At 43.3% G+C, this 144,179-nt stretch overlaps 6 protein-coding genes across 10 annotated transcripts in view; 2 read left to right on the top strand and 4 right to left on the bottom strand.

Annotated features, from left to right (window-relative positions):
• Positions 1–3,301, top strand: part of vwa8 (von Willebrand factor A domain containing 8) — a gene marked incomplete in the record, with an annotated part of 79,765 nt that extends 76,464 nt beyond the window's left edge. The window contains 1 exon segment of the mRNA XM_029703022.1: positions 1,500–3,301. Within this exon segment, the coding sequence (XP_029558882.1) occupies positions 1,500–1,608 (109 nt within the window).
• Positions 3,302–42,131: 38,830 nt separating this feature from the next.
• On the bottom strand, positions 42,132–49,296 carry rgcc (regulator of cell cycle). Its single transcript, XM_029703021.1, has 5 exons — positions 49,078–49,296; positions 48,587–48,760; positions 45,615–45,725; positions 45,023–45,085; positions 42,132–43,016 (listed from the first exon to the last, which is right to left on the bottom strand). The coding sequence occupies exons 1-5, from the start codon at positions 49,109–49,111 to the stop codon at positions 43,009–43,011; spliced, it is 390 nt and encodes a 129-aa protein (XP_029558881.1). The 5' UTR covers positions 49,112–49,296; the 3' UTR covers positions 42,132–43,008.
• A 969-nt stretch (positions 49,297–50,265) lies between these two features.
• LOC115155930 (major histocompatibility complex class I-related gene protein-like) lies at positions 50,266–51,846 on the bottom strand. The gene is made up of 2 exons (XM_029703020.1): positions 51,715–51,846; positions 50,266–51,513 (listed from the first exon to the last, which is right to left on the bottom strand). Exons 1-2 carry the CDS (start codon positions 51,770–51,772, stop codon positions 50,489–50,491), a joined length of 1,083 nt encoding a protein of 360 aa, XP_029558880.1. The 5' UTR covers positions 51,773–51,846; the 3' UTR covers positions 50,266–50,488.
• A 7,054-nt stretch (positions 51,847–58,900) lies between these two features.
• Positions 58,901–75,788, bottom strand: f5 (coagulation factor V). The gene is made up of 24 exons (XM_029703013.1): positions 75,555–75,788; positions 74,833–74,915; positions 71,675–71,797; positions 70,597–70,809; positions 70,300–70,470; positions 69,820–70,041; positions 69,177–69,342; positions 68,748–68,928; positions 67,887–68,189; positions 67,506–67,653; positions 67,025–67,237; positions 64,631–66,800; positions 64,298–64,466; positions 63,891–64,127; positions 63,431–63,650; positions 63,033–63,212; positions 62,462–62,578; positions 62,179–62,250; positions 61,132–61,217; positions 60,676–60,831; positions 60,256–60,400; positions 59,955–60,106; positions 59,619–59,801; positions 58,901–59,443 (listed from the first exon to the last, which is right to left on the bottom strand). The coding sequence occupies exons 1-24, from the start codon at positions 75,719–75,721 to the stop codon at positions 59,297–59,299; spliced, it is 6,024 nt and encodes a 2,007-aa protein (XP_029558873.1). The 5' UTR covers positions 75,722–75,788; the 3' UTR covers positions 58,901–59,296.
• A 1,157-nt stretch (positions 75,789–76,945) lies between these two features.
• Positions 76,946–87,147, top strand: slc35a5 (solute carrier family 35 member A5). 4 transcript variants are annotated; one of them, XM_029703018.1, is made up of 10 exons: positions 76,946–77,049; positions 78,239–78,408; positions 78,488–78,586; positions 78,713–78,846; positions 78,928–78,995; positions 80,007–80,195; positions 80,393–80,599; positions 80,757–80,884; positions 81,286–81,554; positions 85,585–87,147. In XM_029703018.1, the coding sequence occupies exons 2-10, from the start codon at positions 78,258–78,260 to the stop codon at positions 85,660–85,662; spliced, it is 1,323 nt and encodes a 440-aa protein (XP_029558878.1). In that variant the 5' UTR covers positions 76,946–77,049; positions 78,239–78,257; the 3' UTR covers positions 85,663–87,147. The 4 variants fall into 4 exon arrangements, with proteins under 4 accessions (XP_029558878.1, XP_029558879.1, XP_029558877.1 ...); XM_029703019.1 differs by having other exon boundaries at positions 76,961–77,160; XM_029703017.1 differs by having other exon boundaries at positions 76,961–77,273.
• A 172-nt stretch (positions 87,148–87,319) lies between these two features.
• Positions 87,320–110,312, bottom strand: ccdc80 (coiled-coil domain containing 80). Of its 2 annotated transcripts, XM_029703015.1 has the most exons (10): positions 110,020–110,312; positions 108,856–109,898; positions 107,642–108,354; positions 107,089–107,451; positions 106,742–106,898; positions 100,565–100,701; positions 98,121–98,272; positions 97,564–97,667; positions 91,279–91,362; positions 87,320–88,378 (listed from the first exon to the last, which is right to left on the bottom strand). In XM_029703015.1, exons 2-10 carry the CDS (start codon positions 109,562–109,564, stop codon positions 88,059–88,061), a joined length of 2,739 nt encoding a protein of 912 aa, XP_029558875.1. In that variant the 5' UTR covers positions 109,565–109,898; positions 110,020–110,312; the 3' UTR covers positions 87,320–88,058. The 2 variants fall into 2 exon arrangements, with proteins under 2 accessions (XP_029558875.1, XP_029558874.1); XM_029703014.1 differs by having other exon boundaries at positions 108,856–110,312.
• Between the last annotated feature and the right edge of the window lie 33,867 nt (positions 110,313–144,179).

Genomic DNA, 144,179 nt, shown 5'->3' with positions numbered 1-144,179 from the left:
GTGAGAAGATGGAGGAGGGGGTTAGTGTGCGTGTCAAGACGTGACGATTGTTTATCGTAACAGGTGGCTCAAGTAAGTAGGCTCCTACATCAAGCACTTCCCGGAGGAGAGAACAGTATAGTTTGACCAGTACTTTATCCTACCCACACAGTGTGCTGCCTGCCGCTCAGTAGTCCTTTGTTGTGTTTGTTCTCAATGAAATCCCAGTTTAAAGAGATTCTAAATGCAGGACCAAGAAGGATGTGCTCTCTTAAACCTAATTTATCCTTCTCTCTCTGTCCCGGACACATACACACGCACAGTGTTGTCTGGCCTGTGTTATGGCTTGTATGGTTGGCGTCGCGTGTCCTTTGAAGTCTGAATGGTGTGGGCCGTATTGTTTGTCGTTCTGTCCCAGCCTCAGGCTGGAGAATGTCAATGAGTGGCTTTAACCTCCGTCTCAGTCACTCTGTGGTCTCTATAGCTTAGGACCCAGTTAGAGAGAGAGAGAGAGGGAGCAAGGGGGAGAAGACAGAGAGTTATATGTGGCAGTATATTCCTCCCTGTTTCTGTGGCTGTGGTGTCTCTAAGCTGGTCACTGCCATGGCCTAAAAAGCAGTGATCATCTTGGCATAATGACCGGAATAAAATGGAAAAGAAAGAGGGAAGGGGGGATTTAGGGAGACAGCTAACTATGGGAAGAGAGAGAGAGAGAGAGAGCGAAAGAAGGGGATAAAGTCAGTGAAAGTATCTTACTGACTTTGCCCACCACATCTCCCTCTTCCCAGTTCTGCCTGTCAATGACAGCTATTGTCTCGCAATCATTCATTGGCTCATGGAAACATCTGGAACATTTGTCCTCGGAAAGTGGGGTCTCTTTCTCAATGGAGTGTCCACATTCAGCTACTGAACACACTGTGGGTTGAATCGTGCCATCTATTTCTGTTCAGACATTTGACAGTAGAAGGTCACTATCGCTCTCTTTCGCTCGCTCTTCTCTCTCTTCCTTTTTGTAATTTTTCTCCTCTCCTCCTCTTTCTTTCTCTCTCTCTCTCCTACTCTCTGTCTCTCTCTCTCTCCTACTCTCTGTCTCTGTCTTTGTCTCTCTCTCCTACTCTCTGTCTCTCTCTGTCTCTGTCTTTGTCTCTCTCTCTCTCTCCTACTCTCTCTCTCTCTCTCTCTCTCCTACTCTCTGTCTCTCTCTGTCTCTGTCTTTGTCTCTCTCTCTCTGTCTCTCTCTCTCTCTCTCTCTCCTACTCACTGTCTCTCTCTGTCTCTGTCTTTGTCTCTCTCTCTCTCTCCTACTCTCTCTCTCTCTCTCTCCTACTCTCTGTCTCTCTCTCCTACTCTCTGTCTTTGTCTCTCTCTCTCTCTCTCTCTCTCTCTCTCTCTCTCTCTCTCTCTCTCTCTCTTTGTCTCTCTCTCTTGCTCCTACTCTCTCTCTCTCTCTCTCTCTCTCTCTCCTACTCTCTGTCTCTGTCTTTGTCTCTCTCTCTCCTACTCTTTGTCTCTCTCTCCAGGCTCCAGAGAACGTTGCCGGCTGGGCGGTCCTTCGTTGCCATGGACACCAAGCACATCCCTCAGATCCTGCAGCAGATCTTCACCTCCACCATGCTGTCCAGTGCCTGAGAGGGAGACACACACACAGGCTTTAGCCCCAACTCAGTGACACCACATCATTTCTAGCTTATCAGGACAGTGTGTGAAGTATAATGATAATGGCCTTCAGATGACTGTGTACAGGAACACAGGGCCACACGGTGAATGGGCTGTCAGTACTATCCATTAGAATGTCCTACTGACATATATTTGTATGTTGCTGTTTTTTTCTGTATGATTTTATGAATGTCTGATATGTACGGCACGTAGCCTAGCGGTTAAGAGCGTTGGGCCAGTAACCGAAAGGTTGTTGGTTGGAATCCCCGAACTGACTAGGTGAAAATATGCCCATGTGCCCTTGAGCAAGTCACTTAACCCTAATTACATGTAAGTTGCTCTGGATGAGAGCGTCTGTTAAATGACTAAAATGTAAATATATGAATGTTGAGTTGTTTTGCCACAGCTCATAACCCTGCGTTATAACTTTACATTGAAGTGACATTACAGTGACATAAGAGTGACATTGCTGCTTATTAACATTTCTTCTTATTAACATTTCTTAGGCCCCTAGACTAAGGTCAAGACAGTGAGGTCCAGGATGTTGTTTTAGGGTGTTTTGGGCAGATGCTGGTGCCCTTGGACACACAAACACACACACACACACACACACACACACACAGTCGTGTTTGTCCGGTGTCGGTCGGAGGTGAACTTGAGAGAGCATCTCTGTTTTTGGACTTCCTTTGTCTTGTGCCCTTTGACCTGACACACACACAGAGACACACACGGGGTGTCCAGCACTAACTTGGCTCCCGTGGAATGCCGGGACTGGGGGGGGGGGGATTTCCCATCTGACTGCACACGCTCAGTTAAATGTTGAGCAACAACATCTCTGTGTGTGTGTGTGTGTGTGTGTGTGTGTGTGTGTGTGTGTGTGTGTGTGTGTGTGTGTGTGTGTGTGTGTGTGTGTGTGTGTGTGTGTGTGTGTGTGTGTGTGTGTGTGTGTGTGTGTGTGTGTGTTCCCGTGCTCTATCTATATCAACAAGCACTGCTCATTCCCTTCCGGACCTTGTGACGCTCACTGCTCTTCTCAGCCCCCCCAGGAATCTGAGCTTTCATTACAGGACCCACACAAACACTGGCATACACACATAGTGATGTGTGTTGCTGGGGAAAAGTGTATGATTAATAGAAGCTCTTGGAGGATGCAGAGAGATTCTATAGAGGAGGGAGGGTAGGGAACGGGGAAAACAACTACTAAGAAAGAGAGAGGTATCATTTGTCAATTCTCCGAAGTTTGCCTCACCAGTGTTGGGCAGCACAGTGCACACGTGCAAACTCCTTATCTCTTCACTCAGTAGCTTGACCTCTCTCTCTTTCTCGTTCTCTGGCGTGATGGAGGAATAGTGCCCTGTTTCCACTCTGACTCTGTTGCTCTCTCACTCGCAGGGTTGGTTGTTGGTGTGTGTGTTCTGCTATCTGTGTGTTGGATGTGTCTGACTAGATTGACTACAGACCTACCTGAAGTGGCATGATTGAACTGTGGCCTGTCTAAGCACTTCTCTATATCAGATCTCTTCCATTATGATTCTAGTAATTCCTGACATCGCTGCTGTATTTGATCCATCTGTTTCATGCTGTTTGTTGATTTGCTTGTCATTGATTATAATGGAACAAAACGGTGTAAATATGTACAAAGTTGGAATAAACTCATGAATAATCAGTCATGTCCTGTTTTTGTTTTTGGCTTTGGTGGGTAATGTGTCATGGTTGAACCCAATTGTGCTAGCGAAGACCATTAGCCCTGTTCTGAGAATCTGAGGGAGTTCCTGGAATGCTTCCACGACTGTGTGTGTGTGTGTGTGTGTGTGTGTGTGTGTGTGTGTGTGTGTGTGTGTGTGTGTGTGTGTGTGTGTGTGTGCGTGCGTGCCAGCTGTCTTTGAATCTTTTTGTATTTTATTTTCTGGTCTCTTTTTCCACGCACTGTTACAATCCTTGTTCGCCTTGTACAAGAAAACCCTTGTCTCCCCTTAGGGTAACCCAGCTTCCCCCGCCTCAGGCCAAGGCTTACCCCATCCCACTCTCTGCTTCTGGAATTAAGATAGAGACAACCGATCTAGGATCAGATCACCCTACCCCCAATCATAACTAACCATTAACGGGGTCAACATAAATCTGACCCTGAATCAGTGGTTAGGGTGAACTTCTATTCATAGGGGAGTAATCTCCCTGGAGTGTGTTGTTTGTAATGACATGGTCCTGTCTGCTTCCTTTACAAGCTGTTTGATTGACCCACTGTTTATCATCCTCGCTGGCGGAACAATGACAAATTGACTTTCAGTGACTAGGACACACACACGCTATGATAATAATACACCTGGACCTGCTGTGTTTACCCCTCTCCCAGACTCTAATGGAGAGGGAAGTCGTCTAGACGCGTGGGATGTTCTGTGAGTCAATCGCTGATAGCTGTGTTTGTTTGTGTATGAGATGCCATTCAGACAACTGTTTAGGTCTCTTTAGGGGCTTCCCCAGAACACACGTCACAGGGTTCCGTGTCTGAGGGTCATTTAGCCCATAGAGATACACTATGTCATATTCTATTCAGTCTCTCAGAGCCATAGACACAACAGTGACCACACTGGAATACAGCCCGTTCCAATGACAGAACAACTAGGATCACTTAACACTCGTAGGTTGTAGTGGAGTTGCTCTTCGATAATGTGGCTATTTGACCTGAATCTGTTCTAGAACTGGAACAGTTAGTTACATAGTCTGACCTCTGTTGTTGTGAGCTCTCTATGCTCCAGGGCTCAAATGACATGAATCAGTACAGTCCTGGAACACACACACACACACAGTGTGACCTGTCTTCTATGGACTATACACTGGTGTGAACGTGCAGTGCCATTGAACAGGAATCAGGATTGATTGGTCGGGTGTTCATTGATTGATCACTGGTTACCATAGGATAGGAGAGCTGGATTGACAGTTAATGTCTCACATATTTCCTGATGGTAATGAGGCTCCCGAGTGGTGCAGCGGTCTAAGGCACCGCGACTCAGTGCAAGAGGCGTCACTACAGTTCCTGGTTCGAATCCAGGCTGTATCACATCTGGCCATGATTGGGAGTCCGGCCCAGCGTCGTCCGGGGTAGGCCGTCATTGTAAATAAGAATTTGTTCTTAACTGACTTGCCTAGTTAAATAAAAGTTAAACACCCCCAAAAAATGTGTAAACCAGGGGAACAGGAAGCTCGTAATGGAGAGGAAGTGATGATGTCAAACAATAACACATGCCAGGGCACAGAGGTGCAGGCACGGGATTCTGGGAAAACCTTTGTGAAAACATTTCTAATGCAGATACACACAACACACACACACAGACCCATAAAGGCTTTCACTGCCCTGCAGTTGTGAACACAGACAGGAGACAGGGCAACTTTATTACTGATCATTGCACACACACACACACACACGCGCGCACACACAAACACATGCACAGGCTGTGTAGACAGGAGGCAGCAGCCCCAGTGTTTTATGGCTGTTTCATAAGGCAGGAATGACAGCTCTGCTATAGTAGCCCTCACTAATCACCACAGGTGTTTGGTGCTGGGACACCACCATGCAGACTGTTGGATGGAAGGGGGGCTATACACACACACACACACACACAGCCTGTTGACACCTGGCACTGGCTGATGATCTCACATGTAGGTGGCTTGATGTCTGAAAGACTCATTGAGATGTACAGTATACTTAATTGTGAGAATGCACACACACACACTTACACACACACACCAAGTCAGGTATGACACACAACCCACCTGACACCTGCCTCTGACAGGCTGTCTTTGAGATCTTCACCTCACTGTGAAGTCACACACACAGACTGACAGAGAGAGACAGAGACCTTACAATGCAGTCTGAGGAGAATCTAATGAACCACACTGTTGACAGACAGACTGGCCTAAAGACAGACAGACAGAGTATTCCGGACAGACTGCTGACAGACTGACCACCTTAGTAAGCAGATTATCAGATCAGGTTTCAGCACATCCCTCAGATCCCCTAACCTACCAACCATGTAGCCTACGGATGATATAACCCTGTACCACAGATATAACAGGGAGCCAGATGTTACACTGGATGTATAAATCTGAATCTGGTTGGAATTTCCACTCCCCACCAAATATGGTAATGAGAGGAAGCCCAGTAGCCGACAGTGGGAGAAAATGGAGCGAGTTGGAACTGGGCCAACATTCTGCTGATTTTCTCATCCAAGAAAAGCCCGATCTCACTACAGTTTTCTGTTCCCTAATCTAGAATCTGTTCCAAACATAGTGCACAACGTTTTGTAGGCGTGACTCTTTGCCAAGGTTTCTAAAACTTGCATTGTTTACAAGGAGTGCGAGGGCGAATTGAGTTATTGCACACGCACTTCACAGCGAAGGCATTCACTAGAACGCGGTGTAACGATCGTCTGAAAGAGGGGACCAAGATGCAGCGTGGTAAGTGGTCATAATTTATTATAAATGACAAAACACTTAAACAAAGAAACAAAAACGAAAGCCAACAGTTCTGTCAGGTGAAAAACACAAGACAGAAAACAACTACCCACAAAACCCCAAAGGAAAACAGGCAGCCTAAGTATGGCTCCCAATCAGCGACAACAATGTACAGCTGTCCCTGATTGAGAGCCATACCAGGCCAAAACAAAGAAATACAAAAACAAAGAAGAAAGGACATAGAATGCCCACCCAACTCACACCCTGACCAAACCTAAATAGAGACATAAAAAGGCTCTCTCAGGTCAGGGCGTGACACGCGGCAATAGGATCTTGCTAGCTCGTGCTTGGCTCTGCCCACTTCCTTGCTTGTTCTGCCCACTATGCTTCATTTTCTCCTGTTGAAAAAGACACAGATGGACTCTCTTGGGTTAGTTATAAATATCTTTATCTATACTCTTTTCAGATCTTTACCCTAACAACCATGTAGCCTACTGATGATGTAGCTCTATAATAAGCAGTCCTTCCTCCCAATAAGGAATCATGTTTTGAATAGTTTAGTCCACCATGCAGTTATAGGTACAGCAACGTGATTAACATACAGTAGATATCACCCTGTTGAAAAGTCATTGCGTGACCTGCTGTGGTTACTCAGTAACCTTGGTGGTTAGCAGACCTGGAACATACAAACCATTAGTGAGGAGAGGAGAAGGCACACACATGGAGTTTGACCCTGTAGCATTGTGTGTGTGTGTGGGGGGGGGGGGGAAGCTTGTGTGTCTGTGTGCCATACTGTTGCTTTATAAATGAAACATCCTTACAGTATGTGTGATTTACCCAACCTTATCGGTGTGTATTGACTTATCGTACACTGAATTTTAGTATCAGAGCGACTCAAACGGGATACATCCCTGGCTGTGACCCCACTCTCTCAGGGAGTTTAGATATGCAAGAAATACATTTCCATTTTACACCTCACACTCGTACAGGTTACCCACTTGTACATGCAGTGAAACAGGACAAATATCAGCACCCCCTATTTGACCTTTGAAGTGCCTGTAGAAGTGTAGCTTATTGTTCCTGTTGTCGTACTCTCGATTACATCATCAAGAGGATGTGGTTTGCCCCCGTGTTTCTGGGGTTCCTCCACTGTGTGAATTAAATAGGGCCGTTGTCCCGACAACATCAAAACAACCTTATATCTCTGTGCAAAACTGTCCAGTTGTCATATACATGTCAGTTTTGTAATAGCCCAAAGTGACAATCTTAAAGTTGCAGATGGTAATATAATATAATGGTAACAACTGTTATTTTAACAAACAGTGTTACTATGTGTTGATAATACTTTGTCCTTGACAACATCAAAATAGCTTGATATCTCTGCATGCTTGCATAGATTATTCTGTCATCACTAAGCATGCTGTTTTTGTAACATGTAGAGACCTACTCATCACATGGAAAAATTGTTTCTCTTGCTTGAATAGACAAGTCTCTCACTCAGCAACTAAATATGAGAAGATTTCTATATTCAATGGTTTTCAGTCCTGTTGCCTTCACCAAGTACCTAAGTTAATATTTTATCATACAAATATCATTATTTATGACAATACATAACTTTTTTTGGACAATATCATACTTCGACAGCCTACTTTTAACCTAACACAGTGTTCTGAAACTCACATTGCCACATCAGCAAGTCACATTATTCTGGCTTGCAAAGTGTTATATAATTCCAATTGGAATCCAGCCGGAGTTAGGATAGCTAACAATTGGAACTTTTAGTCACCAGCAACTGCAGTTAGAATGACTGACAAGGAAGGGAAGATTGATAAATGAGGCTACCTAAACCACCTAAACTGGAACAACCATGTCAATAACTGGTGAAATAAGTCCAACCACTTACAGATTGAATTACTTTAGAAAAATGTATGTTATTTGTCTTTGTGTATTATAAGATCAATTAATCAAGGTGCATGCAGAAACGGATATTAAAACAAGCTATTCTAATACGCAACCTGTAACAAAGCATGCTGGGAAATATGATAATGAGGCCCCTCCAATGCCTTATTTACACTGAGAGAGTTTATGGAAATTAGCTCAACACGGTCGAGTAACAACAACACCATGCAGTGGTGATTGCACTGTGATTCAAATAACACTTCATTTATTTACTGCAAGTTTCAGTTTCAATCCCACTGGTGTTAACCCCACTAAAATCAACACTCAGATATAACACTCACAACACTTTTTCCTCAACACTGAGATTTTAACACCTGCAAATTTGCTGTGTGCTGTAGCAAACTCTCAAATTGCGTGAGAAATGTGTGTGGCAAACAGGTGCTGTTAAATTAAAATATGATTATATTTCTGACCATTTGGAACAGTGTAAACAACACTAAATAAATTATAACTGTACCAGAGAGTCTGTTCTAACGAGTGAAACAAATATATAAAGCCATTATTACAGCAAAGACTAAAAACAGTTGCATGCATTCGTAAGTTGCGGTTTATTTATTGTTTAGGCTTATTATTCATAGCTCCCTTTGTTATTTAATTTTAAAACTAAAACGCTTGATGGGATTTCAAAGCATGAATGATTTGTGTGCTGTGTGATGACATTAACTAATGAATAACTGATTGATTGATTGATATACAGTAGCCTATATATTGAAATATAGGCCTAAGTAAGTTACAGTATTAAGACAAAACAGGTCGTGCTCTTAGGCCAACAGCTTTATGGTGGTTATACAAGGTTATTACTATACGAAGCCTACTAAATGATAAGAATGTTTGGATATCAGAGCGGCGGTAACTCACCAGCATTCACCAGCATTACGATTTTCCTGAATTGGATCCTTTGTTCGTACCCCCCCAAGGCAATTGAACTTTCCCAGAGGCTGCTCCAAGACAACTTCTAGTTCGACTCAGGAGGCGTGCACACCATCCACCGCTTCCGAGTATATTCCTCGCTAATGTTCAGTCCCTGGACAATAAAATAGACGAGCTCAGGGTGAGGATCTCCTTCCAGAGAGACATCAGAGACTGTAACATACTCTGTTTCACGGAAACATGGCTCTCTCCGGATATACTGTCCCGGTCCATACAGCCAGCTGGGTTCTCAGTACATCAAGCAGACATGAATAAAGAACTCTCCGGGAAGAAGAAAGGCGGTGGTGTATGTTTCATGATTAACTACTCATGGTGTGATTGTGATAACGTACAGGAACTCGACCTAGAGTACCTCGCAATCAAATGCCAACCGTATTGCATCCCAAGAGAATTCTCTTCGGTTATAGTCACAGCTGTGTATATTCCCCCTCAAGCCGATATCACAATGGCCCTCTTGAAACCACATATCCCGAGGCTGCATTTATTGTAGCTGGGGATTTTAATAAAGTACATTTTAGGAAAACGCTACCGAAGTTCTATTAACACATTGCCTGTAAAACTCTTGACCATTGTTACTTCCCCTTCTGGGATGGCGGGACCGCAGCGGAGAAGGTGAAAAGCTTCAAGTTCCTTGGCATACACATCACTGACAATCTGAAATGGTCCACCCACACAGACAGTGTGGGGAAGAAGGCTCAGAAGCACCTCCTCAACCTCAGGAGGCTGAAGAAATTTGGCTTGGCCCCTAAGACCCAAACATTTACAGATGCACAATTGAGAGCATCCTGTCGGGCTGTATCACCGCCTGGTATGGCAACTTCACCACCTGCAACCGCAGGGCTCTCCAGAGGGTGGTGCGGTCTGCTGAACGTATCACCGGGGGCAAACTACCTGCCCTCCAGGACACCTACAGCACCCAATGTCACAGGAAGGCCAAAAAAAACATCAAGGACATCAACCACTCGAGCCATGGCTTGATCACCCCACTATCAGCCAGAAGGCGAAGTCAGTACAGGTGCCTCAAAGCTGGGACCAAGAGACTGAACAGCTTCTATCTCAAGGCCATCAGACTGTTAAACAGCCATCACTAGCTGGCTACCACCCGGTTACTCGACCCTGCACCTTAGAGGCTCCTGCCCTATATACATAGACATGGAATCACTGGTCACTTTATTAATGGAACACTAGTCACTTTAATCATGGTTACATACTGCTTTACTCATTTTCATATGTACAGTACAATTATTCAGACCCCTTCCCCTTTTCTATATTTTGTTACGTTACAGCCTTGTTCTGAAATGGATTCAATAATTTTTTCCCCTCATCAATCTACACACGATAAAAAGTGAAAACAGGTTTTTATACATTTGAGCAAATGTATGACACAAAAATAGAAATAGCTTATTTACATAAGTATTTATTCCTTTTGCTATGAGACTCGAATTTGAGCTTATGTGCATCCTGCTTCCATTGATCATCTTTGAGATGTTTCTACAACTTGATTGGAGTCCACCTGTGGTAAGTTACATTGATTGGACATGATTTGGAAAGCAATCACCTGTCTATATAAGGTCCCACAGTTGATTGTGTATGTCAGAGCAAAAACCAAGCCATGAGTTCGAAGGAATTGTCCGTAGAGCACTGAGACAGGATTGTGTCGAGGCACAGATCTGGGGAAGGGTACCAAAACATTTCTGCAGCATTGAAGGTCCCCAAGAACACAGTGGCCTCCATCATTCTTAAATGGAAGAAGTTTGGAACCACCAAGACTCTTCCTAGAGCTGTCTGCCCGGCCAAACTGAGCATTCGGGGGAAGAAGCGCCTTGGTCAATGAGGTGACCAAGAACCTGACTGTCACTCTGACAGAGCTCCAGAGTTCCTCTGTCGAGATGGGGGAACCTTCCAGAAGGACAACCATCTCTGCAGCACTCCACCAATCAGGCCTTTATGGTAGTGTGCCTAGACGTAAGCCACTCCTCAGTAAAAGGCACATGACAGCCCACTTGGAGTTTGCCGAAAGACACTAAAGGACTCTCAGACCATGAGAGAAAATATTCTCTGGACTAATGATCGCAAGATTGAATTCTTGGGCCTGAATTCCAACCGTCACGTCTAGAGGAAACCTGGTACCATCCCTACGGTGAAGCATGGTGGTGGCAGCATCATGCTGTGGGGATGTTTTTCAGTGGCAGGGACTGGGAGACTAGTCAGGATCGGGGGAAAGATGAACGGAGCGAAGTACAGAGAGATACTTGATGAAAACCAGCTCAAGAGCGCTCAGACTGGGGCAAAGGTTCACCTTCCAACAGGACAACGACCCTAAGCACACAGCCAAGACAACGTGGGACAAGTCTCTGAATGTCCTTGAGTGGCCCAGCCAGAGCCTTGACTTGAACCCAATCGAACATCTCTGGAGAGACCTGAAAATAGCTGTGCAGCGACACTCCCCATCCAACCTGACAGAGCTTGAGAGAATCTGCAGAGAAGAATAGGAGAAACTCAAAATACAGATGTACCAAGCTTGACGCGTCATACCCAAGAAGACTCAAGGCTGTAATTGCTGACAAAGGTGCTTCAACAAACTACTGAGTAAGGGTTTGAATACTTCATTTATTTTTTTTATTTTTTTATTTAACCTTTATTTAAATAGGCAAGTCAGTTAAGAAGAAAGTCTTATTTATAATGATGGCCTATCCCGGCCAAACCCGGACGACGCTGCGATTTACTTATGTAAATCTTATGTTTCATTTTTATAAATTAGCAAACATTTCTAAAAACTTATTTTTTCTTTGTCATTATGTGGTATTGTATGTATATTAATGAGGGGTTAAAACTATTTAATCCACTTTAGAATAAGGCTGTAACGTAACAAAATGTGGAACAATTCAAGGGGTCTGAATACTTTCCAAGTGCACTGTATACTCTGTTCTACTGTATTTTAGTCAGTGCGACATTGCTCATCCTAATATTTATATATTTCTTAATTCCATTCTTTTAGTTTTAGATTTGTGTGTATTGTTGTAAATTGTTTGATACTACTGCACTGTTGGAGCTAGGAAGACAAGCATTTCACTACACCCACAATAACATTTTAAATATGTGTATGTGACCAATACAATTTGATTTGATAATGACATTAAAATGATGATATTAATAATAATTGTACTAATAACAATAAGAAAGAGATCAATAAAAAGAAGGTTATGGGAGCGAGAGATACATGCATATTATGTTAGATTACAATATCATTTTTCATTTTTTATCATTTTTCTACCCATTAGGAACAGTGTAAACAACACTCAATAAATGATAAGTCGTAGAGAGAGGCTGTTTTAACAAGAAAAAAATTGTAAAGCCTTTGTTACAGCTAGCAAAGATTAAAACAGGCAAATTTGCGGAATTGCTTTATCCAACTTTTTGCGGGTGCATGAGGCTTGGTGCTCACGGAATCAGTAGGCTATTAAACAAACAAACAGGCAACAGAAGAAGGATATGTCTTATTTCTGTACATACAGTATATATGGATGACTTCTAAAGCAATGCATATTAACAGTTAGGTTATTGATTACAGACCTAATTGTTCCGGACGACTGTGTGATCTCGCTCTCCATAGACGATGTGAGTAAGACCTATAAACAGGTTCAAATTCACAAGGCCGTGGGGCCCGATGGATTACCAGGACGCATACTCAGAGCATGTGCTGACCAGCTGGTAAGTGTCTTCACTGACATTTTCAACCTCTCACTGACCCAGTCTGTAATACCGACATATTTCAAGCAGGCCACCATAGTCCCTGTGCCCGAGAACGCCAAGGTAACCTGTCTAAATGACTATCGCCCCGTAGCACTCACATCTGTAGCCATGAAATGCTTTGAAAGGCTGGTCATGACTCACATCAACACCATCATCCCAGACACCTTGGACCCACTCAAATTTGCATACCGCCCCAACAGATCCACAGATTACGTAATCTCTATTGCGCTCCACACTGCCCTCTCCCACCTTGACAAGAGGAACACCTATGTGAGAATGCTGTTCAGTGACTACAGCTCAGCATTAAACACCATAGGGCCCTCCAAGCTCATCACTAAGCTCAGGACCCTGGGACTGAACACCTCCCTCTGCAACTGAATCCTGGACTTGCTGACGGGCCACCCCCAGGTAGCGACTGTGTGGCTGCAATGACTCAAACACCATAATTAAGTTTGCTGATGACCCAACGGTGGTAGGCCTGATCATCGACAACGATGAGACAGCCTATAGAGAGAAGGTCAGTGACCTGGCAGTGTGGTGCCAGGACAACAACTTCTCCCTCAATGTCAGCAAGACAAAGGAGCTGATTGTGGACTACAGGAAATGGAGGGCCTAGCACGCCCCCATCCACATCAACAGGGCTGTAGTGGCGTCCACATCACTAAGGAATTAACATAGCCCACACACACCAACACAGTCGTGAAGATAACACAACGACGCCTCTTCCCCCTCAGGAGTCTGAAAAGATTAGTCATGGGCCCTCAGATTCTCAAAAAGTTCTACAGCTGCACCATTGAGAGCATCTTGACTGGCTGCATCACCGCTTGGTATGGCAACTGCAAGGCGCTGCAGAGGGTAGTGTGTACGGCCTAGTACATCACTGGGGTCGATCTCCCTGCCATCCAGGTCCTCTGTACCAGGCGCTGTCACAGGAAGGCCCTAAAAATTGTCAAAGACTCCAGGCACCCAAGTCATAGACTGTTCTCCTCTGTTACTGCACTGCAAGCAGTACCGATGGACCAAGTCTGGAACCAACAGGTCCCTGAACAGCTTCTACCCCTAAGCCCTAAGACTGCTAAACCAAATAGCACCCGGACCATCTGCATTGACCCTCTTTTGGACTAACTCTTTTGACTCATCACATATGCTGCTGCTACTGCTTATGATCTATCCTGTTACCTGATCACTTTACCCCTACCTGTATATACATATCTACCTCAATTACCTGGCACCCCTGAACATTGTCTAGTCACTTTACCCCTACCTGTATGTACATATCTACCCCAATTACCTGGTACCCCTGCACATTGTCTAGTCACTTTACCCCTACCTGTATGTACATATCTACCTCAATTACCTGGTACCCCTGCACATTGTCTAGTCACTTTACCCCTACCTGTATATACATATCTACCTCAATTACCTGGTACCCCTGCACATTGTCTAGTCACTTTACCCCTACCTGTATGTACATATCTACCTCAATTACCTGGTACCCCTGCACATTGTCTAGTCACTTTACCCCTACCTGTATGTACGTATCTACCTCAATTACCTGGTACCCCTGCACATTGTCTAGTCACTTTACCCCTACCTGTATATACATATCTACCTCAATTACCTGGTACCTCTGCACATTGTCTAGTCACTTTACCCCTACCTGTATATACATATCTACCTCAATTACCTGGTACCCCTGCACATTGTCTAGTCACTTTACCCCTACCTGTATGTACATATCTACCTCAATTACCTGGTACCCCTGCACATTGTCTAGTCACTTTACCCCTACCTGTATATACATATCTACCTCAATTACCTGGTACCCCTGCACATTGTCTAGTCACTTTACCCCTACCTGTATGTACATATCTACCTCAATTACCTGGTACCCCTGCACATTGTCTAGTCACTTTACCCCTACCTGTATATACATATCTACCTCAATTACCTGGTACCCCTGCACATTGTCTAGTCACTTTACCCCTACCTGTATATACATATCTACCTCAATTACCTGGTACCTCTGCACATTGTCTAGTCACTTTACCCCTACCTGTAAATACATATCTACCTCAATTACCTGGTACCCCTGCACATTGTCTAGTCACTTTACCCCTACCTGTATATACATATCTACCTCAATTACCTGGTACCCCTGCACATCCACTCGGTACTGGTACCTCATGTATATAGCAAATAGTTACTCATTGTGTATTTATCCTTGTGTTATTATTTTTCTATTATTTTTAAATGTTTCTCTGTGCGTTGTTGGGAAGGGCCCGTAGGTAAGCATTACACTGTTAGTCTACACCTGTTGTTTACGAAGCATGTGACAAATAACATTTTATTTGATATGATTTGATTTGAACATTGCTGTTTATCTTGCTTGGATAGATAAGCATTTCAGTTACAAAAGATGAGAAGATTTCTATTTTAGTCCTCAACGACATCAAAATAGCATTACATGATAACCCACTTCTCATTTTACCTAGGGCTCGGCACAGTACTCTGGTCAAAGGTAGTGCACTATACAGGGAATAGGGTATCATTTAAGGGTGGATGCTTGTGTGTCTCTGTGTGTCATACTGCAGATTTATAAATGAAACATCCTTACAGTATGTGTGATTTACCCAACCTTATCGGTGTGTATTGACTTATTGTTCACTGAATTTTAGTATAAGAATTAAGCAAACAGGATAAGTGAAGTGCCTGTAGAAGTGTAGCTTATTGTTCCTGTTGTCGTACTGTCTCTTACATCATCAAGAGGATGTGGTTTGCCCCTGTGTTTCTGGGGTTCCTCCACTGTGTGGATTAGATGGGGTCGTTGTCCTTGACAACATCAAAACAACCTTATATATCTGTGGACCTATATCTCTCAGTTGTCAGTTTCGTAATAGCGCAAAGTGACAATCTTAAAGTGGCAGATGATGTAACGGTCCGATAATAGAGAAGTCCCTGACAATATGACAACTGTTATTTTAATCATCAGAACAAACAGTGTTACTATGTGTTGATAATACTTTGTCCTTGACAACATCAACATAGCTTGACATCTCTGCATGCTTGCGTTGATTCATCTGTCTTCACTAAGCATGCTGTTTCTGTAACACGTAGAGACCTACTCATGATATGGAAAAAAACATTTCCAATATTAGTTTTGCAACAGGTTTTTACAACAGATCTCTCTGAAATGATGTGACCATAATAATCCTAGACAACACCATAACATTGTTATTTCTCATCATGCTTGTATATGGGTCTTTCTATAAACTAGGGTACCAGTGAGGATTTTCTATGCTGGACAACTTGTTACAGCTGGGGGGGAATCATAGCTACAGTATATGTATTCAAATTCAGGAGTTGATTTAAAACCTATGTTTAACCCTTTATCACGGTTGGTGTCTTGACCGATTTGTCCAAAATCATGAGACGTAAAACATTACTTTTCTTTCCTTGCATTTATGACAGTGTAAGTTGTCCTTATTTACATTTTTACATTTTAGTCATTTAGCAGACGCTCTTATCCAGAGCGACTTACAGTAGTGAATGCATACATTTCATTAAAAAATACATTTTCCCGTACTTATAGCACATATTAAGCATGAATTACCTTGCTACTTAAAACTTAAATCGATACTATCATTAACTTAGTTAACTTCAATAATTGTTGGATATTCATTTGGTGTCCAGCTCATTAGTTATGCCATGATATTTTCACACATCATCATTTGATCCACAGTCAATTGACAAAGAGCTGTTGTGATAGTACATGCTAATGCAACAACAGCCCAATTGCCGAAAAAAATGATTTTGCGAGGAATGGCCAGAATATTTTAGTGTCTCATTCATTACACCGTAAAGACAGTTGTGTCTGCATCCACATTGGCCCTAATATCCCTAGCGAATTGATGTTGATCACCTGTTGTTGTCCACTTGATTTACAGCAGGGTCTCGTTCGACTTAACAGAGAAAGCATCAAGATAATGTCTTCATGTTTTAATATGTTTATGTGCCTTGGATTGGACACAGAGTCTAAAACACTGTTAGGGCCTACATAAAGCTGTCCCAACAGCAGAGCTTTCTTTTCAGCACCAAGGAGTGAATCCTTACCACTGTTACACCTGGCTATCAGCAGAGTCTTGTCTGGCAGCGAAACAGTTCATTCAGCCTCATTTACTGCCTTTTAAAAAAACATAACTGATATGGCTGATTTGCTTAAACAAATGTGGTTTCTACTGACAATTGAGATGTAACGTGGGTCGTATAAAGGGGACCAAGGCGCAGCGTGTATAGTGCTCATATTTACTTTTAATGAAAACACTTTAACAAAACAACAAAACGACCGACAACAGTTCCGTCAGGTGACATACACTAAACAGAAAACAACTACCCACAAACCCCAGGAAGAAAACCCCCCTACCTAAATATGATCTCTAATCAGAGGCAACGAGGTTCAGCTGCCTCCAAAAGAAAAACTAGAACTTAAACATAGAAATAGAAAACATAGAACAACCCAAAACACCCCCTGTCACGCCCTGACCAACTCTACTATAGAAAATGACATCTTACTAGGGTCAGGACGTGACATGAGATGTACAAACTGTGGCATAAGGGGACGACGAGCAGATGAGGCAATCTGTAATTTTGATGAAGACATTAATGCGCAAGTTAGGACTGACGTAGTCAATGTAACTGTTTATTAGTAACTATTTACTATTGAGCCTCCTTGGATGGGCACTTCTAATGTAACTCTATTGCAGCACCCAAGGGGCTTGAATTTTCGAGCTCTCCCTGTAGATTTTGCGGTAACGTAGTGTCCCCATGAGTGACAGCACACTGAGACCATGTTTGTATGCAGCTTTATTAACTCAGTTATTATCATTTTTATGCCAACGTAATAATGCCAAAATATCATGCAAAACAGGACCTTTTGTTTTTGCTATACAGGTGTGCTCAAAAGCCCCACCTGCCCTGAACGTGGGGTCACCACTGTGTTATAAAGACTATTGCGCAACACCCAACGCTATTCCTATGAATTATTTTGGATAATGACAACAAATTAGATAGCCTAGTGGTAATGATCTGGTAATTTAAAAAAAACATGACAAATACATTTCGTTTTCAATGTTACACCTTTAATTTTAAACAATACAAGGGGTTTGAAGTAGCCTACTTGAATTTGAATTTAGTGCTCAGAAATTCAAGTACTGGAATAGGCCTACCTTGGAAATCAGACATTTCCTCAATTTGGTGCTTGAAAAGGCCTTGTAAATATTGAAGCCAATTTATAACTTCTCCTGTTCCATTATAATTATCTGTGATATCATTTTTGATCACTTTTTGTGAGAGATGTGGCCACTTTCGTTTGTTTCCCGCCCCTTCAGTTGAAGGTGATGCGCTACTCTGTTGCGGTAAAGCCACATGTTGTTATTATCAGAACGACAACATCTAATGCTGATTTCAACTTGGCTTTCCATACAAATCCTTCCATTAAAAAAGGAACCTGTTTTTTTGGTCACTTTCTCATTATAAAAACGCCGATAGTGAGGTTCAAAGTATGGTATGAACCCTGCTTAAAGGATGTACAGTCCTATACATACATATGTTGTTGTATAGCTGGAGTTAGCATATATTAGCATATATTCACTTTTATACCTCTAAGTACACATGGGGATCTGCGTGAAAATCCTTTTTATTTTTGTTAAAAATCATTTTGAAATGTTTATCCTTATGTCATACATTGGCCCCATTATTTATTGAAAGACCCATAGACTCTCAGTGTCAAAAGATAAGATTTCTATGTTAGTCTTCAACAACATCAAAACAGTGTTACGTTAGTGTGCTCTCTACACTGAACATGGTGTTAGTAGTAAGCTACATGTATAACAACACACATCACATACCTGTAAGCATTGCATGATAAACCACTTTTCATTTGGCCTAGGGTTCTGCATAGCACTCTGGTCAAAGGTAGTGCACTAGACAGGGAATAGAGTGTCATTTGAGACATAGTGACTAACTCTTTCTTCATGTAGTGGAGAACACTTTTCAACACATCGGTTGTCATAGCTACAGACTGACTAAAGGAGAACTCTTCTTGGTGGGGACCCTGTTTTGTCAGTGCACCGTAACTCACTCCACTCTCTGCTGGGTGTTGTGTACTAAATGTCTTACTGTCTGTGTGCAGACCGGGTGACACATCCCTGAGTCAGGTTACAGTGTGTTGCTCAGTGGGCAAACTTTGATGGGGGTGGGGGCCACCAAATGTTTTTCCATGGGGCGGAGAGAAGATTTTGCATATTTGTAACTAATTTCATTCAATTCTACTTATTTTGCTATGTATCGGAGAGAAACATTTTGTCACGACTTCCGCCGAAGTCGGTTCCTTTCCTTGTTCGGGCGGCGTTCAGCGGTCGACGACACCGGTCTTCTAGCTATCGCCGATCCACCTTTCATTTTCCATTTGTTTTGTCTTGTTTTCCCACACACCTGGTTTACATTCCCTCATTACTTGACGTGTATATAACCCTCTGTTCCCCCCATGTCTGTGTGTGGAATTGTTTGTTGTAAAGTGTATGTGCACTCCAGACTGGTTTGCGACGGGTTATTTCAACCCATATTTTGTTGTTCTGGGTACCGTTGGTTTTGCCTCATTAAACTGCTCCGGTTATTACCCAGTTCTGCTCTCTTGCGCCCGACTTCCCTGCAGCCAGTTACGCACCTCTTAAAATTGTGAGGAAGGGGAGAAAGGAGGAGGGGAAAACAGAACGGAAGAACATGCTAAACAGATGAGTGTTTAACAGCATTTTCCCAACAATTCTACACATTTTACCATAGGATGGAGAGAAATGTTTGCAGTGAGAGTGACTAACAAAATCATTAGGGCCCCCCGGGCAGTAATTTGACCATGATTACTGCAAGTTTAGATAGCTGGCCTATAGCTTACCAATCAACAAAAAAATGTCAGTGACTGACATAACAAGAGAAATACTGCTGATGCACAACCAAATTGCACCTTGTGTATTCTACTATTCTGACTGGTAACAGTAAGTTGAGGACCCAACTGAGTTTTTTTTATTGATCCGCGGGCCTATCAAAGGGGGGCTGCATTCGGCCGACAATTGCCCATCCCTGCTGTACAGAGTTAAAGACACTCATCTGTTTAGCAGGTTCTTCCGTTCTGTTTTCCCCTCCTCCTTTCTCCCCTTCCTCATAATTTCTTTCCTTCCTCTCTTTCTCTCTCACACCCCCATGTCCAGCTGGCCTGACCAAACCTCCCTCCCACCCTCCCTCGCTCACTTCCTCTCTCCCCAGCCAGCCTTGAGCTCCAGGACAGCCAGCTGTATTCCAGTTGTTCAGTCAAGGATAGTGCTGACTGTGCTCTCTAATAGAAATCACTGTTCACCCTTAATGCATTTCTCTGATGTGATAACACAGGACTGCTCAGTCCTGTTAAGCCAGAAAGCCACGTAAACATGCTCCTCTGTCGTTCTGTCTGTCTGCCTGCTTCTCTCTCTGTCTGTCTGTCTGTCTGTCTGTCTGTCTGTCTGTCTGTCTGTCTGTCTGTCTGTCTGTCTGTCTGTCTGTCTGTCTGTCTGTCTGTCTGTCTGTCTGTCTGTCTGTCTGTCTGTCTGTCTGTCTGTCTGTCTGTCTGTCTGTCTGTCTGTCTGTCTGTCTGTCTGTCTGTCTGTCTGTAATTCTTTGTCTCCCCCCAGGTGTGTGTGCAGCTTCTCAAATGGTTGAACATTGTTAGACAGTGGACAGCAACATATTTCACCCACTATAACATACCAACATCTACCTAAACCCCATAGAACACCTGCGGGATGAGCTGAAGAGGAGAGTGCACAAGCGTGGACCTCAGAATCTGAAGGATCTGGAGAGATTCTGTATGGAGGAATGGTCTCAGATCTCTTGCCATGTGTTCTCCAATCTCGTTACGCATTATAGGAGAAGACTCAGAGCTGTTATCTATAAGGGGTGCCAATAATTGTGGCACACATATATTTGAGAAAAATATTTGTTTTATTATAAGAATGTATTTTTTCTTAAAATTCTTTTACTTTAATCAAAGGTTAGATTTTTCTGAATATTTGGTTTGAAAGACCAAGAAGATAAACAATAAAGACATTTTTACCAAGGGTGCCAATATTAGTGGAGGGCACTGTAGCTAGTTTAGCCTACTGAAACACCCTGCTCAAACAGAGGGATGCTATGTTAGCTATCAGGCTATGACTTTCCAACACAACACTGGAAGACAAGGTAAGACAAGGTAAGCTTTTGGTATTACTAATTTAGTGCCATCGGGGCCCACCGGTATAACTAATTACTGTCTGTTCACTAACATTACTGAATAATTGTAGCGGGTTTACTAACTTGTTAGTTCTATTAGCTATGCTGACTATGACTATGGTGTTTGCAGGACATATTGGCACGGATTGCCGGCCCATGACTTCATCTAGGGCCTAACAACACCCGTGCCAATACATCCTCCAAACGCCGGCATTATCACTTAAATTAGCTAAAGTAAAGTCACAGCCAGTTAAATAATATCATCAGTTGTGATTAGAGGAGAGGAAGCCAGGTGGCTTCTATAGATCTGATTGTAGCCATAGAACCATTTCCAGGGAATGAAGGAAGGAGGAGGAAAGGAAAAACATCTTCCCTTGTTTTTCCAAAACAGGTTCAGTTCTGCTCACTAAGCCTCAAGTGCACTTCCTGGTCACATGTGTGTGAAAGTTCTTGACAAACACACCCTCTAGCACACAAATACACACGCTGCATTTTCCAGTCCTGTGGTGTTTCTCTGGGAGGCAGTGTTTGGAGGAATGTGAACAGTGGGTATGACAAATGGAGATCAGAACACCACCATGCATCTACCTCTGCTGTGGTTGCTGTAGTTAGGATCTGCACTTATATTTGAAAATATGGCGAGGGCAGCTTTTACTTTTAGTTTTTAGACCAATTTTGACCTTTAGGTTCTTTTAGAAGATCTAGGTATTATGAGAAAATAAGAGCAAACTGTATTCTTCTAACACACGACACTGTCAGTGGCCTTAGTTCTTTTTGACCTGTAATACAGATTGATAGATAGACTTAATCTGTCTATTCTGAGGGCTCTCCCGATGCAGCTTTCAGTATTGTGTCGTGTTCAGGTGAGCTATAGATCTCTAACATCAACTCTATAGAATTATTTGCTTTCTATGACAAAAGCTGAGGATCCAACATGATCCTGGAACCTGCAGAGTCTTGTTCGTGTCCACAGAGAAGGAGGGAGGAAGGATGATGTTTCTGACAGCGACAGGCCTTTTCTTTTTTCTCTGTGTGTTCATATCATGGAGGAGGAGAGGACAACCTATCAAGTTTTATTTGAATTGCATTTTACACCAGGGTGAAAACACACAAACAAAATAAGGGGGTAATAATGTTCAACATGCACATTAGATTGAGCATACTTGATAAAGTGCAAACAAAACATAGTTAAAGGGGGATAGTAGAGTGTTCATTAGGCACCAAATGCAAGACAACGGACGGAAACAGTGAGGGACTACCTGGACTTGTCCAATAAGAAACTTTGAATTTCTGTCTCTGTTGCAAAGCTCTTTATAAGGTTTTCCGTTACATGCCAAAATGACAGTGGTGGAAAAAGTACTCAATTGTCATACTTGAGTAAAAGTATAGATACCTTAATAGAAAGTAAGAGTGAAAGTCACCCAGTAAAATACTACATGAGTAAAAATCTAAAGTACAGTGGGGGAAAAAAGTATTTGATCCCCTGCTGATTTTGTACGTTTGCCCACTGACAAAGAAAGGATCCGTCTATAATTTCAATGGTAGGTTTATTTCAACAGTGAGAGACAGAATAACAACAAAAATATCCAGAAAAACGCATGTCAAAAATGTTATAAATTGATTTGCATTTTAATGAGGGAAATAAGTATTTGACCCCCTCTCAATCAGAAAGATTTTTGGCTCCCAGGTGTCTTTTATACAGGTAACGAGCTGAGATTAGGAGCACACTCTTAAAGGGAGTGCTCCTAACCGCAGCTTGTTACCTGTAAAAAAAGACACCTGTCCACAGAAGCAATCATTCAATCAGATTCCAAACTCTCCACCATGGCCAAGACCAAAGAGCTCCCCAAGGATGTCAGGGACAAGATTGTAGACCTACACAAGGCTGGAATGGGCTACAAGACCATTGCCAAGCAGCTTGGTGAGAAGGTGACAACATTTGGTGCGATTATTCGCAAATGGAAGAAACACAAAAGAACTGTCAATCTCCCTCGGCCTGGGGCTCCATGCAAGATCTCACCTCGTGGAGTTGCAATGATCATGAGAACGGTGAGGAATCAGCCCAGAACTATACGGGAGGATCTTGTCAATGATCTCAAGGCAGCTGGGACCATAGTCACCAAGAAAACAATTGGTAACACAATACGCCATGAAGGACTGAAATCCTGCAGCGCCCGCAAGGTCCCCCTGCTCAAGAATACATATACATTCCCGTCTGAAGTTTGACAATGAACATCTGAATGACTCAGAGGACAACTGGGTGAAAGTGTTGTGGTCAGATGAGACCAAAACGGAGCTCTTGGCATCAACTCAACTCGCCGTGCTTGGAGGAGGAGGAATGCTACCTAAGACCACAAGAACACAATCCCCACCGTCAAACATGGAGGTGGAAACATTATGCTTTGGGGGTGTTTTTCTGCTAAGGGGACAGGACAACTTCACCGCATCAAAGGGACGATGGACGGGGCCATGTACCGTCAAATCTTGGGTGAGAACCTCCTTCCCTCAGCCAGGGCATTGAAAATGGGTCGTGGATGGGTATTCCAGCATGACAATGACCCAAAACACACGGTCAAGGCAACAAAGGAGTGGCTCAAGAAGAAGCACATTAAGGTCCTGGAGTGGCCTAGCCAGTCTCCCGACCTTGATCCCATAGAAAATCTGTGGAGGGAGCTGAAGGTTCGAGTTGCCAAACGTCAGCCTCGAAACCTTGATGACTTGGAGAAGATCTGCAAAGAGGAGTGGGACAAAATCCCTCCTGAGATGTGTGCAAACCTGGTGGCCAACTACAAGAAACGTCTGACATCTGTGATTGCCAACAAGGGTTTTGCCACCAAATATTTAGTCATGTTTTGCAGAGGGGTCAAATACTTATTTCCCTCATTAAAATGCAAATCATTTTATAACATTTTTGACATGCGTTTTTCTGGATTTTGTTGTTGCTATTCTGTCTCTCACTGTTCAAATAAACCTACCATTAAAATTATTGTCACGATTCTCTAACGCAGAACCCAGAAGCGGACCAGGACAAGGTGAGTAGAACGAAGGTGAGTATTTATTTACAGACTCCAATGTGAAAGCAGAATAATCCAGGAGACAGAGCGGGCAGCGGAGGTGAGTTGGTGAGAGTGAATCGGCAGATCCAATGATGGCACACAAACCGCGGACGACCAGGCAGGCTTGGGGTGAATGTTCCGGGAGAATGATGTTCATTGCTAACGATTCAGCAGGGAATGGATGGCAGGTCAGAGCTTATGAAGTGGAGAGATGATGATCAGGACCAGGTGTGCAGATAGCTGATGAGATGCAGGTGCGGGTAATCGAGAGATCTCCCGCCTAGCTTCGTCGCCCGGCAACCAGACAGGGTGCGTTCAGGAACCTCAGGAAACAGACTCCAAGACAGAAAACAGGCAACTCAGGCAGAAAACAGACTCAGGAAGCGGGATTCATGACAGTACCCCCCCTCCGACGAATGCCACCGGGCGGACTACCCGGAGCGCCAGAATGGAGGCGGTAGAAGTCACGAAGGAGGCCAGCATCAAGGATCTGACGCCGAGGAATCCAACTCCTCTCCTCAGGACCATACCCCTCCCAGTCCACGAGATACTGGAAACCCTGACCCCGCCGTCTGGAATCCATGATGCGGCGCACCGTGTAGACCGGACCACCTCCGATCATCCGAGGAGGAGGAGGAGGAGGCGGAGGGGGCAGCAGAGGACTGAGGAGCACAGGCTTGAGGCAGGAGACATGAAAGGTGGGGTGGACTCTGAGCGTTCTAGGCAACTTGAGTCGAACCACAACAGGATTAATCACTCTCTCCACCACAAACGGACCAATGAACTTCGGTGACAGTTTCTTCGACTCAGTCCGCAGAGGAAGATCCCGTGTAGTCAACCAGACCGTATCTCCGATGGCATACGCAGGGGCTGGAATTCGGTGACGATTCGCCTGGAGCTGATACCGGTCAGAAACTCTAAGGAGGGCCTTTCTGGCCCGATGCCAGGTCCGGTGGCAACGACGAATGTGGGCCTGGACAGAGGGTACTGAGAGATCCTTCTCCTGAGAAGGAAGCAAGGGAGGTTAGTAACCGTACAGGCACTGGAAGGGAGACATCCCAGTGGCAGATGTAGGGAGAGTATTGTGGGCATACTCGACCCATGGCAACTGAGAGACCCAAGAGGCGGGGTTGGAGGAGACAAGGCAGCGCACCGTGGATTCCATCTTCTGGTTGGCTCTCTCCGCCTGACCATTAGATTGGGGGTGAAATCCAGATGTGAAACTGACAGTAGCTCCAATGGCCAAACAGAAGGATTTCCAGACAGCAGAGGTAAACTAAGGACCACGGTCGGAACTATGTCACTGGGCAACCCGTGGACCCTGAAAACCTCCCTAACCAGGATCTCGGATGTCTCAGAGGCAGAGGGAAGCTTGGAGATGGGCACAAAGTGGGCGAACTTGCTGAATCTGTCCACAATAGTCAGAATGACCGTGTTCCCATCAGAAGAGGGCAACCCAGTGACAAAGTCCAGGGCCAGATGCGACCATGGTCGCCGGGGAATAGGTAGGGGGTGAAGAAGTCCAGAGCTGGGCTGATTGGCACTCTTATTCTGTGCACAAACTAGACAGGCAGCAACAAACCTCCGGGTATCTTCCCTCATGGCAGGCCACCAAAATCGTCTGCGTAGTAATGCCCTCATCCGAGCCACGCCAGGGTGACAAGCCATCTTGCTGGCGTGGGACCATTGGAGGACAGCAGAACGGACAGACTCAGGCACAAACAACCGACTGGGTGGACCGTTACCGGGACCGGGCTGCGTCCGAAGGGCCGCCAGAACCTCCTCCTCAATTCTCCACGTAACTGCTCCCATGACGAAGTTCTGGGGAAGAATCGTCTTGGTCTTGGCCCCATCTCCTCCATCTTGGAGAACATCTGGGACAAGGCGTCCGCCTTGCCGTTCTTAGACCCTGGTCGGAACGTCAGGGAAAAATTTAAGCGTCCAAAAAAAAAGCCCACCTGGCCTGATGGGAGTTGAGACGTCTAGCCGATTGCACGTAAGCAAGATTCTTGTGGTCAGTCCAGACAATAAACAGTTGCTCCGCCCCCTCCAACCAGTGGCGCCACTCCTCCAAGGCCAGTTTCACCGCGAGCAGCTCCCGGTTACCCACATCGTAGTTCCTCTCCGCAGACAAAAGACAACCAGAGTATAAAGCGCAGGGATGGAGCTTACCGTCAGTGGAGCTTCGCTGGGACAGGATGGCGCCAACCCCCAAATCAGACGCGTCCACTCAACGACAAACTGACGGGCAGCGTCAGGTTGATAGAGAATCGGGGCGTTGGTAAATCGACTCTTCAACTCCAGAAATACTCGGTCTGCCTCAGGATTCCAACAGAAGGTCCTGGTGCTAGAAGTCAGGGCAGTTAATGGAGCAGCCACACGGCTGTAATCACGGATAAATCTACGATAGAAATTCGCAAACCCCAGAAACCTCTGGAGCTGCAATCTCGTACCGGGCTGGGCCCAATCCAGAACTGCCCTAACCTTCTCTTGGTCCATCTTAATCTCTCCCCTGGAGATGATGTACCCGAGGAATGATGTAGTGTGGGCGTGAAAATCACACTTCTCGGCCTTCACAAACAGGCAGTTCTCCAACTATCGCTGCAGAATCTGCTTGACATGCTGGACGTGGCTAGAAAATTCCTTAGAGAAGATAAGAATGTCATCCAGGTATACGAACACAAAAAGACCAATCATATCTCTCAGGACGTCATTATTAACCATACTTTGGAATACTGCTGGAGCATTGGTCAGTCCAAACGGCATCACCAGATACTCGAAATGACCCATCGGTGTATTGAAGCCAGTCAACCACTCATCTCCCTCTCTGATCCGGACCAGATGATACGCATTGCGTAGATCCAGCTTCGTGAACACAGTAGTGTAACCGATGTGAAATGGCTAGTTAGTTAGCGGTGGTGCGCGCTAATAGCGTTTCAATCAGTGACGTCACTCGCTCTGAGACCTGAAGTGGTTGTTCCCCTTGCGTTGCAAGAGCCACGGCTTTTGTGGCGCGATGGGTAATGATGCTTCGTGGGTGTCAGTTGTTGATGTGTGCAAGGGTCCCTGGTTCGAGCCCAGGTTGGGGCGAAGAGAGGGACGGAACCTACACTGTTAGATTGATGTTGTTGACCCGGATCATTGGTTGCTGCGGAAAAGGAGGAGGTCAAAAGGGGGGTGAGTGTAACCAATGTGAAATGGCTAGTTAGTTAGCGGTGGTGCGCGCTAATAGCATTTCAATCAGTGACGTCACTCGCTCTGAGACCTGAAGTGGTTGTTCCCCTTGCATTGCAAGGGCCGCGGCTTTTGTGGCGCGATGGGTAACGATGCTTCGTGGGTGTCAGTTGTTGATGTGTGCAAGGGAACCTGGTTCGAGCCCAGGTTGTGGCGAAGAGAGGGACGGAACCTACACTGTTACAGTAGCACCCTGTAAGGAGTCAAAAGCAGAGCTCATCAAGGGCAGGGGTTACTTGTTCTTGACCGTAATATCATTCAAACCCCGATAATCAATACAAGGTTGAAGAGAGCCATCCTTCTTACTCACAAAAAAGAATCCTGCCCCCAGGGGTGCTGACGAGGGACGAATGAGACCAGCAGCTAGAGACTCCTTTATGTAGGTCTCCAAAGCTTCACGTTCAGGTCGAGAGATACTGTATAACCGTCCCTTGGGATAGGTAGCTCCAGGGAACAGGTTAATGGCACAGTCATATGGTCGGTGGGGAGGAAGTGACAGCGCCTTCTGCTTACTGAACACTTCACCCAAATCGTGATATGTTTCAGGAACCAGGGACAAATCTGGGGGGGTAGACTCAATGACCTGACTGGGAACAGAATGGGAACAGGCAGTCTTAAGGCAGTTAGCATGACATTCAATGCTCCAACTAGTTACCTTGCCAGTCACCCAATCAAACGTGGGATTGTGTTCTCTCAGCCAGGGGTTTCCAAGAACCAGAGGAACATGGGGAGAAGGCAGAATGAAGAATGAGATAACCTCTGAATGATTCCCTGACAACAGCATCTTAACCGGTTCAGTCCTCTTAGTGATACGTGCCAGACTACTGCCGTTCAGAGTGGTAGCTTCAATGGCTTCCGGTAATTGCTCCTTGGAAAGCCCCAGCTGTTCCACCAAGTTGGCATCCATAAAGCTGACATCAGCACCAGAATCGATAAAAGCGTTAATCGCTAAACTCTGATTCTTGTTCATGAGTGTAGCAGGAAAACGGGGTCTGTCAGGACTATTGAGAGGTTGAAACTGGCTCGCTAAAAGTCCTCCCAACCTTAGCGAGCCGGGCAGTTTAACGGGCGCTGGGGACAAGTGGAGATGTAATGTCCCGAGCTACCATAGTAGAGGCAGCTGTTGGTCTCACGTCTACATTGGCGCTCCTCCTTGGTTAACCCGTGCCGCCCCACTTGCATGGTTTCAGGATCTGGAGGCAGGACCCCTCCACTAATCCCGTGTGGTGAATAATGATCGACTCGTTCTGGTCCACTTCCTGACCCGAATGGTAACCGAGTAGCTGATTGATTGGAAGTGCCCCATTGCTTCTCCCTCCTTCTCTCTCGGACTGTTATCCACCTGAATAGATAATGCTACCAGACTGTCCAGATCACTAGGCTCAGGATAGGAGATCAGCTCATCCTTGAGTTGCTCCGACAACCCCTGATAAAAAAATCACTTGTAGTGACACCTCATTCCATCCACTCTCCACAGCCAATGTCCTGAATTCGACAACAAAGTCTGCCACACTGCGAGCTCCTTGGCGAAGAGAGAACAAACGCTTAGCTGCGTCCTTACCTCGGACAGGATGGTCAAAAAGCTTCCTCATCTCTGCCGTGAATCCCTGGTACGACGCCATGCAGGTGTCCTGTCGTTCCCATACGGCTGAAGCCCACTCCAGAGCTCTCTCACGCCGCAGTTCAATGACAAAAGCTATCCTAGCCTTGTCTGTGGCGTAAGAGTGGGGCTGCAGATCAAACACTAATCCACACTGCATAAGAAACGAACGGCATCTTCCCAAATCCCCTTCGTACTTATCAGGCGTCGGGACCTTGGGCTCACGGAAGGAAACAGCTCCAGAAGCGACAGGTGAGAGGGGTGAAGCAGGTGGTGGATGATCCGCCGGCAAACTGAGCTGAGCCTGGATACTCGTCAGACTAGCAGAAAAGTTCCGAACCGAAAGCGCTATCTCCTGTAGCGCCGTGCTGTGTTGTCCCAACATCTTCTCCTGATGGGTAATGGCATGGCGAACAGAGTCCAGGTCCGCTGGGTTCATTCTTGGCTGGATCGTTCTGTCACGATTCTCTAACGCAGAACCCAGAAGCAGACCAGGACAAGGTGAGTAGAACGAAGGTGAGTATTTATTTACAGACTCAATGTGAAAGCAGAATAATCCAGGAGACGGATCGGGCAGCGGAGGTGAGTTGGTGAGAGTGAATAGGCAGATCCAATGATGGCACACAAACCGCTGACGACCAGGCAGGGGTGGGGTGAATGTTCCAGGAGAATGATGTTCATTGCTAACGATTCGGCAGGGAATGGATGTCAGGTCAGAGCTTATGAAGTGGAGAGGTGATGATCAGGACCAGGTGTGCAGATAGCTGATGAGATGCAGGTGCGGGTAATCGAGAGATCTCCCGCCTAGCTTCGTCGCCCGGCAACCAGACAGGGTGCATCAGGAACCTCAGGAAACAGACTCCAAGACAGAAAACAGGCAACTCAGGCAGAAAACAGACTCAGGAAGCGGGATTCATGACAATTATAGACTGATCATTTCATTGTAAGTGGGCAAATGTACAAAATCAGCAGGGGATCAAATACTTTTTTCCCCCACTGTATATTTAGAACCAAATACTTTAAGTATCAAAAGTACATGTAATTGCTAAAATATACTTAAGTATCAAAAGTAAAAGTATAAATCATTTCAAATTCCTTATATTAAGCAAAGCAGATGGCACCATTTTCTTGTTTTTAAAATGTATGGACAGCCAGGGGTACACTCCAACAGTCAAACATAATTTATAAAGAATGCATTTGTGTTTAGTGAGTCTGCCAGCTCAAAGGCAGTAGGGATGACCATGTGTTATCTTGATAAGTGCGTGAATTGGACCCTTTTCCTGTCCTGCTAAGCATTGAAAATGTAACGAGTACTGTTGGGTGTCAAGGAAAATGTATGGAGTAAAAAGTACATCCTTTTCTTTAGGAATGTAGTGAAGTAAAAGTAAAAGTTTTCAAATGTAGAAATGGTAAAGTACAGATACCCCAAAAAACTACTTATGTAGTACCTTAAAGTATTTTTTACTTAATTACTTTACACCACTGCCTAATGAATATGACCCAGGGGCAAGGAGATGCTTCAAATCATATTTTCTACGTGCCCAACACACACACAGAACTCTTGTCGTTGTATGTTTTAATCACGGCAGGTTCACACACCCATATCTCCTCTCTCCCTCCCTGTATTCATTTTTGTTTGCGAAAAAAATCACTTCACTGAACAACCATAAATCGGGTTGTATGGACGTGGTCACGCAGGAAACTACAGCTTCTTGAACAACACAAACACACACACATCAGCGACAAAGGACCCTAAACTCTCCCTCCTTTGTCTGAAAGAGAGACACCACTTGGCCTGTTTTCACTAACTGTGTTTGAACAGCAATTAGACACGGTCATTTACACCCGTACTGCAGCTCTGTCAGAAAGAGATTAAAGAGGCTCCTTGGGGTGCTCAGAGGGTTCGGAGGGGGGTGAACTAGTGCCCATTCTCCAAACAAGTTTTGGCATTGGGACATTAAATGGAGGGAGAACGGAGTGGAATGGAGTTCCATAACCTTGTGGTTTGGCTTAGTATTAGTAGTCATTACATGATGCTGCAAGACACATTTTTGCATGGAGTATTTCTCGTCCACTACTTCCCTGATGCCAACATGGTGGCCATCACAATTCTAAAATCTCGGCTCCATATGGCCAAAGTCTGCCTATCTTTGGCTCTGGTTATTGCTATTGACAGGTAGCAATTATCAGGGTTGGGCTAGTCTGTGAGCCATAAGGGATATGAGTGTGAGCAAAATGGACGAGTGGGACAGGGGGGCAGGGGTGTTGATTGGTAGAAGGGTGAGTGAAGGGTTTGGGGAGGGTGAGAAGAGGATGAGGGGTTTATGGGGGAGAGTGTGGATAGGATTGGCAAGGGTTGCATGATGGTTCTATCTGCCAGCTTCATCAGTCAGTCACCCCCCCCCCCCCTAATCTTGTAGTGATTACAGTGAATTAACAGCTTTAGAGACATTAGAGACACACCAGCAGACAGCAGGGCCAGCCATGCCACAGCAAGACCCAGTGTGGTGTGTGTGTGTGTGTGTGTGTGTGTGTGTGTGTGTGTGTGTGTGTGTGTGTGTGTGTGTGTGTGTGTGTGTGCGTGCGTGCGTGCGTGCGTGCGTGCGTGCGTGCGTGTGCGTACATGTTTAACTATACTTCTGGGGACATTTTGTTAGTCCCCACAAGGTCAAATGCTATTTCTAGGGGGTTTAGGGTTAAGGTTAGGAGCTAGGGTTAGTTTTAGGGTTAGGAGCTAGGGTTAGGATAAGGTTAGGTTTTTGGGTTAGAGTTAGGCTTAAGGTTAGGGTAAGGGTACAGTTTAGGGTTAGGTTTAGGGTTAGGGGTTAGGGAAAATTTGAATGGGACTGAATTGTATGTCCTCACAAGGTTAGCTGCGCAAGACTGTGTGTGTGTATGCGTGCACGTTCGTGTGTGCATGCACTAAACTGAGACCTTCCTTGCCTCTAGGGCCCAGGAGTTAAAGAGACTCCAGTCACGCCAGAACCAGGACTAAATGAAAGGGGCTTGATGCCAAAGTAAACAACGGCCGACACACCTCTTGATGCCACAGGGATGGGGGGAAAGATGTGGGGGAGGGAGGGAGACCCACCTCCCTAACCTAGCCAGAGGATGGTTGTGGGGGGAGATGGATAGACAGAAGAGGAAAAGGGTAAAGAGATTAAATTAGTGAGAGGATCGGGAAGATGGGAGAGATGGCACATGGATTGGAGAAATTGAAAGAGGGAGGGAAGGGACCAAGATGTTGTCCTTTTTTCTGGACATCTGTTAGAACTTCAGAATTAACGCTGATTCGTTCTGTCTGACCAAGTAGCTGTATGTCCCACAAAAATCTGTAGTTAAAAATAATCTCTTCAAATTTTTATTGAATTAGCACATTTAGGTCACATTTAGTGCCCTGTGCTTTGAAAAATGTAATTAGTAACCTAAAATATGCTCTTAAATTGACAGGAAATGTCAAACTCGCAAACAGAATTCACTTTAAAGCATGTTTGCATAAGTGACTTGGACAGACTCTCAGTACCCTTATTCACATTTCAACACTATTTTTGTTTCTCACTTGAAAGGCACAAACAGTACCCAGCTAGCACAGTGGATCTGGGCCGATTCTGGCTGAGAGTCGGGGAACTCGGCTGAGAGTAAGACTCAGCAGACGTTATGTGGCCAGAGAGTATGTGACACGGTCACCAGGTATATGGTGTTTCCTCCAACACAAAATGTTTTTTTGTGTATGGGTATAATTTGCATGTATAAAATGTATAATAGTAATATTTAAAATAACTAAATCGGGTAATTTTGTGTGCATCTATTAAAATTTGCATCGGGCTGCTTCTGGGGGGATTCTGGTAAGATGCCGGCAAAGTCGGCTGAATTCCGGTAGACGGAAACAGCCTGATGTAGTTGGGCCAATTCTGGGCAGACATTCATTTTGATTCCGGGCCGAGTCCGACACCCGATTCCGGGACGATTCAATCAGTTACGGCCCCCCAGAAGAGGGCCGCTCCTGTGCCGATTCCTCATCGCTAGCTGGGTAGTGAACAAAAGCTATTAGCTGAATTAGTCTAGCAAAATGTTTCACATCTCATTTGCATTACACACACATCACAACACATTTATCTGCCCTTGAAGAGATTACACAGCAATTTTACACTCACCAACGCTATTAACTCAATTACTGGGCTACATATTTCCCATTCTGTTGGGGGTTTTAATGTGGGGAACAGTTTGGTTTGACTTGTTTTTCACGTCTCTCTCGCCTTCTTTTTCTCACTCGTTCTCTCTCTCTCTCTCAATCTCTCACACTCTCTCTCACTCACACCCTTGTCAGTGTGTGAGTTGTAGACTTGGTTCCTTACCAGAGATGAAAGAGGCTGTCTGTCCTACCGCAAGTGGAGTGGGGCTAGGAGCTGAGACTGGGGCGGTAAATACACAGTTAAAACACATGTGCAGAGGACATCTTCTCTTTCTGTGGCGGCAGGCCAATGGGCTGCTACATTTAGAAGTAAACCAAGACCCCTTCATGTCACAGACTCTGGTCACTGATGTAAAATGCAAAACATGAGACGCCGACGAATGGTTAAAAGCAGTGGGTGGTCGTGGTGTGTTAGCGATCACCTGCTGGGTGTAGGCGAACAGTGCTGATTCAACATGTATAGCTGTCTCTTTCTGCCTCTCTTTGTCTCAATCTCTCTCTCTCTCTCTCTCCCTCTTTCTCTTAGGTAAGCATCGGCTAAAGGGGCTTATCTCTAGCTTCAGTTCTCGGGACTCACAGTTGCATCCCTTCTTTCACTGTTATAGAGCTCAGCTCCTGTAACCCATCTAAACAATGCATTAAAGCAATGCGACCTCACTCCTCCAATCTATTCTAACTCCCATAGCCCAGGTTTGTGGCACTAGTGTTAAGGAGACAGGGCAGGACCAGGCCTATCTCCAAGTCAAGGCACTGAGATATCGAGTGATGCAGAGAGAGATCGATGGTTGGAGAGGTGGACATCCTCTATACAGCAGGCAGCAGAAGCAACAGATGGAATCCCGACAGTCTTAGCTGACAATAGGAGAGGAGTGGTCACCACTGCATAGACCCATCTGGGATAATGATGTGATACTTACAGTCTTCATAACTGGCTTTCTCCCAGGCCTGAGAAGCTGGAGATAGATAAAAGCTGTACGAATATATGAATATAGATGAATATATGAATATAGATAGGGAGGATACACTATTGCCATACATTTGGCTGTGAAACTAGTCTGAAGATTTGGCCCCTGTCCCCCTGTGCTGGCCTGGCCTTTTTGTGTGAGAGGTCATTAATGACACTGGGGCTCAGATGGGAGAGGAAGGGGAATACAACCACAATGGCAGAACTGAAGGAAGAGGAAGGGCCGAAGTCTAGGTGTCCCATCACTTTAAATCACTGTGCCCAAGCTATGTGGCCTGAGGGAAGCATTCGATACCATACCAACACACACGCACGGTACGCCCACACACGGCCGCACGGTACGCCCACACACACGCACGGTACGCCCGCACGGTACGCCCACACACACACACACACACACACACACACACACACACGCAGGCAAATAGGCACGCACAGACGTACCACCATAATTGAGTCAGACATGTGGAGAGAATTCTTTTCACATCAGTGTCGTACACATCAGAATGGTGAATATGTCTGACAACAGAGTCTGAAATTATTTTTTTCACCAATGTAGTCCTAGAGCCATTCTGAATGTTCCTTTTCAGCAAATTCATACCTACACATCACACTGTATATCTTTAGAGGGAGAGGGAACTATCTTTACTTTACTATAAATCAGGTTGATATATCAACTGTTAGTGTCTGAAATTCTTTTTTTTTTTGTCTGCTAATGCGGCACCAGGGTCATGGCCATTTCAGCAAAATAACTTTGATACACCTGCTGACCTGCAACAATTTGAGACTAACAGGTGACACATGATAAAGGCTAAGTTGAAACATTAACCATATAGGTCAATGTTTGTATGGTTGTTAAGGAAGATATTCATGTCACCTTTATTTAACAAGGAAATAACCTTGAGGTTAAAAACATATTTTACGAGGCCGACCTGGCAAGAGGTCAGCAGGAAAAATAGACACCAGGACGGATACTGTATGTGTGTATATATAAAGTTTACATATTTTATTGTCACGTGCACTAGTACAGTGAAATGCCTTTCTTGCTTGCTCTTTCCTAACAATGCAGTAATCGATATCAGTAGTTGTATGAAAAAAGTGAAGTAGAACAAAAACACATGAGAAATATACTGAACAAAAACATAAATGCAACATGCAACAGTTTTAAATATTTTACTGAGTTACAGTTCATATAAGGAAATCAGTCAATTTAAATAAATTCATTAGGCTCTAATCTATGGATTAAATTAGTCAGCATAGCTAATAGAACTAACAAGTTAGTAAACCCGCTAAAATTATGCAGTAATGTTAGTGTACAGACAGTAATTAGTTACACTGGCGGGCCCTGGAGGTAATAAATTAGTAATACCAAAAGCTTACCTTGACTTGGAAGAGTTCCAGTGATGTGTTGGAAAGTCATAGCCTGATAGCTAACATAGCATCCCTCTGTTTGAGCAGGGTGTTTCAGTAGGCTGAACTAGCTACAGTGCCCTCCACTAATATTGGCACCCTTGGTAAAAATGTCTTTATTGTTTATCTTCTTGGTCTTTCATACAAAATATTCACAAAAATGTAACCTTTAATTAAAGTCAAATAAATTAAATAAAAAATACATTCTTATCATAAAACAAATATTTTATTTTGTGTGCCACAATTATTGGCACCCCTTATAGATAACAGCTCTGAGTCTTCTCCTATAATGCGTAATGAGGTTGGAGAACACATGGCAAGAGATCTGAGACCATTCCTCCATAGATAATCTCGCCAGATCCTTCAGATTCTGAGGTCCACGCTTGTCCACTCTCCTCTTCAGCTCATCCCACAGGTGTTCTATGAGGTTTAGTTCAGGGGACTGGGATGGCCATGGCAAAACCTTGATTCTTTGGTCAGTGAACCATTTTTGTGTTTATTTTGGGGTGTGCTTCGGATCATTGTCCTGCAGGAAGATCCAACCACGGCCCAATTTAAGCTTCCTAGCAGAGGCAGTCCAATTTTGATTTAATATCTGCTGGTACTTGATGGAGTCAATGATACCATGTATCCAAGCAAGTTGTCCAGGGCCTTTGGAAGAAAAACAGTCCCACAACATCAAAGATCCACCACCATACTTCACAGTGGGGATGAGGTACTTTTCTGCATGGCTATCTTTCTGTCTACGCCAAACCCACCTCTAGTGTTTGTTTCCAAAAAGCTCTATTTTGGTCTCACCTGACCATAGAATCCATTCCCATTGAAAGTTCCAGTAACATTTGGCAAACTGTAGGCACTTGAGTTTGTTGTTTGATGACAGCAAAGGCTTTTTTATGGCAACCCTCCCAAACAACTTGTGGTTATGTATGTGGTGTCTGATCGTAGTTTTGGAGACCTTCTGACCCCAAGACCCAACTAACATCTGTAATTCTCCAGCTGTGATCCTTGTAGATTTTTTGGCCACTCAAACCATCCTCCTCACTGTGCGTGGGGTCAATATAGACACACATCCTCTTCCAGGCTGATTGTTAACATCTCCAATTGCATTAGACTTCTTCATTATTGCCCTGAAGGTGGAAATGGGCATTTTCAACCGTTGAGCTATTCTCTTATGGCCATTTCCTGATGTGTGCAGCTCAACAACCTTTTGCCGCACATCATTACAGTATTCTCGGGTCTTTGCCGTAGTGATGGAAGACTATGTGAACTTGGCCTGTGTGTGACCTCATATTTATACCCCAGTGAAACAGGAAGTAATGGCTTACCACCTAAGTGTTCCTAATCACTCAGGTGAACTTAAAAACATAAAATATGAATGGGAATATACTTAAGTTAGATTTTACTCATAAGAATTTCTAGGGGTGCCAATAATTGTGGCACATATTTTTTGGGAAAAAAAATGTATTTAGTTTTTTTCCTATTTATTTTTTTCAATCATTTTACTTCAAATAAATGTTTGATTTTTGTGAATATTTTGAATGAAAGACCAAGAGGATAAACAGCAAAGACTTTTTTTTTGCCAAGGGTGCCAATATTAGTGGAGGGCACTGTTGCTGCATTTGCTAGCTAAGTAAGTGAAAGTGAAAAAAATGACAATCTCTCTCTCCCTATTTCTGTGTGCCAGATGTGTTGTTACCTACCCTTACCACCTGGGGGGCGGCCCGTCAGGAAGTCCAGGATCCAGTTGCAGAGGGAGGTGTTTAGTCCCAGGGTCCTTAGCTTAGTGATGAGCTTTGAGGGCACTATGGTGTTGAATGCTGAGCTGAAGTCAATGAATAGCATTCTCACGTAGGTGTTCCTTTTGTCCAAGTGGGAAAGGGCAGTGGGGAGTGCAATAGAGATTGCGTCATCTGTGGATCTGTTGGGTTGTTCATTCAACATGCTGCAATAGATATAAGGCCATGCTCATAAAAATGTCATGCTCATAAATGTTTGTCAAATAATCCTCCCACATCTTAAATGGCACTGAGTACCAAAAGTCCTCACAAGAATAGTAAAACAACAAAAATTTGAAAAGTGAGGACATTTTGCAGGTTATCACTTGTAAAAAGGCTATTTTAAGCTTAGGGGTTAGGTTTAGGGTTAGAATTAGGGTTAGGGATTAGTGGGTAAGAATTGGGTTTAGGTTTAGGGTTAGGGGTTAGAATTAGAATTAGGGTTAGGGGTTAGTGGGTAAGAGTTGGGTTTAGGTTTAGGTTCAGGGGTTAGAATTAGAATTAGGGTTAGAGGTTAGTGGGTAAGAATTGGGTTTAGGGTTAGGGGTTAGGTTTAGGGTTAGAGGTTAAGGAAAATAGGATTTTGAATGAGAATCAATTGTTGGTCCCCAAATATTCCTCACAAGTATAGTAAGACGTGTGTGTGTGTGTGTGTGTGTGTGTGTGTGTGTGTGTGTGTGTGTGTGTGTGTGTGTGTGTGTGTGTGTGTGTGTGTGTGTGTGTGTGTGTGTGCCTGTGTGTGGGAGGTCATGGGAGTCTTGGGGTTGTGTGAAATCAGTTTGGAGATGTGGGTGGGTTCCCTTCATTGGAGTATTCTCCATCTCTTGCCATGCTGACTAATACCCATTCGTAGACAAATATGACGTGAATCTTTGGCTAATTGTCCATTTTAGACAAAGCATAGCAGTAGTTGTCTGCATCATCATTTCCTCATAGCAGAATGAGTCAGGATAGTCACACAGATGTCTTGTTAGGTCATAGGTCTGTCAAATTGATTTAAAAGAACAGGTCTTCATCATAATGAATGTGGAACTTGAGAAACTACACAGTAGGACACGGTAACTGAATAACTGTAGAAAGAACTGCTTTGCATCTGTAGAAATCTTGTTGCAGTTTTTCTTGATCGCATACAAGCATTTCTTTGAGCAATGTTGTCGATTTTCAAAACAGTGTTCTCAAGACACAGAACTGTGGCCTTTTGCAAAACAGTAAATGCATTTTCAAAATGTAGTTGCCATCTCAAAACATAAATACATTCATCAAAACTGTATGATACTGTCAAAATTACATTCATCACAAGAACACGGCGATCTGCAAAAAGATTAACACAAACAGACATTTCTCTTAAGTCCAAGCAGGCAAAACAGAAAGTTCAATTACATTTTTTTTCTTCCAGTAGATCATTAGATTTTCTTTGCAGTCACTAAATCACGATGATCAAATTGGGAATACAACTATCAAAAGGTGCAGAATTATGTGAAATTACTCTCATTTTATGCATTTTTCACCAAACAATTTCCTACATCAAATCAAATATAATTCCTGGTCAAAAAGAAAATGGAAAATAAACACATTGTGTGCAGGAATCATTCATCGGTAAAATCACACTCCAATTACATGTATTCATTACAAAGACTGATCTCATATGTTAGTAGACTTTCATCAGCAGGCAGAAACACAATCCCCAATAGAAATAAGGAAAGGTGAATACAGTGAAGGAACACAACTGATATGAATGTACAGTCGTGGCCAAAAGTTTTGAGAATGACACAAATATTAATTTTCACAAAGTCTGCTGCCTCAGTTTGTATGATGGCAATTTGCATATACTCCAGAATGTTATGAAGAGTGATCAGATGAATTGCAATTAATTGCAAAGTCCCTCTTTGCCATGCAAATGAACTGAATCCCCAAAAAACATTTCCACTGCATTTCAGCCCTGCCACAAAAGGACCAGCTGACATCATGTCAGTGATTCTCTCGTTAACACAGGTGTGAGTGTTGATGAGGACAAGGCTGGAGATCACTCTGTCATGCTGATTGAGTTTGAATAACAGACTGGAAGCTTCAAAAGGAGGGTGGTGCTTGGAATCATTGTTCTTCCTCTGTCAACCTTGGTTACCTGCAAGGAAACACGTGCCGTCATCATTGTGTTGCACAAAAAGGGCTTCACAGGCAAGAATATTGCTGCCAGTAAGATTGCACCTAAATCAACCATTTATCGGATCATCAAGAACTTCAAGGAGAACAGTTAAATTGTTGTGAAGATGGCTTCAGGATGCCCAAGAAAGTCCAGCAAGCGCCAGGACCGTCTCCTAAAGTTGATTCAGCTGCGGGATCGGGGCACCACCAGTACAGAGCTTGCTCAGGAATGGTAGCAGGCAGGTGTGAGTGCATCTGCACGCACAGTGAGGCCAAGACTTTTGGAGGATGGCCTGGTGTCAAGAAGGGCAGCAAAGAAGCCACTTCTCTCCAGGAAAAACATCAGGGACAGACTGATATTCTGCAAAAGGTACAGGGATTGGACTGCTGAGGACTGGTGTAAAGTAATTTTCTCTGATGAATACCCTTTCCGATTGTTTGGGGCATCCGGAAAAAAGCTTGTCCGGAGAAGACAAGGTGAGAACTACCATCAGTCCTGTGTCATGCCAACAGTAAAGCATCCTGAGACCCTTCATGTGTGGGGTTACTTCTCAGCCAAGGGAGTGGGCTCACTCACAATTTTGCCTAAGAACACAACCATGAATAAAGAATGGTACCAACACATCCTCCAAGAGCAACTTCTCCCAACCATCCAGGAACAGTTTGGTGACAAACAATGCCTTTTCCAGCATGATGAAGCACCTTGCTATAAGGCAAGAGTGATAACTAAGTGGCTCGGGGAACAAAACATCGATATTTTGGGTCCATGGCCAGGAAACCATGGCCGGACCTTAATCCCATTGAGAACATGTGGTCAATCCTCAAGAGGCGGGTGGACAAACAAAAACCCACAAATTCTGACAAACTCCAAGCATTGATTATGCAAGAATGGGCTGCCATCAGTCAGGATGTGGCCCAGAAGTTAACTGACAGCATGCCATGGCGGATTGCGGAGGTCTTGAAAAAGGAAGGGTCAACACTGCAAATATTGACTCTTTGCATCAACTTCATATAATTGTCAATAAAAGCCTTTGACACTTATGAAATACTTGTAATTATACTTCAGTATTCCATAGTAACATCTGACAAAAATATATAAAGACACTGAAGCAGCAAACTTTGTGAAAATGTATATTTGTGTCATTCTCAAAACTTTTGGCCACGATTGTATAGGCCTCAATCCACACCAAAGGAAAGCTCTATAATGGAAGGTCACAACTTCATTCTCTGCATCTCTGCATGCCCGAATGTTGTCAAAAATCATAAAGATTTGACAGTCTCTGTTGCCTAGATCTTTCCCTATATTGTACCTGATTGACTAAAGATAAAGCTACTATATACAATTTTGAGTAGTATTATGTACTGATTGCTGGAAACATTGAACACATTTGCAACCTTTTCTCTTCTGATGAAAACAACGTGTGTGTGTATGTGCATGCATATTCATAGTGAAACATCTATGACCAAACTGGCTTTGACAGGTGCATTGAAAACACTTTACCATTGCATAATCATAAGGTGAATGGTATAGACTTCTCAGTTCAGTCCAAACCAACTGACGCTTCCCCATGCATCATTATCTCTGTAGGAACTGTAAGAGTCTAAATATTGCCATCTCCTCCTCCTACCTATTTCACCACCATCCCCCATTGAATAACCCTCCGAGACCTCTACCCAACTAATACCCCTGATTGCCCAACGTCCACACCCTGCCATCTACCCCACTGCCCCCTTACCTGATCCATCTCCCTCGTCTTTCCCACACTTCCAGCCCAGTGCCCCTGGATGCGGCTGGCATCTCTCTGGGATCTAGAGGCTGGGTCTCCACTGCCAACTGCCAAGCCCATGCAGCGCCATTCCCAATGTGCTAGCAGTGCCAAAAAGGCGCCCGGCCCTGCCGACAGGGTGCGTTGTTTTAGAAGCCAAGGGACCATCGGGCCCCGAGGGATCATGTGCTGTGTCAACATGTCTGCCTGGACCCAGTTTCTCCCTGGCACAGGACAATACCAACAGGTGGACTGCGGCTGGGCTGTAGTGGGCTCTGTTTTGCCCTGTGCCAACTGTACTAAAGAAACAAAATGGAGGGTGGGTCTCTGCCAGCTTCCTGCTCCCATGGTTGCAGCAACACAGACTGGCAGATATCTGGCTGCTTCAGTCACATGCAGATAGGGATGGCAGTCAGAGGAGAGTCTCCAAACTCTTTAACTCTGGTCTTTCTTGAGTCATTTTATATAAAAACAAAATGAGCCAAAAGATCCCAGTAGAAAGAGGTGAACTCCTCATCATCGCTAGCTGTAATGTTACTGTGGAGCCGCTGGCGGGAAGTCTGTCTTCTCTCAACGACCTGTGACCGCGACCAACAGGACATCCCTTATAGACACCTCCTAACCCCACCTGCCCTTCACTTTACTCACCTCAGTCTATAAATAGCCATAGTTTCATAACCACTAGCTTTGTTGAAGGGTTGAGTAATGATCACAAGAGCCCTGGGAATTGGAATGTCTATTTCAGTATGTCTGTCTACGCCCCACAGAGCTGTGTACAGAGCTGCACAGACACCAACAGCAGGTCACTGACTACCACTCATAGAAGTCATAGAGACAGGCACACAGAGGGACACAGTCCTTCAGTGCCAAGGCGGTGGCCAGTGACCAGCTGTCACTCAAACTCCCCCCAATATAGCCTTGTTAAAAGGGAGACCAATAAAGCAAGCAGGGGGTAAAAATGAGAAGAGATATTTTAAAACAACAATATTTCATTTTAATATTCTCTGGTAGGCAATTGATATTAGCTGTATTCAATACATTTTGTTGCATTCCAGTTTTTCAGAGTTAATCCAGATTTTAGTTTGCATTCGTTAGAAGCATCAAACATCTCAACTTCAGTCAACGTGTGCCAAACCTTAAACTTATCATACGCTTTTTAATACCAAGGCAATAGAATTTGAAACAATTATTATTTACACATAGATACAAAAATATATTTCACAAAAAAGTATTATTGATACATTTACAATGACCAGCTCTATACAATTACAAATATACTTATATTGTAAAAAGCTATTTCTTAAATACTCTTCCAGCTCAAGTTTTGTATAAAGGACGCACAGCCTGTCCCGTGTATGTGAGATGGTGTTTGTCTGTCTAACAGTGTTCCAATACTTTTACAAAGCTTCCTTTCCTTGTCTCCTTCCTAATCTCCTAGTCTCCTCTAGTCTCCTCTCTTCCATGACTGCTAATAGTTTATAAACTGGGGCTGCGTACGAAATATCACTCTATGCCAAATAGTGCAATAGAACATGAGGTTCCATTTCAGATTTGCCCATTATTACCGTGCAAACCTAGAAAAAACAATCCAGTCCAATCAGCTCAGATCATGAGGGAAATGAGACGAGGAGAAGGAAAGGAGACAAGGAGATGACGCTGTCTTATAATATTGGGACACAGCCTTGAGATGAAGTTGTTCAGCAAGTCTGACGGTCACTGTGACTGTCCCTGTGCTATGTTCACAACACTCCTGATGTGTGTGTGTTCTGGGGTGCTGGACAGGGTGTCCCCTCCTCGCGATGGCTACTCTCCAAAAAAGGGTCTCTGCCACTTCTCTCCGGCTCCGTGTCACATGCCTAAGGAGAGACAGACAGACGTTTGATTAGTAATGGACTGTAGACTCCTCTACGTGCCTCAGGACAGACGGACAGACAAATTCCCACACACACAGTGCTTAGCAGTAGTCTCTCTGGCTCTTTGGCAGTCCAACACTATTCTTAGTTAGGAGATGTGGTCAGTTTTACTTGGCAGCCATCATTAACACTGCAGTCCCTAATAAAAATGTCAGGCTCTGCTTAACCTGAATGACAAATAACTGACTGTCCCTTTACTTTATGTGGCTTGCTGTCCCATCGCGAAATGTGACTGAATGACTAACCGTCCCATTGGTTTGAATGAGGAACATTCAGTACTCTAACCGCCTGGTTAAGAAAAGCACCGGAACACTTCCATTGGTAATTCCAATTCCGAAGCTAACGTTTACAGTTGATATTCCATCCCAGGTTTTACGTGGGCACATTCCAATGTAACCGCCCTGATGCAAGTTCCAACACTCTGGACTACTGTAGTAAAGGATCGGTCCAAAACAAATAAACTGAGCTATGTTGGTCTGTACCCGCCACATAAACTAGGCTCTCTCTCTGGTTACATTCTTACATAGGCTGCTGCGTGTGTGTGTGTGTGTGTGTCAAGACATAATGACATGAGTGACAGCTGAAAGGGATATCTTCCCTTTCCCTCGAGGCCTTACATGGTCTATCCATACATCCTCATACATTTCCATACCCCAACCCTGTTTAGAGCTGACAGCTAAGAGCTTATTGTTTCGGAGAAACAGCACGGCGTGACAATCATGTATTGGTGGTTAGCATATCTAACATAGTTAGCATAGAGAACACACTCCCTTGACTGAGTACATTGTAAAATAAGTCATTTGTTCTGCTACCATTTTTGTTTTGTGGAAACCCGTTGCCTAAAACCAACTCAAAGTATTTCAGTGTTCAATACTTAAAGTAATAAAGTCACATCATCACCACCCATATTGTTATCTTTTGAAGTTGTAAATACTTAACTGGTTTGTGTTTTATGAGCTTTTTGGCATTAAATTGTATTATGTATTCTGAACTATAATGCTTGAAGTTACTTGAACATGAATATTTGTTGTAGTAAACATTAAATTGTAGGGTCCCCTTTACTTAAATGATTAACCTTCATTACAGTTTTTGTTCAAGGTTAAGTAGTAAGTCGTTCTGATGAGTCATTTTCAGTGATCGCGTCTTAATGTTTAACATTGTTTTATGTCTTTGACGATTTGTCATTTTAACTCACCTTAGCCAGCATTGTTGAGCACAGTACTCATATCAGTAACTGGATATAGAGCTGTAAGCTCTGTCATTAAGACCGGTGCACATGACCTTGTTAATGGTGGGAATGGCTTGTCTCATTATTGAACATCAATTTGTCCGACGGTTTTGATATCTGTTCATCATGATCAATTACATCTCATAGCACCATAAACTGCTTAATACTATATACTAGAAATGTATTTTTATTTCTTCGAACGTGCCTACAGCATTGTGTACAAGTATCATAAATCCTCTAAAATCAAAGCCAAGTGGCACTATAAAGTATTCATAACTTGCAAAAACGTAATAATTCTATATCAGCACAACACAGATAAATCATGTTTTTTACTGAAATATCAATGTGTCTGACTATTACTTCATTATTTTAAGTAAAGACGTAAAACATAATAGAATCAAGTAAGATCAACTTAGTTTTTAATAAATGTTATACTGACTTTAAAATATTAAATCACAATAACTTCTAGAAATGGAATAACTAGATTAGCGGAACATAAATAAATACAGTTATATTTTTTCAATCACCTAATATTTGTTAACAGTACTCAAAAACATTAAGTGATAAGAAATCTTATTGACATCTGAGTTAGTACTACTTTTATGATTTGAGTTCTACTGACCATTGGAGATGTTTGAGTTGCCACTACTTAATGTCCTTAATGAGTTAGGCAGTTACTTTCTACAGTGTACTGTGAATGGTGTAAGCTATTAGAGCTTACTTGCTAACGTCTTGTCAAGGTCAGCAATGAAGTCCTCCAGTTCTTTAGTGTCTCCCAGTTTGGCTGTAAACAACATAGAGAGCGGGTCAGATGATAGAGTAGAACTGTATTGTCCACCTGCAATTGCATAACCTCAAATGAAAATGCATCATGTATTATGTGAACTGAACATTACATGGCATTATCTACTGCAAATATACACATACCTACTACAACACTAAATAAGAAGAATGAGTCACTTGAACGCTAATAAGCTAATAGGTGGCCTATTGGAATAGCTGAGGATAGCTGAGGTGCTCTAAGCCTAAGGCAATAGGTCTGCCTATTGTAACATTTGACTTCTCCTAAAAACATGTCATGTTTAATCCTGCATCTATCCTTCTGTCTAAACAGGAGTGATACTGAGCTGCATTTTGGCAAATGCCTCCTGTTGTCAAACTGGGACAAGACTTTGCATACAGTTTAGAAAAGTTGTAGGCAGAATGACGTGTGTGTGTAAAGGTGTGAATGCTGACGGTTGTGTGTGTTGCATGCTTGCATTTTTGTGTCTGCGAGTGTGTGCGCGTGCATACGTGTGTGGGTCGAGGCTCACCTTTGGGTGATGTGAGAGGTGGGGGGGAGGTGGGAGAGGGAGAGAAGACATTGGGAGAGTTCAGTCTCTCATCACTGATACTGAAGCTGTTCCTGTTGAGCGACTCAGCACCTGAGAGAGAGAGAGGAAGAGAGAGGGGGAGAAGGGGGAGAGAGAGAGAGAGAGAGAGAAAGGGAGAGATTAAAAGACTGATCACCTTTCTGTATGCCTGAAGCAGCTGTAGGGCCTATTGCCACATCCATATGTTTTGCACACACACACACTTGCTCACACACACACACGCACGCACGCACGCACACACACACACACACACACACACACACACACACACACACACACTAGCAGACTGACTGTGGGTTCCCTAACTCATAAGTTGACAGAAGTCATCTGGTTAGTGTGAAAGGGTCAGAGCAGGGACATGAGTAGAGGGTGGTGGGAAGTCAATGAGGGCCCCTCAAACAGGGCCAAAACAAAATACCGCTGTTTAACAGCTGGGCTCTCTCTCTCTCTCTCTATCTCTCTTTCTCTAGCTCTCTATTTAACTATTGAGATGTAGCCCTAACCCTAACTCAGAGAGGGACATATTTCTCCTGCGTGATAAATAGTGTGTGCTTGATTTAACTCTGCCACGTCTAGTACACACACACACACGTTACCCCTCTCCCTCCTGCATTCCCCACAGTGGTAAAACTGGGTAAGTCAGGCCCTATGTGGTCAAAGCGTTGACTATGTGATTGCATAAGTGACATAATGAACACTTTGATTCCGCCAGTAGATATTTCAGCCGGCCACAGAACACGACAGATCTGTATCACTGTTTGTTTTTTTCCAGGAAAGGAATGGTGTTGGGAGAAGGAGAGAGTAAGAGAACAGTTGTTTCTCCTCCGTACAATATAGAAATGGGCAGTATAGTGGAATTCATTTCAATTCTACACAGCTCAGTTTTGTCCGACTATAAAGTATGTTATAAAGTCAGGGTGGGTACTATAGATGGATAGACGTCCCAAAAACGAGTTGTTTTACTATGGTCATTTTCAACAGAAATGCATTCAGTTCCCTGTGCTGTCTCCAATCCAAAGGTAATCTAAAGGAACTCCTTTCTCAACTCCTGCTTAGATTGAGGTCTGCTGGTCTGCTACTTAATCCATGTATTAACACTCTTGACAGGTCTGACTAGGAGTATGAGGCTAACTACTACAGCATAAGCAGCTTAACCTGCAAACCTCAAAATATCTTTCTCTCTCTCTCTCTCTCTCTCTCTCTCTCTCTCTCCTCACTCAAGAGTTCCACTGGACCCTGACAGAGTGGCTCTGATGTACAGCACATACCTAGAGTAACCCCTGACCTCCACCTCTCAGCACCACATGCAAGTACACACACACACACACACACACACACACACACACACACACACACACACACACACACACACACACACACACACACACACACACACACACACACACACACACACACACACACACACACACACACACACACACACACACAAAACCTTGATCTAGGTCCAGAGATCTTGGATTTAGATTGAGCTACTGCTGCATATTTGGCACACAAGCCCCCATATTCCAAGCCAGCCATGTCTCTGTGATAGCCTATACACGCTTAGATTTCATTGTCATAAGCAGCTATGAAGTCTCCCAGACGTCAAGCAGTGCATTACCATACGGGGTGTTTGTGTGTGTGTGTGTGTGTGTGTGTGTGTGTGTGTGTGTGTGTGTGTGTGTGTGTGTGTGTGTGTGTGTGCGCTAGGCCTCGGGCCCTAACCCAAATGTGATAACCTCACACAGTTACACATAGACAGAAATATGCTCCCGCTCCCCAAGCGAACACTGATTTCATTTCCCAACCACATGTGAGTGGGTTGGGATTTCTGTAGGAAGATGTGAAAGGATAACTTCATGGTGCTCTGTAGTGTGTTCTACAAACTCCACGTCTGCAGAACGAGTTAGGAAGGATCGTGTCCAGTTTTGCATGTTTAAGACCGGGGCCTGGCATTCACAGAGAGAGTTACTATTTCATTGATCTGTTTTAGTAATAACTGAAAGACTACGTAATAATAGGTTCAGTTAACGTTTTTAACTTGAGTAATTACAGAATAACTATAGCATAACTCCTGCACACAGATTTTCAGAGGAACCTAATGTGAAGAGTTACCAGAACATGTTATCTACAGACGAGTGTAAAAACGTTAGGTCTAGGATTCCTGTGTTGGGTCCTGTCCTCTCCATGGTAGTGCATTGAAGAGTGACCTGTCTCACGCAGGGGAGAGCTATTGTGTGTTAGGACTGATGGATGGATGGCTGAAAGAGAGCTGCACCTCAGAGTGGGAAACAATAACAGAACTGTCAGTCTGTGATGTAGGTTAGTGAGAAGGCATTCTAAACACGAGAGGCTGGCAGATACTCTGATCTGGGGAGGGAGGGAGGGAGACCACTCATTCAGTTGCACTGAGTGAGGATGGTTAGGGTTAGAGAAAGCATTTCCAGAGGCATCCACCGAGGCATGGTCTGTCTGAGAAATTGAAGGTTTCCAGTTCCAAGTCAAACACTGATGCTTATCAGGGAGTGTGTGGCTGTAGGGAGTGTGTGTGTGTGTGTCCGCCTGCTATAGGTTTTCAGCAGACCGGGAAGAGCACTTGTGGGACACATGACAATGTATAATCTAGCACGAATGGCAATTCAGTCTGCCACTATACGGAGTAAAGGGAATTGTGAGCCTCAAAGTGCAAACAGTAACATATCTAGGCTTCTGATAGGTCCTGTCACAGCTTGAGAATGTTTCTACTGCTACTGTTGCCGCCCTGTAGGCTATGTAATTGCAGTCTGTCAGGCCTTGTAGCTGCAAGGTCGTTGGTTCAAACCCTGTTGCAGGCATTCCAGCACAATTGCTACACTGTCTTTCGGGGTACTAGGAGAACTGTGTGTGTGTCTGTGCGTGTAAGGTTCACTTACTTTCTGAGTCGCTGATGCCACTGTCACTGACGCTGGCACTGCTCCGTCTCTTCACCGTCTTCAGGTGCTCGTCGTACTGGAAGTGTCTCTTCTCCATCGGGGAAGTGAAATCCTCGATCACCGCGTCGAACTCACACAGCACGTCAGACAGATCATCCTCCTCGAGGAATTTAGCTGAAATAACGGAGGGAATAAGCATTTGTTACTATACTGGACTGGTTAATAAAATAAATAGCTCGCTATTAATTTAGCCTATCCCATGCAACCTATCGACAGTCTATGTTTTTGTGTCATTGAAATATGTGCAACACACATGTTAGATTGAAACATTGTTACACTGTAACAGCTGTTGAATAAGAACCACACTTGCACGGTTTCACATAAGTTCATGGCTCCCTTTCTGAAAGGTCCGATAACGCCGTGCCTGGTCAGTGTGCAGTGCATTGTCCAGTGGAAGTCGACAGAACAACATATGAGATGGTCTAACTTACATTTGCCTTGAGACTTCAACTTTGGAGACTTCATTTTTCTTGTCTTGTGAATCTCAAAAGTATCCAGTATAATGAACTTGTTCGGGAAGAAGTAAACTCCGCGGGTATTTCCAATAACAACGTGTTTGCACTCTGTGTGCTCCTGTCCACTACTGGTCCGCTAAAGCAAAGCGCTGTCCCTCTGACAGTCCTGCGTCTCAAGACTGGTTTTAAACTCTCCCCTTACCCACGTCAGGGGGGGTGACTCCGAGGAGGCGGGAGAGAGAGAGGAGGGAGAGAGAAATTCTTATTCTTTTGGAATTTCTGTGAGTGTAATGTTTACTGTTCATTATTATTGTTTATTTCACTTTTGTATATTATCTAATTCACTTGCTTTGGCAATGTTAACATATGTTTCCCATGTCAATAAAGCCCCTTGAATTGAATTGAGAAAACGCAACATGCATGATTTTAGGTATAGGCCTATCAGTGACCGTTTTCTATTCCTATGGTGATGTTCCGCTCTCTCGCGTCATCCCCGGTAACTGTGTTTGTAAACAACTTGTGTGTCACTAAGCGGTCAAAGATGTAATGCTTACCGGGCGTACAGTACGTGCAATACTTTCACGTTTTATTTATATCCCTGACCCTGAGATTTCCGTCTTCTATCACTGGGCAGTTTTTGAACAGAATGTGGTAAAACACTGTTAACTAATTAAACTAATGAACAATTTATTTAACAATGTATTATTTGAAATGTGGACAATCCCGATCTTATTCAAGATTTGTTTATAGTCTCATTCATAAGTTAAAAAAAAGTTTAATCTTGTGGCCTATCATAGCATGAAATGTATTCCTAAAATAGACTACGGTCTCTGTGCGGTATCCCCTTTCAATATCTTTGTGTGGTCTTTGTCAGAACGGACTGGAACTGGAATTACACATAAATCCGGCAACCGAATTGAGTTTCTGGTAGTAGGCTAATTTTAATTTGGAGCGACACCATGTGGTGTGAAGTAGAGTTGCAGCCCCTGAAGCTGGCCCCTCTAATAAAATACAGTACATCAAGAATCTGACTGAATATTCATATCCTATGGTATCTGATGTGAAATACGGTGTGATAAGTAGGATAAACAGTATTTCTGATATTCTGTTTTTGTTCTAGGGTAAGATTTCCTGCCCCTCATTTGTAATTAACCAAACTCATGATGATTTTTGATGGATCTTTAATGCAGTACAAAACACTTTTTTTACATATCAAATCAATACATACATCATAGCACTGTCAGTACACATTTTCGGATTGCTTATGCACCACTGCATCATAAAAATACTTGTCTTCATTAAGCTATATACTGTATAATATAGATCAACCTACATTGTATTGGCTTTTCACTTTGAAGTCTTTGCATGAGTGGCAGCAGCAAATATATCAGGTCTCAGAATGTGAAGATAGGCTAATTTGCTCAGCCACTTGGGCATCATTTGCGTTGGAGAGCTGTGACAATGTCTGGGAGCCAGCCGTGTTTCTCCTCCTTACACAAACGAAAATGCTGAGTAGAATAATTATGGCCACCGTGGCCAGTGGAGCTGACTTGACATAAAGACCCACTCTGTCCATCCCAGACTCAGGTATCCAGCTGACATCCAGCTTGTTGTCCAGACTGAGGTGGGAGGTGGAGCAGGTGTAGTTGTGTCTCTCTCTCAGCTCCTCTGTGTTGACCTCCAGACTCTTTCTCAGCTGGTAGGTCCCGTCTCCATTGGGCAGCAACTGGCCCCCAGCCATCTCCTGTTCTACTATTGGCTGGCCGTCTCTCAGCAGGGTCAGGTTGATGTGGCGGGGGTAAAAACCAAACGCCAGACAGCTCACACGGGCACCTCCTGACATGGCTTTCTGTATGAGCCTGACTCTGGGACGCACTTTACGCATCACAAAGTTCTTCAATCTCTCCAGAAATCTCTTCAGTGTTTTTATGCAAACGGGGAGGTAAATGGTCTGATAACGCCATTTTGCATATGTTTGATGCACCTCACTCCATGGCGACAGTAGGTTTCCAGAATTGTATGAATAATGTGTCATGTTGTAATATATTAAATCAGCTAAAATTGCATTGAAAGCATCTGTGGACAGAATAAGGCCGGGTTCACCAGTATCCAACATCTCACAGCCAGCCATTCTCTGCTGAACATCTATATTCCCTGTGGAATTAAAGCGATACCTCAGGTCTGACAGTCGCCTTTTCATGCTGAGGAACATGTGTCCAAACACATAAGCTGCATCTTGGGCTTCTTCAACCTCCGTTTCGTCTGGGGCGTAAGGTCCCTTGTGGATAAACTGCTCCTTGTTGGAGTCAAAGTAGCCAACTTGAATGTCATCCTGCATCAACACAACACTACACTCAGGGAAAGGTGCTTCTCCTGAGATACAAGTTGCGAATGCCCACAGAGAATGAGATCCTGAATGTGAAAACAAGATCAGTGAATATTTTTACAATGTCTGAAAAGCTCCTGAAAATATTTTACTCGGTTTTCCTAGGAGTTTTGGGTGCACTCTCTACAGTATGGTACTAAACACCACCTAGGCTGGTGCTCACACTGCTCCTAAAATCAAGATGTATACTAAATGAGATATGACAGAGAATAAAAAGTACATTTTACCTGGGTTTACGATGGTGTAAAGTGAAAGCAAAATCAAAAAGAAACACAGTTTTGCCATGGTTCTGAATGTGTTCAATACTTTTCTGTACGCTCATATGCTTCTAGGGCAGCTCTCAAATAATTTGGCACACTTTCACTTTCACTAAGCCTTACACACTTTCACTTTCTTGGCAAACACCTAGTATATGCTGTCATTGGACAAATCTGCAATAAACTGTTTCTCAAACAGAATTAGGGATTTAAATTATGATAATTTAGGAGAAAAAACATGTTCGGTCTGCTGGGGCTAGGGGGCAGTATTGAGAAATTTTGAAAAAAATATGTGCCCATTTTTAACTGCCTCTTACACCAACTCAGAAGCTAGGATATGCATATTATTAACACATTCGGATAGAAAACCCTCTGAATTTTCTAAAACAGTTTGAATGGTGTCTGTAAGTATAACAAAACTCATATTGCAGGCAAAAACCTGTGAAAAATAGATCAAAAAAAATGTGAATTTTGTGACTGTACTATTTAGGGTCATTGTTTTATAGATACCACAGTGGGAAATGATTCATTTCGCAACTCCTACGGCTTCCACTAGATGTCAGCGATCTTTATAAAGTTGTTTGAAGCGTCTATGATTAACAGAGAGCAAATTAGAATGCAGGGAAGTTGACATGTCGTCACTTCATTTTTCGCGCCTGCGCATAAATATGAGAAGAGAGAATATTTCATAAACGTTTTTCTAGACACAGGATAGGTCGTGTGAAAATATTACTGATGTTTCACGTTAAAAATGGACCAAAAGATTGATGCTAAACAACGTTTGACATGTTTGAACGAACGTAAATAGATTATTTACTAGGTTTTTTTAGCTTTTCGGCGTGATTTTACACCCCCCCCCCACCACGTTTTGTGGGAGCCTACTGAACGCTAACTACTTGGTGTTATTTGGACATAAATTATGAACTTTGTCAAAAGAAACCACATTTGTTCTGGACCTGGGATTCCTGGCAGTGCCTTCTGATGGAGATAATCAAAGGTAAGGGGATATTTACAATGTTATAATCGATATTAGATGCTGCTAACCTGTATAGCCTAGCCAATTGTTCTTAGCATAGTACCCCGTTTATTGCAAAATGTGATTTCCCAGTAAAGTTATTTTGAGATCTGGCCATTCGGTAGCAATTACGAGATGATAATATATTATTCTTTGAATGACAATATTATAATTTACCAATGTTTTCGAATAGTAATTCCGTAATTTGTAACGCTGAATTCACTCGGAGCATTCGAGGCGAAAAAAATTCAGAATTTCACCGCGACTGTAAATGCTGTTTTTGGATATAAATATGAACTTGATGGAACTAAAAATGCATGTATTGTATAACATAATGTCCTATAAGTGTCATCTGATGCAGATTGTCAAAGGTAAGTGCATATTTCTAGCTGGTTTTCTGTCTCTGTTGATGCCCTTCTTTGAATTGGCTAAACATTACACACAGCTATTGTCAATGTACTCTCCTAACATAACCTAACTTTATGCATTCTCCGTAAAGCCTCTTTGAAAATCGGACAACGTGGTTAGATTTAGGAGATGTGTATCTTTCAAATGGAGGAAAATAGTTGATTGTTTGAGTATTTGAAATGATTAGACTCTTGCAGTTTTGAATTCCCCGCCATGGTCACTTGACAATGAATCCCATTACCGGGATAAGATCCCCAAGAGGTCTACAGTATGGTACTAAACACCACCTAGGCTGGTGCTCACACTGCTCCTAGAATCAAGATGTATACTAAATGAGATATGACAGAGAATAAAAAGTACATTTTACCTGGGTTTACGATGGTGTAAAGTGAAAGCAAAATCAAAAAGAAACACAGTTTTGCCATGGTTCTGAATGTGTTCAATACTTTTCTGTACGCTCATATGCTTCTAGGGCAGCTCTCAAATAATTTGGCACACTTTCACTTTCACTAAGCCTTACACACTTTCACTTTCTTGGCAAACACCTAGTATATGCTGTCATTGGACAAATCTGCAATAAACTGTTTCTCAAACAGAATTAGGGATTTAAATTATGATAATTTAGGAGAAAAAACATGTTCGGTCTGCCTATTAAAGTATTTTGTGTGTTCCAAGCTATTCTTTTGTTAAATTAGGCTCTCATGTTACAAAAACTCTCCTGTGTGGATTCTTATGTTTAGTATCACTGTTTGATTTGATCCAATTGCCATTTCATGTCAAATGATTTCTGAGAGCTTGCCTAAGGAAATTATGTCACAATCTGGCCTTGTGTCCAGAGCCCAAGCCATGAAAACTAGACAGCTGCGCTATAGTAACTCCCTGTCATCTCCATGCTGACCAGGGGCGGACTGCCATCTGGCATTTCGGCAAATGCTAGATGAGCTGGTCCATTTCTAGCCAAGTGGGCCTGTCTTACTTGGATTTTTTTTAGCAAAATGATAATCATCTCGCTAATAATGGGGGCCTTAACAAATAAAATTGGCTGGTGTGGGGGCCTTGAGAACAATGTGGGCCATTGTGGGGCCTCAAGGAAATAAATTGTCCGGTGTAATAAAAATGCCATAGCCGATTTCTGGTCCCAGTCCGCCCCTGAGGCTTGTCTATAGAATGATGCTGCAATGGATAGCTGCTATTTTGTGTATTTTTTTGCGCTTATCTTAACTTTTTTTGTACATGATGTTCTACTTCAGTGAGTCGGCAGCATTGGATACACTGCTCACAACAGACCAGGTCCTAATCCCCAAAACTCGTAAAAGGAAAATACGCCATAAGAGAGGCCGACGTGTGGACACCCTGACAAAATAACTTTTAGTGAATAAATAATCCGCCTCTACCCTCCACTCTATTGTCGAACGTACAATCACTGGAGAACAATCTGGATGAGCTCTGTTCGAGACTATCCTATCAACGGGACCTGAAGAACTGTAATATGTTTCTCTGAGTCGTGGCTGAACAAGGACATGGATAATATACAGTTGAAGTCGGAAGTTTTACATACCACTCCACAAATGTCTTGCTAACAAACTATAGTTTTGGCAAGTCGGGTAGGACATCTACTTTGTGCACGACACAAGTAATTTTTCCAACAATTGTTTACAGACAGATTATTTCACATACAATTCACTGTATCACAATTCCAGTGGGTCAGAAGTTTACATACACTAAGTTGACTGTGCCTTTAAACAGCTTGGAAAATTCCAGAAAATTATGTAATGGCTTTAGAAACTTCTTGACATCATTTGAGTCAATTGGAGGTGTACCTGTGGATGTATTTCAAGGCCTACCTTCAAACTCAGTGCCTCTTTGCTTGACATCATGGGAAAATCTAAAGAAATCAGCCAAGAACTCAGAAAAAAATTGTAGACCTCCACAAGTCGGGTTCATCCTTGGGACAATTTTCAAATGCCTGAAGGTACCACGTTCATCTGTACAAACAATAGTACGCAAGTATAAACACCATGGGACCACGCAGCCATCATACCGCTCAGGAAGGAGACGCGTTCTGTCTCCTAGAGATTAATGTACTTTGGTGCGAAAAGTGCAAATCAATCCCAGAACAACAGCAAAGGAACTTGTGAAGATGCTGGAGGAAACAGGTACAAAAGTATCTATATCCAGAGTAAAACGAGTCCTATATCGACATAACCTGAAAGGCCGCTCAGCAAGGAAGAAGCCACTGCTCCAAAACCGCCATAAAAAAAGCCAGACTACGGTTTGCAACTGCACATGGGAACAAAGATTGTACTTTTTGGAGAAATGTCCTCTGGTCTGATGAAACAAAAATAAACTGTTTGGCCATAATGACCATCGTTATGTTTGGAGTAAAAAGGGGGAGGCTTGCAAGCCGAAGAACACCATTTCAACCATAATGCACTGGGGTGGCAGCATCATGCTGTGGGGGTGCTTTGCTGCAGGAGGGACTGGTGCACTTCACAAAATAGATGGCATCATGAAGAGGAAAATTATGTGGATGTATTGAAGCAACATCTCAAGACATAAGTCAGGAAGTTAAAGCTTGGTTGCAAATGGGTCTTCCAAATGGACAATGACCCCAAGCATACTTCCAAAGTTGTGGCAAAATGGCTTAACTTCTTCGGGATAGGGGGCAGTATTCGGAAGTTTGGATGACTGAGGTGCCCAAAGTAAACTGCCTGTTACTCAGGCCCAGAAGCTAGGATATGCATATAATTGGTACTATTGGATAGAAAACACTGTGACGTTTCTAAAACTGTTAAAATAATGTCTTTGAGTATAGCATAACTGATATGGCAGGCGAAAATCCGAGGAGGATCCATCTGGAATATATATTTTTTGAGGTGTCTGCCCATTCAAATGCTTGTTTATTGGAAAATCAAAGGAATACCTCCCAGATTGCAGTTCCTAGGGCTTCCACTAGATGTCAACAGTCTTTAGAAAGAGTTTCAGGCTTGTTTTTTGAAAAATTAGCTAGAATTTGTAGTTTTTCTAGGTGGCTCTCATTTTGACTGTAGTCTTGTGGCGCGCGTGGATGAGGGCGCACACTTCGTTAACATACTATTCTCCGTCTTAAATTGTATTGTTTATTTACATATTAGGGTACCTGAGGATTGATTAGAAACATTGTTTGACTTGTTTGGACGAAGTTTATTGGTAACTTTTGGGATTCCTTTGTATGCATTTTGAACGAGGGGAACAGGTGGATTACTGAATCAAGCGCACCAACTAAACTTTTTTGGGGTATAAAGGAGGACTTTATCGAACAGAATGACCATTTGTTATGTAGCTGGGACCTTTGGGATTGCAAACAGAGGAAGATCTTCAAAGGTAAGTGATTTAATTTAAAGCTATTTCTGACTTTCGTGACACCTCTGCCTGTTTGGAACATGTTTTTAATGCTTTTGTACACAAGGCACTGTCCTCAGATAATCGCATGGTATGCTTTCGCCGTAAAGCCTTTTTGAAATCTGACAAAGCGGTTGGACTAACAAGATGTTAATCTTTTAAACGATGTAAGATACTTGTATTTTCATGAATGTTTAATATTACCATTTTTGTATTTTAAATTTCACCAGATGTTGTCGAGATGGGGCGCTAGCGCCCCACCTTTCCCAAAGAGGTTTTAAGGACAACAAAGTCAAGGTATTGGAGTGGCCATCACAAAGCTCTGACCTCAAGCCTAAGACAATTTGTGGGCAGAACTGAAAAAGGGTGTGCGAGCAAGGAGGCCTACAAACCTGACTCAGTTACACTAGCTCTGTCAGCAGGAATGGGCCAAAATTTACCCAACTTATTGTGGGAAGCTTGTGGAAGGTTACCCGAAACGTTTGACCCAAGTTAGGCAATGCTAGCAAATACCAATTGAGTGTATGTAAACTTCTGACCCACTGGGATTGGGATTTTAGCACTAACTGCTAAACAGAAGTTGGTGTGCTTTATCCGGGTTGCCAGAAAGTAGAGCATTTCAGAAGTCTAATTTAGAAGTGACACAGGCATGGATTAGCTTTTCTGCATAATTTTTTGACTACAAGTTTCAGATTTTTGCAATGTTACGAAGATGGAAAAAGCTGTCCTTGAAATATTCTTGATATTTTCGTCAAAAGAGAGATCAGGGTCCAGAGTAAAGCCGAGGTCCTTCACAGTTTTGTTTGAGATGACTATACAACCGTCAAGATTAATTGTCAGATCCAACAAAAGATCTCTTTGTTTCTTGGGACCTAGAAATAGCATCTCTGTTTTGTCCAAATTTAAAAGTAAAACATTTGCCACCATCCACTTCTTTATGTCTGAAACACAGGCAATTTTGGGGCTTCATCATGTTTCATTGAATTGTACAGCTGTGTATCATCCGCATAGCAGTGACGTTAACATTATATTTCCGAATGACATCACCAAGAGGTAAAATATATAGTGAAAACTTTATTCTGACTATTCTCTCATTATTGATTACATTTACTTATTTCAGCAATTTGAGGGTTTTAATGTTGGTGAGGCATATTATTCTGCTTTAATGTTACACCTGAATCACTATGATAAATATACTCGTTATTCTTGAGTGTTTTTTTAACAAAGCTGAGATGTGTAGGAATACAGGTGAAATTAGTCATTGACACAGACATTGTGGCGCAACAGGACGATTTGACTGCAGTGAACCAAGGAGTTGTGAGTTCAAATCCCAGGTAAGGACATATTGAATAATAATTTCTGTATTAAAAAACATGCATGATGTAGTCAAATCTGTAAGTTGAAAACACTGTGTGTATCATAACATATTTTTGTTTGCAGGGTATCACCTGTGAAATCTCATGTTTTTATCAGCGTGAAACTTCAAGTGATATATCACATGAAATATTCCAAAAACACACAGTTTCACATGATTTCACATGTGCAAAAGATGTGGAATTTCTGTAAGGAATCACATACTCTGCTGTTACTGTTAATTATCTATCCTGTTGCCTAGTCACTCTATTCCTAGTTATATGTACATATCTACTTCAATTACCTCATACCCCTACACATTGTCTAGGTACTGGTATCCCGTGTATATAGCCAAGTTATCATTACTCATTGTGTATTTATTATTACTTTTATTATTACGTGTTATTACTTTTCTATTATTTCTCTATTTTCTTTCTCTCTGCGTTGTTGGGAAGGGCCCGTAAGAAAGCATTTCCCTGTTAGTCTCCACCTGTTGTTTACGAAGCATGTGACAAATACAATTTGATTTGATTTGGACAGTTTCAAAGCTCTCTCCTGTCTGGTTCTTTTGAAGACCCAGCTCTGGCTGAGACTTTCACACTTCTGGTGTCTCTTTTAGCAGGCACTCAAATGGACAAACAGGGCCTGTGTTTGCAGCTGCACTTGGCTGTTGACTCTGGGGCTCCGAGGTGTGACATATACCCCCACAGAGGGGATTATCAGAGGTGCAAAAGGGGACACCTTCACCCCATGGGCTGGGAGATCTCTCCTGTTCACACGCCTACAATGACAGGGAGTCTCTACCATCCACCTTTTCTCTCATTCTACTCACTCCCTCGGGGTTGGGGTCAATTCAGAATTTGACCAAATGATAGCATGGTAGAATGTAGTATTTGGAAAAAGTATGTTTTATTATATAGGAGGTACTGTATGTTTTATGCTTCCACAGTTTCATACAACGTGCCACAATCCTAGAATGAGGCACAGTGACTGACAAAATATGAGCAACAATAGATTTTTTATTGACAAAAACTAATTAAATACTCTGAGTACTACTTACATTATTTACATTACATTCATGTTCAATTATGACACAACATACAAAGTATAAAGACGACGTACAGCAATATGTATTTTACTATCTGCTAAGCTTTAGGCTACTTTCTTATGTATAAAGCACTATTATTGTCTCTATCCTATATGAGCTAAGAGCTGAATCCCAATCTGAGAAACGTGTACATAACTCATACTTCCCTCAAATTTCCCTTTGACATCAGTTCATCATTTATGTGATGGTTTGGGTTACTGCGCGCACCTGACGTTTGGATGTGCGTGAAGGTCTTAAAGTAGAAATGTGATTCTTGCATCTTGGATGTGTGTGTGTGTGTGTGTCCCTCATTCAAAGTCACAGCCCAGCAGTTCTATCCTGAGCGTGATGGAGGTCTTCCAGCTCTGAGGGATGACTCTGATAAAGCGAGAGAAGATTGGAGGATAGATGTAGTTCTTCACATGGCCATTGTTATCCGTGTTGCCGGGGAAAGTCTGCCGGGAGAGTGGAAGACACCAGGTCAGTATTTGGAAATCTCCATGTAATAATATTATCAGATTAATACTTATTAGCGATAGCTTGGGCAGAGAATTAACAGCAGGACTGTAAAATAACCCTCAATACCATCGCTTAATACCATTGCATAACCTTGTTGCCTGACAATCCTACCTTTGACATGATGTCATCATCGTCAGTGTACTTTATCCAGTGTAGTCCATCATCGCTGTACTCCAGAGTGTAGCAGATGACGTACATCTCCGTGCCCAGGGACTTGGCCCCCTGCGTTATGATACCTGTGATCTTCTTTACCTGGGCCAGCTCCACCTGTAGCCACTGGTTCTTGTTGTTATTCTGGGGAGAGACGGGAGGTGGACAGAGGGATGACTGACCTGGAATGGTGAGTGTGCCCACATTAGTTTGGACATAGTGTGTGTGTGTGTGTGTGTGTGTGTGTGTGTGTGTGTGTGTACATGTGCCTACATGGATTTGTGTGTGTTATCGTACCTTGGCCTGCCATGCGTTGATGGTGCCCTGTTTGTTGAGTCGTGCCAGTGAGGCTTGCCAGGAACCAGAATACCAGCTGGAGGCTGTAGAGCTGGCAGTGATACGATGGTCCTCTATCCGTCTGCTCTCCATACCCAGGGGCACTGAGCAACCTGACGGAGGGAATTAGAATACATTCACTTTATTGCACGTTTATTGGGAAATATTTGTGCTCAAAACATAGGCTTGGATGCTAACATCACATTAAACAGTAGGAATGCTACCCATCATCATTATCATCATCATCATCATCATCGCTCACCGTCCAGCTCACAGCCGTAGTACTCCATGCGGACCATGGGCGAGTTGTGGGAGTAGAGAGGGTGAATTCTGATAAACCGACCAATCAGGGGAGGGAAGAGGGTGTTGACCTTCACCTGATGAGCTTCCTCGTTACCAGTGAACGTCTGGAGAATGGAAGAAAAACATTTGGATTAAAAAACATATATAGTCATATGTACTGTATCTCTGTATATTTAGCAGTCATAGCAATGAACAAATTCAAAAGTATCTATCAAAAGTATAATTTCAGATTACCAGAAGTATCTCTGATTTTTGAAAATGTAAATATAACGCAGTACATATAACTAGAATAACAGCAATGTTAGAATGTAAATACATAATCCCGTTACATGTATTCCAGTGCTCTCCAACCATGCTGTTCTATAGATGTACTCCTCACCATCCTGAACTCGTTGCTGTCTCCCTTGTAGTAGATCCACTTCTTCTTGTCCGTGCTGTAGGATATGGTGTAGTTGACCATGTAGTGGGAGGAGAACATCTGCTTGGCGCCCTGTGTCGCTACCTGACTGATCACCACGGGCCTCTGAAAGTCTACCTACAGGTCAATGGTCACAGTAGGCATCACTACAGGTGTCACCAAATAGGTATCACCACCCAGGCCTAAGTTGAGACACATAAACCTCACCTATCAAGTTTACAGGGTCAGGAAATACTCAGGACCAAGGCATGACACTTATGTGACCCCACATCAACAGAGTGTATCCTCACAAAGACGCTGTAATGATATGATTATGCTGCCACCTGTAGGAAACGTTGAGGAATACATGCTCACTGCTCACCAGCTACATAATATTGCAGACACCACATGCATTCCCTGGGAGGTGAGGTTATGTACCTGTATCCAGCTGCCTGTCTTGTCTGTACTCCACGCATTGTATTTGCCTTGGTTGTTCAGTCTGGCCAGATGGGGCTCCCAGTAGCCTGCATAAGGAGAAACAAGTTAGTTAGAGGGTGAAACCAGCGGAGGCTGGTGGGAGGAACTATTGGAGGATGGGCTCATTGTAATGTCTGGAATTGAATAAATGGAACGGAGTCAAACATGTGGTTTCCATATGTTTGATGTGTTTGAAACCGTTCCATTATTCCATTCCAGCCATTACAGTGAGGCCGTCCTCCTATAGCTCCTCCCACCAGCATCCTCTGGGTAAAACACTGCAACTGTTAAAGTGGCACTCCAGTCTCATTTTCACCTCATGTAGCCCTTTCCTGCAGTCAAATGACCTAGTGGCCTCATGGGTGGAATGTTATTAATATTTTTCATCATTTCATCATTAGTAAACATAAAATAAAATAAAACGCAGAAAATCCGGTGTTTCTGTGTCAAACGGTTTTGTTACATTTCAGTCTTCTGTGATGTATATCAAGTGTAATATTGAGACGCAAACTCAAAATGTAATACATTTCAACTCCATATCTGACATGGTACAGGTGTCTTCTTCGTTTTAAGCCCATAACCATGTGTGTGAGGTGTTCACTTTTGTTTCAAAGTAGATTTGTTTAAGACTACTAAGTGTGACCCTGATTTAGCCCATTTACTAAACAAAAGGCACACCTCAATAGGTGGTCCAGGTATGTCATGGCACAAGTGGGGGATGGGCAATTCCTCTTTTGTGATCTATTGTTCCTCAAGCAAGCGGGGAGGCTGATGACATCATGGATTCAGACCAATTCCTTGAAGTGTCTAAAAAACACTATTTTGCTCAAAACACTTAAAAAGAAAATCTTTAGTGTGTATACTTTACTCTATTTATACTTGGAATGTTGCTTTTTCAACAGTACAAGTAAAAACATCACTGAAGGACATCTAACTTGGAAGGCTAGTATTATTTCTGATTAAGCACCCAACATCTAGAGGGCGGAGGGATACTGAGTGTAAGGATACCTCTTTTGTCGTTCGCTGTGATCTGGTTGTCTTTGACGCTCCCAGAAATCAGACCCAGTGGATGGTAACACTCTGGAAAACACAAATAGATTTTATTATGGGACTGATTCTTTGGGATAATGACTGTTGATATGACTTGGCTTGAGTCAATTCACTCAATTAGCATTGACACTAGCAGTAAAAACGACTCTCTAGGAGTTGAGATGGACATCCCACCTTTGCTGTTACATGTGGCATTGAGAAATTGGTACCATTAGCATAAGTGCTTTTGAGTGGGTCATACTATTATCTAGAACCAGGAAGAGGGTCTGCATCCCTCTCTGTTGGGAGAGTCCAACCTCTGACTCCAGCTGCCACAGCCCCGGCTTGGAAGGCAACATCTCCAGAGTTGCAAAGCCCCCTGGGAAACAAAACCAGAGCAGGTTAGTCGTGTTGAGGAAAACTCTTTCCAAGGATCAAGTAGGGATAATTATCCAGTTAATAAGAGTTTATTCAAGCAATTGCAGATGAGATCACACTCGGAGAGGAACTCAAAGGATACAGAGTCACACAGTCATTATATACTTCTTCTACACAAAGAGCTGCTTGCCTCTCAGAGGGGGAGGCAAGGTTACACGAGAGATAGCAGGACTTGGCTCCACTTCTTTCAAGCATTGTACAAACAAGAACAGGTTCTAATCAGTTCTCACAGCCTACGCGACTAAGTTAAACAACAGTGTTTTCCCACTCAAATACATACGGTACATATAATACTTTTCAACTCAAGCATTTGCCTAGCATTAAAACCATTTTGCCCTAACAGTAGCGATGTGACAAATAATGTCATCTATCTATCCATCCAGTAAAGTTCTCACCAGGCAGCAGTGGGTAGACAGCCTGGGTGTGGTCCCTGATCTGTTTGTGGATGAAGGTCTGGCCGTGGAAGTGGACACTGTGGAGGTCTCTGGGAGACCCCATGTTGAAGAGGTGCCAGTGGACCGTCTGGTTAGTGTACATCCTCAGACCCTTCAGACTGAAGATGATTCCGTTGATGGCTGCCCCCCCACATACACATAACCCCCCAAATATTAACGATTAAACAATCTCTGTTTTGTAAATTTATCTCTGTTGTTCATTACTCATATCATGATTTTACAACCAAAAATCCAAAATCATGACTCGATCCAGGAGGGACCAGCCATGACCCACTAGTCAGTTATCCTACCATCACCTTTCATTTAGTCAAAATGGTGTTAGATTAGAAGGTGCCTACCGCAGAACTTGAGGTTATCGTTGAAGTCATGGTCCATCACCCTGGCTCGTTTGTTCTTCCTCTCCATTATCTCATGGTTCTTCTCGTAGTACCAGCTCTTGGACTCATCGAAAGTCATGAAGAGGAGCATGAACTCCCTCACATCCACTGCCTTCGTGCTCAGAGTGCCCTTACGACACACCAGCAATGGCCCAATCAGACCAGAGTTTATATCTTTCTCCTGGATGAGAGGAGAGAAAACAAACAATCAAACACTAGATTATTGGAATATCCCTCAACAGATCACAAAAACATACCAGGTTAGTGTAGGAGGTACTTCAGAGGACAAGACATCACACGTAAACACAGAGTTATCACATGAAATACCTCAGAAGCACAAAAGGGACTATACATAGAAAACAGTGGTGTTGCATCAGCTACGTTAATTAACTAAACCATCAGAAGGTAAGTGTTTACTCACAGGGTTAACCCCAGAGTAGTAGGCCCAGGTGCGACAGTCAGCCTCGTCTCCGGTGGGCCCGACATTGGCGTTGACCGTCCAGAGGTATGTGTATGTGGTGTTGGGCTGGACCTCGTTGTCATACTTGTACCAGTACTTGGACTCGTCGTCGTAGGACAACCCCTCTGTCTGCTTGGTGTAGGAAACCCCATTGGCATGCAAGGAGTACGGGCGGCTGGCCAGGTTTCTGAAAAATACCTACAGACCAAGGACACACATTTAATTTCCTGAAAAATACCGTAATACCTACAGACCAGGAACATCAGTTTGATTACATAGTCCATTAATCATGATCATGGGCACAACTCACCTACAGTAGATTCATGCAAAAATTAGCAAAAGGTAGCCCTCAGGGTTTCCTGTCTTACCATTATGGTCTGTCCAACCTCTGCCTTGATGACTGGCCCCAGGATGCCCAGGTGTTCGTCCATCTCCCCCCGGATGTCTGGCGTGCTGAACGTGCTGTCCAGGTAACCTCGGAACACTACCTTGGAGAATCTTGTGGACCTGTTGGCTTTCTGTGCCTTATCCATCCTCCTGTTGTGGAGAGACAAAAGACAAAGGTTTTATTGAACAAAAAAGGAGGTATGCATAATTCCAATCAGAAAAATATCATTTGAGCACATAGAACAATAAACAAGGGACATTACATTTTCCCAATACATCCCACACCTCAGCCCCATCCACTATTTTGTCCTTACTTCTGTCCATAGCCCCCGTAGTCCCACTGCACCTCCTCCGCAGTAATAAAGTATGTCCTCACGTTATCTCCCGCCATTTTGAGGAAATATTTTGCATTATCATCCAGAGTTAGGTCATGCATGTCCTCCTTTTCTTTGTATGGGTCAATGTAGTCAACGTACTCATACTCCTCTGCAGCATTAACCGCTGTCATGTCTAGTACACCATCCGGGTCATCACCGCCGTCACTCTGGACATAAATCTCATAGTCGCTGAAGTCGGGTCGTGGCACGCCAATCACAATGGCGTTGTTTGAGAAGTCCTCCTCGCTGGAAATGGGTCGGGTCCCTCTGGGGGTTTGAGCGGTGATAGGAGGGGGTTTGAAACCCCTGGGGGAGAAACTGCGGCCTCTCGGAGGTTGGGGCTTGTACTCCTTCTTCTTCTTGGTTTTCATGGCATAGCCTTTACGGGGTCTTTGTCTACGGTGGACGACCTTGATGTTGGGTTTCTGCATTTCCGGAGTTGGACTTGGTTCCAGCGTTTTTGGCGGCTCTGGGAGCTCGTTTCCAATATATTTCGTCATGTGATCTGGCATCTCCATTGGGACCATCCCGTGTGTCCCTTCATAGCCCCAGTGCTCCCCCTGCAGGTCAACGGAGATGGTGCGGATGACCTCACTCCTGTTGTTTCTCAGGTAGATTACCACTTCCTCCTTAGAGCTCTCGGAACTCTGGGATAGAATCTCCTCCGAGCTGCTGTCTGGCTGCTGATTGGTTGACAGTGACAGATTGGCCGCAGCAGGATTGGCGTCAGTAGTCTCATTAGAGAATTCTGAGCTTTCTGAGGACAACTCTACAACGGCATCCGGCACAGCGGTGTTCTTTTTAGTCTCAGAACTTGTCTCCTCTGATGAATTCCAGTGGTTCAAACCAGAAGTGTTTGCTGTGCCATTTTGTTTGGGCACTATGTCAGAGAATGTTTCAATGTCTGATGGTTGTTTGCCATTTTGTGGTACCACACTGCTGAAGTTGCCAGGTGTGGACGTGGCGTCAGAGAAATAGGTACCATTTCCTTGCTCAGTGGTGGTGTTGGTGTCCAATGAACCGTTCACAGTTATGTTACCACTATCCTCAGTTTCAAGGTCAAAGTTGGTCATGTTGTGTTCTTCCACCAAGGTAAAAATTAACTCTGCAACTTCAGCACTCACCACACTCTCTGATTGGTTGGTTATGTTCAGAGATGAATTTGAAGCTGTACCGTTTTCATTGGATGAAGCAGTTGTAGACTCTCTGCCCAGGAGTACAATATCGTTGGCGTCAATCCCCTTGTTCTCTTCTGTAGTGTTGGAAGAGGGGTCGGGAAGAGGCACAGAGTAAGAGAAGACATCGCCTCGAGTAATCCTTCCCTCTAACTCTTCCACTAATGCTTCAACTTTTGAGGTGCTATTCACAGTGGCCCAATCACCTCTGATCTGCATCACTCTCTCACTCTCAGCCTTTAAGCCCTTGTTGAACGGACCTGCTGTAACTTCTGTACTATTGGTACTTACTGAAGTGATGTTGCTGTCTACAAATGATAAACTGTTGTTATGAACTGTTATGTTCTTTAATTCAGTCTCAGCCATTGAGGAGCTGTTAAGATTTGAGTCTAACTGATCTGTAGTAAAGTTCAGCGCTTCTGTTGCATTCTCAATTATGCTCTTGTTCAACAAAGCCTTTGTCGTAAAGTTGCCTCCGTCAATCGTCTCCCTCTCGGCCAATGATGTGTTTGTAGGTGCATCATAAGAGGATGAGGTGTGGTTTTCATTTGCGTCTCCGTCGGGATCAGGCACATCAACGCTATCGTAGTCGTACTTAGAGAGATCCAACATCTCCACGTCCGTCTCATTCGTCTTTTTCTTGATTGACCTAAGATCCAGAAAATCAGCCCAGCCTGCTGTATAATCATCAATTTCCACCGTATTCTTTTTCTCTTTCACCTCATCCTTCTTCTCCTTATCTTTAGCCTCATTAATATCCATGGGTTTCCAGATGGAGAAGTCAACGCTGATCTTCGGATCCATCTCTGTCTCCGTCATTGTCTCGTCTTCGTATTCATAGACGTAGTCTCGGAAGCACTCCACGTCTCTGAACTTCACACGCATTCCCTTGGTGGTCTCATGAGAGTTCATGGAAGCAAGCAGCCAAACACCTAACAAAAGAACAGACCATATTTAGTCTTTGAATCCTAACAAAAGGAAACATTTGACATAATCTTAATCCTGTATTGTGCCTGCTGTAGAGTTGACTGTTGAAGACCCAAATGCATTTTCCACCACTAACCTATCTATTGTATCTTGTAGAACTAAGGGTTAGAGGTTTGGGAGTTGAGAGTGTGGAGTGTATGGCCAGTTAACCCATTAACCGCTGACTCACCAATGTTATCCATGTTCATGGTGATGGTCTCTCCAGTCATGGGGAACAGGCTGAGGAAGTCCTCAGTCTGATCGTTCAAGTCGAAAGTGTGACCGTAGAAGGTTGCAGTCTGGATGTAGTCCTGGTCTCCAACACTGGACACGTGCCACGTCACGATCTCACCATTGCAGAAGCCCAGCAGCTGACCACTCTCGAACACGTAACCGTTAATCGCTGGGGGAAGAAATTAGACCATTTAAGTCAATAAAGGAAGCGGTCAAATTTGAGGAAAATTATTATTCTGAATATGAAGCACTGTTGTTGACAGTGATAGGCAGTTGATTTTTATGAATGAGATTCTTCTATGTGGAGTGCATTCTAGATAGGAGGAAAGATTTAGTATATGATACATTTTCTCAATTTCAATAATCTTCTGGCTGTACCAGACCATTCCTGTCTCTAAAATGTATGAGTTGTATTGATGAAGGGGAGTGATACTCACTATGCATGACGTTTGATTTATAAAACTCTGGGTCTTCTTTCTTGACCTTTGCTGGTTCACTGTACGATGCAATGTTGTCATCTAGATACCAGCTCTTATTCTCATCAAAAACAGTAAACATGGCGTGCTGTTCTTTGTCTGATTTCAGCTGCAGAGACAAAGCTTCATTTAACACTGTACATCCAAAATCTGTAACAGTACATTGTATTAAATTCTGTTCTGGCATTAGTAGAGAAGAGAGGCCAGTTGCAGTACCTATGTAGTAGTAGTAAAATGTTATAGTAGTGCAATAGTAGTAATGAAGTAGCAGTAGTATAGTACCTGCATGTTCCTTAGAAGTAAGGTATTAGTAATTGAGTAGAAGTTGTATCAGTGTAGTACCTGCACATTCCTCTTGTTGAGGGACTGGCTCTTGCAGATGAGCAGAGGTCCAACTAGGCCTGAGGCGATGTCTCGGGGTGTGTTCACTGCACTGTGGTACATACGGGTCAGGCATTGCGAGTCGCCTGCCAAAGGTTCATCCTCTTCGATCACCTGCCACACATAGGTATGCGTCTCGCCAGGCTGAACCCCATGGGTCTGGTTACCTCCTGCTGGGTAGTTGGCCCCCTCTGCTACTTTGTCGATGGTCAGTCCGTGTGGGTAGATGCTGTACGGCCGTGTGGCCATGTTCTTAAAGACAATCTGTGAATGTGGGGAAAGGATACTTGAGAAGGCACTGGCAAAAGACAATTGTGGACACAGTTTAGTGTTCATGCATTTTTTTATTTCACCTTTATTTAACCAGGTAGGCAAGTTTAGAACAAGTTCTCATTTACAACTGCGACCTGGCCAAGATAAAGCAAAGCAGTTCGACACCTATTAACAGCACAGAGTTACACATTTAGTAAAACAAACATACAGTCAATAATACAGTAGAAAAATAAGTCTATATACAATGTGAGCAAATGAGGTGAGATGAGGGAGGTAAAGGCAATAAATAGGCCATGGTGGCGAAGTAAATACAATATAGCAATTAAACACTGGAATGGTAGATTTGACAGTAGATGAGTGTGCAAAGTAGAAATACTGGAGTGCAAAGGAGCAAAATAAATAAATAAATTCAGTAGGGGAAGAGGTAGTTGTTTGGGCTATTTATAGATGAATATAAATGAATATTTATAGAGAATATATATCTTAACAACTTAAGAATTGGGCACATGAAAAAAGTGGGCATTTGAAAATAGAACATTTGTATCTCACCTTGATGACATCATGGATCTGCGCCCTGATGACAGGGCCAATGATGCCCAACTCCACCTTCCTCTGTTTGTTTTCGGCCCTCTCAGTGAACTTGGCATCTTTGTACTGTGTGTACACTGCCTTCTTATACTTCTGGCCTATACGCTCTGGGCTTCGCTTCAGATACTTGAACTTGAAGTCTCTGAGAGAAACAGGAAGAGAAAAGGATGTGATGTCACAGGAAGTCAGGTCACACTGAGACTAGTCAACAGATTTATGGAGAATGTCAAAGTGGCGATCATGTCACAAATACAACTATTATCTATTACTGCATTAAGCTGAATTTGTTCCCAATTCTAAATTGGCTGAATTTAGTTTAGATTGATAAATAATTGTGGGCTAAAGTAAAGTGAAATGAGTAAGTCAATAAATATCTGTAAAGCTGTTTACCCGTCAATGTATTCTGGCATTTTTGGTGCATAGTCCCAGACAACCTCCTCAGCTGCGATATAATAGGTCCACTCCTGGCTCTCTCGTTTCTGCTTGATGGTCAGCTTACGTTTGGGAGGGTTAAAGCCTTCGCAGCTCCTCACATCTACAAAGCCATGCATACCAGCTACAACAGCAGAGAAGTTTGTTTGTTCAGGAGGGTCATGTTGATTTAACATGTTGGGAATAGAACATTACACATTCAATCAAACTTGATTCAAAGTGCATTTCAAAATGTCAATACACTACAATACATCTGAATAAACTTCAATCTGCTCTGTGCTCCATCACAGTAAATCTCACACCACACGTATTCTCAGAACCCATATGCAAATATAATACTGGCTACACACTTAGAAAAAAAAGGTGCTATCTAGAACCTAAAATGGTTCTTCGGCTGAATCCTTTAAAATAACATTTTTTTGGTTCCAGGTAGAACTCTTTTAGGTTCTATGTAAAATCCTTTCCACAAAGGGTTCTACATGGATCCCAAAAGAGTTCTACCTGGAATCAAAAAGGGTTATTCTATGGGGACAACCAAATAACTGTTTTGGCACCCTTTTTTCTAAGAGTGTATGAATGTTGTCAAGCCATTGACACATACCCTCCAGATGCTTGCTGGTGTGTGAGGAGAGGAGCCAGCGGCCCGTGTTGACGGCGGTCATGTTAGCGCTGGTGGCAGTGCCAGCGATCAGGCCCACCGAGGAGACCCGATGGTCAGCCTGCTGCAGGACCTGCCCGTTGATGTGCACCGAGAACAGCTCAGGCTCTGAACTCATGCCCACCAGGTGCAGGCTGACAGAGGTGTGGGCGCAGACAGTCAGACCTGGGGGGAAGGGAGGGACAGGAGGAGGAGATGGAGAGAAGACAGGGAGGGGGACAGACTTGAGGAAGGAATGAGCCCACTACATGCCCTATACCCATAGAATCTGAGTAAGGATTAGGTGGAAGCAATAGTTCCAAACAATAACCAGCTGGGATGGAACAGCTAAAGCAGACAACCTAAACTACTTAAAGCACAACAACCAGTATCTGCAGATATCAGCAGAACTCAGAGTGATGAGAGAGGATCTGACTGACTGACCTGGCACTGATCCGTTGGTGTATCCATTGATTGTGTGTTTGATGTGGCTTTGAGTGGCAGTGGCACTGTCCATCTTTGGCATATACCAGCTCTTACTCTCATCCAACACTCCCATGAGGAAGATGTATTCCTGGTGGAACAACACCTGTTCTCCAGACACGTCAAGGCTACCTGGAGGGAGGTTCAGAGGGTGGTTCAGTTGATTTCTTTCTGGTTACTTACTGACATGGTTGTTTTGGTACTTATGGCACTGTGTCAGGAATAGGTCTCATACATTTCACATTTACATTTACATACCTGCTTTACAGATGAGCAGGGTGCCAATCAGTCCTGAGTTGTAGTCCTTGACAATGTCAAAGTGGGAGAGGTAGGTGTAGGTGAGACAGGAGGGGTCTGCGGCTCGTGGGACAATGTCTGATGTCACCTCCCAGTAGTATGTGTGTTCACCTCCAGGGGGCACCGCATCATCTTCCTTCTCAAATTGAGACGTGTTGTCAAAGTACAGGGAGCCTAAAGGGAGACATGTTTGTTTCATAATAATAAAATAAAGCAGAATGAGAAAGAACTTAATTGCCATTTAATGATCAGAATTTGTCTTGATGTTGTACAAGGTTAAAACTCGGTCACCTGGCCTGATTCGCCTATACTCTAAATAAACGTACAATTTACAGTGACCCCAGTTAACATTTAGCAAATGACTAATCTCCAAAATATGCAAACCATCTTAATAAAAAATGGTAGAATTTAGGAAAATCTGGGGAATTTAAGAGTTCTATTTACTGCCATCTTGTTACAATATTACATAACCTTGCAATGGCACAATTCATTTTGAGTTAAGAATGAATTAAAGAGTAATAATACTACATCCTGTGCATTTACAAAACTCATCTCTCAACCCCCTAAGGTTTTATTAGGGGAAATCATGGATTTCCACAGGTTTTAGAGAGTATCCTTTGGACTTTAGTACTGGCTTGTATGTTAATCTGTCTGTCCTGGTTAATATTAATGAAAAGGCCAAACACAGCTGCTTGTGTTGCACAACATGTGTACTTAACTGAATGAATAACATCCAAAATGCCCTAAGTCCCCTTTTCCAACCACATCAATGACTGTCTAGGCCACAGGATGGGTGAATCTGTCTGGGATAGAATACCTCACTGTTTCCACATAGTTACCACAGTCATAATGACAACAACCATGGCTAGCCTTGTAAATTGTTGGACATTTCCGACAGATTTTAATAAATGATATCTGGAGAATTCTGGACGAGAACACTTAGTGGGAATACCTGTCAAAAAAATCCCAATTTAAAAGTAACTACCAATGAGCTCTGATAGGCCAATTAATACAGACGACATCATTGGTTTGTACCCACCCTCTGACTGCTTCCCGTAAGCGATCCCGTGGGCGTGGAGGCTGTAATGGTAATCCGCCATGTTCTTGAACATGACCACAATGGTCTCTCCCTCTTGACCACGGATGGTGGGCCCAAGGAGCCCTGCAAAACACAACAAAACATATTGGTTAAGAGGGATGTTCTTGCTGCTAATTTAGTTACTTTTCTGAACAGTCAATATCATGTTTTCATGAAATTGGATGAAACCAGATCAAAGTATGATGAGCAAAGTATGAAAAAGGACTGTTGCTTCTAAACTGATAAAGTTTGACGATAAAGTTACTGGTCCCATCCCCCATGTCAAACACTTGGATTCATTATTAGGGTGACATCACCCTAACGCTTATTTTAATACACCTATGGTAACATGATATTCTCTTACCTAATTTAAATAAGTAACACCTTGTAACCAACATCAGAGATGGCGTCTTTGCAGAGGGGAGTGGTTTATATAGTTCTATAGCTACCCTACTGGTGTCAAAATTTGACTGTAGGGTGTCAGCAAAATAAAAGTTTACCATATTCATCTATGGCAAAGATACTTATATGTTTCCCCTTTCATCTGTGTCTGGTGTTAGCTAGTTACTGGCTAGCTAGGTCTTTAGCCAGCATGGAACAAAAGGGAGGAAGGGTCGTTCAAAACGCTGACGCAGTTGTCAAGTCAACACATCCGTCAGTGCTTCTGTGAACCGCATCACAATAGACATGCGAAATGGGAGATGTTTGAGTTGCTTTGTGCATCACCAAATTTACATGATGATTTTACCGCAACACTACTTACTTCATCCAAGTTGCTTGACACAGGTGTCTCATAGAGCTCATGAATATAAGCTCCCTGCCACTCAGCCAGTCTTTTGAACTTCCTGGTAGTTAGCCATCGAAGAAAAAGTACTATCCAAACCAATATTATTGGTGATATTTTAGTCACTCAAAATTCTGTTTTACTTGGGAATCAGAGTGACTGTTCGGGACCTTTAAAAGCCTATGCCTTAGTGGTGGTGGACTCAATATCATCCCATACAATGCAAAGCACTTTGTGACTAAAGGCACTATAGCACACAGCAAATTGGCCAGTGTTTATTTTTCAGTATAACATTTCTAGTCTTCATTCAGGAGTTACATTCGCACTGTAAGAGTGACATTAACACTCAGTGTTGGTGTTAATAACCATAGTTATTGTTCTATACTGTGGAGATTAAAACGGTCCCATCAAAACCACACCTATCATTATCATATTTCCCAGCATGCTACTGCAGCTAGTTTTTTTTAGGATTGTTTTTAATATCTGTGCATTTGCATGTACAGTACCAGTAAAAAGTTTGTACACACTTACTCATTCAAGGGTTTTTCTTTATTTTGACTATTTTCTACATAGTAGAATAATAGTGAAGACATCAAAACTATGAAATAACCCATATGGAATCATGTAGTAACCAAAAAAGCGTTAAACAAATGAAAATAGATTCTTCAAAGTAGCCACCCTTTGCCTTGATGACAGTTTTGCACACACTCTGCATTCTTTTCCAACAGTCTTGAAGGAGTTCCCACATATGCTGAGCACATATTGGCTGCTTTTCCATAAATTTGAACAAGTCACACCGTTTAATTTAAATGCATTCCAGGTGACTACCTCATGAAGCTGTTGAGAGAATGCCAAGAGTGTGCAAAGCTGTCATCAAGGCAAAGAGTGTCTACTTTGAAAAATCTCAAATATAAAATATATTTAGATTTTTTTAACACTTTTTTGGTTACTAGATGATTCCATATGTGTTATTTCATAGTTTTGATGTCTTCACTATTTTTCTACAATGTCAAAAATAGTAAAATAAAGAAAAACCCTGGAATGAGTAGGTGTGTCCAAAGTTTTGACTGGTACTGTACGTTGATTGATTGCTTAATCTTATGCTACACAAAGATAAATAAAATAAATGTTTCTAAACTAATCCAATCAGTTCGATGTATTGCACCTGTTACTGAAATGATTGTTCCGCTATAAATGGTTTAAGTAGTGTTTTTCATGAAGTGTCCTAATCCTGAAAGTTGTTCTGAATGCAAGTTGCAGGTGAATAAAAATTCCAACCATTGGATATCTTAACTCTGGCTGGATTCCTATAGGTATTACATATCACTTTACAAGCCAGCATAATGTGACTTGCAGGCCTGCTGTTGCTTGTAAACCAGAAGTTTCATAACACCACTGTGTTAGGATAAAACTAGGTAATCAAGTAAGCCAATAAATAAGTGCTTATGATATATGTAATGTATAGTTATGGTTTAATTTTAATGATGACGTTTATCCAGTAAATCACTGGTGAAAACCACAGGCCTTTAGTAGGAACTAATTCAACAACCATGTCTCTGCCTCTAACAAATACAGTCATGGGTGTTAACTCTACAATTTACTCAAAAAGAAAAGGAACCCTGGGAAATATGCAAATTAGACTTTACACCATACAGTGTTAAAACAACAGCCAAAAATGATTTACTGTAAAACTTCAGCTGTTCATTTCTTACACTGAGAAAGTGTAACAGAGTCAGCACTTAGCAAAGGGAGTCCATTTTGCGCCAAATCAAGTGTTATGTTTTACACTGTAGGTGTTGCGTATTACGCTACAGTAGAGCTAAGTAAACACCAGAATCGAGTTCCTTTGAAAACTTTAAAAGTAAAATGGGGAACACTGCAACAATTAAATCTTTAAAACTTTCTAAATTATTATTTTAATACCAGTTCAGTTCATTGACAATAGTGTACATTTGACACTTTCAGAGTTAAATTCACACCATTGATTTTGCTGAGCAGTTAAAGGTGCTATTACAGAAATTCAATTCATCATTCAACATGATACATTGTCATTGGGTCAGAAAAGAAGATGGAGTAGAAGGTCCAATAAAAATGTAAAGTCCTCTTTATTCCAACCACTCTGAAAGACACACATACAGTACATGCAGACAGGAGTAAATCTATCTTATCATGTTTATTATGTTTATCAGTCATGAGGGAACATGAGGTGGGGTTGTGACTGTATGGGAAAACAGGAACATTCACTAATGAAAGACAGACTATGTGGGATAGCCCAGACTCATACACATAATTTACCCGACAACGATGAAAACACCAAAGCATAAACATAATTTACCTAGCCAGGAAGGATGGGTCTTGGCCTGCTTGAATCCCTTCTCATACTCCCTGTACACCACTTTCCTATAGGAGGGGCCAGACCTAGACAACAATGGAAAAACACAAACAGTGAATGAACAGAAAAGGACCCAATATAAAACATACAGTGGATGATATAGAAAGACAAATTCTACACATAATTCAGTAACTTAAATACATAATTATCATGTACATCCTTTTATATTCTCCAGTCTAGGTTCACATCATAAAGGTGATAATAATCAAGAACTTGACTGGAGATTGTAAATGTATTGACTTTACGTTAAAACATAAAACATAATTATTAAAGCCTAACTTTTTCCAATGAGGACAATATTGCCTTCTAACCAGACTGTACTCGTCACATAATTGATAGAGATACATGACATATACACAATGATATAAAGAAAGAACAGTAAGGTTTCATTTTGTCCCATGTTCCATTCATGTGGTGCTACCATGACCCATCCACCAGATCAAGCAATTACACGATACACCCTCCAAGAAGACAAGAGCCAAATCAACTCAGTAAATCTGTCATGTAGTCAACAGCATATGCCAAACACTTGAATTAACACTACTCTTAGCGAGGTCAAAGAGATTCAACTTCACATGCAGGACCCAACACAAAGACAAAAGGTCACAGAAAAAAAGGAATATAGTAAATCTCATAAAAAGCTATTAACTAGTTTTTAGTTTTACCTGTGTGGTCCATTAGATGTGTAGTCCCAGTCTATGTTCACAGCAGCAATATAGTAGTATCTATTTCTGTCTGAGTGCTGCTCTGCTGTAGTGTGGGACAGTAGAACTGAGAAGAGCACCAGGAGAGGCAGGAGACGGTGAGTCCATTCCCAGGAATGAAGCCTCATGTCTGGGGTTGGAACTCCAGGTGTGGACAGTCTGTCTGTTCTGGATGACAGGAAACTGTTATCTGACAAGAAGAGTCCACTCTGTGCTTTATCACAGGACACAGACAAAAGGCACGCACGCACGCATGCACGCACGCACACACAGACACACAGACACACACAGACACACAGACACACAGACAAACAAACAAGTCCCAGCCAGGGCATTGCGCAGTGTTCCAACATATTTTTTCAATCTTGTTAATTGAAACCACATGATTTACTGTTAGTCACTCCTAGTGAAGCAATTTCCTTCACACATGTTACTACGCACTGGAGATGACACTCTTGTTTTGATATGTATTCAGAACTGTTTCAGACCTCAGACTTTAAGATAATATTTCATTCCTTACTGTGCACCATGGGTGTCCCACAGATGCTTTCCCAAAAAGTTTCCATGATAAGCCTGGTCCTGTTCAATCATCACCAGGGACAGATAGTTCAGCAATAGACCATGCACGACAATGGTTGGAGAAAAAGGGAAGAATGGTAAGTGTAGGGAACCAGGTCAAAATTCAACTAATTGTCATATCTGTGTTAAACCTGAGCCTGTGTTACTACCTGCACAAATTCCTATGCAATGAGTATACAGAACTTACTAAAGTTGAATAATCAGTCATATATTTTTAAACAAAAGGAAAGACAATGGCAAACTTGCACTCATACATTTGTATAACTATTTTGGTTTCTTGCTAGACAGTGGACCTACTAAACAGCAGTGTTGGCAAGGGATTGCATAATCACAGACATTAGTCTGAATTTTAATTAAGTATACCAATCATAGTATGCAAATAAGCTGCAATGCATACCTTCTTGGGTGACCAAACACAATTCACATAAATTTAGTTATAGATATGTCATTCTCATTGAAAGCAAGTCTAAAAAGTGGTAGATCTGTTCTATGTGCGCTATTTCTATCCGTCCCGTTTTTAAGTTTCGATTTTGTGTATTTAACTTTTGGTTTTGTACACCAGCGTTAAACAACTGAAAATACAATATTTTTGGTTATGGAAAATATATTTCACAGCGGTTTAGATTATACAATGATTCTCTACACTATACTTACTTGTTTTGCCACAGAAACTGAAATTAGGTGAACTATTAGAATTTTAGCAACCAGGAAATGGCGAGTGATATCTGAATAGTGCGTATTTTAAATACGTTAAAACATGACGTCGCCAATCCCCGTTTCATACCCATTGCGCTTGCGCGCGTCCAAGGCTACCAGGAAGCAAAAACCCGAAGCAGTTTGACTGTCAACAATATGTAGACAGAAAGCTGTAGAAAATGTACGATTTCTATTAGCTAAGTACAAACTGTTGCTTTTGGTTGAATTTTAGCACCAGGATTTCGTAGCCTACTCTTCATAGAGAAACTTTAGTTTTTGTGGAAATATTCGAGTGAGTGACACAGTGGCAGTGCTCGACTGTGCTGTGTGCGTTGTTTACATTCTTGAGACAGCACCAAGCAATCAATCAGCTGGATGAAGCTAGCTAGCTAACTAACTAAGTAATGTATCTAGTTAATTGCTATTGTGGTGACAGTTTATGTGAACAATCAAAATACAGCTTGATAAATGTATGACTTGTATGTATGACTAGGCTAGCTAACTATCCCTTTTAGTTTGTGATAGGCGTTTGATGACTTGCCCATGCACCTGCATTAGCTAGTATAGCCCTGCCTGCATTTAACAGATTGTCCTAAAGTACAGTAAGCCTATTGCCATTACATTTGGCTATATGCAAACATGCCATGCACACATTAGTCTTCATATACAACTTGTCCTATAACAGGGTGTTTTAATGCAAATGTAGCATGACCTCTATTCAACATTTAAAATAGCCACAATGTGACCTTTTGTTCATTTGTTTGTTTTGGTAAACACTGCACATTACTTTAGCAACCATTTCAGCTAATGTAATAATAACTGCAGTTGAACTGTGTAACTGTACTCTGGAAGAAAACCCTCTGTGTGTGTGTCTCTTGTGTTTGGCCCTGTCTGGCTCTCACATGCTTCTAATCAGCTTGACAAACAGGAAGATTCCGCGAAGAGGTGATAACCGTGGCTACTTTAAGGACAACACTAGCTACTGTATATAGCCTAGGTCATGTCCTGTGGCTTTTAGAGAGGGGCGGAATAGCTCGACCTGTTTGGGATGTTGTGTTTGTAGAGGGAGACTGGAAGGAGTTAAATGTGGCTACTATCTAGGCCTAAATGTATTGCTGTCGTCAACTGTATGGAGACTGATGTGAAACTAGCAGGGTTAGAGAAGGGTGGGTTAGGCTGTGAACAGTTTCTCTCAGCACTGGGGTGTGTGCTGCGGACACACCACAGTGTGACACTGCTGTTGTCTTTGTTTTCTCTGCTCTTACTGTTTTTTTTTTATTATTATTTTCCCACCTCTGCGTGCTCTGCCTACATGTCGGCTCTTGGCCTGCACTCATATACCAGCTCACAGTGGTTTTGTTGTATTTCAGTGAGCCGTGAGCCCACACTATGGTGTGCTGCCGTGTGTGCTCCAGACTGTGTTCCAGACTGTGTCCCAGGCTGTGCTCCCGCTCCTCAGCGTACACTCTGGCCCTGGGCTTGGGCTTCGTCACCCTGGGCACCTCCCGCATCCTGCTGCTCAAGTTCTCTGCCAACACACGTTAGTACTACATTATCATTCATGGACTTCAGTTTGAATCAATGGTTTTATGTAACTGTTTTTTCTCTTTGACCTATAGAGAACAAGTATGACTTCCTCCCTGCGTCTGTCAACCTGCTGGCAGAAGGGCTCAAGCTGCTCTTCTGTCTTGGCATGTCTCTCAGAGTCATGGTCAGAGGTAAGAGACGGCCACTGAGGGAGAGGACCCCATCTTGTCCAATGTCATAATTCAGAATGTTTAGAGTTGTTGTTGTCGAGCAAGAAAGTACCTGAGAGAAGGGAGATTAAAGTGTATATATTCCAGAGGGTCGTTCATGCCGAGAGCTGGGCTGCTCCTCGGGCTCTGCCTTCCTGAGTTTCATGAAGTGGTCCGTCCCCGCCTTCCTTTACTTTCTGGATAACCTCATCATCTTCTACGTCATGACCTACCTTCAGCCTGTGAGTTTAATAATAACACACTGCAGTGTTTTAAATGCTAATGTTAAAGCCTCAGTTGTCTCTGATTCCTTTCCCCCACAGGCCATGGCAGTGTTGTTCTCCAATTTTGTCATCCTGACCACAGCTATCCTGTTCAGAGTTGTGCTGAAGTAAGTCACAGTTTTGTTCTGGACATAGTGTTCTGTGCTGGATCTATATGTTTGTTTACATAGCTGATAGTGGCACTCGAGGTAAAAGTTTCCCCTAACTACTGATCTAGGATCAGCTTACCCTGACACACCCCTAACCAATGCAGCTGTTTTTATCTCAATATCAAATCATTTCTGGGTAACAATTAAGTACCTTACTGTGATTGTTTTCTATTAAAATGGTCAAGAAGAAACAAAAATTGCTTTTTAGCAAGGAGCAATTTAACTAGGACTGTGGGAGTGGTGAGGGGAAACTTAGTTGTTATTGGCAGAGAGGTTTGGTACTCTTTCTTATTGGTCTATTAACTAATTTACCACCTGGTGTCACTAGACAGTTCAAAACTACATCCCACCACAACTGGCTGAAATTTCAGGCGCTTTTCAAACAGATCTTAGTGGCGCTCCCGAGTGGTGCAGCGGTCTAAGGCACTGCATCTCAGCGCTAAAGGTGTCACTACAGACCCTGGTTCGATTCCAGGCTGTATCCCAACTGGCCGTGATTGGGAGTCCCATAGGGCGGCGCACAATTGGCCCAGCATCGTCCGGGTTAAGGTTTGGACGGGGTAGGCCATCATTGTAAATAAGAATTTGTTCTTAACTGACTTGACTAGTTAAATAAAAAAATGACACTTAAAGGGCATTATCGTCATTTTCACAATTTCACAGTATTACTCCCAACAGGAAAATCATGTTTTTGACTGCATTGGTCCTTTTTAAAGCTGGAATCTGTACTTTGTGCAACTGGCACGACCGTTTGCGATATTACAACAACAAAAGTTATTTCAAACATTTTTTTTTTTTTTTTTTTACCACAATACTGGATGCACCTCTATTCCGTTTCATTAACAAAAACAATAACAGCTTTAACCATTATTGAGGAAAAATCGTAAACTGATTTCAGATCAGCATTTAGGGTCAGCCTATGTCGAAGGGCTCATCTCTGACCTCTGCTATTCCCCTCCTCTCCCCTAGGAGACGCCTGTCCTGGGTGCAGTGGGCCTCCCTGGTCATCCTCTTCCTGTCCATTGTCTCCTTGACGACGGGGTCGGGAGGCAGCCAACGGGCCATAGCGATGCCGGGCCTCCACCCCAGCCCCCTCTCCCCACCCACCAACAGCTGCCTGCTCTACACACAGCTAGAGGAGCAACGAAGGAACGACAGGTTGTCAGAGCGATGGATGGATGGGAGGGAAGGAGGAAGGGAGGCAGTCAGTGTGGAATTCAGCACTCCTCTGTACAGTGTCTGTATTAGGACATCTTTACCCATCCTACCTTTCACCACAAGTCTCCTTTCCCTGTCAATAAGTCAGTCTAAGTAAGTGTTCCTGCTGTCTCCCTCCCTCCCTCCCTCCCTCCCAGTAACTCCAGCACATGGAGCTCAGTGCTGCCGGGACAGGCTGAGGCGTGGCGGGGGAGGCTGATGGGGACCCTGCGCTCTCTGGGCATGGGTCACATCCTCCTGGTGCTCCAGTGTTTTATCTCCTCCATGGCCAACATCTACAACGAGAAGATCCTCAAGGAGGGAGACCAGCTCCAAGAGAGCATCTTTATCCAGAACAGCAAACTGTAAGAACTCATGTGAATGTTGGCACACACATGCATGAATGCAGACATATGACACACACGCACATATTCACACAGCTTTCAAACATCCCAATAACCACCAAACTACACACAAACACCCACACCCCATCTGTCTAAAAACCTGTGTATGTGGTTGCAGGTACATGTTTGGCATGCTGTTCAACGGTCTGACTCTGGGTCTAGGGGGCGAGGCGAGGGGTCTAACCGTCCGCTGTGGCCTCCTCTACGGTCACAACGTCTACTCACTGGGACTGGTGCTGGTCACTGGTAGGACACACGTACACACTGGTGCTACTGTTTATGAATTAACCCCATACAATGTAAAGGACTGGTTCATTCATTAGCATGAATGGGTACAGTATATACTGTGTATATGGTATATGCATTATTATTGAAACACTATTCATTACTAATATATTGATCCATTATTCCTGACAGCTAGGGTCTGTCGGTGGCATTCATCCTAAGGCTGATTATTAGGAATGCATTATTATTGATACATCATTATCAATATAAACATTATTATTAATACATTACGAAATGTATCAGTAGCTTCCCTGGGCCTGTCAGTGGCGTTCATCCTGAGGTTGATTTATTATGAATGCATTATTATTGATCCATCATTATCAGTATGTACATTATTAATATATCAAATGTTTTATCCCAAGCTGCCCTGGGCCTGTCGGTGGCGTTCATCCTGAAGTTCAGAGACAACATGTTCCACGTGCTGACAGGCCAGATCACTACAGTCCTGGTCACGGCCCTGTCCCTCTTCCTCTTTGACTTCCACCCCTCGCTGGACTTCTTCCTGCAGGCGCCTGTGGTACTGCTCGCCATCTTTGTCTACAACGCCAGCCGGCCCAAAGATCCTGAGTACGTCCTGCAGCGTGAGAAGCTGCGCGTCATTAACGGAGAGGTGCTGCAGAGGTCGCGAGGGGTGAGGACATGCTTGAATGTATACAGTGCAGTCGGAAAGTATTCAGACCCCTTGACTTTTTCCACATTTTGTTACATTACAGCCTTATTTAAAATTGATTAATTCGTATTTTCCCCCTTATCAATCTACACACACTACCCCATAATGACAAAGCAAAAACAGGTTTTTAGACATATTTGCAATTTTATTCAAAATAAAAAACACTGATACAACATTTACATAAGTATTCAGACCATTTAATCAGTACTTTGTTGAAGCACCTTTGGCAGAAATTACAGCCTCAGGTCTTCTTGGGTATGACGCTACAGGCTTGGCACAGCTGTATTTGGAGAGTTTCTCCCATTCTTCTGTGCAGATCCTTTCAATCTCTGTCAGGTTGGATGGGTAGCGTCTCTGCACAGCTATTTTCAGCTCTCCAAAAATATTTAATCGGGTTCAAGTCCGGGCTCTGGCTGGGCCACTCAAGGACATTCAGAGACTTGTCCCGAAGCCACTCCTGCGTTGTCTTGGCTGTGTGCTTAGGGTCGTTGTCCTGTTGGAAGGTGAACCTTCACCCCAGTCTGAGGTCCTGAGCACTCTGGATCACGTTTTCATCAAGGATCTCTCTGTACTTTGCTCCGTTCATCTTTCCCTCGATCCTGACTAGTCTCCCAGTCCCTGCCGCTGAAAAACATTCCCACAGCATGATGCTGCCACCACCATGCTTCACCGTAGGGATGGTGCCAGGTTTCCTACAGACGTGACGCTTGGCATTCAGTTCAATCTTGGTTTCATCAGACCAGAGAATCTTGTTTCTCATGGTTTGAGAGTCCTTTAGGTGCCTTTTGGCAAACTCCAAGCGGGCTGTCATGTGTCTTTTACTGAGGATTCGCTTCCATCTGGCCACTCTACCATAAAGGCCTGATTGGTGGAGTGCTGCAGAGATGGTTGTCCTTCTGGATGGTTCTCCCATCTCCACAGAGGAACTCTGGAGCTCTGTCAGAGTGACCATTGGGTTCTTGGTCACCTCCCTGACCAAGGTCCTTCTCCCCCAATTGCTCAGTTTGGCCGGGCAGCCAGCTCCAGGAAGAGTGTTGGTGGTTCCAAACTTCTTCCATTTAAGAATGATGGAGGCCACTGTATTCTTGGGGACCTTCAATACTGCAGGCATTTTTTTGGTACCCTTCCCCAGATCTGGGCCTCGACACAATCCTGTCTCGAAGCTCTACGGACAATTCCTTCGACCTCATGACTTGATTTTTGCTCTGACATGCACTGTCAACTGTAGGACCTTATATTGAAAGGTGTGTGCCTTTCTAAATCATGTCCAATCAATTGAATTTGACATAGGTGGACTCTAAGTTGTAGAAACATCTCAAGGATGATCAATGGAAACGGGATGCACTTGAGCTCAATCTTGAGGGTCTAAATACTTATGTGAATAAGGAATTTCAAAAAACCTGTTATTGCTTTGTCATTACGGGGTATTATGTGTAGATTGATGAGGAAAATGTTTTATTAAATCCATTTTAGAATAAGTCTGTAACCTATCAAAATGTGGAAAAAGTCAAGGGGTCTGAATACTTTCCTAATGCACTCATTCAAGTGTTTTTATTTTGACTGTTTTTTACATTGTAGAATAATAGTGAAGACATCAAAACTATGAAATAACACATATGGATCATGTAGTAAACAAAAGTGTTAAATAAATCAAAATATATTTTATATTTGAGATTCTTCAAATAGGCACCCTTTGCCTTTGACATCTTTCCACACGCTTGGCATTCTCTCAACCAGCTTCACCTGGAATGCTTTTCCTACAGTCTTGAAGGAGTTCTCACATGCTGAGCACTTGTTGGCTGCTTTTCCTTCTGCGGTCCAACTCATCCCAAACCATCTCAATTTGGTTGAGGTCGGGGGATTGTGGAGGCCAGGTCATCTGATGCAGCACTCCATTACTCTCCTTCTTGGTAAAACAGCCCTTACACAGCCTAGAGGTGTGTTGGGTCATTGTCCTTGAAAAATGGTAGTCCCACTAAGCGCAAATCAGATGGGATGGCGTATCGCTCCAGAATGCTGTGGTAGCCATGCTGGTTAAGTGTGCCTTGAATTCTAAATAAATCACTGACAGTGTCACCAGCAAAGCAACCCCACACCATAACACCTCCTCCATGCTTTACGGTGGGAAATACACATGCGGAGATCATCCGTTCACCCACACCGCGTCTCACAAAGACACGGCGGTTGGACAAATTTCCACCTGTCTGTTTATTGCTTGTGTTTCTTGGCCCAGGCAAGTCTCTTCTTATTATTGGTGTCCTTTTAGTAGTGGTTTCCTTGCAGCAATTTGACCATGAAGGCGTTATTCACACACAGTCTCCTCTGAACAGTTGATGTTAAGATGTCTGTGAAGCATTTATTTGGGCTGCAATTTCTGAGGTGCAGTTAACTCTAATGAACTTATCCTCTGCAGCAGAGGTAACTCTGGGTCTTCCTTTCTTGTGGCGGTCCTTATTAGAGCCAGTTTCATCATAGAGCTTGATGGTTTTTGCGACTGCACTTGAAGAAACTTTCAAAGTTCTTGAAATGTTCCGTATTGACTGACCTTCATGTCTTAAAGTAATGATGGACTGTTGTTTCTCTTTGATTATTTGAGCTGTTCTTGCCATGATATGGACTTGGTCTTTTACCAAATAGGGCTATCATCTGTATACCCCCCCTACCTTGTCACAACACAGCTGGTTTGCTCAAACACATTAAGAAGGAAAGAAATTCCACAAATTAACTTTTAACAAGGCACACCTGTTCATTGAAATGCATTCCAGGTGACTACCTCATGAAGCTGGTTGAGAGAATGCCAAGAGTGTGCAAAGCTGTCATCATACAATGGGTGGCTACTTTGAAGAATCTCAAATATAAAATATATTTTGATTTGTTTTATACTTTTTTGGTTACTACATGATTCCATATGTGTTATTTCATAGTTTTGATGTCTTCGCTATTATTCTACATTGTAGAAAATAGTAAAAATAAAGAACAACCCTTGAATGAGTAGGTGTTCTAAAACTTTTGACAAGTTGTGTGTGTGTGTGTAAACCCAAACATAAACACAACCCACTCTCACACATATACGGTGTGACACAGGCAAACACACATGCACACTGAGGGCAACCATGATTCTCATTTGTGTGTAATAATGATTTAGACTGTGGGGAAACCAATGTGATTCTGTGTAATGAACAGAGTTTAGATTCCCACCACAGCCTTAGCCCTGTGTAACTGCATTACAGTAGGTACATAGATGTCTTCAATTAGGTTGGTTAGAGTATGATGATCAGTAGGAGGTTGTCTGTCTATGGAGGCTCTGTGTGGAAGTTGCCTGTAGACATAAATCAAGGATCAGCAAACCTTCCTCAAATTGCTACTAGCAATCTTGTCCCTGACATCCTTGGAGAGCTCTTTGGTCTTGGCCATGGTGGAGAGTTTGGAATCTGATTGATTGATTGCTTCTGTGGACAGGTGTCTTTTATACAGGTAACAAGCTGCGGTTCGGAGCACTCCCTTTAAGAGTGTGCTCCTGATCTCAGCTCATTACCTGTATAAAAGACACCTGGGAGCCAGAAATCCTTCTGATTGAGAGGGGGTCAAATACTTATTTCCCTCATTAAAATGCTAATCAATTTTTAACATGTGTTTTTCTGGATTTTTTGTTGTTATTCTGTCTTTCACTGTTCAAATAAACCTAACATTAAAATTATAGACTGATCATATCTTTGTCAGTGGGCAAACATACAAAATCAGCAGGGGATCAAATACTTTTTTCCCCCACTGTAATTATCCGGATATTCCCAAAAATATCCTGATATTATTTGAAAAGTGAAATAATGTAAAATGCCCTTCCTTAGATTCTACATGGTTGTTAATCGCTGTTGTTCACCGACACCCAGTAGGTAAACGCTAACACACCACATCCACCCACTGCTTTCAGATGTTCGTCTTTCTGGTGTTATTCCTCTCTAATCTCCACCATGGTTCCTTTGTGTTTGTGTAGGATGGGGAGGAGCTGGAGGAGCTGGAGAGGCTGACCAAGCCAAACACAGACAGTGAATCAGAGGAGGAGTCTGTCTAGCTTCCCATTATGACCTCACAATGGCTCAACCCTGTGATGTCATCAGAATTCCTGGCTCTATGACATCACAATGGACAAACTGTCAGTCCTAAATTATGACTTTGCTATAACCTGGCCTGTGACATCTTCAGCCTTTGACATCAGAATGGACATGCTGTGTATTATGACATCAGAGCAGCTTGGCCTGTGGTTTTGTTGGCCTACTGTGATTGTCATAATTTATTGTACATCATAGATGCGGTAAAGAGGTCAATGGAACTTGACACAAACATGGAAATGCCATGGAAACGCATGGGGAAAAGATCCTGAGTCTCCTCATTGCCCCCCAGCAAAATTATCCTACATTTAGGCTATTGTTTATATGTGTATTCCACACTACTGTATGTTGAGTATAATGCGTGTATGGATGTCAACCCCAATACATGTTCATGTCATCGTCACCAATCAACTGCAGTGCAGTTAAAAACGACTTTGACTACCATGACCGATTTTTATACGCTAGCTATGCTACCAGCTTATACGAACGGGAGTTAGCATTTAGCAGTCATTTCTTTTAAACTTGAAAATGAACAACTTCTGAATGTTATTCTGCGAAAACAGGCAAATATATCAAAATCAAATTTTAGTAACCACATTGTGGGGCCTGTTCACAAATATTCACTTTGTTAGATAGACTTGCGCCAATCCGGCGTCCTTCTTCTATCCCCCAAGGTCTGCGTTCCATTGACCTCTTTACTATTCAGAAATGTGCTTGTTTGTGTATGAAGTATGCTATACAAATAATATTGTAATGGAAGAAATGCTAAATATACAATTTTGTATATGTTGTTGTATTTAAAATAATGCTATTGCTGTTATTGACACAGTGGCAAGGGTTACAGCTGTCAGATGTTGAGAAGTTGATATCTGCCGGTTATGATCTTATTTTGTCTCTGTTTTTCAAAACCAGTTTTTATTATACATTTGTTTGCATTATGTTGGTGGCTAAGAAATCTACTGAAGGCTGTTGGATGTTTGGGAGCTAAATTAGTTTTTCTAATGGCCAACTACTCAGTTTGTCTTACCGTTATTAAGTACACAAAGACCATACAGTACTAGCACACGGACCGTGTGATTTGTTCTGGTCTCAGTCCATTTTACGTTCAGAAAACCCAATCTGACGGTAAAACATGTAAGATTGTGTTTCACATTACACACTGAAAAAGAATTGGCTTCTTTAGTGGTTTACATGTGTTCAACAGTGTTACTCCTCTCCTGTCCATGCTTATTGTGCCATATAATTTACACTTCTATCATGTTGTCAAAATAGATACTTGTGAAATAAAGTTTATGAATTCAGTAAAATTATGTTAAGCTGTATGCATAAGGCAATTTACACCTGGTTCTTTAAATTACTATTCTTATGACACAGTGCATAATTACAATTTCTCACACACAGTCAACTGATTATTAAATGAACATTAAAAACTACTGCCAAAAATACCATATTTTGTCTAGCTTACTGACTGTTTTTTTTCCATTCTGTTGATCTGTGTTGTCATGTTCAAATTGAACCAACAGGGGGTGGTGTAGTATAATAAATGGTTACTGTGTGCGTAAAGAATCTCTGACTAGACATTTATACAAATTACTGATGTGTATTAACTCCGAGAAACTATTGATAGTAAACAAAGTTTTATTTGTCATAAAGCACCACAGAGTATAAATAAGAACAATGTGTAGCAACAGGAAACTTTACAAACGAGTTGATTCATCTTAGAAACAGACAGTTATAGCTCTGATATTGATAGCCTCAAATACAAAATCCAATAAATACAAAAATGTTTACTTATCTTTACGTTTGTATCTACAATAAGGTCCAGACTGTGAGTCAAAATTAACATTTGGTCAGGAATGGAATTGAAGTAGACTGATAGAAAACGTGAAATGTTGAAAAGTTTTCAATTATAATTCTTAATACACAAGAACAAGACTGATACAAAGAAAGATTGAGATTGATGACATCGCTATCCAATCCTTTATTTCCTTCTAGTACAAAACCAGGAAGTACAGAGCTAACCCTTACCCTTTAACCCTGTGCATAAACTTCCTGAAAACACAATCCACTAATAAGGAGGCGAGACAAAGTTTATACCCATGCCCCTCACACACATGCCCAATTTTAATTAAATCCCTTTCCTCTAGCCCTAGATACTTACTGCTAACTTGTAGATCTGATTCAAGCAACATGGTGAAAATCCCATCTAGACTACCAGAGGGCTTGCTTACACCCATCTGATCCATTCAAATCTACAAAGTGCCATCAAGAAGCATCTATGAGATTAGGCAACATACTCCTTAGTAACCATATCATTGCTGATAGACTATTGACTATTGACACCCTCTCCCCGACCCCTTTAGTAACCGTATCCCTGGTGATAAGCGTCCTGGTAACCGTCGTAGCCATTGTGATGGTATCCGTAGCCCCCATACTCGTCTTCGGGGCAGCGCATGCCCAGTGACTGCTGGATGGCCATCTCCTGCCTGCGGAGCTGCATGGAGTCCACCAGGTCGTAGATGTTGGCCATGGACCACATGGGGCTCGGGTACCACGACTTGACGTTGCCGTCCTTTCCCACCAGCAGCATGGAGAAGTACTCTGGGCTGATCTGGAAGTAGTTGCGGATGTCTTTGACCAAGGCGGCCGAGAGGCCCTCACGTTCCACCGTGGCGCTGCCTGGAAGGGGGAGAGAGAGAGATGGAGAGAGTCAGTCAATAGGCTTTGGTATGTTTGATATCTTTGACTAAAGAGGCATTCTCGCTCCATGGCCAAGCTGCCTCTCTAGAGTTAGAAAGGATTAGCTTGTGTTAATACTGCTATGGAAGAATTGAATTTCATATTATCCATTTAATGCGAAAGTGTGTGTGGATTCATTTCGTTGTCTTTTGAAGGTTCCGCTAAATTCAGCACCTCTGCTCCAGCCCCGGCCCAGTCATCTTCCCCTGCAAAACTACCACTTCACTCAAGGAAAGCATTGACGGGTATTCCCAGTCTTTTCAGTTAGCCGGATCATTTGGCTCCGTTTAGCTAAAAGAAACCTTTATTTAGCTCGCAGACAGCTCTTTGTTCAGTAGTGCTTAAAAATACCAAATCCATTATGTAAAGCCTAGAATGTTGCCTGCAATTATGTCACATCATGATATGCAAGTACAATTTTTACCTGACCTGCAAAAATAAATGAAGAAATAAAATGGAATGCAGTGCAAAAATATGTATAGACCAGAATGAGGCTCTCTCCTCACTACCAATTTTTAATGCAGTAAGGAATTGCAATCTTCAGAAAATGTTTTTATAACGTATCTGCAGATAATCGTTACTGGGAGCTCAAAAACCAGTAGTAACAGTTTGTAAATGAGGGAGCCAATTGAATGGCTCTCACAGATGCGATTCGGTTCCCGACGTTCACCAAAAAGATCAGTTCAAAAAGAGCTGTTTGTTCGCGAACGACCCATCACTAAAGGAAAAATCCATAAAGAGCACATAGAAATACTATTTGGCAGGCTAGAGAAATGAAAGGGAGGGTTTACATATTTCCTCCCTAACACTCCGGCCACAGCAGCTGTCTGTGTGCTTGTGAAGCAGTGAGTGGTGTATGGATGGAGGGCCGTGTGTGTGGTGTAGGCAGCAGCATCAGCAAGTTTTCTAGGTTGGGGCCCCTACCACAGAGGAGACATCAAACAGGTAGCATGTAGAGAATACAGAAGAAGCAGCTGGGCTATAGTGACTTGGACTGGGGCAGACAGCAGGAGTTAGGGCTGAGGCTGGCCTACCTGCCTGCTGTGTCAATAAAACAACATCAGAAATTCAACATCATGGCTGTATGAACTGAAGATTAAACTAAACATAACACATACAGCCCCATTGACCTTCCACTTGTCTTGTTTTGTTTTGTTTAGTCTTCATTCAGCCATTTCCCGTATGCAGTTTGATACAGTTGAAGTCGGAAGTTTACATACACTTAGGTTGGAGTCATTAAAACTATTTTTTCAACCACTCCACAAATTTCTTGTTAACAAAATATAGTTTTGGCAAGTCGGTTAGGCCATTTACTTTGTGCATGACACAAGTAATTTTTCCAACAATTGTTTACAGACAGATTATTTCACAACTCACTGTATCACAATTCCAGTGGGTCAGAAGTTTACATACACTAAGTTGACTGTGCCATTAAACAGCTTAGAAAATTCCTGGAAATTATGTCATGGCTTTAGAAGCTTCTTGATATCATTTGAGTCAATTGGAGATGTACCTGTAGATGTATTTCAAGGCCTACCTTCAAACTCAGTGCCTCTTTGCTTGACATCATGGGAAAATCAAAAGAAATCAGCCAAGACCTCAGAAAAAACATTGTAGACCTCCACAAGTCGGGTTCATCCTTGGGAGCAATTTCCAAATGCCTGGAGGTACCACATTCATCTGTACAAACAATAGTACGCAAGTATAAACACCATGGGACCACGCAGCTGTCATACCGCTCAGGAAGGAGACGCGTTCTGTCTCCTAGAGATTAACATACTTTGGTGCGAAAAGTGCAAATCAATCCCAGAACAACAGCATAGGACCTTTTGAAGATGCTGGAGGAAACAGGTACAAAAGTATCTATATTCACAGTAAAACGAGTCCTATATCGACATAACCTGAAAGGCCGCTCAGCCAAGAAGAAGTCACTGCTCCAAAACTGCCATAAAAAAGCCAGACTACGGTTTGCAACTGCACATGGGGACAAAGATCATACTTTTTGGAGAAATGTCCTCTGGTCTGATGAAACAAAAATAGAACTGTTTGGCCATAATGACCATCGTTATGTTTGGAGGAGAAAGGGGGAGGCTTGCAAGCCGAAGAACACCATCCCAACCGTGAAGCACAGGGGTGGCAGCATCATGTTGTGGGGGTGCTTTGCTGCAGGAGGGACTGGTGCACTTCACAAAATAGATGGCATCATGAGGCAGGTAAATGATGTGGATATATTGAAGCAACATTTCAAGACATCAGTCAGGAAGTTAAAGCTTGGTCGCAAATGGGTATTCCAAATGGACAATGACCCCAAGCATTCTTCCAAAGTTGTGGCAAAATGTCTTAAGGACAACAAAGTCAAGGTATTGGAGTGGCCATCACAAAGCCCTGACCTCAATCCTATAGAAATTTGAAAAAAGCGTGTGCAAGCAAGGAGGCCTACAAACCTGACTCAGTTACACCAGATCTGTCAGGAGGAATGGGCCAAAATTCACCCAACTTATTGTGGGAAGCTTGTGGAAGGCTACCCAAAACGTTTGACCCAAGTTAAACAATTTAAAGGCAATGCTACCAAATACTAATTGAGTGTATGTATACTTCTGACCCACTGGGAATGTGATGAAAGAAATAAAAGCTGAAATAAATCAATCATTCTCTCAACTATTATTCTGACATTTCACATTCTTAAAATAAAGTGGTGATGCTAACTGACCTGATATTTTTACTGAGATTAAATGTCAGGAATTGTGAAAAACTGAGTTTAAATGTATTTGGCTAAGGTGTATGTAAACTTCCGACTTCAAGTGTACATATAGGTGGTGTGGAGACAACAGGGTTCTTACCGTTGATTGGATAGAGCTCTAGGACTCCTCCCTGGTCCACTGCCTCCATGCCAACCAGCTTCAGGATGGAGATGTGTCTCAGGCCTGGGTCACCATGGAAACCACCACCACATAGATGAACACACAGCAGAGAGGACATAATAGCACATTAGAACAACAAAATACCATTTGCATTGTCCACCCCTTCTTTTTCGCCTCTGCTACTCTCTGTTATTATCTATGCATAGTCACTTTAGTAACTCTACCTACATGTACATATTACCTCAACTAACCGGTGCCCCCTCACAACGACTCTGTACCGGTACCCCCAGTATATAGTCTCGCTATTGCTATTTTACTGCTGCTATTTAATTACTTGTTCCTTTTATTTTTTATTCTTATTCGTATTTTTTAAACTGCATTGTTGGTTAGGGGCTTGTAAGTAAGCATTTTACTTTAAGGTCTACACCTGTTGTATTCGGCACATGTGACTAATACAATTTGATGTGGTTTGATTAGTTTAGAAACATTTGTTATTTATATTTGTGTAGTCTAAGATTAATCAACCAATCACTATACATGCAAAAACACAGATATTGAAACAAACAATTCTGAAAATCAACCTGCAATAGAGCATGCTGGGAAATATGATAATGATGAGCATGGTTTTGAGTGTTTTACTCTACACAGAGTATTGACACACTCACAATCAACTCTGTGTCACGACTTCCGCTGAAGTCGGTCCCTCTCCTTGTTCGGCAGTCGACGTCACCGGCCTTCTAGCCATCGCCGATCCACTTTTCATTTTCCATTTGTTTTGTCCTTGTCTTACACACCTGGTTTCTGTCCCCCAATTACTTGTTCATTATTTAACCCTCTGTTCCCCCATGTTTGTTTGTGAGTGATTGTTTATTGTATTGTGGTCCGTTATTGTGGCCTTGGATTTATTGTTGTGTATTGTGATTATTGTTGAGTAAAATTGCGTACATTACTCATATCTCCTTTTCTGCGCCTGACTCATCTACACCAGCTATACACAGAAACATTACAGAATCACTCACCAGAAATGGAGTCAACAGAAGCAGACGGCCCCCCTTTCGCGGTCGAGGAACGCGTCCAGCAGCACGCGACCATGTTGCAACGTCTGGGCACCGCCATGGATCGCGTGCTGCAGACGATGGATAGATGGGAGAGAGAAGGAGGTCTTCCAACGCCTCCACCAGCCCCACTACAGCAGGCCCCACTGTCCACCCCTCCTCCACCGGGTTCCAGCTGGATTTGGCTCGCGCTCCTGAGGGAATATGATGGGACGGCTGCCGGATGCCAGGTGTTCCTACTCCAGCTGGAACTCTACCTGGCGACCGTCCACCCGGCTCCTTCGGGACGTGAGAGTGTGTCCGCCCTCGTCTCCTGCCTCTCAGGCAAAGCCCTGGAGTGGGCCAACGCCGTATGGAGTGAGGGAGACGCGGCATTGGACCATTACGCAGAGTTCACCTGCCGCTTTCGGGCAGTTTTCGACCACCCGCCAGAGGGTCGAGCGGCGGGTGAACGTCTGTTCCACCTGAGGCAGGGGACGAGGAGCGCGCAGGATTTTGCTTTGGCCTTCCGGACCCTGGCCGCCAGAGCGGGATGGAACGACAGGGCCCTGATCAATCACTACCGGTGCAGTCTGCGCGAAGACGTCCTTCGGGAGTTGGCCTGCCGAGACACCACCCTCACGTTGGACCAGCTGGTGGACCTGTCCATCCGGCTGGACAACCTGCTGGCTACCCGCGGACGTCCGGATCGGGGCCTGTCAGTTCCCTCCCCCAGCAACTCCGCTCCGACGCCCATGGAGCTGGGAGGTGGTGTGATTAGGGCGACCGGAGGAGGGGCCATTCCCTGCACCATCTGTGGCCGCAGAGGGCACACTGCTGGTCGGTGCTGGGGGGGTTCCTCTGGGAGTTGAGGCAGCAGGCAGGGCACTATTGTGTCACCCCAGGTGAGTCGGCACCAGGCTCACCCAGAGCCCCCTGTTGCTCATATGTATGTGTTTATTACATTTCCTGAGTTTTCCCCGCATTCCCAGCATAAGGTGCTCGTAGATTCAGGCGCAGCTGGGAATTTTATTGACCGTTCATTTGCCCATAGTTTAGGGATCCCCCTTGTTCCTGTGGATATGCCCTTCCCTGTGCACGCCCTAGATAGTCGACCATTAGGGTCAGGGCTCATTAGGGAGGCCACCGCTCCACTAGACATGGTTACGCAGGAGGGTCACAAGGAGAGAATCAGTCTCTTCCTTATTGTTTCTGCTATGTTTCCCGTGGTGCTGGGCCTACCCTGGTTGGCCTGTCATGACCCCACTATTTTGTGGCAACAGAGGGCTCTCAAGGGGTGGTCACGAAAGTGCTCAGGGAGGTGTGTAGGGGTTCCATCGGTGCGACTACGGTGGAAAGTCCAGACCAAGTCTCCACCTTGCGCATCCCCTCAGAACATGCCGATTTGGCTCTCGCCTTCTGTAAGAAGAAGGCGACTCAATTACCACCCCATCGACGGGGGGATTGTGCGAATAATTTCCTGGTAGACGCAGCACTTCCCAGGAGTCACATGTATCCTCTGTCACAGAAGGAGACGGCGGCTATGGAAACATATGTCTCCGAATCCCTGGGGCAGGGATACATTCGGCCCTCCACGTCACCTGCCTCCTTGAGTTTCTTTTTTGTGAAGAGAAGGATGGTGATCTGTGCCCGTGTTTTGACTGTCGAAGTATCAACCAAATCACTGTGAGGTACAGCTACCCACTGCCTCTCACCGCCAGTGTGATCGAGTCAATGCATGGGGTGCGCTTCTTCACAAAACTGGATCTCAGGAGCGCTTACAACCTGGTGCGTATCCGGGAGGGGGACGAGTGGAAGACGGCATTTAGTACCACCTCAGGGCACTATGAGTACCTCGTCATGCCGTACGGGTTGATGAATGCTCCATCAGTCTTCCAGGCCTTTGTTGACGAGATTTTCCGGGACCTGCACGGGCAGGGTGTAGTGGTATATATTGATGACATTCTGATATACTCCGCTACACGCGCCGAGCATGTGTCCTTGGTGCGCAGGATGCTTGGTCGACTGTTGGAGCATGACCTGTACGTCAAGGCTGAGAAATGTCTGTTCTTCCAACAGTCTGTCTCCTTCCTAGGGTACCGCATTTCCACGTCAGGGGTGGAGATGGAGAGTGACCGCATTTCAGCCGTGCATAATTGGCCGACCAAAACTGAAGTTCTCATGCACCACTGATTGTTCGTTTTTTTAATCGCTTTGGTGCTATTTTCATGTGGTGAATTTTCAAAACTCTTAGTACAACACTCCAAACTGGTAACGCAGCCAGTCTTACATTCAAAACCTTTCATTGTGCATTCATTTTGTTTGTGGACATGTTCACCACACACCGAAAATATAATGAGTACATTGGGGAAGGACTGCCCTTTCCATGATCTCGCCATCACGGTGGACAACTCCATTGTGTCCTCCTCCCAGAGTGCTAAGAGCCTCGGCGTGACCCTGGACAACACCCTGTCGTTCTCCGCTAACATCAAGGCGGTGACCCGATCCTGTAGGTTCATGCTATACAACATTCTCAGAGTACGACCCTGCCTTACACAGGAAGCGGCGCAGGTCCTAATCCAGGCACTTGTCATCTCCCGTCTGGATTACTGCAACTCCATGTTGGCGGGGCTCCCTGCCTGTGCCATTAAACCCCTACAACTCATCCAGAACGCCGCAGCCCGTCTGGTGTTCAACCTTCCCAAGTTCTCTCACGTCACCCCGCTCCACCGCACACTCCACTGGCTTCCAGTTGAAGCTCGCATCTGCTACAAGACCATGGTGCTTGCCTACGGAGCTGTGAGGGGAACGGCACCTCCGTACCTTCAGGCTCTGATCAGGCCCTACACCCAAACAAGGGCACTGCGTTCATCCACCTCTGGCCTGCTGGCCCCCCTACCTCTGCGGAAGCACAGTTCCCGCTCAGCCCAGTCAAAACTGTTCGCTGCCCTGGCACCCCAATGGTGGAACAAGCTCCCTCATGACGCCAGGATAGCAGAGTCAATCACCACCTTCCGTAGACACCTGAAACCCCACCTCTTTAAGGAATACCTGGGATAGGATATAGTAATCCTTCTAACCCCCCCCCCCCCAAAAAAAAGATATAGATGTACTATTGTAAAGTGGTCGTTCCACTGGATATCATAAGGTGAATGCACCAATTTGTAAGTCGCTCTGGATAAGAGTGTCTGCTAAATGACGTAAATGTAAAATGTAAAATCACCCAAACACAACATAATGACATCTTCTCAATGTAGTTATTTTAACAACCAGTTAATCCAGTAGCAACACATTTAAGACCCATGTTTCAAAATGTCCCTTTGAATGTAGTATGCTAAAGAACATTAAATTACAGTACATTATACTGTTTTCACATTAGGCAATACACTTGCACTACCCATAAAATGTTACTCAACATCAAATTTCCATAATTTCCATCTCATGTGTAATCAAAGGTGTGATCATTGAATACATCTTTCAAAATGTAATCAAATGAAAGAAATGAAAGAAACAATGTTTAGCAAGCATTAGTTTGTATCAAGCATGTCTTGAACATTTGGCCATAGGTTGTCATCGAAATCGCAGTAAATATCATTGTTGGTTAAGGGCTTGTAAATAAGCCCTTACAGCCCTTACACTACAGCCCCTTATAAGGGCTTGTAAGTAAGAATTTCACGGTACGGTCAACACTTGTTGTATTCGGTGCATGTGACAAATACAGTTTGATTTGATTTGTTCATGCATCCCAGAAAAACCTTTTCGCATGGCGATTCCTAGCCTGACATACAGTACCAGTCAAAAGTTTGGACACACCTACTCATTCAAGAGTTTTTCTTTATTTTTACTATTTTCTACATTGTAGAATAATAGTGAAGACATCAAAACTATGAAATAACACATATGGAACCATTTAGTAACCAAAAAAGTGTTAACAAATCTAAATATATTTAATATTTGAGATTCTTCAAAGTAGCCACCCTTTGCCTTGAGGACAGCTTTTCATAGTTTTGATGAAAGCCTCCACTCAGGTCTGAGTGGAGGCTGTTGTACATCTAATATGATTTGCACATACTTTAAACCACAGGGAGCAGTGTGTATGTATGTGTGTGTGTAACAACCCCTAGGCACTAGACTAGGCACTTCCTGTAGATGGGATAAATATTGTTTATGGCTAGGGGGCGGTATTCGGAAGTTCGGATGACTGACGTGCCCAAAGTAAACTGCCTGTTACTCAGACCCAGAAGCTAGGATATGCATATGCATTGGATAGACAACAGTCTGAAGTTTTCAAAACTATTAAAATAATGCCTGTGAGTATAACAAAACTGATATGGCAGGCGAAAACCAGAGGAGAATCCATCCAGAATTCTTTTTTTTTGAGGTCACAGGCCATTCAAATGCTTGTCTATGGAATATTCAAAGGAATTCCTCCCAGATTGTAGTTCCTATGGCTTCCACTAGATGTCAACAGTCTTTAGAAAGGGTTTCAGGCTTGTTTTTTAATGAGTTAGTAGTTGTAGTTTTTCAATGTGGCTCTCATTTTGACTGTAGTCTTGTGGTGCACGTGGATGAGGGCGCGCACTTCGTTATTTATCTCCGGTATTGAACATACTACATTCCGTCTTGAATTTTATCATTTATTGACATATTAGGGTACCTGAGGATTGATTAGAAACGTTGTTTGACTTCTTTGGACGAAGTTTACCGGTAACTTTTGGGATTGCTTTGTTTCCATTTTGAACGAGTGGATTACTGAATCAAACGCGCCAACTAAACTGACTTTTTTGCGATATAAAGAAGAACTTTATCAAACAAAACGACCATTTGTTGTGTAGCTGGGAGCCTTGGGATTGCAAACAGCGGAAGATCTTCAAAGGTAAGTGATTTATTTTATCGCTATTTCTGATTTTTGTGACACCTTTGCTGGTTTGAACAATGTTTTTAATGCTGGTGTATGCAGGGCGCTGTCCTCAGATAATCGCATGGTATGCTTTCGCCATAAAGCCTTTTTGAAATCTGACAAAGCGGCTGGATTAACAAGAAGATAAGCTTTTAAACAATGTAAGACACTTGTATTTTCATGAATGTTTAATATTATGATTTTTGTATTTTGAATTTCGCGCTCTGCAATTTCACCGGATGTTGTCGCGGTGGGGCGCTAGCGTCCCACCTAGCCCAAAGAGGTTTTAAGGAATATGATAATAACTCAACAATTCCTTCTTATACTCACCCAGGTTGCAGGCTTGGCTGGTCAGGGCGTAGAGTTGCTGCTGATAGGCCCATTCCTCATCGTTGGGGGCGGAGATTACAAACAGCCGACGCCTCCAACGGAACCTGAGAACCCAAAGACGGAACTAGGATGAAAGATGTAGGACGATTATACAGTCATGTCATCAACCAAGTCACTTTCTGTCCAAACTCAAGACCCTTTGGCTCACTGTCATCAGACTGGAATTTAGTCTCTATTGCAACAAACCACAGTCAATCTGTTGAAGACAGAAATATAGGACCATAGTCAATCAATCCAAGACAATGGTGTTAACGTAGAATACTAGAAGTACAGGCTCGCACATACTGTCCACCATCAGAGCCAAGTTTAGCTCATAAAGAACTGTTGAATTTGTGGTGCAGGTGATTTAGTGTGAATATTCATGTTGACCACAACCTCCTCAACGAGACCCCTGCCTGGCTTGAGACAATATTCTCACTGGCTATGAGCTAATGATTGTTTAAAATTCCAGACGCTGCCACAGCCATCAGCAAGAGCCACGTGCACACACACACTACCTGGAGAGGAAGTTCTCCAGTGATCTGGGTTTGTCCTCCTTCTTGCAGACCACTCCGTCTCTCTTCTGCTGTTCCATCTCTCTGATGCGAGAGGAGAAGGTGTCGATGTAATCAAACACAGCCTTCATGGCGATCGGTACCTCATAGGATTGCTGTTAGAGGGACAAACACACATCATCAAGACAGAAAAAAAGAGTTGTGAGTGTTATATCTGATTCTAGTGGGGTTAACACCAGTGGGACTGAAATTGACACCACCTGCGGTGAATAAATGGGATTGAAATTGGTGTTACTCGACTGTTGAGTTAATTTCCGTTAACTCTCTCAGAGTGAAAAAGACATGGGAGGGGCCTCATTATTATATTTCCCAGCATGCTTTGTTGCAGGTTGCTTTTTAGAATAGTTTTAATATCTATGTTTCTGCATGCACAATGATTGATTAATTGATCTTATACTACACAAAGATAAATAACATAAATGTTTCTAAGAAAATCCAATCTGTAAGTGGTTGGATTTATTTAACCCGTTATTGAGATGGTTTAGGTAGTCTCATTGATCAACCTTTCCTACGTTGGCAGTCATTCTAACTGCAGGTTGCGGATGATTAAAAGTTCAAATTCTTCAATAGCCTATGGCTGGATTTGAATCGGAATTATGTAACAATTTGGAAGCCAGCATAATATGACTTGTTGATGTGGCCAGCAAACCAGGAGTTTCAGACAACTGTTTTAGGGTAAAACTTGCCTGTTGAAGTATGGTATGGTCAAAAAAGTAATTTATTGTGATAAATAATTACATTTTGCTGATAAAATGTACATTTAGGCACTCACTGAAAGCTACGGGACTGAAAGCCATTGAATGCAACAATCATGTCTCTGTCACTAGCAAACACAGTCATGGGTGGTACTGGTACCTCTAAAATTAACTTGAGTGGCACCCTGGAAAATAAATATGCAAATTAGGCTTTACACCCTAGTGTTAAAAGAACAACAAAAAAATGAGTTACTGTAACACCACAGGTGTTAATTCCATAACACTGAGTAAGTGTATCAGCATCAGCCCTAATAAAGTGTTAATTTAAGTCCAAATTTGCAACACCCATGGTGTTAGGGACCCAACACTCTTGGGGTCTTAGTTCATCAACACTTTGAAAAGTGTTAGTTTAGCACTAATTCGGTGGGTCACATATATACACACTAAGAAAGTGTTACATTTAACACTGTGGGTGTTAAAATTCGGATCTCAAATTTGCTCAGTTCAGAACGTGATATTCCCCAATGCAGCATCACACACTCACAGAAGCACAGGCACGCACACTTTCTAATGGATCAGGTGAGGGTCTGCTGCCATGGATACAGTCTCCCTCTGTCACTTCCTGACATTTACATTTACATTTAAGTCATTTAGCAGACGCTCTTATCCAGAGCGACTTACAAATTGGTGCATTCACCTTAAGATATCCAGTGGAAAAACCACTTTACAATAGTGCATCTAAATCTTTTTTTTTTGGGGGGGGGGGGGGTAGAAGGATTACTTTATCCTATCCCAGGTATTCCTTAAAGAGGTGGGGTTTCAGGTGTCTCCGGAAGGTGGTGACTGACCATAAAGAGCTCTTATTTTCTATGGCAGAGTAGGTCAGGGCATGACTGGGGGTTGATATAGTTTATTTATTTCTATGTGGGGTTCTAGGTTTGATTTTCTATGTTGGTGATTTGTATGATTCCCAATTAGAGGCAGCTGGTAATTGTTGTCTCTAATTGGGGATCATATTTAAGTAGCTGTTTTTCCCACCTCTGTTTATGGGATATTGTTTTGAGTTAGTGCACGTAGCATCGCTGTAGTCACGGGTCGTTTATTTATTCTTTGTTTTTGTATTTTGTTAAGGTTCACTTTCTAATAAAGATGTGGAACGCTACTCACGCTGCGCCTTGGTCCGTCTATACACACGAACGTGACACCCTCACTGTTTTTGGCATTCCCTGTCACTCCCCTCTCTCTCTCTTACCCACACCATGTGCCCTGTAATGTTAATAGAATTTCCTGTCTGTACTGACAGCATTAGAGGGTTGCTTGCACACTGGCGTCTTTGTTTAATCCGTCTGTAACAGCCTGGTGGTTTACACACACACAAACACAGCTGTTGGGAGAACGTCATGATGTGTGAATTAAACCAGTGTTTAATCACGGCAGGATGTTTACAGTATGGTGCAGGCAGGTCAGCCAACATGAGTCTATGTCTAATTGGCCAAACAGAGAGGTTAGGTGTATGTGCTCCATTTAGCTCACTTGGCAAGATGGTTGGGTCGAGTAGTAGACTTTAGTTCTAAACGGAATGGTCCAAAAGTGCGGACTCCAACAATCCGGTGTGCCAGATTGCTAAATAATGCACACCTTGTAAGACAGAGAGACAGAGAAAAAAAAGAGAGAGAGAGAGACAAAACCCACCTTGGCTCTCATATCAGTGTCAGTGAGAACCATGTAGAAGTCGTTAAATGTCATATAAAACTCCTTCCTGAGCTTTGTGATCAGATCCTGGTTCACCAGGTCCTCCTGACGAAGACCCGTCATAGGCTTGTCGTTCTCTGGGAGGGGAAGAGAAAGAGAGGGGAGGCGAGGGGAGAGCGAGAGAGCATTGAGAAACAGACAACCAATTAAAATTGAGTTTAGTACAATTTAATAGACTCCTGTCCAGAGCAACTTACAATAATGAGTGCATTTTCAGTTAAGGAGGCTAAAACAACCACATAGTACAACCAGAGTCATGGGGAAACAGGGATTGGACATCCCACTTCCTACCAGAGACTGGATGGGTTGACACATGACTGACCAGAAGGCGTGTTTCCCTCATAATATTTAGGAAAGGTGAAGTCATGGCCTTATTAGTTATTATCGGTTATACCTATCCCTGTCTCTTCAGCTCTGCAAACATAGAGGTAGGGTAATGAGGGGACTACTAGGGGAATCGACTAGGGGTTGATTTTGGGTGAGCATCTGTTTGAGGTAAAATAGATCTACCACCCAAAAGGAGGGCGATGGTGTGTTTACTCTAGGCTTACTGCTTCCTCTGAGAAGACACACACACGAGCGCGCACACACACACACTGAGTCCATCTCTATTACCAAGCATTGGCAATACTCTGTATCAAACCGAGTGAGAGGGAGATGGCTGAGTAGGAAGAAGCCAATCTAGATTGTTTGTCTTATTTTTATTTCCTTCAACTCTTTGGAATGTCTTACTCCCTTTCAACATGGATTTTCCTTCTAAAAAAAATACATTCAACCATACTTTTGCATCTTTTGCATCTCAGACTACATTCCAGATCTCGCTCTGTTTTCCTTTGTTTTGATTGGAATCCCACCCAAAAGACAACAGCTCTCTTCAACATGAGGGAATGACAGAGGCCATTTGTTGACTTACTGAATGTTTTGACTGGAAACCCATGTCTCCACACCAAGGATTTTTTTAAACCCAATGTTTCCTGATATGATTGAGAGGATAAGGACTCCAAATGTCTGCTTTATACTATAAACAGAAGTGGTCACCTTTTGAAAGCATACAGCAATATATATGAAGATGTATTCAATCCACAACCCTCCCCCTTTCTACAGAAAACAAATGGTGTCCAATCCTATGGATTACATATACAGTATCTGTAGCGCCATGGTTTCCAAAGCAAAGCGGTGATCCATCTATCTATCCTGAACAGGAATATACTCAGGCAGGAAGTTGGCTTGATCACATGGCTTAGAGGAGCTAACACAGCTAGCACATTTGGTTCCTTGGAAGTTGTGGGAACGTACGTTTTTGGTTTCCCATTGGTACTGGGAATGAAGCCATACGTTTCCTGACTTTTTAGGATGCAGGGAGGTTCTGAGAACGTTTCATTATGGTTCCCTGAAAGTTTTCTTAACATTCTGATGACGAAAATTATTAGTTATTTGAAGGTAATTAAATAACATTCTGAGAATATGTTTCCATAAGACTTTTAATAACACTGCTAGCTTAATTTGGGTTAACTGTTCTGAACTCCAAGCACAGCTAGGACACATGGAAATTCATTAACTTAGGCATTAATCATGCAAACCCATTACTTTTTTATTGTATCAAAGCCTCAGTGAGATTCAAACCTACGATCTTCTGTTCTCTATCCATGGAATTAGTCCACTGCGCCACCAGGATGGAGCTAGCATCCCATGTTTTTTTTTTAAACTCATACGAAGCTGTTCATTTTTGTCTATTCAAACAGACCCCATTTCAAAGGAAACAAGCACTCATTAAGAACAGGTGTGGCCAATTAGTGGGCGTGGACAACACACCTGGAAACACTTAACAAGATACACAGAGGATAGAGAGAGTTTTGTTGACACTTAGAACGGAATGTACAGGTAAATGTTTTTAAATAACATTCTTAGAATGTTCTTGTAACATTACAAATGCTTTTTCGTGTTTTTTATGGAAAGTTGTCTTTAAATAGAACCACGAGGAAACCTGCAGAAACAGTTATGCTGAAGTACTGAAATTCACACAGAAGCACGTTGTTTCTTAATGTTCTCTAAACAATTTGAGAACATTACTTTAAATAGAACCATGAGGAAACCTGTAGAAAACGTTATGCTGAAGTACTGAAATTCACACAGAAGCACGTTGTTTCTTAATGTTCTCTAAACAATTTGAGAACATTACTTTAAATAGAACTATGAGGAAACGTGTAGGAAACCTTATGCTGAAGTACTGAAATTCCCACCTAAGAAACATGGTTCTCAGAATGTTATGTGCAATCTGGGTATCCTGCACCATTCCCAGAACATTGTGCGAAGGTTGTATGCAAAATAACTATCGGATAACCCCACTCCAAGAAACACATGGTTCTTGAACATTATGTGCTAGCTGGGACTGTAGCTACCACTTACCCAGCTCACAGCTATAGCCCTTAATCACAGCACCCTGTACACAGACACACACCCTGTACGCACACACACACAAACAAACACACCGACCAATGCCTCAAAGTCTGCATTACACTCAAAGGTAAGGATGATGTCATCCAACACAGGCAACCTTTTTCCAGCATACAGCTGTGAAAGGACCATTTACACACGGACACACACGCTCACCCGCACGAACACACAGACATTAACCCTTGGAGCGATTCTGGAAACATAAGTGGGCACAGCAAACACACCTGGAAACACTTAACAAGATACACAGAGGATAGAGAGAGTTTTGTTGACACTTAGAACGGAATGTACAGGTAAATGTTTTTAAATAACATTCTTAGAATGTTCTTGTAACATTACAAATGCTTTTTCGTGTTTTTTATGGAAAGTTGTCTTTAAATAGAACCACGAGGAAACCTGCAGAAACAGTTATGCTGAAGTACTGAAATTCACACAGAAGCACGTTGTTTCTTAATGTTCTCTAAACAATTTGAGAACATTACTTTAAATAGAACCATGAGGAAACCTGTAGAAAACGTTATGCTGAAGTACTGAAATTCACACAGAATAATGTTGTTACGAACCGTCCGGTAACATGGGTGGGGTGTGACATCACCTCAAAACTTTCTGGCATTCCGTCTGTGGAACCATGTCGTTGTGTAGAATCAGAGAGAATAATACAGTTGTATACAGTAGGGCTGTGTCCTGACATTAAAACATCCTAACTATAGGCTGGAGGCAGGGTTCAAATCTCCATTCACTACAAATATTGTCGCTTGCCAAGCCCAATTTACAACCCAAATCTCATAAGACGCATTTGCAATCTTGAGCCATCTGAATAAGTAGCTTTGAAGAAAATTAACAAAAGGGAGTCTCTCATTCATCTTGAAGATAAGCCATGTAAGCTAACCCAAGACACATGAGTGTGTGGTGAGCTGTGTGTGTGTGTGTGTGTGTGTGTGTGTGTAAGAGAGAGAGGTGACCTAACTCTCTAGCTTACACATTAGCTACAGATGAAGCAGACTTTCCCCATGTCAACGATGATAAACTAGGAAGGTATTCAGCTGGGATCGCCCCCCACTACACACACACACTGGCGGACTTACCATTAGGCAGAAGAGGCAATTGCCTCAGGCCTCACATTATCAAGGGGCCTCATGAGCTGGGCGTTAAAAATAAATAAATATAAATATATATATATATATATATATATATATACAGTTGAAGTCGGGAGTTTACATACACTTAGGTTGGAGTCATTAAAACTCATTTTTCAACCACTACACAAATTTGTTGTTTACAAACTATCGTTTTGGCAAGTCGGTTCGGACATCTACTTTGTGCATGACACAAGTCATTTTTTCAACAATTGTTTACAGAGAGATTATTTCACTTATAATTCACTGTATCACAATTCCAGTGGGTCAGAAGTTTACATACACTAAGTTGACTGTGCCTTTAAACAGCTTGGAAAATTCCAGAAAATGATCTCACGGCTTTAGAAGCTTCTGATTGACTAATTGACATAATTTGAGTGAATCGGAGGTTTACCTGTGGATTTATTTCAAGGCCTACCTTCAAACTCAGTGCCTCTTTGCATGACATCATGAGAAAATCAAAAGAAATCAGTCAAGACCTCAAAAAAATGTGTAGCCCTCCACAAGTCTGGTTCATCCTTGGGAGCAATTTCCAAACGCCTGAAGGTACCATGTTCATCTGTACAAACAATAGTATGCAAGTATAAACACCATGGGACCACGCAGCCGTCATACTGCTCAGGAAGGAGACGCGTTCTGTCTCCTAGAGATGAACGTACTTTGGTGCGAAAAGTGCAAATCAATCCCAGAACAACAGCAAAGGACCTTGTGCAGATGCTGGAGGAAACAGGTACAAAAGTATCTATATCCAGAGTAAAACGAGTCCTATATTGACATAACTTGAAAGGCCGCTCAGCAAGGAAGAAGCCACTGCTCCAAAACCGCCATAAAAAGCCAGACTACGGTTTGGAAATGCACACGGGGACAAAGATCTGACTTTTTGGAGAAATGTCCTCTGGTCTGATGAAACAAAAATAGAACTGTTTAGCCATAGTGACCATCGTTATGTTTGGAGGAGAAAGGGGGAGGCTTGCAAGCCGAAGAACACCATCCCAACTGTGAAGCACGGGGGTGACAGCATCATGTTGTGGGGGTGCTTTGTTGCAGGAGGGACTGGTGCACTTCACAAAATAGATGACATCATGAGGGAGGACAATTATGTGAATATATTGAAGCAACATCTCAAGACCTCAGTCAGGAAGTTAAAGCTTGGTCGCAAATGGGTCTTCCAAATGGACAATGACCACAAGCATACTTCCAAAGTTGTGGCAAATATGGCTTAAGGATAACAAAGTCAAAGTATTGGAGTGGCCATCACAAAGCCCTGACCTCAATCCTATCGAAAATTTGTGGGCAGAACTGAAAAAGCATGTGCGAGCAAGGAGGCCTACAAACCTGACTCAGTTACACCAGCTCTGTCAGGAGATTTGGGCCAAAATTCACCCAACTTATTGTGGGAAGCTTGTGGAAGGCTACCCGAAACATTTGACCCAAGTTAAACAATTTAAAGGCAATGCTACCAAATACTAATTGAGTGTATGTAAACTTCTGATGAAAGAAATAAAAGCTGAAATAAATCATTCTCTCTAGTATTATTCTGACATTTCACATTCTTAAAATAAAGTGGTGATCCTAACTGACCTAAGACAGGGGATTTTTACTAGGATTAAATGTCAGGAATTGTGAAATATAAATATATATATATATAACAACAGTTTCTCTGCTTGAGGCCCCCCCATACTCCGCTAGAGGCATAATACATAAATAATAATAAAAATCCCCTTCAAAAGCTGTCTGTTTAAGCTAGAGATATGCATGGGCTGGATCTTAATCCACTGCATCCGCCGATGTCTGCCTTCCGCATCGGTGGTGGAACGTGGAACGTTTATCTCATGAAAACGTCTGTAGCGATCAAACGGTTTGGCCAATAAATGATTATGCCCCCTCTATGGAAAGGTGATACTATCACAAACACAAAGCCCCCCTTCCGATCCGTGTGGGCACATGTGCGAAGCACTCATGGCGAAGCAGTGAAAGCCTTTGTGCACCATTAACATTCATGTCTGGGACCCAGGAGTCTTTGGCACTGTCACCACATTGTGTCTCACCAAAGTGTCTTTGCAATGGTAGTGTCATCCTATTCACAGTGTTCACAGTGTTATTGTTTCGAGCCTCTCTTATTGTTTGCTGCAGACTCACTCCAGACACCTGCTAGACTTCTGTTCTATCAGAGGAGTTTAGGATAGCAGAGGTAAAATCAGGACAGGGCAGTAACAGCAATACAGGACACCTACTGTAACTTAAGGGCTCAATTCAATCCGTATCGCCGAAGTTCAGCGCTATAGCGTGTTTGAAATCTAAAGGCAATGTTCCCACGTTCGCGGAGACTGCATTGACGGTATGTCGCCTGAATTAGATATTACCTTTAAATTTCAAGTGTACTATAGCCAATACGGACTGTTCTGTCCTGTACAGGCTACGTGTAGTAACAATAATAATAATACATTATATTTATATAGAGTTTTCAAGGACCCAAAGTCACTTAAACTTTTCCTGCAATAGTGTGTTAGTAGAGATGTGTACATACCCAGCTGGTAGTGATCTATCTTCATTGTGGAGTTGGTGACAGAGCCAAAGATGGTGATGATGGAGACTTTCCTGATGGCCATCTCACACACCGTCTCCAGGTACTCATCCCTCTGCTGCACATACATAGTGCTCTCCTCACTGGGGGCCGTTATGATCTGGAGACACACACACAGAAAGAGACTGGGTTAGACTGGGTTACACACACACACTCACACACACACTGCTGTGGAGACTGTTTATACTAGACAGCGGGGAGGGAGAGGATGGGGACTGATTTCACTACCCTGCCCTCGGCAACACTGCTGTGATAAGAATCTAGACAGGCTGCAAAACACTGGTACTTACCACAAGTCGTCTCCTGTTCTCAAAGTAGTCCAGGAAGGAAGCCAGGGAACCCTTAGGAGGCGGAGGCTTCTTGGTGGGTTTGTGGTACTCCTCTTTCTCGTGATTCTTCAACACCTTCTTTCCGTTCTTCTTCCCGTTGTTTTTTCCCTCCTTCCCCACCTTCGCTCCTCTCCTCTCTGCCTTGTCCCTCTTGGTGGCCTTTTCCGGTTTGCCGTTCTTTTTCTTCTTCTTCTCAGTATTGTCGTGTTTTCCCTTGCCCCTCTTGGTTGGGCTGACCTCTGTGTTGACCTCTGTCTGTGTCTCTGGGTTGCTGGCGGTGGGCTGGCTTGATTCATAGTTCTCCTCATACTCATTATTCAACACCTGGAGAAAAGAGAGGAGAGAAGAGGAGAGGAGGGAAGAGAAAAGGAGAGGATAGGACAGAATAGGAGAGAAGAGGACTTTATTGATCACCAAAATCAAGCCTGCAACATATGCAACAGAGAACAACATACAGCAACATTCTGTCTCAACATCAATGTAATAAGTGAAATGTAATAAGTCAACTGCATACCTTCCCATTCTTCCTTTTGGTAGGTTTGCCCTTGGTGGGTTTGTGCTGGGTGGGTATCACTCCGGCCGGCTTACGGCCGTTGTGGTCCTTCCCCTCCTTGTCTGTTCGGTTGTCCCCAGACGTGGTGGTCTTGGGCGGGTACCTCGCCCTGTCTCTCCCCTTGTCTCTGCGGTTATAGGGCTCAGGCGTGGTCCTAGGGGCAGGCAGCCAGTGAGGGGTGGTTTGGGCTTTTGTGGGTCTCTGGGTTCTGGTGGTAGTGGTCTGTCGTGTGGTCACAGGGCGTTTAGTTGTGGTTGTTGTGGGCTTTGGTGTGGTTGTTGCTTTCGTTGTTGTCGTGGTGGCTTTTGTCGTGGTCGTCGTGGGTCTTGTTGTTATCGAAGTTGTCGTTAGCCTCGTTGTCGTCGAACTCGTGGCAATGGTGGTGGTTGTTGTGGGTCTCCTCATTGGCTTCCTCGCAGGCGGCTTCCTCTCTGGGGTCGGGTCTACCTGTCCACCTGTTTCAACTTCCATCCCTGAGTCTCCACCCCCCCCACCCACTTGGCCCTCTACTCCCGCCCCTTTACACTTTTGGACGAATCCCTTCTGTCGGATCTTCTCCAGCTTCCTCATTGGTGCCTGGTCGATGACCTCGTACATGGCCTCCAGCCTGACTGGATAGGGGTACCTCTCCTCCACTTGCAGTGTTTTCCTCAGGAGCACCATACCGAACTTACCTGGACAGGACAGGATGACAGGTATCATTTACTGAGTAAAGTAGACAAGCTAATATGGCTTTGGCCACAAGCAACATGCCAAAATGAGAAAAATTCAGCAAGCATGCTGTAAGCATCCCAAACGTACCTATAAAGACTCAGATTTATGTTATTGCCCTCACAAATTCATTTTCACTGCTTGTCAGCATAAAACATGCAGTAAACATACAAATAGCCAACATCACACCAAGCACCCCCATAACCCCCACTCCTAACACCAAGCATCCCCATAACCCCCACTCCTAACACCAAGCACCCCCATAACCCCCACTCCTAACACCAAGCACCCCCATAACCCCCACTCCTAACACCAAGCACCCCCATAACCCCCACTCCTAACACCAAGCAGGTGTTGACAGATCTGAATGGTAGGTTCAATCTAGCCCCCCACAGAGATTCTCTCAGATCTGCTAACACTGAAGGAGTAGGGCTAGGGGATGTTTCCAGGTGGGCCAAGCCTACCTTTCTCCAGTTTGAGGAAGGTCATGAGGCGGGGGATAAGCACTTTGTCCAAAGGTTCCTCCATCACCTTCCCCTCGCTGGTGATCCGCCTCACCTTCCCACCCATCTCCCCCTCCTGGTGGAATATCACGATCTGCTGCACGTGCCTCTCTGCCAGCTCGCAGTACACGTCTGGCTTCAGCAGTGTCATCATCAGCCGGTAGTAACCATCGGAGTCATGTGGAGCAGAAATCACCAGGACTCGGTTTTTCCCTGCAAAGCTCGCCAGGAGGTTAGGCGAGCCTGCGCTGCTTGGCATTCGGGTCTGTCTGGCCCTCGCCCCGGGAGTGCCTTCATCCTGAAACATGCCAGACTGGAGCGGAGCCATCTTCCCAGCTACCCTCCTCCCTGCTGCCCTTGCCAGCGCTCCACCTCTCCTGCCCTGACCAGACCCAGTCCTGGGCTGAAGAACAGAGACCTGGTCCGCTTGCATGTCCTCGTCGCGCCTGGCGCTGATCCCGGAGGGCACCGAGGGGGAGCCGGGTCCTGGGCGGGTTCCTCCCACGCCGACAGTGCGCTCTCTGCCGGCTGCGCCGAGCTGCAGACGCCCGGTATTGAGTTTGGTGCGTTGGCGCAAGGGAAACCGTCTGAGGTGGGCCTGTTTGTCGGCGTGTCCTGCCCACGCTAGCAGACACATCAGGGACAGACCCAGGACAAACTCTCCCCGCATTATTGTAAACTGTTAGTTGCAATAAACAACCAGAAAGAGAGAAGAATATCCAATAGTGGACATGGGACCTGTGTGCGTCTTTAGAGCATTTATGTTCAATAAATAAGAAATAAAGTCCAGCGCAGTAAAAAAAAACTTGAGTGCAAGAGAGAGACTTTATTACTGTGTTTTAAAGCATGCCTTTACTTTTTGCAGTGGAACACCAGCCAAACCCAAACGCCACTTCACCAGCCCGCGATCAACCTGAGAGCCAGGTGAAAACGCAGACAGGAAAACTCACCAGAGAGGTTCTAAAATATCCAAACCAGGCACCAATTGACGGAGTCAGCAATTCCTGAAAAACATTCCGGGTATTTAGAAACCGTTAATCCAAACTTCCAACTTCAGCTCTCAAAATAACCACACAAATTAGGAAAATACGCTGACTTTGCCAATTCTGGAAAAATGTTGCATACCATTTATAAACTCCGAGTGTACGCGACATTTTAACATCCACAAGTAAACAGATATACAGCACTGTCTCGAAAATAAATCCGTGTCATTTTATTCTCGGACCTGACCATTATTTTAATAGATAGTTGGAAAAAACTATCAAAATAATCCAACTAAAAAGCAAGGCGTTTTACGCACAGCAAGCCTAGTCCGATTTCAAGAGGAAAACCTGCACAGAGTCGCTCTTCTGTCTGGGAAATACGTCTCCCTCTTCTTTCTCCCGACTCCCCAACCTAAACTACAGAAGCTATCCCAGTAATGTCGACACCTTTAAGCCTGCCCTGCCTCAGACTCTCCTCGCTGGCGCAGTGGCGCTATACCAGCCCGGTCTCATAGACTAGACGTAACATAGTAAATGTAAATCTAGGAGACAAACATTTGTGTCAAATCAAATTGTATTAGTCACATGGGCCAAATACAACAGTTGTAGACCTTACAGTGAAATGCTTACTTACGAGCCCCTAACCAACAATGCAGTAAAAAAAAAGATAAGAATAAGAGATAAAAGTAACAAGTAATGAAAGAGCAGCAGTAAAATAACAATAGCGAGACTATACACAGGAGGGTACTGATACAGAGTCAATGTGCATGGGAACTGGTTAGTTGAGGTAGTATGTACATGTATGTAGAGTTAATAAAGTGACTATGCATAGATGACAACAGAGAGTAGCAGTGGTTTAAAGAGGGGGAGGGGGGTAATGCAAATTGTCTGGGTAGCCATTTGACTATATGTTCAGGAGTCTTATGGCTTGGGGGTTGAAGCTGTTTAGAATGTTTGTAGGCTTATGTAGCAAAATGTATCTATGATCGTACGCTATCCATTTATGTTTTTTGTATGCTATTTTAATATGAGAATTAACCAATGATATCAGGCCACACCCGGCCATGATTACAGACACCTGTGTGTCTTTTGACACTATGTAAATGAGTCATCCCGCAGTGTTTGTCGTTATACCCTGATGAAGACAGCTTGTCTCTCGAAGCGTTGGACATAAATATTTTAGCATCTGAGCTCCTAGAGTGTGTGGCTCTCCTTTATTTTTTTAGAAGCCTCTTGGACCAAGACTTGGCGCTCTGGTACCGCTTGCCGTGCGGTAGCAGAGAGAACAGTCTATGACTAGGGTGGCTGGAGTCTTTGACAATTTTTAGGGCCTTCCTCTGACACCGCCTGGTATAGAGGTCCTGGATGGCAGGAAGCTTGGCCCCGGTGATGTACTGGGCCGTTCACACTACCCTCTGTAGTGCCTTGCGATCGGAGGCCGAGCAGTTGCCATACCAGGCAGTGATGCAACCAGTCAGGATGCTCTCAATGATGCAGCTATAGAACCTTTTGAGGATCTGAGGACCCATGACAAATATTTTCAGTCTCCTGAGGGGGAATAGGTTTTGTCGTGACCTCTTCATGACTGTCTTGGCGTGCTCGGACCATGTTAGTTTGTTGGTGATGTGGACACCAAGGAACTTGAAGCTCTCAACTTGCTCCACTGCAGCCCCATCTATGAGAATGGGGACGTGCTCGGTCCTCTTTTTCCTGTAATCCACAATCATTTCCTTTGTCTTGATCACATTGAGGGAGAGGTTGTTGTTCTGGCACCACATGGCCAGGTCTCTGACCTCCTCCCTATAGGCTGTCTCGTCGTTGTCTGTGATCAGGCCTATCACTGTTGTGTCATCGGAAAATGTAATGATGGTGTTGGAGTCGTGCCTGGCCGTGCAGTAATGAGTGAACAGGGAATACAGGAGCTGAGGGGCCGCTGTGTTGAGGATCAGTGTGGCGGATGTGTTGTTACCTACCCTTACCACCTGGGGGCGGCCCATCAGGAAGTCCAGGATCCAGCTAGAGAGGGAGGTGTTTAGTCCCAGTGTCCTTAGGTTATTGATGAGCCTTGAGGGCACTATGGTTTTGAACGCTGAGCTGTAGTCAATGAATAGCATTCTCACATAGGTGCTCCCTTTGTCCAGGTGAGAAATGGCAGTGTGGAGTGCAATAGAGAATACATCATCTGTGGATCTGTTGGGGCGGTATGCAAATTGGAGTGGGTCTAGGGTTTCTGGGATGATGGTTTTGATGTGAGCTATGACCATCCTTTCAAAGCACTTCATGGCTACAGACATGAGTGGTGCGGGTCGGTAGTCATTTAGGCAGGGTACCTTAGTGTTCTTGGGCACAGGCACTATGGTGGTCTGCTTAAAACATGTTGGTATTACAGACACGGACAGGGAGAGGTTGAAAATGTCAGTGAAGACACCTGCCAGTTGGTCAGCGCATGCTCGCAGTACACTTCCTGGTAATCTGTCTGGCCCTGCGGCCTTGTGAATGTTGACCTGTTTAAAGGTCTTACTCACATCGGCTGCGGAGAGCGTGATCACACAGTCTTCCGGAACAGCTGGTGCTCTCATGCATGTTTCAGTGTTATTTGCCTCCAAGCAAGCATAGAAGTAGTTTAGGTCATCTGGTAGGCTCGTGTCACTGGGCAGCTCTCAGCTGTGCTTCCCTTTGTAGTTTGTAATGGTTTGCAAGCCCTGCCACATCCGACGAGCGTCAGAGCTGGTGTAGTACGATTCGATCTTAGTCCTGTATTGGCGCTTTGCCTGTTTGATGGTTCGTCGGAGGGCATAGCTTGATTTCTTATAAACTTCCGGGTTAGAGTCCCGCTCCTTGAAAGCGGCAGCTCAAACCTTTAGCTCAGTGCAGATGCTGCCTGTAATCCAAGGCTTCTGGTTGGGGTATGTACTTGCAATCACATATAATATTTTATGTTTGTTATGGTTACATAAGGCAAAAACAAAAGTAGGGTGGTTGGTCAGAACATATAACATGAACTTCTAGCAATCTAAAGTTTGCGTGTTTGAATCTCATCATCGACTTTAGCATTTTTGTTCATTAGCAACTATTCAACTTCTTACTACTTTTTAGCTATTTTGAAACTACTTAGCATGTTAGCTAACCCTTCCCTTAACTCTTAACCATTTAACCTACCTTCTAACCCCAACCCTAGCCCTAACCTTAACCCTTAACCCCTAGCCTAGCTAACGTTATCTATCTAGCTAACGTTAGCCACAATGAATTGGAATTGTAAAATATCATATATTTTTCAAATTCGTAATATACCATATGAATTATAATTAGTAACATATCATACAAAATGGATGATGGACGTCCACAAATGAATACATACCATACTAACTGGAGTGTACCGGATATACCTTTACTATGTTATATCTACCCATGAGTCCAGGTTGGCTATACCTGAGCAGCCCCTGGACACCTGGTTGCCAGTAGCAGTCTAAATTCTATTCACTTGAAATGTTGCAGTCTTTCTTTTAGTCTTTTAGGAAATCCTTAGTGAAAAAACTACTTTTGTAAAACACCAAATGATACACAAAATGCAATTTCTAATTTATGAATTAAGTTTACATCGACTGCTAAATTTAATTCAATTTAAAGTTTGGGACTTCACCAGAACTGGCAACCCCGCTGGAGAAAGCTCTCTGGGAAGATAACTGACCATAGAGAAACTATTTATTTGTTTTGGTATGATTTTATTTTTCCAAACAATATTAACATAGACAGAAAAAAAGACAACAGACAAACCCACACAAACATCAATGACATCACCCCTGCCCAGACCCACATGCTCCCACCTCCTCCGTCTCCAGCGCCTGCAAGACTCTGTTCCACATGACCACTCTTCCCTTCTCTGTCTCCCACACCCTTTCAATATTCAAATAACAATGCATTTGACTCTTCCACTGACCCAACGATGGAGGATCACTTGATTTCCATAGCAAATCTCAAAGTCAAGTTCCTCCCATAAACTCTAACAAGGGACAGCTTATATTTCCCTCCCCTTGCCCACAACATCCATTCCCTTTGAAATGTTCCAAAATAGCCGGTGCTTTCCCCACACAGGACTTGTTCCAAATGGTAGCATAATACATAAGCGATGCATTAAAGTTGGATGGACTTGGGTCATTTAAGAACTGAAAGCTGTGCTGTGCTGAAATTTAGGCTCTGAGACTTTGGCAGTTCATCTTTTCTCGTCGAAACGGTATATATTGTTACTGTAGGCATACACAGAGTCAAGTTGTATAGTTAGGATAAAGTATCATTACAGTGCTTTATAACTTCTTTATATGATTCTCATTTACTCCACAGTTGTTTTTCCAACCGCTCAGCTCATTGACCAACCTGATTTGTAGCCACGTTTAGCCTCACTTCTCACAAATCCCTTAGATATACATTTTGACTGTAGCCATCTATACTTCCATAAGTGTTTCGAGACCTGTTCTATCAGACAGTATAAAAGACCAACAGAGTTTTTATAGCAAAGAACACAATTATTGACCTCAGTACAAACACATAGGCAGATGTTCTCTATCATTATTTATCCTGATAATAGTAGTAGGACTTTATCTGTTTAAGAATCCTGATGCTCATTGTAGTGACAAAGGGGGAAGCAGCTGGGAATGATGAACATCAGTCACCTGTCTTTCCACTGATGCTGAACTCATTCAAACTCTCCCAGTGAACCGTCTGATATGGGCCAAACATATACCCCAATATGACCACTCTGAAACTCAATACACAAACACACACACATGCACGCATGCACACACACACAGATGGATGGGCAATGGGAAAATATAGAGCACTTTATCATTGAGTCCTTGGTTCTCATGCAAGGTTACTTATGATGGGATAATGTAGTTTGGTGAACCATCTATACTATGGATAGCACACTGAACCACCAAACTCCCTCCTTGCTCTTAAACGTCAGATGTACAGTTTATACCCCCATATGTTGCTAGTCTAGTATAAGTAAACAGTCATAAAAACACACATTCCTTAAGGGTTGGAAAGGAGAGGGGACCTGATCTTGTGGTCCACATCAAACACACTTTTACATCCACTGAACCAAGACCATCTTAAACGGAGGTACGTAGGGCAAACACACTCACATAAACACACACACACACACACACACACACACACACACACACACACACACACACACACACACACACACACACACACACACACACTTCCCATGCTCTGCTGACCAGTGTAAAAGTTTTATAGAGGATATGAATGGAGACTATCAGTATCCTGACTAAGAGTTTTATTCACCAGCACTAAATCTAAGCAAGAACTGGGGATGTCAGCACACACACACACACACACACACACACACACACACACACACACACACACACACACACACACACACACACACACACACACACACAAAAGACCCTGAGTAAAACATGAGAAGCGCAGATGGTGGTGTGTGTGATTTATGTGTGGTGTCAGTAGTAGGGAACAGTTTGATTCTAACACAGGATTTGTAGAAGAGAGAAGCCAACCAAAATACTGTCTTCATCCACCTCCATTATCTCAACCAAAACATACACAGATGTAAAGAGCACACTGAGATGTAAGAGAATAGCAGGGTAGTGTTCATTTGGGCACACCGTAGCAAAACGTTTCAAAATGGAAAACGAAAACTAACATTTCTTATAAGAGAAGTTCAGATGGTATCTTCTTGCTTCACTCCATTTCCAAGGACTTTACCTAGAGAACCTGACCCAGAACCAATGAGAGAGAATCATGCCATGTCCCTGGCATCCCAACAAGATCTCACGGTTTGACCGATTTTACTTCAGATTCCGATGTTGGTCCACGTTTCTCCAAAAGTCACATTTCGAAGTTGGACACCCTGGGTTGCTCCTCTTGCTGGACCATGAATGGCATTATTCAAAATGGCTAAGTTAAAGACATGCTCCGGAACTTTGGCGACTAGTAAATATACTGAACAAAAATATAAACACAACATGTAAAGTCTTGGTCCCATGTTTCATGAGCTGAAATAAAAGATCCCATAAATGTTCTGTACACACCCAAAAAATATTCTCTCAATTTCTTTGCACAAATTTTTTACATCCATGTTGGTGGGAATTTCTCTTTTGCCAAATAATTCATCCACCTGACAGGTGTGGCATATCAAGAAGCTGATTAAACAGCATGATCATTGCACAGGTGCCCCTTGTACTGGGGACAATAAAAAGCACTCTAAAATGTGAGTTTTGTCACACAACCCAATGCCACAGATGTCTCAAGTTTTCAGGGAGCGTGCAATTGGCATTCTGTCTGCAGGAATGTCCACCAGAGCTGTTGCCAGAGAATTGAATGTTAATTTCTCTACCATAAGCCGCTTCCAACTTTGTTTTATAGAATTTGGAAGTATGTCCAACCGGCCTCACAACCGCAGACTACGTGTAACCACGCTCATCTGCATGCTTGTCTTCCTCACCAGGGTCTTGACCTGACTGCAGTTCTGTGTCGTAACTGACTTCAGTGGGCAAATGCTCACCTTTTGATGGCCACTGGTACGCGGGAGAAGTCTGCTCTTCACAGATGAATCACGGTTTCAACTGTACCGGGCAGATGGCAGTAGTCATTTAGGCAGGTTACCTTAGTAACTCGTGTGGGTGAGTGGTTTGCTGATGTCAATGTTGTGAACAGAGTGCCCCATGGTGGTGGTGGGGTTATGGTATGGGCAGGCATAAGCTACAGACAACAAACACAATTGCATTTTATCGATGGCAATTTGAATGCACAGAGATACCATGACGAGAACCTGAGAGCCCATTGTCATACCATTCATCCGCCTCCATCACCTCATGTTTCAGGGAAGGCCCCATGTTGCAAGGATCTGTACACAATTCCTGGAACTGAAAATGTTCCAGTTCTTCCATGGCCTGCATACTCAGACATGTCACCAATCGAGCATGTTTGGGATGCTCTGGATTGACGTGTATGACACTGTGTTCCAGTTCTGGCCAATATCCAGAAACTTCGCACAACCATTGAAGATGAGTGGGACAACATTACACATGCTTCAATCAAAAGCCTGATCAACTCTATGCGAAGGAGATGTGTCGCACTGCATGAGGCAAATGGTGGGAATTGGGAATTAAAGTACATAGTTCAGTTGGAGTCGATATAGGCTGATTCAAGGTGTGTTTGCAGTCTCTTACAGTAAGTGGGCTGAAAACCCAGCGATTCTCGACTACATGCTGGTTGTAATTACAGAGTAAGGCATGGAGAATTCTCCTGATGGTCTCCGTATGTTTGATTCTAAAGAGGAGGAAGGAAACAGGCCTTTGGATTTTCAACAGGTCAGCACAGCAACATGAAAGCTTTAATATGGGTTGTCCCGTAGTGGTATCAAACATATGGCCTTCTGGCCTGTGTCAAGGTTGACTTGCTATCCACAGACTCACTTTCTGAAATGGAATTGAGTGTACTATATAGAGAATTGGATGTAATTTTGGAAGCAGCCATCGACATGTTGACCTTTTTAGTGTCCAATCAGCTTGAGTAATCCACAGTGATCCGCAATAACACATCAACAGCAGTAATTAGGTTTTGTTGACCCATCATGTCTTTTTCATATACATTATGAACTTTAATTTCACTCTTTAATCCCTGACCTCTCCTGCTGTCCAATCTAACCCCTGGCACATCAGTGAGAGGGGACTACTTTCAGTATAAAACACACAAACGCAGCTTTTTCCAGCTCACGGTGCTATAACAGTGAGTAGTACAGATGGGTATTTACCCTGTAAAATTATCAGTCTGTTTATAGTGCCAGTCTGCCTGCTGTTAAATGTGTGTGTGTGTTATCCAGATTTTACTGCTGTCTGCATCCAAAGATATTTTACTGCATCATCAACCTACAATGGGGTATTGTGTGATTGACTGGGTTTGAACCAGGGTCACATGTGTGCCACGTGACAGTGTTAGCCCGGGGAGCTGAAGCCCAGGCATTAGCTTGGGGAGCTAACGCAAATCTTCAGGACTCAGGCAAGATTACCCCCCACCCAAAAAAGAAAAAAGAATACAAATGAAAAAAATAAAATGTATACATATATTTATATATATATAATTATATATCTATAATTTATATAATTTATAAACTAAAGAAATAAAATAAATGTATGCAATTATAAATAAATACCCCCCCCCCAAAAATATATATAGATATATTTGTCACATGGTTCGTAAACAACCTGTGTAGACTAACAGTGAAATGCTTACGTAATATAAATGCATTACCTGTATTTTGTACTTTATCTATGGAAAGTAGTCAATGATAAACTATTTCTAGGTATGTACCACAACAACTCACATATATGTACTGCTCTTCTCCTCATTCATAACAAGCTATAGAGAGAGACTCAGAACACAACTGGTCTTTTCTATATGTCATCCTTTTGTAAATCTCAGCATTAAACATTCTGGTTTATATTAGAAATATGCAGTTTGATCAAATTCAGACATCTGTGGAATTTCCAAAGATCAAGGTGGAAACTCACATTATCCCCCACTTTCTTTCTCTCATTCCCTCTCTCTCGGTCTCTCTCTCTTTCTCGGTCTCTGTCTCCGCCTCTCGTTCTCTCTCTCTCTCTCATTATTTTTTCTTTGTATCTCCATATCTTCCCCCTTCTCTCGCTCTCCATATATTTCTCTTCATCTCCCCCTCTCACTTTCTACATTGTTCATCGGAGTGATCTTGCCCTATTTTTCTAACTCAATCTGTGTGTGACACTTTTTCCACTACTGCAGATGACCTCATGTGGGAACACAGAACAGCTCAGTGTGTGTGTGTGTGTGTGTGTGTGTGTGTGTGTGTGTGTGTGTGTGTGTGTGTGTGTGTGTGTGTGTGTGTGTGTGTGTGTGTATGTATGTATGTATGTGTGTGTGTGTGTGTGTGTGTGTGTGTGTGTGTGTGTGTGTGTGTGTGTGTGTGTGTGTGTGTGTGTGTGTGTGTGTGTGTGTGTGTGTGTGTGTGTGTGCGCATGTACAGTGCATTCGGAAAGTATTCAGGCCCCTTGAATTTTTTCACATTTTGTTATGTTACAGCCTTATTCTAAAATTGATTAAATCGTTTTTTTCCCTCATCAGTCTAAACTTCACAATGCAAGGTAACACTAAGTAGTTTAGTCTCCTCAACAGCCACACCATTCATTACCAAATTCAGCTGAGGTCTAGAATTTAGGGAATAATTTGTACCAAATACAATGCTCTTACTTTTATAGATGTTCAGGACCTGTTTATTACTGGCCAACCATTCCAAAACAGACTGCAACTCTTTGTTAATGGTTTCAGTGACTTCATTAGCTGTGGTTGCTGATGCATACTGTATGTGTGTGCGTTTGCTAAGTGTCTGTAAGGGTTCTGTGCCCGGTTTCCTGATACCGATTAAACTTAGGCTTACAAGTGTTTTAACATGCATCTTTCCAACAACGGCCGAAGAAGTAACACGCGTTTCCCAAAACACCACAGAGAAAGAACGTTTGCTAGGTGCGTCGTTGGAAAATGTTTTAATACTGTTAGGATTTAAAGAAAGGCACATGGTAAGACATTTCCTGTAAAATGTACAGTAACTTACTGGCAGAAATTGGCCAGTTAGTTTCTGTAATTTATCTTACGGTACAGCTACTGTAATCCATTTTCTGGTAATGTTACCAAAAATGTTACTGTAATCTAATTTACAGTATATTCCTAATGTAATTCATGTTTTGTAATTACACATTTGAAAGTCACCTGTGAATTACCATGTTGGCAACTCGAACCAAAATCTGACCTTGTTACATGTACTGTAACTACAAGGTGCCACTACCATCAAATCCACATGTAATATCAGGGTTGATAAATAGGCTAGGATCTGGTAACAACAATTGTAACAAGGCACACAACAGTCATTTTCAATTAGCTTAGCTCAAAGGCTATACCAAATCAAGTGTAATGTAAGAACAATGTGGTTACATAGGATCTACTTGTAATTATCATGTACCTCCCCAGGGGCAAGCGGCTTAATGTAAAGTGAAACCCAGTAAGGTATAACCATTATAATGACTAAGTAGTTATAGTGTAACAACCTTTGTAGTTACAATGTAACAACTTTTGGCATACAATAGGCTAACCAGGAGAAATTAGGAGACAGGAAAACATTAGGTATAACCCATTTACTTACTGTCGTGGAGATTATCACCAGTCAATCTTAAATGAATCGTTCTTTATTATCAGCAAGCTGGAGAGGTACCAACAAACTTAATGCACAATAGCACACGTTGGTCGGGAGCTCCGCCGGGGCAGTCCCGTTAGTTCTCTTATATACTACTTACACAGGCAAGTTATATTTGCATGATTTACATTATTAATCATTAATTCATCATTAACGTTAGGTTCATGCATGTGACTGACCAATACCTCACAAGGCTTCCTCTCTCCAAGCTGAGACCTTGACCCGTAGCACTCACGTCCGGTGCCATGAAGTGCTTTGAAAGGGTGGTAATGGCTCACATCAACACCATTATCCCAGAAACCCTAGAACCACTCCAATTTGCATACCGCTCAAACAGAACCACAGCTGACGCAATCTCTATTGCACTCCACACTGCCCTTTCACACCTGGACAAAAGTAACACCAACGTGAGAATGCTATTCATTGACTACAGCTCAGCGTTCAACAGCATAGTACCCTCAAAGCTCAACACTGGAGCCCCTCAGGGGTGCGTGCTCAGTCCACTCCTGTACTCCGTGTTCACCCACGACTGCGTGGCCAGGCATGACTCCAACACCATCATTAAGTTTGCAGACGACACAACAGTGGTAGGCCTGATCACCGACAACGACGAGACAGCCTATAGGGAGGTCAGAGTTCTGTCCGGGTGGTGCCAGAATAACAACCTATCCCAAATGTAACCAAGACAAAGGAAGACAAAGGAGATGACAAAGGAGATGATTGTGGACTACAGTCATAGACTGTTCTCTCTGCTACCGCATGGCAAGCAGTGCCGGAGCGCCAAGTCTAGGACCAAAAGGCTTCTCAACAGCTTTTACCCCCAAGCCATAAGACTTCTGAACATGTAATCAAATGGCTACCGGACTATTTGCATTGTGTGTCCCGCCACCCCCCAACCCCCCTTCTACGCTGCTGCTACTCTCTGTTTATCATCTAGGTATAGTCACTTTAACTATACATTAATGTACATATTACCTCAATTCGCCCGACTAACCGGTGCCTCGCTACTGTATATAGCCGGTATATAGCCTCGCTACTGTTATTTTCACTGTCTTTTTACCGTTGTTTTTATTTCTTCACTTATCTATTGTTCACCTAATACCTATTTTTTACTTGAAAATTGCACTGTTGGTTAGGGCCTGTAAGCAAGCATTTCACTGTAAGGTCTACCTACACCTGTTGTATTCGGTGCACGTGACAAATACACTTTGATTTGATTTGATTTAACACTGAGTAGTCTTACTAGGGTCCGACACGTAACGAAAAATACATTACAGACCAAATATTTTACAATTTACATACATTTAAAAACATGAACATGTAGTGTGTATGTGCATCTATCAGTTACACATGCATGTCATTACATACACACAACAAGTAGGTCACATGGGGGAGAGGCGTTGTGCTGTGAGGTGTTCCTTTATTTGTTTTTTTAAACCAGGTTGGTTTTCATTTGCGCTATGTAAGATGGAAGGGACTTCTATGCACTCATGGCTCTGTATAATACTGTACGTTTTCTTGAATACAAGCAGTGACACAGTCAGTCTTTCCTCAACTCTTAGCCAAGAGAGACTGGTATTACTATTAGCCCTCTGATTACAATGAAGAGAAAGACGTGCCGCTCTGTTCTGGGCCAGCTGCAGCTTAACTAGGTATTTCTTTGCAGCACTTGACCATATGACTTGCAGTGGTGTAAAGTACTTAAGTAAATTAAGTCGTTGTTTGAGGTATCTGTACTTTACTATTTATATTCCTTAAGAAAATATTGTACTTTTTACTCCATTCCTTGACACCCAACAGTACTTGTTACATTTTGAATGATTTGCATGACAGGAAAATGGTCCAATTCACACACTTATCAACAGAACATCCCTGGTCATCCCTACTGCCTCTGATCTGGCGAACTCACTAAACATACATGCTTAGTTTGTAAATTATGTCTGAAAGTTGGAGTGTGCTTCTGGCTGTCCGTAAATTTAAAAAATAAGAAAATGTTGCCACCTGGTTTGCTTAATATAAGGAATTTGAAATTATTTATACACTGCTCAAAAAAATAAAGGGAACACTTAAACAACACAATGTAACTCCAAGTCAATCACACTTCTGTGAAATCAAACTGTCCACTTAGGAAGCAACACTGATTGACAATAAATTTCACATGCTGTTGTGCAAATGGAATAGACAACAGGTGGAAATTATAGGCAATAAGCAAGACACCCCCAATAAAGGAGTGGTTCTGCAGGTGGTACCACAGACCACTTCTCAGTTCCTATGCTTCCTGGTTGATGTTTTGGTCACTTTTGAATGCTGGTGGTGCTTTCACTCTAGTGGTAGCATGAGACGGAGTCTACAACCCACACAAGTGGCTCAGGTAGTGCAGCTCATCCAGGATGGCACATCAATGCGAGCTGTGGCAAGAAGGTTTGCTGTGTCTGTCAGCGTAGTGTCCAGAGCATGGAGGCGCTACCAGGAGACAGGCCAGTACATCAGGAGACGTGGAGGAGGCCGTAGGAGGGCAACAACCCAGCAGCAGGACCTCTACCTCCGCCTCTGTGCAAGGAGGAGCAGGAGAAGCACTGCCAGAGCCCTGCAAAATGACCTCCAGCAGGCCACAAATGTGCATGTGTCTGCTCAAACGATCAGAAACAGATTCCATGAGGGTGGTATGAGGGCCCGACGTCCATAGGTGGGGGTTGTGCTTACAGCCCAACACCGTGCAGGACGTTTGGCATTTGCCAGAGAACACGAAGATTGGCAAATTCGCCACTGGCGCCCTGTGCTCTTCACAGATGAAAGCAGGTTCACACTGAGCACGTGACAGACGTGACAGAGTCTGGAGACGCCGTGGAGAACGTTCTGCTGCCTGCAACATCCTCCAGCATGACCGGTTTGGCGGTGGGTCAGTCATGGTGTGGGGTGACATTTCTTTGGGGGGCCGCACAGCCCTCCATGTGCTCGCCAGAGGTAGCCTGACTGCCATTAGGTACCGAGATGAGATCCTCAGACCCCTTGTGAGACCATATGCTGGTGCGGTTGGCCCTGGGTTCCTCCTAATGCAAGACAATGCTAGACCTCATGTGGCTGGAGTGTGTCAGCAGTTCCTGCAAGAGGAAGGCATTGATGCTATGGACTGGCCCGCCCGTTCCCCAGACCTGAATCCAATTGAGCACATCTGGGACATCATGTCTCGCTCCATCCACCAACGCCACGTTGCACCACAGACTGTCCAGGAGTTGGCGGATGCTTTAGTCCAGGTCTGGGAGGAGATCCCTCAGGAGACCATCCGCCACCTCATCAGGAGCATGCCCAGGCGTTGTAGGGAGGTCATACAGGCACGTGGAGGCCACACACACTACTGAGCCTCATTTTGACTTGTTTTAAGGACATTACATCAAAGTTGGATCAGCCTGTAGTGTGGTTTTCCACTTTAGTTTTGAGTGTGACTCCAAATCCAAACCTCCATGGGTTGATTAATTGGATTTCCATTGATTATTTTTGTGTGATTTTGTTGTCAGCACATTCAACTATGTAAAGAAAAAAGTATTTAATAAGATTATTTCTTTCATTCAGATCTAGGATGTGTTGTTTAAGTGTTCCCTTTATTTTTTTGAGCAGTATACTTTTACTTTAACTTTTGATACTTAAGTATATTTTAAATCAAATACTTTTAGACTTTTACTCAAGTAGAATCTTACTGGGTGACTTTTACTTGAGTAATTTTCTATTAAGGGATCTTTACTTTTACTAATGTATGACAATTGGGTACTTTTTCCTCCACTAATGACTGGACATTAATCAGGATAAGATAAAACTAGAGCCTGCAGGACTTGCTTTGTGGAGTGTGGTGTCAAAAAAGCAGATTATCTCTATATTACGTACAGACCTCTCCCCATCTTTACAACCATTGAATCTACAGTTTACAATCTAAGGTAACACCAAGTAATTTAGTCTCCTCAATTTGTTCAACAGCCACACCATTCATTACCAGATTCAGCTGAGGTCTAGACCTTAGGGAATGATCTGTAAAAAATACAATGCTCTTAGTTTTATAGATTTTCAGGACCTGTTTATTACTGGCCACCCATTACAAAATAGACTGCAACTCTTTGTTAAGGGTTTAGTGACTTTATTAGCTGTGGTTGCTGATGCGTACAGCGCATTCTGAAAGTATTCAGACCCCTTCACTTTTTCCACATTTTGTTACGTTACAGCCTTATTCTAAAATTGATTAAATCGTTTTTTTCCCTCATCAATCTACACACACAATACGCCATAATGACAAAGCAAAAACTTTACATTTTATTTTTAGCAAATGTATTAAAAATAAAAAACAAAAGTATATAATTTTCATAAGACCCTTTACTCAGTACTTGAAGCACCTTTTGCAGTGATTACAGCCTCGGCACATCTGTATTTGGGGAGTTTCTCCCATTCTTCTCTGCAGATCCTCTCAAGCTCTGTCAGGTTGGATGAGGAGCGTCGCTACACAACTATTTTCAGGTCTCTCCAGAGATGTTCGATTGGGTTCAAGTCCAGGCTCTGGCTGGGCCACTCAAGGATATTGAGAGACTTGTCCTAAAGACACTCCTACATTGTTTTGGCTGTGTGCTTAGGATCGTTGTCCTGCTGGAAGGTGAACCTTCGCACCAGTCTGAGGTCCTGAGCGCTCTGGTGCAGGTTTTCATCAAGGATCTCTCTGTACTTTGCTCTTTCCCTCGATCCTGACTAGTCTCCCAGTCCCTGCTGCTGAAAAACATCCCCCAGCATGATGCTGCCCCCACCATGCTTCACCATAAGGATGGCATTGGCCAGGTGATTAGTAGTGCCTGGTTTCCTCCAAACATGACACTTGGCATACAGGCCAAAGTGTTCAATCTTGGTTTCATCAGACCAAACTGGAAACCGTGCTGGTACAGGACTGGAAACCATGGGTTGGTGTTGGGTCTGGTGTTGGGACTGGGGACCGGGAACCAGGAACTGAGAACCGGGGACACTGGGGCTGCTGCGGGTGCTGGGTTGGGATCTGGGTCTGTAGAGGGGAGGAAGGACAACCTGAGGAGCAAGCAGACGTGCATGTGCACACACACATGCACATGCACGTATACATACCTGACACCCAGCACCATTCAGAAGGCTCAATGTTGTAACGTCCGTTATTGGAATGAGACCAAGGCGCAGCGTGGGTTGGGTTCATCATACTTTAATATAAATGGTGAACCAGCAAAAACCAAAACAAGAAGCAACACAATGAACAAACAGTTTCGCAGGCTACTCACAGCAATGCAAAAACAACTTCCCACACTGACAGGTGGAAAAGGGGCTACCTAAGTATGGCTCCCAATCAGCGACAACGATGTACAGCTGTCCCTGATTAAAGAGCCATACGAGACCAAAACACAGAAATACAAAACATAGATAGGGAACATAGAATGCCCACCCCAACTCACGCCCTGACCAAACCAAAATAGAGACAAAAAAAGGAACTCTAAGGTCAGGGCGTGACAGTACCCCCCCCCCCCCCCCCAAAGGTGCGGACTCCGGCCGCAAAACCTAAACCTATAGGGGAGGGTCCGGGTGGGCATCTATCCGTGGTGGCGGCTCAGGGGTGGGATGCAGACCCCGCTCCACCACTGGCTCACCCCACTTTGGTGGCGCCTCTAGAGCGGGGTCCTTCGTTGCCAACCCCGGGCTGGGGACCCTCGCAGCGGGCCCCGGACAGGCGGGCGACTCTGGCTGCGCCGGACAGGCGGGCGACTCTGGCTGCGCCGGACAGGCGGGGGACTTGCAGTAGGCCTGGCTCTGGGCGCAGGCACAGGACTCACCAGGCTGGGGAGACATGCAGTAGGCCTGGCTCTGGGCGCAGGCACAGGACTCACCAGGCTGGGGAGACATACAGGAGGCCTGGCTCTGGGAGCAGGCACAGGACTCACCAGACTGGGGAGACATGCAGGAGGCCTGGCTAAGGGAGCAGACACAGGATTCACCAGGCTGGAGAGACATGCAGGAGGCCTGGCTCTGGGCACAGGCACAGGACTCACCAGGCTGGGGAGACATGCAGGAGGCCTGGCTCTGGGAGCAGGCACAGGATAGACCGGATCTCGAAGACGTACTGGAGGTCTGGAGCGCACAGCCTGCACAACCCGTCTTGGCTGGGTTGTAACTGTAGCCCTGCACGAGCGGAGTGCTGGCACAGGGCGAACTGGGCTGTGCTGAGGACTGATGGCTGCCATGCGTAGAGCAGGCGCAGGGTAGCCTGGGCCTAGGAGACGCACTGGTGGCCAGATGTGCTGCGCAGGCATACTCCCTCTTGGCTGGATGCCCACTCTAGCCTCCCCTGGCCACTGTAATACAGATGGAGGAAAACAGAAAAAACAAATGTTATGATCCGTCTCTCAAAACAAAGTGTGTGTGTGTGTGTGTAAGTCGCTCTGGATAAGAGCGTCTGCTAAATGACTAAAATGTAAATGTAAATGTTTGTTGTGTGTGTGTGTGTTTTGTGCATGTGTGTAAAGTACTTACACTAATGTTATGATCCGTAACTCAAAACACGGAAGGACAAAGAACATTCCTGAATTCCATTAAGTGGGAATAAGGAAGAGGACGAGAATGTTATTGTTGCTGGATATCTCTCTGGTATAGAAATATTACAGATGGATAACAGATCTAAAGATACTGGAGTTACAGGATAGATTCCATGTCTGGTGTTAAGGGCTTGGTAGTCAAGGTGGCACAATGAAAGCCTGGAATAGAATAGAATAAATACATTGTCCACACAATGTTGGAATCCAATTTATTCCATTGAAATTGGCCCTTAGGCTTACAGTCAATCAAACGCTTCCCCAAATGGTGATATTAATTTTAGGCATTCCATTTCTATGCCCAGGAGAATAGTTATGTTGCTGCACAGATCGAATAATGACTAGCAAACTTCAGATCACTGGAGTTATTAACCTCAGGTTGGAGTGAGTCACACACACACACACACACACACACACACACACACACACACACACACACACACACACACACACACACACACACACCTCTGAAACTACTATCAGCAGATGTGTGAGGCAGATGATCAACAAATCAAATCAAAGTTTATTTGTCACGTGTGCCGAATACAACAGGTGTAGTAGACCTCACAGTGAAATGCTTACTTACAGGCCCTAACAAGCAGTGCAATTTTTAAGTAAAAATTAGGTATTAGGTGAACAATAGATAAGTAAAGAAATAAAAACAGTAAAAAGACAGTGAAGATAACAGTAGTGATGCTATATACAGTAGCGAGGCTATAACAGTAGCGAGGCTATATACAGGCACCGGTTAGTCAGGCTAATTGAGGTAGTATGTGCATGAATGTAATGTTAAAGTGACTATGCATATATGATTAACAGAGCGTAGCAGCAGCATAAAAGAGGGGTGGGGGGGACAATGCAAATAGTCCGGGTAGCCATTTGATTACTTGTTCAGGAGTCTTATGGCTTCGGGGTAAAAGCTGTTGAGAAGTTTTTTGGTCCTAGACTTGGCGCTCCGGTACCACTTGCCATGCGGTAGTAGAGAGAACATTCTATGACTGGGGTGGCTGGTGTCTTTGACAATTATTAGGGCCTTCGTCTGACACCGCCTGGTATAGAGGTCCTGGATGGCAGGCAGCTTAGCCCCAGTGATGGACTGGGCCGTATGCACTACCCTCTGTAGTGCCTTGCGGTCGGAGTCTGAGCAGTTGCGATACCAGGCAGTGATGAAACCAGTCAGGATGCTCTTGATGTTGCAGCTGTGGAACCTTTTGAGGATCTGAGGACCCATGCCAAATCTTTTTAGTTTCTTGAGGGGGAATAGGCTTTGTCGTGTCCTCTTCAAGACTGTCTTGGTGTGTCTGGACCATTCTAGGTTCGTCGGCGGGCATAGCAGGATTTCTTATAAGCTTCCGGGTTAGAGTCCCGCACCTTGAAAGCAGCAGCTCTACCCTTTAGCTCAGTGCGAATGTTGCCTGTAATCCATGGCTTCTGGTTGGGGTATGTACGTAGTCACTGTGGGGACGACGTCCTCGATGCACTTATTGATAAAGCCAGTGACTGATGTGGTGTACTCCTCAATGCCATTGGAGGAATGCCGGAACATGTTCCAGTCTGTGCTAGCAAAACAGTCCTGTAGTTTAGCATCGGCTTCATCTGACCACTAACGATTTAATTAGCCTACATGTCTTTTTAAAATATATGATCAACTGTTACTAATGATCCTCAGCAACAATCCCACAGCCATGTCTGCGTTTACAGAGGAAACTGAAGGGAACTAACTAGACATTAACCTCCCTGATCTTTGTGGTTAAATCTGTTTGAAATTCACTGCTCAACTGAGGGACCTTACAGATAATTGCATGTGTGTTGAGAGAAGGGAGGAGTGGGGAGAGAGAAAAATAGAATAAAGAGGGGGAGTGTAGAGAGAGAGCGACCGTATGGATTGAATAAAATAATCACTGAATATTGGACACAGACTGTGACATTGATTGGGGTTGGTTAAGATTCCTCTCTCAAAATTAGGCTACTTTTGAAACTTCCTCTCAGCTTTTGGTCCAGCAGCATGGGCAGAGAGAGAGAGAGAATTGGGTACTACTCAGTCATGCTTTGTGGTGGAAATCAGATCAGATTGGAAATGTTTTTACAGTGAAATCATACATCATTGAGAGGGGAGAGAGGGAGAGAGAGAGAGGGAGAGAGATATTTTCATTATCTCCCTCTTGGATGTGAGCAATAGCTGCCAATGAAAAGGAGGAATACGTTGGAACTTAAATTAAACGCTGAGTCTCAAATAGCCACCTGTCCCTTTTAACAGCTGGGCAACAGCACGCATTTCAGCAAATAAACTGCAGTTTCAAATAAACGCTGTGTCTAAAATCTTTTTTTACAAAGTTACCATGAATTACTTATTTTTTTATGAGGTTTAATGTTTGATATGTTCGATTAAATTATTCAGTAATGACTCAAAAAATATATGTTTTTATTGCCAGTTAGAAACTGCTAGCTTTGGCTGCTAACAGTAGGCCTAATAACATTACATATTCAACTAACAATTACATTTTTCTATATGCTTTTAACAGTGGAAATCAAGCTAATGAATTCGCTAGCTGGGCTGATAGGACAGTGGATGCGCAGGGATTTCTCAGATGGAACAGAAAACAAGATGCGCATTTTTGCGTCATAGGCTTACCCGTGCTAAACAGATTTTTTAGTATGGCTTAGAGAGCGTATCAACCAATCACAATGCTTGTTTTGACCAACCCATTGTAGAATGAGGCTTCAGAGGTGGTCCTGGGAGAAGAAAAGGAGGACTTGGTTCTTTGAGACAGATATCATTTCATTAGAGTGAATGGCCTACAGCGAGAGTGAATTTTCAGCTGTGGTAGATCTGTACTCACTGGTCAGATGTAAAGACCACCTTGAAAGACAACTAATATTGAAATAGGACGTTTTGAAGAGTTCCAAAACCATGACAGTATTTAAAACTTGCATACGTGTGTGTGCGCACGCGGGTGCCTGTGTGTTTACGTACGTACGGACCACAGTGTTTAAACAGGGCATTCCACAGCCAGGCATAAGGATAACATTCCCTGCATGCACAGCTATTGGGGGGACTGACCACGAGCACCTCAATACCCACCAACCTATAGTAACAACCTACAGGCCTCCTTCACAGTAACACACACACAAGCATGTTGCCACATGTTTATACAGTCCATATGGAATAGTAAGCTAGACATTATTAGTAGTCATTGGCCACTTGTGCACTTGACCACTTAGGCTATTACTTTTTCATGACATTGGTCAGTGTGTGTAGTTATGAAAGAACTTGATCAGTGTAAGTACAATGGTGATGCTCCACTTACCCTTCCAATAAGAGTTAGAGATCTTCTGCTTTATTGCTTATGCCTCTCCAATTCATTTCGGTCTGGAAACATTGAAGGGCTTGTACACACACGGGCAGACAGATGGAGGACCTTGTAGCTGGCCTCTGCCTGTCTGTTGCTATTTCATGTTTCATAGTTGGATCTCTGAGCTCCTACTTGAGATCTCAGCCTTCACCCCTGTCTTCTTGACAGGTCATTGGAAAAACAAAGAAAGCATGCAAAACAGAAAATTGGATATGGAGTTTCACAGGCTGTGCCCGGTGCACATAAGAATAACTGGACTGATAAAAAATGGTCAACATTCTATAAATATTTATTAAGCTATAAAACAGATGGGTTGAAAGAGGTTAAAATACAGACCATGTTAAAACATAATTAAAACAACAAAAACCTTTCCTGCAGAGCATATAGCATGTTGACCTCTTCCAAGCATTTTTTGGCCAATGTTCAAACAGACCACCTTTCAAGACACCAAAAAAAACAATTAAAAACAAAGACAAACTACATTTAATAAAATGGCGGCAGAAGAAATGGCAGCAGTTTTACGGGCGCCTAACCAATTGTGCTATTATGTGTTTTTTCTTGCGTTATTTGAAACTTATGTTGTACATAATGTTTCTGCCACCATATCTTATGACAAAAAAGAGCTTCTGGATATCAGGAAAGCGATAACTCACCTCGGCTTAGATGAAGATTTTTTCTTCAACAAGCAGGACGCACAGGATGTACTTCGAACACCCGATAAGGCCAACATTCCCGTCATTGGCAAGAGAAATTGACGCAGGTACAGAGGACACAGTGCGGGGTGCCTTGTAAGGATCCGCAGACGGCGAGTGGGAAAGCTGCCATTACCGTCAATATTACTTGCCAACGTGCAATCACTTGACAATAAATTAGACGAGGTGCGATCACGAATATCCTACCAACGGGACATCAGAAACTGTAACATCTTATGTTTCACGGAATTGTGTCTGAATGATGACATGGATATTCAGCTAGCGGGATACACGCTGCACCGGCAAGATAGAACAGGCAATTTAGAACAGCACACTCTGGTAAGACGAGGGGGGGTGGTCTGTGCATATTTGTAAACAACAGCTGGGGCATGAAATCTAAGGAAGTCTCTAGATTTCGCTCGCCTGATGTAGAGTATCTTAAGATAAACTGTAGACCACAATATTTGACAAGAGAGTTTTCATCCATACTTTTTGTGGCTGTTTATTTACCACCACAGATGGATGCTGGCACTAAGACTGCACTCAGTCAGCTGTATAAGGAAATAAGCAAAAAGGAAACCGCTCACCCAGAAGCGGCGCTCCTAGTGGCCGGGGATTTTAATGCAGGGAAACTTAAATCAGTTTTACTTAATTTCTATCAACATGTTAAATGCGCAACAAGAGGGGAAATAAATGTAGATCACCTGCACTCTATAGATAAGAGATGCATACAAAGCCCTCCCTCGCCCTCTGACCACAATTCTACCCTGCTGATTCCTGCTTACAAGCAAAAATTAAAGCAGGAAGCACCAGTGACTCTGGTGGTCAGATGAAGCAGATGCTAAACTACAGGATTGTTTTGCTAGCACAGACTGGAACATGTTCCGGGATTCTTTCGATGGCATTGAGGTGTACACCACATCAGTCACTGGCTTTATCAATAAGTGCATCGAGGACGTCGTCCCCACAGTGACTGTATGTACATACCCCAACCAGAAGCCATGGATTACAGGCAACATTCGCACTGAGCTAAAGGGTAGAGCTGCCGCTTATAAGAAATCCTGCTATGCCAGCCAACGAACCATCAAACAGGCAAAGCGCCAATATCGGGCTAAGATTGAATCGTACTACACTGGCTCCGACGCTCGTCTTATGTGGCAGGGCTTGCAAACTATTACAGACAACAAAGCCGCGAGCTGCCCAGTGACACGAGCTTACCAGATGAGCTAAATCACTTCTATGCTCGCTTCGAGGCAAGCAACACTGAGGCATGCATGAGAGCATCAGCTATTCCGTACGACTGTGTGATCACGCTCTCCATAGCCGACATGAGCAAGACCTTTAAACAGGTTAACATTCACAAGGCCGTGGGGCCAGGCGGATTACCAGGACGTGTGCTCCAGGCATGTGCTGACCAACTGGCAGGTGTCTTCACTGACATTTTCAACATGTCCCTGATTGAGTCTGTAATAGCAACATGTTTCAAGCACACCACCATAGTCCCTGTGCCCAAGAACACTAAGGTAACCTGCCTAAATGACTACAGACCCATAGCACTCATGTCCATAGCCATGAAGTGCTTTGGAAGGCTGGTAATGGCTCACATTAACACCATTATCCCAGAAACCTTAGACCCACCCCAATTTGCATACCGCCCAAACAGATCCACAGATGATGCAATCTCTCCACACTGCCCTTTCCTATCTGGACAAATGGAAAACACCTATGTGAGAATGCTATTCATTGACTACAGCTCAGCGTTCAACACCATAGGGCCCTCAAAGCTCATCACTAAGCTAAGGATTCTGGGACTAAACACCTCCCTCTGCAACTGGATCCTGGACTTCCTGACGGGCCGCCCCCAGGTGGTGAGGGTATGTAGCAACACATCCGCCACACTGATCCTCAACACTGGAGCCCCTCAGGGGTGCGTGCTCAGTCCCCTCCTCTTCACACATGACTGCATGGCCAGGCACAACTCCAACACCATCATTAAGTTTGCAGACGACACAACAGTGGTAGGCCCAATCACCGACAATGACGGGACAGCCTATAGGGAGGAGGTCAGAGACCTGGCCAGGTGGTGCCAGAATAACAACATATCCCTCAAAATAATCAAGACAAAGGAGATGATTGTGGACTACAGGAAAAGGAGGACCGAGCACTCCCCCATTCTCATCGATGGGGCTGTAGTGGAGCAGGTTGACAGCTTCAAGTTCCTTGGTGTCCACATCACCAACAAACTAGAATGGTCCACACACCATGATAGTCTTGAAGAGGGCACAACAAAGCCTATTCCGCCTCAGGAGACTAAAAAGATTTGGCATGGGTCCTCAGATCCTCAAAAGGTTCTACAGCTACAACATCGAGAGCATCCTGACTGGTTGCATCACTGCCTGGTATGGCAACTGCTCAGCCTCCGACCGCAAGGCACTACAGAGGGTAGTGCATACGGCCCAGTACATCACTGGGGCTAAGCTGCCTGCCATCCAGGACCTGTACACCAGGCGGTGTCAGTGGAAGGCCCTAATAATTGTCAAAGACCCCAGCCACCCAAGTCATAGAATGTTCTCTCTACTACCGCATGGCAAGCGGTACCGGAGCGCCAAGTCTAGGACCAAAAGGCTTCTCAACAGTTTTTACCCTGAAGCCATAAGACTCCTGAACAAGTAATCAAATGGCTACCCGGACTATTTGCAATGTCCCGCCCCCCTCAACCCTTCTTTTACTCTGCAGCTACTCTCTGTTTATCATATATGCATAGTCACTTTAACTATACATTCATGTACATACTACCTCAATTAGCCTAACTAACCGATGCCTGTATATAGCCTCACTACTGTTATTTTCACAGTATTTTTACTGTTGTTTTTATTTCTATACCTATCTATTGTTCACATAATACCAATTTTCTACTTAAAAATCGCACTGTAAGTAAGCATTTCACTGTAATGTCTACACCTGTTTTATTCGACAAATAAACTTTGATTTGATTTGTCTGACTGTTGAGAAAGAAGTTGATGGTTTGAATAATGAAACCGTTTTGGGCCCAATTAACACACAAGTAACAAAATCACACATTTAAAAGGTTTAAGTGAAGATGCATTGAATGTAATAAAATGTCATATTCACACGTGAAAAAATTTCACACGACCGTTGACAGATGGTGCCGACAGATATGGCATCACTGCTTCTAGCCCCTAAGCAACTTTGCAGTATTTAGTTTTTTTGTTATTTCTTACATTATTAGCCCACAATATTTTGTGCGTTATTACATGCAGCCAGATATAACTTTTGGATATCAGAGTGGGAGTAACTCACCAGCATTACGACCAGGGTTACGACTTTCCTGAATTGGATCCTTTGTTCGTAACCCCCAGGGCAACTGAACTTAACCCAGAGGCTGCTCCAAAACGCCGCCACCGGAGAAGAGGTATTCAGAGTGGACTTCTAGTCTGACTCAGGAGGTGTGCGCCCCATCCACCGCTTCAGAGTATATTACTCGCTAATGTTCAGTCTCTGGATAATAAAGTAGACAAGCTCAGGAAAATGATCTCCTTCCTGAGAGACATCAGGGATTGTAACATACTCTGTTTCAGGGAACATGGCTCTCTCAGGATATACTGTCCCCATCCATTCAGCCATCTGAATTCTCAGTGCATTGCGCAGACTGGAATAAAGAACTCTCCGGAAAGTAGAAAGGCGGGGATGTTTGTTTCATGATTAACCACTCATGGTGTAATTGTGAAAACATACAGAAACTCAGTTCCTTTTGTTTACCCGACCAAGAATACCTCACAATCAAATGCAGACCGTATTACCTCCCAAGATCATTCTCTTTGGTTATAGTCACAACCGTGTATATTCCCCCTCAAGCCGACACCACTACGGCCCTCAAAGAACTATACTTGACTTTATGCAAACTGGAAACCACATATCCTGAGGCCGCATTTATTGTAGCTGGGGATTTTAACAAAGCAAATTTGAGGAAAATGCTACCAAAGTTCTACCAACACTTTGACTGTAGTACTGGCGCTGGTAAAACATTGTACCACTGCTACTCAACTTTTTGAAATGCCTACAAGGCCCTCCCCCGCCCTCCCTTTGGCAAATCTGATCATGACTCCCTTTTGCTCCTACCTTTCTATAGGCAGAAACTCAAACAGGAAGTACCCGTGCTAAGGTCTATTCAACACTGGTCTGTCCAATCTTCAAGATTGTTTTGATCACGAGGTCTGGGATATGTTCCGGGTAGCCTCTGAGAATAACATCGATGAATACACGGATACAGTGACTGAGTTCATTAGGAAGTGTATAGGAGATGTTGTACCAACTGTGACTATTAAAAATTACCCAAACCAGAAACCGTGGATAGATGGCAGCATTCGCACAAAACTGAAAGTGCGAACCACCGCATTTAACCATGGCAAGATGAATGGGAATATGGCCAAATACAAACAATGTAGTTATTCCCTCCGTAAGGCAATCACAGACAAAACGTCAGTACAGATACAAATTGGAGTTGCAATTCAACGGCTCAGACACAAGATGTATGTGGCGGACTACAAAGGGAAAACCAGCCACATCGCGGACACCGACATCTTGCTCCCGGACAAGCTAAACACCTACTTCGCCCACTTTGAGGATAACACAATGCCACCGACACGGCCCGCTACCAAGGACTGTGGGCTCTCCTTCTCCGTGGCTGACGTGAGTAAGACATTTAAGTGTGTTAACCGTTGCAAGGCTGCCGGCCCAGACGGCATCCCTAGCCGCATCCTCAAAGCATGCGCAGAACAGCTGGCTGGAGTGTTTACGGACATATTCAATCTCTGCCTATCCCAGTCTGCTGTCCCCACTTGCTTCAAGATGTCCACCATTGTTCCTGTACCCATGAAAGCGAAGGTAACTGAACTAAATGACTATCGCCCTGTAGCACTCACTTCTGTCATCCTGTTAGAGCTGGGGGGCAGTATTTACACGGCCGGATAAAAAACATACCCGATTTAATCTGGTTACTACTCCTACCCAGTAACTAGAATATGCATATAATTATTGGCTTTGGATAGAAAACACCCTAAAGTTTCTAAAACTGTTTGAATGGTGTCTGTGAGTATAACAGAACTCATATGGCAGGCAAAAACCTGAGAAGATTCCTTAAAGGAAGTGCCCTCTCTGACAAGATCTTGTTCTTCTTGTCTCTGTTTATTGAAGACTGAGGATTGTTGTTATTCTGTCTCTCACTGTTCAAATAAACCTACCATTAAAATTATAGACTGATCATTTCTTTGTCAGTGGGCAAACGTACAAAATCAGCAGGGGATCAAATACTTTTTTCCTTCACTGTATTTCTATTTTGCCCTGTTTATCAAAAGTGCTGGAGAAACATGTCAATAATCAACTGACTGGCTTTATTGATATCTATAGTATTATCTTGGGTATGCAATCTGGTTTCTACTTAGGTTATGGATGTGTCACTGCAACCTTAAAGGTCCTCAATGATTTCACCATTACCTTTAATTCTAAGCGCTGTCTCTCAAAGAGTGCAGTGTATAAAGTCAGAAGATCTGCTGTCTCAGCCACTGCCTGTCACCAAGGGAGTACCCCAAGGCTCAATCCTAGGCCCCACGCTCTTCTCAATTTACATCAACAACATAGCTCAGGCAGTAGGAAGCTCTCTCATCCATTTATATGAGGATGATACAGTCTTACACTCATGGCCTCTCCCCGGACTTTGTGTTAAATGCTCCACAACAAAGCTTTCTTAGTGTCCAACAAGCTTTCTCTACCCTTAACCTTGTTCTGAACGCCTCCAAAACAAAGGTCATGTGGTTTGGTAAGAAGAATGCCCCTCTCCCCACAGGTGTGATTACTACCTCTGATGGTTTAGAGCTTGAGGTAGTCACCTCATACAAGTGCTTTGGAGTATGGCAAGACAGTACACTGTCCTTCTCTCAGCACATATCAAAGCTGCAGGCTAAAGTTACATCTAGACTTGGTTTCCTCTATCGTAATCGTTCCTCTTTCACCCCAACTGCCAAACTAACCCTGATTCAGATGACCATCCTACCTATGCTAGATTACAGAGACGTGATTTATAGATCGGCAGGTAATGGTGCTCTCGAGCTGCTAAATGTTCTTTCCCATTCGGCCAGCAGATTTGCCACCAATGCTCCTTATAGGACACATCACTGCACTCTATACTCCTCTGTAAACTGTAAACCTGTCGCAAGACCCACTGGTTGATGCTTATTTATAAAACCCTCTTTGGCCTCACTCTCCCCTATCTGAGATATCTACTGCAGCCCTCATCCTCCACATACAACACCCGTTCTGCCAGTCACATTCTGTTAAAGGTCCCCAAAGCACACACATCTCTGGGTCGCTCCTCTTTTCAGTTCACTGCAGCTAGCAACTGGAATGAGCTGCAACAAGCACTCAAACTGGACAGTTTTATCGCAATCTCTTCATTCAAAGACTCAATCATGAACACTGTTACTGACAGTTTTGGCTGCTTGTGTGATTTATTGTTGTCTCTACCTTGTTGCCCTTTGCGCTATTGTCTGTGCCCAATAATGTTGGACCCATGTTTTGAGCTGCTACCATGTTGTGTTGCTACCATGTAGTTGTTATGTTGTGTTGCTACCATCCAGTGTTGTCATGTGTTGCTGCCTTGCTATGTTGTTGTCTTAGGTCTCTCTTTTTCCTTTAGGTAGGCCGTCATTGTTAATAAGAACTTGTTCTTAACTGACTTAAATAAAGGTTAAATAAATAAAATAAATCAATAAAATGATGCAACCCTGTACCTTAGAGGATATTGCCCTATATACAGTATATAGACTTAGATTCACTGGCCACTTTAATAATGGAACATTAGTCACTTTAATAATGTTTAAATAATGTTTACATACTGCTTTACTCATCTCATACGTATATACTGTATTCTATTCTACTGTATTTTAGTCAATGCCACTCCGACATTGCTCGATCTTATATTCAAACTCAGCAAAAATAGAAACGTCCCTTTTTCAGGACCCTGTCTATCAAAGATAATTCGTAAAAATCCAAATAACTTCACATAACTTAATTGTAAAGGTTTTAAATACTGTTTCCCATGCTTGTTCAATGAACTATAAACAAATAATGAACATGCACCTGTGGAACTGTTGTTAAGACACTAACAGCTTACAGACGGTAGGCAATTAAGGTCACAGTTATGAAAACTTAGGACACTAAAGAGGCCTTTCTACTGACTCTGAAAAATACCAAAAGAAAGATGCCCATGGCCCTTGCTCATCTGCGTAAATGTGCCTTAGGCATGCTGCAAGGAGGCATGAGGACTGCAGATGTGGCCAGGGCAATAAATTGCAATGTCCGTACTGTGAGATGCCTAAGACAACGCTACAGGGAGACAGGACGGACAGCTGATCGTCCTCACAGTGGCACACCACGTGTAACAACACCTGCACACCATTGGTACATCCAAACATCACACCTGCGGGACAGGTACAGGATGGCAACAACAACTGCCTGAGTTACACCAGGAACACATAATCCCTCCATCAGTGCTCAGACTGTCCACAATGGGCTGAGAGAGGATGGACTGAGGGCTTGTAGGCCTGTTGTAAGGCAGGTCCTCACCAGACATCACCGGCAGCAACGTCGCTTATGGGCACAAACCCACCGTCGCTGGACCACACAGGACTGGCAAAAAAGTGCTCTTCACTGACGAGTCGCGGTTTTGTCTCACCAGGGGTAATGGTCAGATTCGCGTTTATCGTCGAAGGAATGAGCGTTACACCGAGGCCTGTACTCTGGAGCGGGATCGATTTGGAGGTGGAGGGTCTGTCATGGACTGGGGCGGTGTGTCACAGCATCATTGGACTGAGCTTGTTGTCATTGCAGGCAATCTCAACACTGTGCGTTACAGGGAAGACATCCTCCTCCCTCATGTGGTACCCTTCCTGCAGGCTCATTCTGACATGACCCTCCAGCATGACAATGCCACCAGCCATACTGCTCGTTCTGTGCATGATTTCCTGCAAGACAGGAATGTCAGTGTTCTGCCATGGCCAGTGAAGAGCCCAGATCTCAATCCCATTGAGCACATCTGGGACCTGTTGGATCGGAGGGTGAGGGCTAGGGCCATTCCCCCCAGAAATCCCCCGGAACTTGCAGGTGCCTTTGTGGAAGAGTGGGGTAACATCTCACAGCAAGAACTGGCAGATCTGGTGCAGTCCATGAGGAGGAGATGCGCTGCAGTAGATAAGGCAGCTGGTGGCCACATCAGATACTGACTGTTACTTTAGATTTTTATCCCCCCTTTGTTCAGGGACACATTATTCCATTTCTGTTAGTCACATGTCTGTGGGACTTGTTCAGTTTATGGCTCAGTTGTTGAATCTTGTTATGTTCATACAAATATTTACACATGTTAAGTTTACTGAAAATAAATGCAGTTCACTGTGAGAGGACGTTTCTTTTTTTGCTGAGTTTATATATTTCTTCATTCCATTCTTTTACTTCTAGATTTGTGTATTGTCGTGAATCGTTTTTAGATACTACTGCACAGTTGGAGCTAGGAACACAAGCATTTCGCTACACCTGCAATAACATCTGCTAAATATGTGTATGCGACCAATGACATTTGATTTGACATGATTTAATAAGAAAACCTCACTTTCACATGTGGAATTGTATTTTCACATTTGCAGTTTCACATGTAAAAAAACTCCACATGTGAAAATCTCACGTGGTTAAGTTCCCCAAATCAAGAGATAACTAAACTGTGATGAGTTTTCTGATAAATTTGAATTAATTATATAATTTTTTGGACCGAAGGATTTAAAAAAAAAGTATTTTTACCATTTACATTAGTGTGTACATTAGCTAGCTAGCTAAGTGTTTTTCACACATGATTTTGCACATGTTTTTGTTCATGTGTTTTTTGTAAGGGTGTTTATGTGTGCGCTTTGCCAGAGAACCAATAACAGCAGACATTTTCAGAGAGACTATTTATTCTCAGTAACATTTCCTTGGCAGGGCCTGGGTACACAAACTAAAAACACAGTAAAAGTAAACATTTTTAGGGTGTGTGTAAAGGATGTGAAAATATAAAGTCTCATCCTCTCTACAGAACCGTATGTTGACCAAGCCTATGTTGGCTACTTGTTAAAATGCTCATAAATTTGCTTGTAGCTTCACGTGTTTTCTTTCCACCATAGCCACAACTTTCAAAAGGAATGTCAAATATAGAATAAATATAGAATATTTACATTATATAGAAACAACCACATTAACCATTTCAGAGGAAGGGAGTTGCTGACTGACACTCTCTTCCTGTGAACTGAGGACTCATCAGACAGTGACAGGTTTACTTTGAAGGGGATCAAACACACACACACACGGACGAATGCTTGCACCACACACACACACACACTCTCTCTTCCCAGAGCCTTAACCAGTGCCGCCGAAGGATAACAGTTTGACTTTGAGGCGGATTAAGCATGATCTGTTTGCCCAGGCCAGTCCAGAGCCCCACACAGAAAAAAAATCAATGGTGTACCTTTAACTCTGTAAGTGTAAAATATACACTATTTTCAGTGAACATATGAGTCCCACTGTACGGGTGTTAAAATAACACTTTTGAAGGTGCTCAAGATTTTACTATGTTGCAGTGTTCCCCATTTTACTCTTAAGAATGAGAATATTGTGCTATTCACCCACTATTTGTTGGGCGGTGGAGATGAAAGAAATGAAGGTGTGGCGGTTGTGTGTCTACAGATACTCTGTATTCTCACCTTGATTTAATTCCCTCATAATTCCACCACCTTTAAGCGAGATGAAATTATGAATAAGGTCGAGCAACCTGTGGGTTCCAAGTGGAACAACATCTACTTTCTTTTTTCTGATAGAAATAACACCCTTCTCCATGCACTGTAATTTACTAAGCTTACATATGGAATTGTTTTAAGATGGTCATACCAAGTGTCACGTCCTGACCATAGTAAGATGTTCTTTTCTATGGTAGAGTAGGTCAGGGCGTGACAGGGGGTGTTTTGTGTTTTTCTATGTTTTGTATATCTATGTTTAGGTTCTAGTCGTTCTATTTCTATGTTGTTGTTTTTGGGATGATCTCCAATTAGAGGCAGCTGGTCCTCGTTGTCTCTAATTGGAGATCATACTTAAGTAGTTTTTTTTTCCACCTGTGTTTGTGGGTAGTTATTTTCTGTTTTGTTATCTGTTACCTGACAGAACTGTTGGCTGGTTGTTGTTTGGGTGTTCTGAGTTAAAATAAATATTCATTATGAGCACTCAACACGCTGCGCTTTGGTCCCCTCTCTACGACAGCCGTTACACCAAGGATAATTTAGCTGTTTGATTTGGAGTTTTAGGACCCCTTATTAAGGTATCAAAAAAATTTAATTTTAATTTGTCGTTATTGCTATTAGTCCGTAGAAAAACAGTGAATAACAGCTTCTTACATGGATAAACAGATAGTCAACAAAAAAAATCTAAAGGAAGTTTGTTCTGAAGTGTCTTGCCTATATCTGAGCGATATAAGAGAGATCAGGAAACTATTTTATATAAAAAAACATTTTTAAACAAAACAAAAACATTTTTAAATAAACTCACAACAAGATCATTATTTACAAGTTAATGGCAAGATAATTAAAGAAAGTAGCTGACAGTTGTGAGTGTGATGAAAATAAAATCAGGGCATTCTACCAGAGAATTCTAGAACTTGGACACTGTCTCGTTGGCCTAACACTATATCCTAATTTGACTTTGGTGCAGGTCATGTTGTTCTTCACATTACCGTCTCTGGTAAACACACACTATATCAAATAAAATCTAAGTTTATTTGTCACATGCACAGGATACAGAAAATGAAAATAGTACAGTGAAATGGTTACTTATATAGTGGACTCTTTTGTTTAGACATCTAGCTAAACAATTAACCATAATCCCAACTCATAACATTACTACCATGCATGAATCTGCAGGAAGCTAAAGCTAACCAACTAGGTTTAATGTTAGCTAGCTAACATTAGGTAATAACTAGCAATGCAAATGGATTTCTGAGATACAAATATTACTCCACAGATCATACACATAACGTTAGAAACGTTTAACATGCAATGAAAATGTATAATATCTGAAAATGTAGCTAGACTCGCTTACCCATATACATGGAGGAACGCTTCTTCCTCTGTCACGGTTGCCCTTAGAAGATGTAATCCGGAGACAGGTGTTTTATACAACAGTGTGTTCTCTTATTGACTCCCTGCGCATATTTGCAATCAAACGCCAGAATTTTCTAAATCTCCTTAGGTATCATTCTCTGCTTTCACCAGGAATTGCATTGATTTCTAAACACTTTTGCAGTTCTTTGTGATATCTTTCAAAAAAGCTGCGTTAGAAATGATTACCTACACATAATGAGCAGCTCATGTTATAGACAGAGGCATGCTACATGGCAGACCAATCCGAACTCAACTCTCGGCATGTCCGGCCAATCCATTATCTCAGCCAATCATGGCTAGCGTGAAGGTTCTTGGCTTTTTCTGTGGCTAGAGCAACTAGGCTCGTAATTTAACAATTATATTCGTATTTGTAGATGGCATACAAATGTGTTATTAAGGCACATGAAAGTTCTCATGTTCCAGAAGGCATTTCTGCCAAAAAAATGCATAAAAAAGGTTTATGTTCAAATGCCTATCCTGTGAAGTAGTGACGTGCGACATGTGCCTAGTTTCCTGAAACGACGTATGGCTTTAGATAAATGTACTGAAACCCCTATTGAATGAAAACTCCATAAGAAAATCTGTTTGCCAGCAAGTGGGAGGGTTTTCAACTGTTTAAATAACATTTTACTGCCTTGGGCTAAATCAGAGTCACACAGTGTTTCTTGGTAGTTTTAAACAAATCTACTTTGCAACATAAGTATACACCTCACACACATGTTCATGGACTTAAAAAATAAGACCTGTACCATGTCAGATATAGAGTGGAAATGTATTACAATTTGAGTTTGCATCCCAGTATTACACTTTATATACATCACAGAAGACATAGAAGTTTGACATAGAAACACTGGCTTTTCTGCGTAATAAAAAAAGTGTATTATGAAATTCTGAAAAATATTATTAACATTACACCCATGAGGCCATGAAGGGTGATTTGGTCTATTGATTGCAGGAAAGGGCTACATGTATTCAACACGCGTAAGGGAACCATGCCTGTAAAACCCATTACTCACCTGCATAAGGTAAGTCTGAATACCCACTACTGAGAAGTTTTTAGGGAAGGTGTACATTTCCTAAGTCTGAATCAGGCCCATGGTGAATAGGTCACTCCACTCATACAGACTGATGTCTGGAAAAGTGAATGGGGCCCTAATACCATCTTAATGAGAGGAGAGAATGAAGAGAAAACACACAAATGTATGCACGTATGTATTTTTACTTATTTTGTACAAAATGTTGCCGCTACCGTCTCATAGGACCAAAAATAACTTCTAGACATCAGGACTGCGATTACTCAGCACGGACTAACAGAATCCTTTTTTCCTTTCACGACTCTGACGAGCGTGATACGAAGGATACACTGCTTCCTTGGAAACAGGCCCCGATTCCGTGATCTGAGTGAAGAGGAGGCAGAGAAAGAGGGGCCGGAGGTCATGCTGTCTTCTGAGAATTCGTAGGTGATGCCTCCAATCTGCTAGCATACGTGCAATCTTTGGACAATAAATTGACGAGTTACGCGGAAGATTAAACTACCAATGAGACATTAAAAACTAGCATCTTATGCTTCACAGAGTCGTGGCTGAACGACGACAACATCAACATACATCTTGCTGGTTATACGATACACCGGCAGGATAGAACAGCGGCGTCTGGTAAGACAAGGGGCAGCGGTCTATGTATTTTTGTAAACAACAGCTAGTGCACAATATCTAAGGAAGTCTCGAACTATTGCTCGCCTGAGTATCTCATGATAAGCTGTAGACCACACTACCTACCGAGAGAGTTTTCATCTGTATTCTTTGTAGCTGTTTACATACCACCACAGTTAGAGGCTGGCACTAAGATAGCATTGAATGGGGCGGCAGGTAGCCTAGTGGTTAGAGCGTTGGGCCAGTAACTGAAATGTTGCTAGATCAAATCCCCGAGCTGACAAGGTAAAAATCAGCTGTTCTGCCCCTGCCCCTTCATTGTCAATAAGAATTTGTTCTTAACTGACTTGCCTAGTTAAATAAAGGTAAGATAAAAAAAATTGCTGTATTCTGCCATAAAAAAATGCTCACCCAGATGTGGCACTCCTAAAAGCCGGGGACTTTAATGCAGGGAAACTTAAATCAGTTTTACCAAATTCCTATCAGCATGTTAAATGTGCGACCAGAG

Source organism: Salmo trutta, chromosome 20 (genome assembly GCF_901001165.1).
Source record: "Salmo trutta chromosome 20, fSalTru1.1, whole genome shotgun sequence".
Taxonomy (NCBI): domain Eukaryota; kingdom Metazoa; phylum Chordata; class Actinopteri; order Salmoniformes; family Salmonidae; genus Salmo; species Salmo trutta.
Note: the sequence above shows the minus strand (reverse complement) of the source record. Positions and strands in the feature narration are given on the sequence as shown.

Coding starts and splice junctions, on each gene's coding strand:
- LOC115155930 (XM_029703020.1), bottom strand. CDS start 51,772: ATGGCAAAACTGTGTTTCTTTTTGATTTTGCTTTCACTTTACACCATC. Junction 51,514..51,714: donor TTACACCATCGTAAACCCAG/GTAAAATGTACT, acceptor TTTCACATTCAG/GATCTCATTCTCTGTGGGCA.
- ccdc80 (XM_029703014.1), bottom strand. CDS start 109,564: ATGCGGGGAGAGTTTGTCCTGGGTCTGTCCCTGATGTGTCTGCTAGCG. Junction 106,899..107,088: donor AGAACAGGAGACGACTTGTG/GTAAGTACCAGT, acceptor GTGTGTCTCCAG/ATCATAACGGCCCCCAGTGA. Junction 97,668..98,120: donor CTGGAGAACTTCCTCTCCAG/GTAGTGTGTGTG, acceptor TTGGGTTCTCAG/GTTCCGTTGGAGGCGTCGGC.
- f5 (XM_029703013.1), bottom strand. CDS start 75,721: ATGAGGCTTCATTCCTGGGAATGGACTCACCGTCTCCTGCCTCTCCTG. Junction 70,810..71,674: donor TTACGGGAAGCAGTCAGAGG/GTGGGTACAAAC, acceptor GTCTCCCTTTAG/GCTCCCTGTACTTTGACAAC. Junction 59,444..59,618: donor ATGATGACATCATGTCAAAG/GTAGGATTGTCA, acceptor CTCTCCCGGCAG/ACTTTCCCCGGCAACACGGA.
- rgcc (XM_029703021.1), bottom strand. CDS start 49,111: ATGAAGTCTCCAAAGTTGAAGTCTCAAGGCAAAT. Junction 48,761..49,077: donor GTTGAAGTCTCAAGGCAAAT/GTAAGTTAGACC, acceptor CCGTTATTTCAG/CTAAATTCCTCGAGGAGGAT. Junction 45,086..45,614: donor ACCTCTCACATCACCCAAAG/GTGAGCCTCGAC, acceptor TGTTGTTTACAG/CCAAACTGGGAGACACTAAA.
- slc35a5 (XM_029703018.1), top strand. CDS start 78,258: ATGGTGTGCTGCCGTGTGTGCTCCAGACTGTGTTCCAGACTGTGTCCC. Junction 80,600..80,756: donor TTTATCCAGAACAGCAAACT/GTAAGAACTCAT, acceptor ATGTGGTTGCAG/GTACATGTTTGGCATGCTGT. Junction 81,555..85,584: donor TGCTGCAGAGGTCGCGAGGG/GTGAGGACATGC, acceptor GTGTTTGTGTAG/GATGGGGAGGAGCTGGAGGA.